A 144179-nucleotide genomic window follows, 5' to 3' on the forward strand; every position below is an offset into this window, starting at 1 on the left:
TGAATATGTTAATTAACTAAGAATTGGTTTATATTAGATAATATATATGATTTTGGATTTGTGTTGGTATAGCTATGGACAATTATATCTGTGATGGTGTTGCAGGATTGGCCATTTGTTTTAAAATTTTCATATTTTACTTCTCATTCTTATATATCCTTGTATTGGTAACAAATATTCGAGTTTAGAGCTTTATACGAAATTATTTGGTGGCTGTTTGGAATTTTAGAATTTTCAATTGGTTTTGTAAATTCCTAACTTTTAATCTCATTTGGGTCTGACCCTTTAGCTGTTTTTTTAATGAAATTGCTAATTGATTGCATATTGTTAATTTGATACATTTTGTTTGTTTTAGCTCCAATTTCTTGCTTTACTAAAATCATTTGGTTCTAAGTTTTTCGTTCTTTCGTTGTTCTGTTTGCATAAAAACATGTTATACAAGTTTGGGGACTAATTTGAAATACAAGTGGTACACCATGTGTTTTTATGCAATTGGTGTGAAATTTTATTATTTAAGTTAATAACCTTTTAACACACATATCCTAGTATTTATATAGCAATACGTAATGTATCATCCCGTGTGACGATCACACCGAAAAATCTCTCATTTCTTTAGCGCCAATATCATCATCCTATGCCAAGTTGTCCTCTTTTTCTTTTTCTTTTTATTTTTTTTACTTGACTAATCATTCCAGTCATAATATTTATCTTGCCATACATGGAGGAGGAAGAGTTTGCTCATCCCCTGGGTTGTGCGCATAATTCAAGTAGATAGTGTAATGCGCATAATCCAAGTAGATAGTGTAATGTGCATGATTTAGATAGATAGTGTAATGTGCATGATTCAGATAGATAGTGTAATGATAATGTGTCTTAATGTAAAAAGTATATCGACAATATACTGTCAATATGGTTGAGATACGTCGTTGATACAAGTCATGCGCAAAACCATACACATAAAATGTGTATCTACTCAAGTCCTTCGTGATTGAGTAACGGGAAGACAATTCAAATTTCAAACTTGGACATGTATTAGGGAAGATCTAAGTGAATGAAATTCTATAAAGTTATGGATTTGTGAATGAAATTCTATGGGTTGCATCTGTGCGTGCCCTGAAATTGTGTTTTTATTTCATGTAAATTAAAAATACTTAATGTAAGAAATAATGATAGTATACATATTTAGTTTTAGAAATAGTTAGTGTTCACTTTAAGAAATAGTTAATGTTCAGTTTAAAAAATAGTCAATTTTCACTTTAAGAAATAGTATAGCATCAGTATTCAGTTTAAGAAATAGTAATAGTACCCCTGTTCAGTTATAGGAATATTTAGTGTTGAGTTTAAGAAATAGTAAATGTTCAGTTTAAGAAATAACGATAGTAATGGTGTTTAGTTAAAGAAATAGTGATAGTACTAGTGTTCAGTTTAAGAAATAATGATACTAGTAGTGTTCAGTTTAAGAAATATTGATACTATAGTGTTCATTTTAAGAAATAATTGTAGTACTAGTGTTCAATTTAAGAAATAGTCAGTGTTCAATTTAAAAAACAGTGATAGTACTATTGTTCAGATTAAGAAATGTTCAGTTTAAAAATAGTGATAGTACTACTTTTCAATTCAAGAAATAGTAATAGTACCTGTTTTTCAGTTTTACAAATTGTCAGTGTTCAGTTCTAAATATCATCAATTTTTTTGCTTTTTTTGTTTTTCGATTGTAATATTATTATTTAGTTTGTTCTCAATGATGCATGGTTGTATTGTTTAACTTAGATGACATGACACAAACTAAAAAATTTGCCCAAACTAAAGTTAAAATCATTGTTTCCAAAATTAAAATAAGCACTGCCTGTATAACTCAAAATAAAGGTTTTCTTCATTTCTTTGGATTGTAATATTATTAACTATTTTTTTTCTTTAAATGATGCATGGTTGTATTATTTATTTATTTTTCCTTAAAATTTTGTTGAAAACAATTTTATTTGTTTTTTGGTATATGATTAATAAATCATGTTAGTATGTCTTGTAAAAAATGTGATAATAAACCATATGAAATGCGTAATAGAGTGAAAAATAATAATAGAAAGGTGAATCCATATATATAAGTTTCATGCACTAATTTATGACTTTTAAACAACATAAAAGGAAAAACACAAAACAAACAAGAAGTTGGTTTTGTAGAGAGACAAAGTGATGTGAGGGAGGGAGATGTGGGGACAGGGACAACTTAAAAGATGCCACGCAAATAAAAAGAAAAAAAAAAATCTGCTTGTTGGGGATGACAAAAGAGAGGGGAGAGAGGGAAAGAGAGAGGTGGGCGCCACAAGAAGCTGCTACATGGGGAAAATAAAAAGTTTGTGTTGGTGCGTGGGTAGCACACGCACATAGGTGAAAGATGTCAAAAGCCTATGGGAGGTGTGGGCACCTTGACACAATTATTTCTAAGTGAGTCTGATTACTTGTCTTTTTACATTAAATTTTAAGTCATTTTTATTAAATAAAAATTTAGCATGGCTTTTTGTTAAGAAAAAGTTCGCCCAACTTTTTTTTATTAAAGTTCCATATTCCCATTTCTACACTAGATGTGGTAATGAATTGAATATGAAAGGATAACGTATTTATACGTGCCTTGAAGCAATCTTTCATCGTAACCATAATTTATAAAATTTCTCCAATATTCGATGATGTTGAGCAGCCTAGCCTTTCCTCTAGGGTTTTGATATGGTCTAGATGTGCCACTAGTGCTGCTTTTCTCAGCTAGATTCATCTATTCATCTGATAGATCGACTTCTAGTGAGCTGAGATTTAGTATTAGGTCTTCTGTTTTTCATTAATGCAATTGCTCTAATCTTTGAAGGGGGATTAGGATTTTGCTTCTTAGTTTATTTTAACTTATTTTGTTTCCTAGATACCTTCTTTAGGAAGGATTTATAGTAGTATAAATAAGGCGTATTTGGTCATTAGGGTTCTCTACACACTATTTTGGAGAACTTGGTTTAGAGAGTTTTTTACGATCCAAATTTATTTATATACAAGGTGCTTTCTATCTATGCTTTTAGTAATATTTTTCTTTTTTTTAATTAATGAAAATGCATAACTAATCCTTTTGGCTGGGGCGAGGTCACGAGCCTTAGCATAAATATGTAGTCTTTATTGAATTGCTTATGATATTATGCATGCATACTCTGAACTATTAATCATTATGTCTAAACTGTCATTACGTCTTAGTGCTTCATGATCATTAATATGATGTTTATGTAAGTAATTGGATGCAATACGGTCGGAATACCACTAGAGAATTGAGTAGGGCTTCATGTGATTAATTATAATTCACATAAGGCGAATATCATGCTCTTAAGGTTGTATGTTTTGAAAAGGTTTTCACAAAGCTTAATGAGTCTTGCATGTTCATATTTGATATGAATATCATAAACGGATTGCATGTTAGATATACGTTCTTACTTGAATATTACAAAGAGAATATGCATAAGGAAAACACAATCTTCAAAGTTGCATGTGTAACCTTATATAATTGGTAAAACTACATAGGATTATTAAGGTGACGATGTAACCCTAATGCTTTTACAACTTGATTTTCAAAAACTATGTTCTTTAGTTTAATTTCCTTTTGTCCTTTAAAAAAAAAATTCTTTTTATTAAAAGTTGTATTTCTTATTTTAAGTCATAAAATCTTTTCTAAATTTTGTTCTCAATAATTATTTAGGAATTAGTTTTAAGTACAAATTATTCATCCAAACTTTATGAAAATGACCTTGCATGAGCATTCTTACTACAGTTACCCTGTACTCTTGCAAATATTTTAACTGTTTTTATCCTTACTTTTGCAGGTAAAACTACATAGGATTATTAAAATTCTTAAAAATACGAATGTACAATTAGCATTTTTAAGAGATTATAATATTTCAGGTGTATTGAATTAGAAATTGATTTTGTTAAGGAAAGTAAAGCCTATTAAGGCTTATTTAACGTGATATGATATCGATATGATATCAATCACCTAGACTGATTCCTTTCCTTTCATATAGACATGTAAAATAAGGAACAACTTGTATAGGCATAATTGTGGGATCTTAATTGATCATTGTATATGTATAAAGAACTCTGTATTGAATTATTAGATATCAATGAATTCATACACAATTATTGAATTCTTACATGGTACTAGAGCAACTGGGCCTCTGATAACCAAAACCTTTTTGCCGTTCCAACATAGCAAGAAACCCTACCAACTGCATCTCTTCTTGCTGACATCCTTGGCGCTTGAAGATCCCGTCGTAACAAAATCCTCAGCCAAGCCTGAGATGAACAAGTATGACGATCCCAGTGATCCCCTTTACCTTCACCACTCCGATCAGCCTGGAGCTATCCTGGTTACTCAACAACTAAATGAAGAAAACTATTCCACTTAGAGTCGTGCCATGTCCATGGTTCTTAATGTTAAAAATAAAGAAGGCTTCATTGACGAGACCATAAAAAAGCCGGAAGGTGCTTCCACTGTAAAATTTCAACTCGTTGCAATAATCTTATCAAATCATGGCTTCTTAACTCGATTTCCCAAGATATCAGGGCGAGTGTGATCTACAGTGACATTGCTCATGAGATTTGGAATGATTTGAAGGAACGTTTTTCACATGTGAATAGTGTACATCTCTTTCATATTGAACCGAGATACATGGTTGCATTTAAGGCAATATGAATATCAATGCTTACTATACCAAATTGAAAGGTTTCTGGGATGAGCGCGATGCACTGTGCTCTATTCCAAATTGTACATTTAGGATTGTGAAGGAAGTGTTGTAGTTTCAGCAAAGTCAAAAGACCATGAAATTCCTGATAGGTCTTAATGATGCCTACACTGCAGTCAGGGGACAAATCTTGCTTATAGATCCCCTTGTTGCCATTAACAAAGCCTACTCACTTATCATACAAGATGAGAGTAAAAAGCGATTTCAAATCACGATCTATCAAAGCCTCAATCACCGATGTAGTAACCTTTGCAGTGCAAGATAATTCAAGGAATTCTGGTAGGAACTTCACACCCAAGAACCCTCATCTTAATTGTGACCACTGCAACACCATAAGGCACACCTCAGAGACATGTCGAGCGCATCTCAAATGCAAATATTATGGGTGGAAAGGCCATACTGTTGATCAGTGTTACAAGCTAAAGAAGGCAAATTCCTACAACGAGAAGGCTGACTACCAAGATCGAAATGGGTTCACTTCAAAGGCAAACCATGTTGACACAAATCCAATATGTCCAGTAGTGCCTCCTCCATCATATGGCCTCACTGCAGAATAATATCATCATCTTCTTGCTCTTCTTGACAAAAACAAGTCAAACCACATGGCGAATCATGTCAGTTCTGTGTCGAGCATAAATGATCTCTCTGGTAAAGCTTTATGTGCTTCAGTTTTTAGTGAAGAAACAAGTTGGATCTTCGACACTGGGGCCATGGACCACATTGTTTGCTCACCTTATTTGATGACCACATGAATTCCGATTACGAATCGACAAGTGCATCTTCCCAATCATGCACTTGCTAATGCCACTCACATTGGAACCGTTTGTTTCTCGAATGATCTTGTTCTACATAATGTGCTTTGTAGCAAACTTGCTAAATCTTCTTCTTGCTTTGCCATATTCACTGATTCGCTTTGCATGCTTCAGGACCAACGATCGGGGAAGATGATTAGGACGGGAATTGAACAAGAAAGACTTTATTACCTTGATACTGCAAAGAGGATTGGATGCAATTTTGTTTCAGCTATCACCACTATTTCTTCTCAGCTTTGGCATCAACGCCTTGGTCATCTTTCAAATAAAAGCCTTCGTGCTCTCTCTCATTTAGTTAAAAACATGCAATTTTATGATATTGGTGGTTGTGTGATTTGTCCGTTAGCTAAACAAACTCGTGTTTCATTTCCATTAAGTTCAATTAATACACTTGCTCCTTTTGAGTTAATTCATGTTGACATTTGGGGAGGTTATCATATTCCTACAATTATTGAGGCACAATATTTTTTAACAATCGTCAATGTTTATTCACGATGCACGTGAGTCTATCTTATGCACCATAAATCAGATAAATGCCAATATCTTACTTCCTTCATCAATCTTGTTGAAACACAATTTTCTTCCAGGGTTAAAACAATTCAAAGTGACAATGGACCAGAATTCATGATGACACAATTTTATTCAGATAAAAGGGTTTTTCATCAAACTAGTTGTGTTTCTACCCCACAACAAAATGGCGTAGCCAAGAGAAAACATCGTTACCTACTCAATGTAGCACGAGCCTTATTGTTTCAGGCCAACCTTCCTAAGGAATTTTGGGGTGATGCCATTTTAACCGCCACTTACCTTATTAATCGAATTCCACCTCAGTTCTTAAGGGGAAAACACCATATGAAGTGCTCTTTCATAAACAACCCACTTATGATCACATAAGGGTTTTTGGGTGTTTATGTTTTGCCTCTTCACATCATCACCGTCCCACCAAATTTGATGTAAGGGCCACATGTTGTATTTTCTCGGATATCCATACGGCACAAAAGATTATCGGTTATATGATCTCACTATGGGTGAAATTTTCATCTCCCGTGATGTTTTGTTTCATGAAATAGTGTTTCCTTTTCGAGAGACTTTTGCCCCAGTAGCAAAACATGTTACTGTGTGTCTTCTCCTTGTTGTAGCTCCTACCAAAAATTGGCATCTCCATCAACTTGATGTTAATAATGCTTTTCTTCATGGGGTTCTTGATGAAGATGTTTACATGTCCTTACCTCTTGGTTTTGGATGAACGGGGAAGGCACGAGTATGTAAGCTTCATAAATCGTTGTATGGACTCAAACGAGCTTCTCGCCAATGGTTTCTTAAACTCTCTTTTGCCCTCAAACAAGCTGGATATAGACAATCCAAGGCAGATTATTCATTGTTCGTCTGAAACCATGCTGGAAAATTTACTGCTCTTCTTGCTTATGTAGATGACATCATTTTGGCAGGAAATAATCTACAAGACATTAAAGATACAAAGTCATTTCTTATGTAGAAATTCAAGTTAAAAGACCATGGTCAATTGAAGTATTTTCTTGGCATAGAGATTGTTCGTTCCACCAAAGGCATCACATTTTCACAACGGAAGTATGCTCTTGAAATACTTGAAGATGCTGGTTCTCTTGGAGTGAAACCAACTTCTTCTCCCATGGAGCAAAATTTTTCCTTAAGCAAAGATGATGATGACTACATCAATGACCCTTCTTCTTATCGAAGGCTTGTTGGTAGATTAATCTACTTGACCATCACGCGACCAGACTTGGTTTATGATGTTCACATTTTAAGCTAATTCATGGATAAACCATGAACTCCACATTTAGACGCAGCTTATCGAGTATTATGTTATGTCAAACACACACCAGGACAAGGCATTTTTCTCCCTGCAAACAACTTAATTCAATTAAATGCATTTTCTGATGCGGATTAGGCTCGATGTCGTGATACTCGACGATCCATCACCAGATATTGTATTTTCCTGGGAAAGTCATTAGTGTCTTGGAAAACCAAGAAACTAACCACTGTGTTGCGGTCAAGCACTGAAGCTGAATACCGGTCTACGGTTACAACATGTTGCGAGATCACTTGGTTGAAATACATTTTGGGAGACTTGGGCATTCTACATTCAACTCCTGTTAAATTGTTTTGTGACAATCAAGCAGCACTTCACATCGCTTCAAACCCAGTGTTCCATAAGCGAACTAAACACATAGAGATTGAATGCCACTTGACACAAGAAAAGTTTCAAGGTGGAATAATCGAAACAGCTTACATACACACATTACAGCAGTCAGTTGATATCTTCACTAAGTCATTGAGTCTTCTCCAGTTCACAGCTTTACTTGGCAAGTTGGGAATCATTAACATACATTTCAACTTGAGGGGGAGTGTTGAGGAAAGTAAAGCCTATTAAGGCGTATTTAACATGATATGATATGGATATGATATCAATCACCTAGACTGATTCCTTTCCTTTCATATAGATGTATAAAATAAAGAACAACTTGTATATGTATAATTGTAGGATCTTAATTGACCATTGTACATGTAAATAGGCATCTGTATTGAATTATTAGATATCAATGAATTCATACACAATTATTGAATTCTTTACAGATTTTAAAGAAATTAAAAAGGTTGAGTAATTTGAGAGAATTAAAGAGAATTCAGAGTGTATTTTAAACATTACAAATCTCACATATCCCTTTCAGAATTCGAATAAATTGAATCAAAATTTACATAAAATCTTTACAGACCAACTAAACTCCATCAAAATCCATAAAAAAAAAAAAAAATTAAAATCCATCAAAATCCATGAATTTTAAAATTCATCAAAATCTATTAATTTTAAAATTCCTCAAAATCTCTCAAATATAAGAGAAAACCATTCTCAAAAAACGTGACCATCCTGTTAAACCTCGTTACCCTCTCGAGTGGTTATGGTGATGTGTCCGTTTCCCTATCTCCGTAAAGATACATAATCATTCGTTACTTTTAGTGGCTAAGCAACATATATAATGCCCTAATCAAGGAGAAATTTTTCTGGGTTCCGGGAACACTAGCTGAGTTGGTATTCCTAACAAATAAAGGCTTGACACATGTTTATTTTATTTTATTCAGGTTAAAAATTGTCAACTAGATTCTTTTTGAATTGAAGCTTCCTAATTTACCCCTAACCTATTGCAAAAGAAAATACAGAAAATTCACCGTCAACCCCTACCACGCCATTGATGCTGAGCTCCCATCACAGAGCGACCATCCACCTCCATCACTGGAGACTCTATCTTATTATTCTATCTCCTTTTCCCTCTATTTATCCCACTCTTACTTCGAAATCAACCCGATGAATGGTCGATGACAACTCAAGAGTTGGTGAGTTCACCGACTCACCGGCGTTCCCTTTTGTCCGTCCCTGGCGAAAGAGAGGAGGAGAAAGGAAAAGTGGAAGAGAGAGAGAAGGTGAGAGAGAAAGGTGAGGAAGAAGGAAGGGATTGGTGGGTTGGGGCGAGGGGTGTGGCAGTGGAAGTGGTGGAGTGTGAAGAGAAATCTGGGATTTTTGTTATGTTTTTGTTTTTCTTTAATCTAATTCTTTTCTGAGAAATGAAACAATAAATATTAGGGATAATAAAGGGAGTTCATTAACAAATGCATCGGTTATATTTTCTAGAAACCGAAGTGCATTAACTCCAGGGAGTGTTGTTTTTTGCACACGTCAAATGCTGATTAGTGGTGAATATGTGTCCAGTTATTATTTGTGAGGAACACCGGCTCAGCTAGTATTATCGGAACATAGAAAAATTTCTCCTAATCAAGCCTTCCAGTTTACTTTTAGTGAAAAGAGAAAAGGAAAAAATAATTTAAATAAAAAAGAAATTGAAATGGACTCTTGTTTTTGTCCTTTAACTCAAAGTCAGATAAGGCCGCAGTTGCCATATAGCAAAAATCTAAGTATTGATTTGGTACTGAGGTGTTTTTATAAAAAATGAGTATCAAACAAATCTAAGCTCAAAAAAGTGTTTGGTAAACACTTAAAAATAATTTATTTTCACAATTTTGGATGAAAAAAGCTGAAAAAGTGAAGCAGCAAAAACGAACTTATTTTCACATTACAGCAGAAGTAGTTTTGTTTTTTTAAATAAGCTTATCCCCCACTTTCCCTTTTGAATTTTACCGCCGTAACTTTTTAAATTTCTTTTTGAGGGATTTTTTCTTGTAAATTAACATACACTGTATATCTTTAAAAGGAAAGCAGATACTGACACACACAGAAAATCATACTGTTTTGTACTAAAAATAGAAAATGCAAAAAGACACGTATACACTCATTATTATAAATTAATATAAAATGCTAAAATAACAGTATATTTATGACATATAAATCATTCTTTTACAAAATACTTAACTTAAAATATGTGCTTTTTTTTACGTAGAATCATTATTATTAATATAAAATTCTCCAATAATAGTATTATATAAGTCATTCTACTATCAAAATGTTTGGCCTTAAAACTTGTGCTTTTCTTACGCATGAGAGTATCAAAGATGTGGACTGTATGCCATATCAAGTTTATGCCGCCCTTGCGATTCACCATGAACTGAATAGATAACTACTAAACTCATCACGCTGTGTTGTTGGCATGCACTGCGTCAACGTGGCAGCCCCTGAACCTCATACCTCGGAATCTGAGCAAATGCCAAGGGAAGTAGCCTCCACGTGAACTTTGCTTCTTCAAGGACGCCTGGCACGCACTCTCTCGCTGCAACTGCAACCCCTTCTCCTTCTCCTCTCTCCTTTCTCTCTGTCTGTTAACATTTACTTGAAACTCAAACTCTCGTTCATCCTCTCTCTTCTTCTTCTTCTTCTTCTTCTTCTTCTTCTTGTCTATCTCTCTCTCTCTCTCTCTCTCTCTCTCTCTCTCTCGGTGTTTATTTGAGAAGAATCAATGGAGTCAAGGGACAACAGGTACATGGGTCTTCACAATAAATGCTTTTTCTGTAATGGGTATTTCTCAAATTCAAATTGTTGCCTTTTTATGCTGCTTCAATTCTTTAACCCCAAGTTGTTATTTTTGCAATTTTCTGATCACATATGCTATTGTATATTTGAACTTGGTATATTTCCTTTTTTTTATTTATATATTCATGTTTGATTTGTCTAAGTTAACAGATAAAACGTTGAGATTATTATTTTCTAAAATTGCTGATTAGAAACTATTGAACATATGAACACCCCTTTTGTAACCCATGCAGCAAAAGGGAACTTCTTTTGAAGTTTTTTCCTGAAAAATGAAGAAGTCTGTTCAATTTGTATTGAAAAAAAAAAATCATGTTTTTTTTTCCAAAATTCTATCCCAATCTTTAGTTATATTTTCAGATAATATGAGCCTCGAAAAATTGGTCCTGACAACAATAGGGTAGTTGAATTTTTTATTTTTTATTTTTTTGTCTTTGGCATAAAATTTTATTCTTGCAATGCATGATTTTTAAAACCTGATAAAGTTAAATCCCGTTTATATTGAATGGTTTCACTATCTATTGAATTGTACTTGTGGTTAAGTTTGTGGTTAAGTTGGGGACAATATTAATGTTGTTTAGGTGTGGGCCGTTAGACGGACTATAAACCTTTGGCACTTCAGTATGCTCATGCATCAAGATCGCTGTTGGTGGTGTACAATTTTAGTATCTGAACATTTTTACTTATCAATCCCGAATGAACTTCTCAGTCTAATTCTCAAATTCTTGCACAATAATAAATCATGGCGCGTTTTCATTTTACACCGTATGTTTCCCATGGCTCTTACCTGCACTGTGATAAATTTGCTAGCTTTATATACATTGTTAGTCCATTCCCTAACAGTTTAAGCTTTTGGGGTACAATGTCTAACATGGTATTGAAGCTATGGTTTTCAGGAGGTCTTGGGTTCAAAAACTCCAGTCGTCATTCCCCACTTCTTTGTCGGTTTACACGGTAGAGGGTGGGGATGCACTCTGTCTGTATTTCTCTTCCTCTCCTCCACGTGCAGGATAAGGCTACATGTGAGGGAGGGTGTTAGCTTGATTTACGCTGTAGGTCAATTCCGTTTACAGCTTAAGCTTTTCAAGTTCAGTGTTGTCTAACAGTATTTTGTTAATTTAATTCAAATAAAAGAAATAACAGAAGAATCTAATCAAGTACCTCAAAAACTCTATATATCAATGAAGTTTTGAAACCTGATTGAAGATGGTATTAATATCACAGGTAATAGAATTCTATGGATTTCAACTGCCAACCCCTCTGATTTGCGGTTAAATATCCTCATTGCCGATCCAGCTGAATGTGTAGGTTGCATCTATCTCATAGCAAAGGATTCATAGTTGATATAATGTGACTGATGCGCCTTGTGATGTGCTACTTTCTTTTGTCCCAGTTGGTTTGTTGTATCCTCCCAAAAAAAAAAAATTATAGTTACTTTCTCATGATAGGGTGCCTTCTTTTCTCTGGGCATTAGATTTTCAAACCCCTTTGTTGGATAATTATTGTCCCCACAGTTTTCAAAATAGAAGATAAGGGGGACTCATCACATATCTTTTATTAAAAAGCCTGGATTTTCAATGGAAAGTGAGTGTTATCTTTCTTGTAGGAACAATTTGCATGTTTGTCATGCAGAAAATGGATGCAGACAATGAGAACATAGAGCCTGTGACTGATTTGGGACTATTTCTGGGATATTTGAATCAATGCATTCGGAGAAAATTGAACGGTGATTCAGGTGCAGGTGCAAATGCAGGTTCAAGGATACACAGGGCATTCGTGGCTCCTGAGCCCCTGTCAGAATTAGTTTGGGATAAAGATAAAGGTTGTGGCTAAAATGAGCTGATTCTGTCTTTTCAAACAGAAAATCTTACTTTTCTTGGGTTGCAGGTCCAAGTAATGTCACTCTTTCACCGCCACAAAGCAATATAGGCAGGTCTACTACTGACAGGCTTACTGATGACGTGGACTTTCTAACAGCACAGACAACAGTTCATCTAACGAGAGAAGTTGCAAGTAAAGAAATGACTATGTCTCCCACAAGCGATGCTGGCGTCATGCTAATATGCAGGTCAAGCCATGAGACGGGTGAGGCCTTATTCTTAGAACTTTGTTAGTTAAGTATAAAATGAAGAGTCTTTGAGTTGTAGGACAATGAATTTGTAGTATAGGTTTGTTATATTGTTTGTTTATATATTTCCTGAGAAAATTGTTGCCGGAATTGTTGAGGATCTCCTCTTTGCAGGAAATGGTAGTAATGTGGAGGAAGTGAAAGTGGCTGTGGAAGTATCTGTTCCACATAACCAGGAGGGCAATTGCAGTCAAGCCAATGTTGAAGTACATGAAATACCTCAAATATCTGAGACCAAAGAAAATTTCATTACAAGATTGTCAGGTGAATCCTGCTATTCACATTTTCAGTGTTGCACATTTAATTCGGTAGATGAAATTTAGAAATCTCCCTGCAGCTTATGCTCAAAATACAGTAAAATTGTTCTGAGGGCTGTTTTTCAAGTATATGTTGCCTTGCCAACAACTGACTTTTTTTCTTCTTTCTGCATTACAAGTTATTGATTTGATGGTACTCACACAGGTAACGGTGACAGAGAGGGGGCTGATATCTTATTTGTCGAATCAGATCAAAAGATACCTTTTGTGGAACAAACTGAACCATTATTGGAGGATTCTGTTGGTCAGGACAGACATGCTGATGTTGGGGATCAGAAAATGCAACTTGTTTTGACTTCCAAAGTTCACCCAGTGAACGAAAGTAAAGCTTCAGATGCTCCAGTGATGAATAAAAAGGTACAAGGCAGTAGGCCTTTGGATATACTGGAGGCAACAGCTGAGAATGATATAATGAACCTTAAAGATGAACATGCTTATGCTGCAGCAAGTCAGTTTTTAGGATCAGAATCTTCCCCAGGGGTTAAGGACAGGTTCGAACAAGGTCAGGAGATGCTTCCTGGAAACGAATCTGTTCTTGACAAACACTCTCCTACTAACAGCAGCATCCATATGCATCGAAGGAAAGGCAAAGAAAAAGCGTTATCTGATGAAGATCATAATGGAAGAATGACAAAAGATAAGGATGATAGCCATGAAAGTGTTGAGAGCTGTAATAGTGTAGGATTGTTTTCGTCGGGCAAGAAGAGATGGAACTCCGAAGAAGAGTTCATTGTCGGGAGTAAAAGATTCAGAAAGCAAATTCTAGAAACTCCGATCTGCGCATCCTCTAGTAGACAAGATAGCTCCTTCATGGTTTGGATATCAAGCATGGTGAAAGGGTTTTCAAAATCAATACAAGATGAGGCACCGCCTCTTGCACTTACCCTTGCACATCCTGATCATGGAGATGAGAATCGTGATAATAAACTTATCACATGCAATTTGAACCAAGGTGATGCGGTAAAAAGTATCGGTTTCCAGACAATTTTTCAGTCCTTGTATTGCCCAACTGCAGAGCGCCAAGAAGCACAGATATTGAGTAACAATCATAAATTAGTAGATATATCAACTGAACTCGAGCCAGCTACTTCTCCAAAAGTCTGTCATGGGGAGAATATTAATTTAGGCAGAGGATTTATGCTGCCAGTTGAAAAGTTCAACAAATCTTCATCAGGACATGAAGTGCGTTCAGCAGGCAGTCAGGGGAAAGGCCATACTGGCTCCGAGGAGAAAAAGAATCCATGCAACTTTCCGTTTTATAAACGGAAAGATAGAGTTAGCCCTAATTCATCTCTGTGTAAACTCAAGAAAGGGAGGGTCGAGGATGTTGAATCTAGCTCACAATTTAAAGGGAAGACGACTGATGAATTTGGTTATAGAAGGGACCTGATGGGAAGCTTGTGGATAACTCGGTTCACTCCAAAAACACCCAGTCCATCTTTAATCACAGATCATTACAACAAGGGTGCTGATGGAGTTCTTGAGTGCTCCAACGACCACAAACATGTGGGGGACAAGGAACAGTCCGCTGGTGATTTAGTTATTGTCATTGGTAACAATCTGCAAAACTGTGCAGCTGACAATGAGGGCTCATCTGCTTTCAATAGAAATAAAGGTCAGAATGGTCAAGCGTCCATGTCCGAATTCAGCCCTATCTTACCTTCCTCTGAAGTCAGAAGTTCGGAAGTGGCTTCTGTTTTTGCTAGGAGATTGGATGCCCTTAAGAACATCACCCCATCCAGTGCATCAGGTAATGCTTCCGATGAAATTATGACGTGTTTGTTTTGTGGCATAAAAGGTCACCATGTACAAGAGTGTTCACAGATAAGAGACAGATTCAGGAATTATTAAGTAATATTAAGTCCTATAAAGGAGCATAAAATCTGCCTTATTGCATTAGATGTTTACAACAGAGTCATTGGGCGGTTGCATGACCTAATGCACCCTCAACGAGACCACCTCAAATTGAATGTAATGTTTCTTGTTTAGATTATTATTGCAGTCAGAGTGAAACGAAGTTGAATTCAAGAATTGATGGAGATATGAAGCTCCTAACTGGTAAGGAGAGTCAGTTCGATGCTTCTGTTGCTCATACATGTTTTAATGAGGACACTTCAAGAATGGAGACAGGTATCAATATGAGCTGGAATGCTAATGAGATGAGAGCCTCTAAGAAAATATCATATCGTTCAAATTCAGTTATGCAAAACAGTGCTTCAAGCTCTGTGGAAAATAAGTTGCAAGAAAATCAGATCATGCCCTCGTCACAGTTTGTCAATATGCAGATTCCAAATATACCGAAAGGAATCATCGAATCTGTGAAAAGGCTTCGCTTGTCTCGCACAGATGTTCAGAAGTAAGTTGAGCATACCAACTAGCCTCTTAGTAGTAATTTTTATTTTCTTGTCAAATATTTTAGGAACAAATTTTCTTGAATATACTGTAGATATCAACATAGCATGCAAACTAGGTATGTTTATATAAATCTTGAATTGGATATTCTCATACGATCATGAACCATCAAAAAATCTGATCAAGAGTCAAATACAGATAACTAGGTACAACTAAAAGGAATATTTAAGCAGCTTTATCCTCGTGTAACTTGTTCTTATGTGTAATTTGTATTTTCCGGAATTAGATGGATGGATTCCCGCATGTCACTCTCACAACTCGAGGGGTTTTTCCTCCGCCTGCGGCTTGGGAAGTGGGAAGAAGGACTTGGAGGAACTGGATACTATGTGTCTTGCATAACTGGTATGACCAGAATTAAACCATGCTTGTTTATTAGCTTTGCCTAAAAACTTCCTTTGATAACTAAGTTGATGTTTCTCCTGAGTTCTTTTTTGTTCATTTTTATTTCCATTGTCCACAGGCTCTCAGAAAGAGAGTTGTCCACAGAATGTGAAAGACTCTATAGCTGTTATTGTTGGGGGGATAAGATGTATGGTTAAGAGCAAACATGTATCCAACAACGATTTCCACGAGGTAATTATAATCTGACTTGCTAACGAGTTACGACTTGATTCAACTCTGTGTGTGATGCATTCCCACTATTAGGGTTTCTATTTTGGGTTGTCCGTATAGCCCTTAGTAGTGCTAGGACTATATGGTTTATGAGATTGTGTTACTTTCTTTTGGACTTTCACTTATGCCCTACTCTACAACAATTAACTAGGGTTTTGTCATAACAAGATCACTATCATCGATTCACCACATAAATATGTTAGAAACTTTCTTGTCACCGAAGTTCTATTTTCTTGCTGATTTCACCTCCTCATATATCGCAGGATGAGCTGAGGGCATGGTGGTCTGCTGCCTCAAAGAGCAGTGGCAAGATTCCGTGTGAAGAAGATTTGAGAGAAAAGGTAAAGAGAAAACGAATGTTAGGCTTGTAGTTTTTTCGGTATTTATAAATTTCAACTTGGTTTGAACTTTCTCTTGCAAACAAGAGTGATAAGATCTGCCGGAAGTCTTCTGTACATAGTTATTCTGAAATTTTTACCTTGGATATTTTTTTGTGTACATGAAGAGCATTCTGCAGTTTAAACTATGAAATAGTATTCAACTGAAATTATAAGAGTTTAAGGATTCTTTTGGCTATGTCAATCAGTGTCGCTATACTGTCGGCATTGATCTGTGTGGATACTTAAATGTACACAAATTATTACATAAGTGGCCTTGGATAGGGTTTTCAAACGAAAGTTGTCGACTTCCAAATGCCTCCAGTGTGAAAGCTTACATAGTCCGGGTTCACTCCTATCTCAATCCTCCCGTAATATGTAGTCACGTGAGGAACAGGAGATAAATGAGATAGGTAGAGGGGGTAGGGACCCATTGCAGGCGTTTAGGGTGCTTAATACACTGAGTTTTTATTGTTAGATTCTTGGTCAAGGATCCAGTGACTAAGATTTAAAGTCAACAAAATTGGTGTATATAATATACGAGGCCATGGTAGAATTTTTGTGGATGATGTATTGCAACCATTTGTCAAAATTAAAATGCTGTAGATTAAAATGAGATCATACGTTATAATGGAGTGATCAAATTTTACAAACTCAATGCATGGAATAGCATTTTGGGGAGAAGAGGTTGGCGTTTCGAGCAGTGACAACTAATATATTTTTCCAAGAACTCGACTCCAAATGGAAATAGTAAGATGTCAAACTACTTATAAATGTGGGAGTAAATATATGGCCTTATCAGCACGAACAAATACCCCAGATGAGGTTGTCCCGTTGGCCGGAATCGATCAATGGAAATGTTGATAAGTAAAGAAATAGAGGTACAATATTTTACGGAGGGACTAACCTAATTACTTCCTTAAATTGTTCGAGAAATTTGCCAGCATCTTTTTTGAATGATGTAGTGGAGAAATTTTTCAGCATATGTAATTATACAAGTGGAGGGATACTAAAAAATATATCATCTGTTCATTTGTATTTTGACAAGCAATGTACCAACTAGCCTCTCAATAGTAATTTTTATTTTCTTCTCAAATATTTTAAGAAGAAATTTCATGAATATACTGTAGATATCAACATAGCATGCAAACTACGTATGTTCAAATAAATCTTCAATTGGATATTCTCATACGATCCTGAACCTTCGGGAAATCTGACCAAGAATCAAATACAGATAACTCGGTCCAACTAAAAGGAATATTTAAGCAGCTGTATCCTTGTTTAACTTGTTCTCATGTGTAATTTGTATTTTCTGGAATCAGATGGATGGATTTCCGCACATCACTCTCACAACTCGAGGGGTTTTTCCTGCGCCTGCGGCTTGGAAGTGAGAAAAAGGACTTGGGGGAACTGCATACTATGTATCTTGCTTAACTGGTATGACGAGATTTATAAATCATGCTTGTTTATTAGCTTTACCATAAATGACTGTGTAGTCTAGTGTACTTCTTTGATAACTAAGTTGATGGTTCTCCCTACTAACAGAATTGGAATGATGCCATCGATGAATCTCAACGAAAGATTAAACCTTGTAGAGAAAGATTGAAAGAGAAACAGAGAAACAGAGAGAAAAGGGGCTCTGAGAGAGAGAATAGAAGCTGAAATGGTTTTTCATTAAGTGAGAAGTAAAGCAATACACTAGTATATATGCATAGCCAACGGAGTATGAACAAAACGATAAATTTATATATGCTAATAAATAATAAATACGAATAAATAATTTAACAGAGTATGAACAAAACGAAATAATATTAAACAAACAAATTGAAGATCGAGGTTTGCATACTGCAATGTCCTTGAAACATAAATTTTGTCCCTACTCAGTGTTTGTAGTTCTACGAATGTCTGCTTCACCAGGATTCAAGGATCTAAGTCAGAATTCCAACACTGGAAAACTTGACTTCTGGCGAATTTCTTTGTGGTTTTCTTAGTAAGAATGTTTGGGATTGTAGAAGAAGAATTTTATTTTTCTGTGTTCTAAATGTCAAGCAGATGGATGTATATATAATAGGTTTATAGATGTTCGCAACAGGTTTGAGAATGAGATGCATCTGTTGGAAGACATCTTTTCAGAAGGGTGCTTTGCTTTCTGATGTTCTTTCATCACTTCAAACTTCATCTGAAAAGATGAGTCTTGATATAATAAATAATTAATTAATTAAAGAATTTAATTATTGGAGTCTGAGTCCAAGAGCCCTAAGGCCCAAGGTCCATCTTTTGGTAATTAATTATATATTAATTATCAATTAATTAGTACATCTCAAAGCTCAACTCCAAGGTTGAGCTCAATTTTATTCCTCATGGTCTATCACTCTAATCACTTTTTATAATGGACAAAGCCTTATAAAGTGAGGGAACCTTTTGGTAGTAACCAATGTGGGACAATGAAATTTCTAGTCAAAAATTTCAACAATACCCCACATTTGAGTTGAAATTTCATTCAACCACCACCAATTTACTTATAACACCCCACATTGAATGCAAATGTAAATGCAAATGTATGACTAGGTTGCCTAAAACTGAAAGAGAATAGACATGATATGCATCGAGTGAAGTGTCTTTTGGACTTGAACTTACCCTAGTGAAAACATATCGGGTCTACTTGGTGACGCAGTGGAACATCTTGAACTGTTCACCGTAGTAGTAAACCGAGATAATATGCTACACACATATCATGTCTGCCACACATCAATTCATACAATTATGTTAATTTTGGCCCTGAACAGACCCAGATTTCGTATTAACTTTAGAGAATTTAGCCATTTCAATTCTCTAAATGCGGTCCCATTTACTCCTATATATGTTACATTAATTAAGAATAGTCTGCCATATTCCTTTTGATAACAAGATATTAATGTTATTAAATGTATAAAACATAACCCCTCGAACTTCAACAGACAACACACATTTTATCATAAGAATGGGTAAGTTGTGTGTTTAACTTTTGAATCAAACTCAACCAGTTTTCCTATTGAACCTAGACCATGGGATTTTCAATCAACTAGGTTAGGTTTCAGCCCAGTCCGATTCTTTGAATTGTCTTAAGACCCATTCTCCTCGATGTAAATAATATTTGCTCTCTTGGTAGGCCTTTTGTCAAAGGATCATCTATATTTTCCTTTGACTTTACATAATCAATGGATATTATTCCACTAGAGAGCAAATTCTTAAGAGTATTATGCTGACGCTTAATGTGTCGTGACTTGCTATTGTAAACATGACTTTTGGTCCTTGATTGCGCGGCCATACTATCACAATGTATACATGTAGTAGTTAAAATGTGCAGCGACAATTCCCTGAAAAAAAAACTAAACATGTTAAACAATAGATTGAAATAATTATGACACAACGAAGTTAGAAATCAGATTACAAAAAATGGATCCAAAAAAGATCAGTGATCAACCAAATGAAAGCGGTGAGAGAACCTATCCTAATCATGTCCTCATCATCTACCTCCTTCTCTACTGGTTCCTTCTCTCATTACAAGAAAACCATCAAACCCGATTCAATTCCTCATCACAACTCACAACATATTCTAATTAAAATTTGCAGTAAAAAAAAAAAAAGTTAATTAATTTTTTTCCATTTTAAAATCGAAGAAAGAAAATCCACAGATTTAAATAACCATGCGAATCTTACCCTCAAATGTTTTATAAGCACATAAACTATCCAAGATGTACAACCAAAAATATGAAAGGGTAAATAACAAAGCTCAAAAACCATAGCACAAAATTGTCAAAAACAGGATAAAAATAGCTAAAAACATATAAACTACTTAGTGTATTTCAGGATTTTATTTTCAACATATAAACTACTTATGTTGTGGTTTATCAATGTGTTCTTAGTGTATTTCAAGTGTTTATTTTCATAACTGAATTTGTAATACTACCCTCTCCCTCCTAGCATGAATAAGTTAAATGAACTTAGAAGACATGTTCCACAACACCACACCGGCAAGGCTACAAGGCTGCAAACCTGCAAGACATGTTCTACTACCCTCCCTCCTACCATGAACAAGTTATAATAACAAAAAAATAAAATAAAATAAATAATAAATAAAAAACACACGCATACACACATCAACAATCCCAGATCACAAATTCTGATGCAATCAAATTAATCTCCTACCTACCTACTCATTTGTCAAATTCTACACATTGAAAAAAACCACTGCTCTCATTAAATCAAAACTCCCAAACCCAATTCAATCTCTCTTCACAACTCACAACATAAGATAATTAAAATTTTACGGCCAAAAAAAGTTCAAATTTTAACATTTTAAAATTGAAAAAAAAGCTAAACCCGCAAATTTAAATGATTATGTAAATCTCACCCTCAAATGTTTTAGAATCACAGAAGCTATCCAATATGTTGAGGGCATGGGGTGTTACCAAAAATTGCAAACAACTATAAGCAATTATCAAAGCATTAGATTTCGAGCGACCAGAAAGTAATTAATTATAAGAATCAAAGCAGATTAGAACTCTAATTATAAAGCAACTATCAACGCATGAAATAATCCTAAAATTACAAATTCCTAAAATTTTCTAGAACCCTAATTCCTAACTTTACTAGATTAAGTAAATTGAAAAATGACCTCAGAGAGAGGGTTGTCGGAGGGAGATAGGAGAGAAAGGTTACATGAGAGAGAGTTTACAGAGAGGAAGAGCTAAGGGGAAAGTGTTTGCGACTTCAGTTAAATCCCGAGGTTCTTGCACAACAAATAGAAAGGCATTCATCGTGCAAAAAATTTAAATTTTCACGAAATTATTTTCGTGCCTGCCCAAAAAGTCAAATTTTCACCTCCTTGCGCGATGAAAAAGAATGTAGTCGTCATGCAAAGAACATTTGCGTGACGAATACCTTTATGTTTGCCGCGCAATGAGCTGAAAATTTAATTTACCCGGGTCATTTTTTTTTAATTTAAATTTATTCAAATAAAAACAAATTATTTATAACATAAGATAAATAAATTACAAAAAATATCATTTAATATGCTTTACAAAGCAAGCCACAAATAAATTGCATTATTCATCATCTAAACTATAATAACTTTCACAATCGTTGCTATCATCATTTTCAGTCTCCCATTCCTCCTCCTCGATAGCTACGTCACCATCGTCATTCGGGCCCATTACAACATCGTATCGCGGAAGATTATCGAGGTCAATTGTAATTGACTGAATCAGTATTTCGATTGAAGCCACTCCTTGTATCTGAAACGGTTCTTGGATAAGATTTGTATCTCGAAGTGTTTCCGCATCATTTTCTATTGAAGATTCTAAACGTTGGTCAGCAATGTTGTCAACGTCATCGTCAGTAGGGTCTTATTATGGTATAGTATACACATTCATCTGATCCATCTTTTGAACAACTTTCCAACCTCTCCCAGCTTTAGGGTCATCTAGATACACAATCTGTTTTGCCATGTTTGCCAAAATTTAAGGGTTATCATCGTACCCAATTCTGTTAGTGTCACAGATAGTAAGCCATGGTCAATTTTAACATTTCCCTGCCTATTTGGGTTTGTATCAAACCATCAACACTTAAACATGATCACATGGCATCGGTCTTTGTAAAGCAATTACACGACACTTGTTAGTTTACCATAGAAATCAATGTCTGTACTTTCGCCTCCACCTGAGACATTGGACATTGTTGTTTTGTGTACACAACTTGTCATCTCATGCAACCCCCAAAAACTTGATGTCATTAACATGGCAACCCGAGAACAAATCAGGGCGAATCAGTCTGAACGCCAAGTTATATAACTCTTTACTGTAAGTGGGGGAATTCGATTCTTTCAATTGATTCACCTAACATTATACAAAAACTTACACCTATTAGTTTGAGAAAATTAAATACTACAGTATATATGTTAAATACAAAACACTTATAACTTACATATTCGAGAAACCACTGTGGAAACAATTCATGATGTTTCTTGGCAAACAAATGTGATGGATGTTCTCACTTCGGGCTGGTTTGGTATTGCTGTGCTTTGAAAAAAAACTGTTTCTGCTGTGCTGTGAGAATAAGCAGCTGTGAAATAAAGTAGCTGAGTGTTTGGTAAACTTTTTTATAAAAATGCGTTTGAAAAAAAAAAAAAAAAAGCAGTATTATAGTGTTTGGTAAACTTTTATGTAAAATAGATGTGAAAAAAAGCCGATTTTTCAAAGCTGGGTTTTGCAGCTTCTTGTTTTTGGCTTTTTTTCACCCAAAACTGTGAAAAAAAGCTGTAGCTGAATGTTTACCAAACACAAAAACAACTCCCAGCTTTTTTTTATACCAGCTTTTTTTAGAATCACCTCAGTACCAAACCATGCCTTCATCATCTCTTCATGCTCATCTTGGTATGATATTGTCTCGTCACAATTGTTTAGTACAAACCAATGCGCTACCTCCATGTCATTTTTGGAAACCGACTCGCCTCGTACAGGATCTCCAAAGGGTCTTGTGTTTTGGGCAAAAATAGAAAGTTTCTCCTTTCTCACACCCGCGGTCATTATTGCATTGAGGACGATTGAAAGTCGTCTCCACATATTTTAAATACATTCCACAAAATGTAAGTGACTCATTTTGAACCTCAGCTTCTATAATTAATCCTTCAGGCTTCGTCCTGTCACGTACACTTTTTTTCAACTTCCCGAGAAGCTTGCCAAAATAAAATGATACGATACAAATTAGTAAGCGTCATTAATAATGAATAAACAAATGATGAGGATTATATACCTTTCTATTGGATACATTCAACGATAGTTGATAGGACCAGTAGGCAATGCCTCTTCTGGCAAGTGAACCATCACGTAGATCATACTTGTGAAGAAAGCTGGAGGAAATATCATCTTAAACTTGCATAAGACTTGGACAATTCATGGCGCAACTGATTCACGTCCATTTTTTGCAAAGTTCTTGACGTCAGTTAGGAAAAAAAATCTTGACAACAACATGATTAGCTTCACTACATCTTCTGGCAATAGGGGTCGAATACCCACAAAAAGTAAGCGTTGCATAACCACATGGTAGTCATGGCTCTTTAGTCCAACAAATTTACCCCCATCAACATTCACGCAACGCACGATATTGGAAGCATACCTATCGAGAAACTTTACAGCCGATAAAAACTTTAAAAACTTTTTTTTGTCATTCGGTTTCATGGAAAAAAATGCAAGATCCCTTATGGCTTTATCATTGTCCTATTCATCCATAAACCCCTTCGTATTCCCATTCATTCCAAATCAACATGAGCTTTGATCATGTCCTTTGTCTTGCCCTCGATGTCTAGAATGGTGCCCGCTAATGTGTCAAATACATTTTTCTCAACATGCATAACGTCGAGGTTATGTCTCAATTTTAGTTTCGACCAATACGAGAGCTTAAAAAACATAGACTTGTGTGTCTAGTTCATATGTGTAGAAGGTCTAGTCCTACTCATTGTTTTCCCGAACGGAGTAAAATCCAAACGGTTAAGTTGTTCCAAAATCTGATCACCGAACCATTCTCTAGGTCTGAGGCTAGGCTCTGTTTTCCCATCAAACTCTTTATCCTTTTCCTGCCACTCATGGTCCCATGGCAACCATCTCCGATGACCAAGGTAACAAATTTTTTTGGCATGCCAACTAGATGTTACATCATCTTTGCATACAAAGCATGCCATATAACCTATAGTGCTTCACCCAAAAACCATTACATATGCGGGAAAATAGATCAAAGTCCACATAACTGCTGCCCGTAAAGTGAACTTCTTCCCAATACACTTATTGTACGTGCACACACCATTTGTCCATAAATCCTTTAACTCATCAACCAACAACCTGAAGTAAACGTCGATTGACCTACTAGGATCCTCAGTTATCAAAGAGTGATCATCATGTATTCTTTTTTCATGCATTTCCAAGGCGGCAAATTATATGGAAATACAAAAATCGGCCAAGTGCTATGGTGTTGGTTTAGAACCCCGAATGGATTGAATCCATCAGTGGCGAGTCCCAATCTAACATACCAGAGATCAGCAGCAAACTCAAGGAACGTTCAATCGAACTTTTCCATGCCTCCCCATCTGCAAGATGCCTCATCACATCGTCGTCTACCCGTTTTTCCTTATTCCATCTCATGTTGGTCGCTGTATGCATCAACATATACAATCATTGCAACCTAGGTTTCAAAGGCAAATAACGCATGAACTTTTGTGGGATCTTAGTCGTTATATTCTGAGATGTCATTTTGAACCTCAACTCATTGCATACTGGGCATTTATCCAATGCTTTATTTTCTTTGTAAAATAAAATACAATTGTTTTTGCAAGAGTGAATTTTTTCATTACCCAATCCAAACCATTCAACACCTTTTGCACATGTCTATGGTCTTTCGGCAAACAATTGTCCTTTGGAACATTCTCTTGAAAACCCCTAAAAAGTAATCGAAACACTAGTTTGACATACGATACTTTATTTTTCCGTGCATTAGTTCCACAATGGTCATGAGAACCAAAAAGCTCTCACACCCCAGGTATAACTCTTGGCTGGCATTTTTTAATAGTTTTTCATATTGTTTGAACTTTGCACTGTCCATTAGTGTAGGCACGTCATCTTCCCCTTCCTGATTGGTGTTTGTCGATGTAAATGGAAAAACATCATTTATAATATCCATGACTTGTTCATTAGGGTCCACATTAGGTTCAACATTGCCCACTCTTGTGGCGTTTGAAGACGAAGCATTGTCTAATTGTTCCCCACCATTCCATTCCTTACTAAATGAAATCGAACATTTTCAATTGTGTTCTTTAACGTGTTGTTACACCTCTTACATGGACACCAGATTCTAATTGCACCCGGGTTGTGTGTACATGCAAAGTCAATAAAATCCTCGATTCCATCCTAGTATTCGTCCGCGCATCTATTCGGGTTCTGTATCCACGTTTTGTCCATAATTCCTGCAACTACAATAATAGTACAACAATCACAACAACTTCATACAAATGATATTGTCACCTTATGCCTCCAGTAAGAACCCTATCCCATTCAGGAATGCAAAGTTATGTCATGTAATTTACGGCTACATTAGATTAGATTTTGACGTGGAGGAATTTCAACAGCATCTCGGTACAGTTCTTCAAATGGACGACGTAGATATGAAATATCTATGTGCCACCCGAAGAAGTACAGAGATGACACTGAAATCTCCACAACCGAAACTTAATCCTTCAACCATAAACTATGCGCCATAACTGTGCATTCCTAAACTGTCCAAATAATGGGACAATTCAAGAATCAATTGGACCGCAGTCATGCTTTCGCATCCATGCGCGAAATCCAACTAATCCTCGAACGGGAAACTAAGTTTTACTATAAAAAAAAAAAAAAAAAAAAAAAAAGTATGAAGTTAATTATAATTAACTCTATACATGACAACACATAATTTAATTAATTTTATATTTTTTAAAAATAAAACAAAGAAAACACCTTCTAAATCGTTCTCCACCAATCACTAATCACACACAATATCCCCATAGATAACGAATTTGATGGTGTTAGTATGAATTTACATAAAAACTTTTACCCTAACAAAAAAAAATGCTTACCAGACACACCAAGATAGCTCGATCAACCTAGAGAAGAAGATGGAGGGAGTATTAGATAATGAAATTGAGAGAAAATGGAAGTGGCGGATTACGAATTGAAGAAAAACGAAGGGGGAGGAGGTGCATAGGTGGATTATGTAGTTTTACTGCAGTTTTTGCCTCTGCAGCTGAATCCAGATTATAAGGATTACTTTTGCATGAATGATTTTGTGCGACGAATATAGTGTTCGTCGCACAAAGTATATTTGCAACTACTGTATTATTTGTTGCGCAAGTTTACATTTTATTTTTATTTTTTTTGTTTGCTTTATAATCTATTAATGTAACAAGTTGTGCGACGAATACTCCGTTGGTCGAGCAACATGCATATTTTTTTTAAAAAAAATTTCATTTTTTCCGTTTTCTTTTTAACTAATGTAAATTTTTATTTAATCTAAATAAAAAAAAGTCAAACCTAATTAAACATTACCAAAATATTTAATAAAACTATTTTATTATCCGAAATACATATTATAACTTATATGAATATTAATAGTAATCCATATTACTTAAATTTATTAATAAAAGTCAAATATAACGTCGAAATAAATCTTATTTCATAAAAAACAAAATACACAAATAAACTTCAATCCTCCTCTTCCAGGGCATCAGCAGGGGCATCAAGAACTCCCCCATGCTCCATATCCCACAGCACATCAAACTTCCACTGCCGGAAATGCATCTTGAAAAGGTCATCCAGATACTTCCGCTGCTTCTCATCGGTTTCATCTACATCCCAATGAACCTATATCAATGCCAATAACAATAAATTAGTAATTTAAAAATACTACTTTTTAACAAAAATAATTATACTTTCTTTAATACAAACTTACCGATAACTCCCCAACCATGGATTTCTTCAACTCCTCAAGCACCATTTTTCAAGACTCAAACTCGGTAAAACATTAGCTCCGCACCAAACCCCCAATATCAAACATAAGTTCAGCATACGCATCAACCCTACTTTTGTCTTCAAAGTCGAGCACTAGCTTGCGACGATACCTCTCTATTCGCAACACACATTTTGTCATATCTGAACTTGTGTTTATATAGAACCCGTAATACTTTGTGCAACGAACCACTTCGTTGCGCAAAATGTGTTATAAATGCACACTAAATGGGAGTGGTTGAAGGGTATCTAACCATTTAATGAAACTTTGCGCGACAAATATGTGGAAATTTTTGTCGAGTAAACATTTGGCTGAAAAAAAAAAAATTTCCCACTTTTTCTTGCGCGACGACCACATGTGCTCATCACGCAAAGTATTCTTACGCGACGAATATTTTCATCGCATAAAGTTTTTTGTATTTTTTTTTTTTCTTATCCTGCCATTTTTGCGTGACCAATATATGTTTTCGTCACGCAAGCTATTTTTTCTACTATTGTTGATTGGGTTTCTATTTCAAGGATTCTAAAACCAAACCGAAACACTATAAAATGACACCATTGTATGTTTAATTTAATTCTAGGACACACTTCTTGATGTGTTCCCTCTTTCTGATCGTCTCATAGGAGTTCTTGCTTGCACATTTCTCTTCCTAGCGCTATGTTTACCCTTTTGCTTTGCTAGATGCTCGCCTTGTTCTGCTACCCTTAGAGCAGCTCGGCCAACGTCATAAAAAAAAAAAAAAAATTTAAAAAAAAACTAGTGAACTCCATGAGAAAGATCTTGTGAGATTTTTGCATCCAACTCCCTGAATTAGAATTTTGTATAGCCCCCACTGCAAACTTCACATAAATTAGAACATTGAAAATTTTGTGTAAAGACGTATCAATAATTAAACATATATATATATATATATATATATATATATATATATTATCTAAAGCAAGCATTGCCCAATCCCCTAAAACATATACACTGTTAACAAATATAAAGTATCAAAGACAAGGAATCTGCAAAATAATTGTAAATCAGAATATTGATATGTGGAATTCGGAGCACATTTATCAAATCTCTATGTGTTTTCCTTTCTTTTCTTTTCAAATGACTAATTTCTAAAAAAAAAAAAAAATAAAGAATGAAAAAACTGAATTGAACCGAAATTAAACCGAACCAAATGAAACGAAAACAAACTAAACCAAACCAAATCGAATGATACTTTTGGTTTGGTTTTTGGTTTCGACCAAAAACTGAACCGATTCAAACCGAACCCAGCCTTAGAGTAAATGACACATGTCCTTTCTCTTTTATTGGTTGTTTCTTTTTTGTTCATTTTTATTTCTGGGGTCCAATGGCTCTCAGAAAGAGAGTTGTCCACAGAATGTGAACAGACTCCGTAGCTATTGTTGATTTTGGTGTGGGGGGGGGGGGGGGGGGGGTTGTGGGGTGTTGGGGTGGTGGTGGGTGGGTGTCGGTGGGATCAGATATGTGGTTTAAGAGCAAGTATGCATCCAACAACGATTTCCATGAGGTAATTATAATCTGACTCGCGACGAGTTTCGACTTAATTCAACTATGAGTGTGTGATGCATTCCCACTTTTAGGGTTTTTTTTTGGTCTTCTATTTCATTGATATTAATGAGGTGGACCCTTTCTTAAAACGTTCTGTATTTTGGGTTGTCCTTGTAGCCCTTGGTTGTGTTCGGACTTTATGGTTTATGAGATTGTGTCACTTTCTTTTGGACTTCTCACGTATGGTCTACTCTACAACTATTAACTAGGGTTTTGTCATAACAAGATCACGATCATCGATTCACCGTAATCCTGGCAAGTGCACATAAAGATGTTAGAAACTTTCTTGTCACCGATGTTCTATTTTCTTGCTGATTTCACCTCCTCATATATCGCTGGACGAGCTGAGGGCATGGTGGTCTGCTGCCTCAAAGGGCAGTGGCAATATTCCGTCTGAAGAAGATTTGAGAAAAAAAGGTAAAGAGAAAACGAATGTTAGGCTTGTAGTTTTCGGCATTTATAATTTCGACTTGGTTTGAATTTTCTCTTGCAAAATCAAGAGTGATAAGATCTGCCGGAAGTCTTCTGTACATAGTTGTGGAGTCATAAATAATTGAGAAAAATATAGAGATGACACGTGGAATCTAGGATGAAAAAGACAAAATTACCCTCGAGATATACCTAAGCTTCTACGTGCAAGTAGCGAACAATTATAGCTCAATCAAGGTCAAAAGTGATCAAAATAGGTATTTATTCAAATCCTATTTCATCCATCCTCATTAAATCTTCCTTACAAGGTAACTCCCAAAATTATTTCTTCCAAATTATATTAATTAGTTAATTAATTGATTTATTACTCAATTAATTTATTAATTAGCTAATTGATTGTAATTAACACCAAATGTGGCCGGTCTCCATTCTCCTAATAGGGCCGACCACACCCCTATAAATACGACCTCATTTTCTCTAAAAACTTAAGTTGTATCCTCTTGTAAAATTCTTTAAATATTTTTGCCTCAAAATTCTAATTTTGGCATCGGAGGTTCTTCGGCCAAAGCCCCCCTCCAATTCATCGTGGGCACATGAGGCTCTTGGCCTTGACTTAAGGTGTTAATTGTTTTTGTAGGTGCATTTTCGTTCAAGAACAAGAAGGAAAATATTTGCATCCACAATAGCTATTCCGAAATTTTTACCTTGGATATTTTTGTGTGTACATGAAGAGCACTCTGCAGTTGAAACTATGAATTGTATCAACTGAAATTACACAGAGAGTCCAAGGATTCTTTTGGCTATGTCAATCGTTATCGCTATACTGCGGCATTGATCTGCGTGGATATGAAAGCTACACAAAATATTGGATAAAGTGGCCCTGAATAGAGTTTTCCAAACGAAAGTTGTCAACTTTCAACTACATATATACACACACACACACACACACACACACGCACACATATATATAGATGTATATGCGTCTCAATGTGAAGTAAACTTACATATTCTGGGTTCGTACCAATCTCAATCATCTTGTGATATGTAGAATAAATGAGATAGGTAGAGGGGGTAGGAACCCGTTGCAGGCTTAGAGGTATTTAATACAGTTTTTTATTGTTAGATTCTTGATCAAAGATCCAATGACCAAGATTTAAACCCAACAATATTGATCCATAGAATATACGAGATCACCATAATAAAATTTTCTTGGATGATGTATCGCAACCATTTGTAAAAATTAGAATGCTGTGGATTAAAATGAGGTCATACGTTATAATAGAGTGATCAAATTTTTACAAACTCTATGCATGAAATAACATTTTAGGGAGAAGAGGTTGGCGACAACTAATATGTTTTTCCAAGAACTTGACTCCAAATGGAAGTAGTAAGATGTCAAACTACATATAAATGTGGGAGTAAGCGTATGGCCTTTTAAGCACGAACAAATACTCCACATGAGGTTGTCCAATTGGCCGGAATCGATCAATGGAAATGTCGAAAAGTAAAGAAAAAAAGGTTCAATGATGTAGAGTATTCAACTTTATATTTTCTGGAGGCACCTAACCTAATTACTACCTTAAATTGTTCGAGAAATTTGTCGACATCTTTTTTGAATGTTGTACAGGATAAATTTTTCAGAATGTTTAATAATACAAGTAAAGGGACACTAAAAAAATGTCATATGTTCACTTGTATTATGACACACAATGTCACATCCCGGCCCGGGACGGATCACTTCCCGGGCCCGCTCCACCACCGTAGCACGATATTGTCCGCTTTGGTCTTACCATTCCCTCACGGTTTTGTTTTTGGGAACTCACGAGCAACTTCCCAGTGGGTCACCCATCATGGGATTGCTCTAGCCCCCTTCTCGCTTAACTTCGGAGTTCCTACGGAACCCGAAGCCAGTGAGCTCCCAAAAGGCCTCGTGCTAGGTAAAGATGAGAATATACATTTAAGGATCACTCCCCTAGGCGATGTGGGATTTCACACACAATGTACCAACTTGCGTTTCGAGTACATAAAAATATCTTGTCGGAGAGAGAGTTCTAAGCTTAACGTCTTTAATCAAGCAGTGAAAGTTAGGAGGATATGGAACTAAATGTGTGGATATCGAAATTTGGTAAAATAAATGTTCACTAACAAATTAAAATTTCAATATGTCAGGGCTTATGTGGCATGCACCAAACACTTCACTATTTTTATCTTACTTAGTTCAAGTTAAGCCAGTCCAGCTTAGTCCTCGAAGCTAATTTAGTTCGAGATAATCTGGTGTAACAAACGTACCCTTAAAAATTGTAAGATGACATTTTCAAAGTGGCAATAACAACTCCTATATGTATACAAAAATAATTGCATAAATTACAACTTTTCTTTTTATTTTTTTATGTGTGATTTTATAACTGAAAGTTGGTAAATAATGGAAATACCAAATGGAACTTGTAAGTTATTTAATAATGTTTTGTCCTACACGAATTTTTTTATTACAAGTTATATTTACACCAATTTACAACAACAAGAGAGAAGAGAATCTAAAACCGAAATGCAGTGTGTTAAGAAAAGATCATAACCATGATGACTACCCACCGCTTGCGTTGCACTTCAAACTTCTTCCCTCACTTAAAATCGCATGATAAAAGAACTAATGTTTCTTTGAATTAAAGACCTCTTAAATGTTAATTGAATTATCTTTTTTGATTCGAAGTCCTTATTGATATTTTATATTAGTTCTTATTATTATAATAAACTGCAATCGTTTCATTAAATAAATGACTCAAGAGCATATTTAATTCCATGGGGAAGGGTGCGCCACCATCAACAATTGGGATGGATCTTCGTTATCAAGCCCGCCCCTGGTGTGTATGTATATAAATAAAGAGGAGACAGACGTGCGCGGGAGCTAGGAACTAATTCATTAATATACAAAAGAAGTATATATTATTGGATTAATATATAATTTCTTCATATATAATTGACCAACACTTTAAATGCTTATTATTATTTTATTAGTCAAGGTTAACGGTAGGCTGATATCAACGTTTAATCTTATAACACAGATTGGTAGCCCATTCGACTGGATGGGAGGTAGTTTCAGTGGACGGGGAAATCTAACTAAAAGCAAGTTTTCATCAACTTAATAGTTAATATGATCAAATGTCTGCTGATTTTCTAAAAAAAAAAAAAAAAAAAAAAATACTAATTAAAGTATTTTAGATACCAACTCTTTTGATAAAGTGCTATTTTAAACTACTCTTAAGTAACGAGAAAATAGATATAAACTTTGGTGCAAGGAGCGGAATATAACTTAACCTACATCACATATGTCATCTAAGAAAAGTTGCAAGTGATCGGTTATCCTAATGATGATATAAAAATATGGATGAGGATCCTTTTCGGATTCTCTTTGTGAATCTTAAGGATCTTCATATCTTAACCGTTTATAGTAAATTGTGTGGTCAGTTTTCGTTCAGTACTGTTTGTGTTTATTTTTAAATAAAATAATTTAAAATAATTTCTGACCGCATGATGTACGATGAACGACTAGAATGTGCAGATCTTTAGAATCTCCACAATTAGAATCCGGATGGAATCCAAACCTGAGAAAAGTTCTAAGGACTCGTTTACTAATCCGTTATCAGAATGAGGGGAATTGAATTGAGGAGAAATTGGATTGAGGAGGAAACAGAATTAGATTCCTGTTAAAGTTGTTTACTAAACTAAACTGGAATCGGAATACAAATGATACTGGTTCCATATATATCGTTTACTAGTTCACTGGAATTGGAATTAAAATTAGCTTGATTACTAAATTGTCCTTGTTGAAAATAAATTATTTTTATGCTATAATTATTAAAAATTAAGTTTATCCATATAAAATTAAATTTATCTTTACAAACTTTATCTCGCTCCCATCTTATAATCCCCATCTTTTCTTCACCGACTTCCAGAGCACTCCCATAAAAGCAGATGCTTTAAACAGAGAAGGGCCTAGACCTAGTCCGAAGAAGGAAGAAGAGAAGTGAGAGTGAGGGGAACAAGTGAATCAACAAGCATCGCGGTTCGATTTGGATTTGCGAAGAGGGTGTTGGTGCAACGATGGCGCTGGCATTCGACGAGTACAGGCGGCCCTTCATAATACTGAGGGAGCAGGAGCAGAAGTCTCGATTCACATATTAACATATCCTTCAACTGCCTCCCATATTCACATGTCCTCCCACCTCCCCTGCCACCTCCCAATTTGGGTGAATTTGCAGAAGACTAATTGAGAGGGCAATTTAGAAACAAAAGTCTTATTCTTGGAGGACACCAATTCAAGGAATTCAATTACCACCTGTTACTAGAGAATCCGACTCCAAGAAATTCCGGAGTGTGATTCCAGAATTCATCTGGGTTCCACACGATTTTTTATCCCTCATATTAATAAACACTGGTGTAATCCGTAATCGGAATTTAATTCCGTTTTTTTATTTCCATTACCCTTAAGTAAACGCGCTCTAAGAAAAGTTGTATGGTGGATGCTGGATAATCTTTGAATCCTATATTAAAATGAAAACTAACGAAAAGTTCATAAAAACTTTAATTTTTAGTAAAAATAACAAAATAAATATGTAAATGAATAGTATCAAGAGTAATTTTTTAAATTAAAAATATTCTTAATATTAAAAATGAACAATATCAAAAATGTTTCATTAAAACTCTAATCCATGCATATTCGTATCGGTTTCGGATCTGCTGATGTCCCTCCGTCACATGTCATAATTTTTTCCAGTACTTATTTCGGCATTGCCAACAAATCATAATCAAAGTGATGCTGGCAGTCTGGCGGTCGTCCAACATGCTTTAACATATTGTGCAAAATATCTTTTTTATTTGGTTATCTAAACATTTTTCTTATTAGAAAGCGATAATTGACATTGACAATTCCCTACTTGAAATAAAGTATTGTATCATTTTACTTTTTTTTAATAACTTTGATATTACTTAAATTGGCATATGAAATTCATTTGTCCTTTCGGCTATAATACATAATTCAGCTGACTCACTGATTTGATTGGACTGATCCGCAAAATGCATGACGCACCCATCAACTACTCATCATAACTCTTGTTTTTATTGTCTCGATGGAATTCTAGAACCATCCCTATACTTATACGCACTGTCACAATTATCTTCCAGTAAAGTATTATATTACGCTTTAACGGAGTTCATCAAGTTTAGGTTAACGTAAATATGCATTTGATAGTAAAACATAACTTTAAGTATGAAAATGAAATAAAAAAATCTAAGGATTGTAAAATGCAAATTCACGATACTTGATAGTAGTAAAGTAAGAATTAGTAGGCCAAGGTCTTGTCACGTCATCAGTTAATAAAAAAAATTAAAATTTAAGTTAACGGAAGTATCAAAGTTGCAGAAAAATCAAATTTCAAATATAAAAGTTAGACAAAAAAAAATGTAGTAAAATTCAATTTTAGCAAAAGTTGATGGGTTGTAATTAGTAAAGTAGAGTTATCCTAAATAAATACGAGTAGTCAAAGTCAAACAAACATCTACAGAAATCAAAATTATCTTGTAATCGAATAAAATAACATATCGTATCATGCAGTGAGAATCTCCTATTTTTTTGTAAAGACATGACCTCCTCGTTAGAAATAGAACTAGAGGCGTCTCAATCTCTTCAAAGCTTAAACATATCACTCCTGCTCTGCCTCTGAGTTCCAGCAGGATGCAGCACCATGGTAAGCCAAAGCCAACGTCTCTCTCTCTCTCTCTCTCTCTCTCTCTCTCTCTCTCATATCAAACTCTGTAATTGATATATATATATATATATATATATATATATATATATGTTTTAAAAGGTGGAAATGGAAAAATCAACCTCACAGTACACATCTTGGCTGCGTCCTTTGTTGGGCTTCTGGCTGCTGCTGCTGCTGCCACGAGCAGTTATCGTCGGAAAAAGTCGTCTAAGGCGTTGAGAGCTCCAAACAATATCTTTCCACGGATAGAGAGGACGGAATCCGGCCGCGTTGGAAATATCGAAAGATTCTCCCATTATGTCGGTAAATTTCTAGAATGATACAGGAAAAACCTTGGGTTAAACTTCTTACACATTCTTACATTTTATTCCAAAACTAACCCTTTTCTTTAACTTTAGTCAATGAAATATGTTCAAAACTATCATGAACATATGTTAATATTTCTTTTCCAGAAAAAGAAAAATATATGCTTGTATTACTTTTCTAACTTGGTAAGAAGAATATGAACTTGGGATCTCGGTCGAGAAGTAAGTTGGAATACTAGTTGGTATTTATAACATGTATTAGTTGGTAGCTAATTAAACTCAAATAATACTAGGAAAATTAAATTTTGTAAATCAAATAACGTGAAATTGTAAATGTTAATGATTGAATTATGTGCTTATTTTTTATTGATGACACTATTTCTTTGCAAATTTAATTGAAAAAATTTGATCGTACTAAAATTATCCTAACTTTAGTTAGAAAGTTAACTTGTTTTTGAAAAGTCGTAAACCTAATTACTATTCAAAAACTATTAATTTTTTTTTTTGGGAAAAACAATAGATTTTATTGGAAGTTACGAAGGAACACGATCTTCAAAGCATCATGGCTAACTTTGGAGGCTCAAACCAACAAGAAGTAAAATCGGAAAATAAGGGCAACTTGGTCAGTCTGTATGCCACTAAGTTAATTTTTTTTTAATAGTATGAGAACAGAGTATTATTGAAAACAAAAAAAAAAAAAAAAAAAAAAAAAAAAGGGGTTACGCATGTTCTGCATGGGAAGAGAGATTAATTGAACATTTTAGTTAGCATTTCTGTTAGTTCATGAAAATAAGGGGGTCACTGAAGTTGACCCCTCTTGAAACCAAGTTAATATAACATTTTACATTTTAGTTTGTATTTTTCTATGTTTTCAACTTCTACAAGTTTTTTATATTACTGAATGAAAATTAATTTTTAACGTTGAGTCTTGTTGCTAACTTTTTCTTGCTAAAGTAGTAAATTTTATTTATTTTAAAGTGCTTAATTTTTGCTTGTTTATATGTGCAGCTAGGCAACTGGGAATTTTAGATGCAAATAAGTGCCCCCAGCTGTGCAAGTTAGCCTATGACTACTTGAGAAAAACGAAAGGGTGTGAAGATAACATCTACGAATATTTCGCTTCAGAAGCAGATCCAGATTCTCTCTACATAAATTTGATTGATGAATTTGATAGATGCATCCTTAGCTATTTTGCATTTCATTGGAGCCAAGCTACTATAATGATTAGTCAGGTATATATATTACCCAGAAAATTTAAAACATATTATTCAATACAAAAGTCCAGCTAGAATTTAAATGGCAATATAATATTTTATTCATCTGTCATTTTATCTTGCAGGTTTTGAATGTAGAGACCAAGAAGAAAACGAAGCTCAAAGACATGGTATTGGCAGCTACCAGGTTAATTCTCCCATTTAGTTAATTACCTAATAATCAAGAATAATTTTGCGTATTAGTTTAACTTAGACACATTTACTTCCCACTCATAATTTTTCTACCAACTCTCCTGAAATAGGACAGATATATATATATATATATATATATTTTTTTTTCCGAAAAAAGTGAAGGACATTATTTTGTATAATGCACAACTTTACTTGTTTATCATAATTGTATTGTTCATGACGAATGATATGGCAACCCCTGGCAGCTCCAAGGTTTTAAAAAACTCTAGCCGTTAGTCAAGTAGCAGGCAGGTACTTAGCGCCTAGGCGATCGAGGGCCTAGATAGTGTTTTTTTTTTTTTTTTTTTAACTATAACTAAATTTATTAACTGATATATAAATAAATGTCTACTTATACTTCAAAAATATATAACTGTATTGGAATACATAAATTGCAAAATAGAATGACATATCAATTGTAAAGTACTGTAACATATTGAAAACATGAGAAACAAACATATAATGATTGTTCATCCAAGTACCCAACAAGTATCCTAAAATTTATTGAAAAAATAAAATGAAAAATGGAAGTTATCTATTTTTTGTCTAAGTAAGAGTTGTAATCTATGCGGGTCTAGGCGGGCGCCTAGACCTGCCTATGCGCCCTTTCTTATTTTTTAAAAGTTTAGGAATTAATTGAGGCGATGGTCAACCGTTTAGTGCCTAATCAGAACTTAGGTGGAGATTTTTAGAACAATGAAAGCCTCACAAGATTCCTTATCTGTTATTGACAAAAGATATGGCAACCCTACAAGTTGATACGTGCACGTGGTGTTAAAAAACAAACTTTCACTATTTGCCAAAATGTCACAACATATACGAATTTAGTATGAAAAAGGACTTAGTTACATTTAATTTTATGAAACTCAAATCGTAGTCCACTTATGTCTCACTTTATCTAATTTTACTGTCAAAACTTGTTAATAAATTTGTCAAAACTGCTTACGTAGCACCAGAGTCGTGTTAATGCAAAATGACGCCTATGGCGAAAATGAGATGAGGCATTGCAAATTTAATACCTTATTATGATTTATTTTTTTTCCAAAAAATCTGAATTTGGGATGCATCATATTAGAGTTATGATAGTAAGAGTTTATTTTTCCTTATTTGAACAATGAATGATGAAAAATTTAAAATATATGATGAATATCGAGTCTTTACATCTACACATCCCGCATTTACCCGTATTTCATTAAATCTTGATCATTTTATTAACCTACTGTCATACATCAAATTTAAAATTTGACATGTATCCAGTTGAATAATTCCAACTTATCGCTCATAATGTAAAAAATAAAAAATAAAAACAAATGATTAAAAACAACTAGCTATTAGTTAGGGTTGGAAATGTTTATCACTCATAATGTAAAAAATAAAAAATAAAAACAAATGATTAAAAACAACTAGCTATTAGTTAGGGTTGGAAATGTAAAAGACAATTACTGTTCATTAAAGACAATTACCGTTCACTGAAAGAGATTCAATAGAAAATTACCCTAGAGCGCTTTTGATATGCTGGAGCTACTCTCATCCACCCATCACACACCATTGATGGCAACCCCGTATCCACTTGAATAATTCTAACTAATCGCTCATAATTTAAAAAAATAAAAATTAAATAAAAATTAAAAAAAAAAAAAATTAAAGACACCTATCATCCACCCATCACACCCCATTGATGGCAACCCGTATCCACTTGAATAATTCTAACTTATCGCTCATAATTTAAAAAAAAAAGAAAAAAAGAAAAAAAAATTAAAGACACCTATCATCCACCCATCACACCCCATTGATGGCAACCCCGTATCCACTTGAATAATTCCAACTGATCACTCATAATTTAAAAAAAAAAAAAAAAAAAAAAAAAAAGACGATTAAAAACACCTATTATCCACCCATCACACACACCCCATTGATGGCAACCCCACTATTTCAATTTCGAGTCCAATATGCTCCAGTTAGATTTAAAACCAAAGCAGGAAACATTGAGAGTTGCTGTTTCAAGTTGTGGATGAAATTCTCAATGTGACCAAGTGTTCAAAGGACTTGAGTAAAACATCACAGATTGACTTTCTGGTTGATACCAAGCAATTGGGGCTGAGAAGTCCAGAGAGTATGCTGAAAAACTGAACAAAGATGACCAAGGACTCGTTGATTTGCGTCCCTAATTACATTGCTTACTATGGTTGGGGGGGGGTGGGCCGTAGGTGTCTGCTAGGGTTGTGGGTGTTGTTAGCTGATATATTTATTCTTTATTGCTTCATTTTTCTTTACACTTCACAATAAATTTGGAGTTAATCAACTGGATATGTGAAACTTTAAAAGGGTTTCTGAGCTTTAATTCTTGAAAAAGATTAAAACGTAATAAAAATTTGGTGTTAGATTACATATTCATTTTAGTGCTAATTCAAATTCATATTATAACTTTGTTTTAATATTTTATGGTTATCTTATTAATCTCCACATTAAATTTTAAATTTATTATTGTACACATTTTAATTCTTTAATTTCGTTTAACTTCCTCTAATTAGTGCACCTAAACGTCCGTATCATAATTTATTTTTCTGAACTAGTGTATTGAAATGTCTATGCCTGAATATATGATAATGAATTGGTGGCACATAAGAAAATATGCAAAAACATAAGTGTACCAAAAAAATCCATATCTAAACATATTATACTAGCATACCAAAATGTCCGTACCTATATATTATACCAAACTAATGTATCGAAATGTCCATACCTAAACTAGTTTACCGAAATGTCTATACCTAAATATTTTGTAATGAATTAGTGACACATAAGAAAATATGCAAAAATATTAGTGTACCGAAAAGTCTACTAAAATATTTTCTTTATTATATAAGATACTTACCATAAATTGGTGATAAAAATGGCAACAAGTAAAGCTAATCGATTTGAATTTCAAATGATATTAAATTTTACAATATTTTATATAAAAAGTAATTCTGGACACCATAAAATTATTTTAAAAAAAGAAAAAAAAAAAAAAGAAGAAGAAGACATTAAATGCATATGCTAGCATTAAATACAATTTAGGGATTAAAAACAATTTTTAATCTTGTATAAGACATTTTTTCTAAACTTCATCTTATTTAAGGATTAAAATCTAGTTCTCTAAACTTTAAAATTTGACAGGTCATGTCTTAAGATGTCGTTGTATTAATAGAATGGTCAAGATTCAATGAAATGCAGGTAAATGCGAGATATGTAAATTTAGAGACTCAAGATCCATGTATAACAAGAGTATGAAGAAAATATGAAGCCTCATTTAAAGTGACGTCCAAGGCGCATGCCTTGTTCGCCTTGCCTTTGGACCGCCTATGTGTGGCATAGATGAGATACTATGAGACTTTTCACCGTTAAATCTTGTTCCTTGTATACTTGACCAAGATCTAATGGTTCAAATTTCACCATGTGTTAACATTGGAACAAGAAAAAAAAAAAAATCATTCTGTGAGGAGAATTTGAAACTAATGAGACTATTTATGTATTGGATGAATTTTGAATTGCTAATTATTTTATCTAATTTGGTGAGAATTTGCTTATTTTGTTTAACATATAGGAAGGAGAGATTTGAGAGGATCAAGAAGGAGCTAAAGATGACAAGGGTGTTCTCTACGCTGGTAGATGAAATGAAAGCCATCGGAAGCACTTCAATAAAGGGAGAATCACAATGTACGGACGTGATGAAGCCGGTGGCCCATAATGAGAGGAGTCCCGTGCTTCTTCTTATGGGTGGTGGAATGGGGGGTGGCAAAAGCACTGTCCTCAAAGATATTCTCAAAGAGTAATTTTCTTAAAGCTTGCGCCTTGTTTCATGTCTAAGATTGGGCGGAACAAGTTTTCTTCACGACTAAATGCATCTAGTACCTTCGACTTGGACAAACTATGTAAATTGACATCTATTTCTTCATTCCACATTTGTTAAACCTAATAAGTTATCCAAGTCAAACCAATCTTAGAGACTAAACGTGGCAATGAGGATCATTTAGTGATTAATGGAGTGTGCTAAGTGTGCATGTCCATGTTTGGCAGGTCATTCTGGTCTGGAGCAGCAGCAGATGCTGTGGTAGTAGAGGCAGATGCTTTCAAAGAGACAGACGTCCTTTACAGAGCCCTTAGCTCTAGAGGTCACCACAGTGACATGCTCCAAACTGCTGAGCTAGTAAATCTCTCGCATTTAATTAATTTTGTTTATCACAACATAACCTGGGAGACAATGACTTTAGATTTCTAATCTCCGATTAATTGCATAGCTAGATCTTAGGTTGTAAGTGCTCGAAATTAATACTTAAAACCTTAAGATCGAAGCTCTGAAAGACCATTCTATACCCTAACAATCAACCACGTCATTCAAGGGGATAAAAATTGAAAATTTTGAGCAAACTGTAAAACTGAGGTTTCTTCAAGGCGTCACGTAGTCCCTACGCAAAGAATTTCTACATTGTGTTATATATATGCACACATTTTGCATTATACCCTTACATAGTTTCACAAACGTCGTAACTGATGTCATTACAGTTGATCATGATAATTGATGTATTATGTACATGTCTGCCACATTCTGTGATGAGCTAAACTGATCTAAGAACGTGTTTTTGTAGCATTTTCAAATGGGTTAATTCCATCATAGAAGTTATCTAGTTGAATCAACTGACTGATTGATCATTGCAGGTGCACCAATCATCTACTGATGCTGCATCATCGCTTCTAGTGACTGCACTTAATGAAGGAAGGGATGTGATCATGGACGGCACTCTATCATGGATGCCCTTTGTTGAGCAGACAATAACCATGGCCCGGGATGTCCACAAATGCCGCTACAGAATGGGGGTCGGTTACAAGGTGGAGGAAGACGGCACCATTACTGAAAACTATTGGGAACGAGTGGACGATGGAGAGGATCATCAGGATCAGCAGAAGATAGATAATGGCGAGGAACCCAGGAGAAAACCCTACAGAATAGAGTTGGTTGGAGTGGTTTGTGATGCTTATTTAGCTGTTGTTAGAGGCATCAGAAGGGCAATCATGGTTGGGAGGGCAGTGAGGGTGAATTCGCAGTTGAAATCCCACAAGAGATTTGCTAGGGCATTTTATAGATACTGCCAGCTTGTTGATAATGCCAGGCTCTACTGCACCAATGCTATGGCTGGCCCTCCAATGGTAATTTTGGACTCTCCAACTATACTAACTACTCCAATGTTACAAAGACCACAATTTTAGATCACATTTTACGATGATGCACATGCATGTGTCAATTAACTTTTGGTTATTATTGTTATCAATCACCACATCGACGAGTTCATTTGGGAGTACTTTTGTAGGAAGCATTTATGCTCACAAAAAATGCTTTTATCATAAGGATGTAGAAGTACTTTTAACTAAGAAATACTTTTAACCTTTTTTTTTCAAGCACTGTCAAAAACACTTTTAACCTTTCTAAAAGTATCGTCCAATCGGCCATTTTTAGCTGATGTGATCTACTACTTGAATGATAAACACAAAAGTTCATATAATAGTTGATAAATTTTTGCTCAGACATATGCATAGCATGAAATTTATATACTTGGATTTGTGTGTAAAAATGCAGCTGATAGGATGGAAGGATGGAGACAACAATTTGCTAGTCGATCCGGAAGAGATAAATTGCTTGACAAACTTAAGCAGTTTAAACTCTGAGGCAGAATCCATATACGAGCTTTATATGCAGAACCCAAGCCTTATCCTCGAGCCTGGTTCCTTCTGGAGAGACATTGTCTTGTGCCCTTCAAGGCCAAGCCTTCGGCTGAAGCTGAAGGGTACCATTCAAAAAATTGAAATTTCATACACTGCTACCAATTAGGTTAACAGTGTTGAATCATCAACTTAATTCTTGTGTTAATTTCGTGTTTATTGAAAATTCTGTACATGCAAAAATGAATATATAATTCATTAATTGCCATCAATATCATGATAATTCTCTCGTCCAATATTAATTGCTTCTAATTAATAGCACCAAAAAAAATCAGAAATTACCAACCGAAGTTATAAACACAGACCTCATGAATGTACAGAAGAAACTTCTTTCATTTATTTAATTGCCAAATCGGATTAATGGCCCGTGGTGATATGATATTTGGAAGATAGTCTATGTAGTAAAAAAAAAAAAAAGGATTTAAACCCTTTTGGTGAAGATTATTAGCAATTTTAACACAAAAACAAAATTTCTATTAAATCTCAATTAAATGTAGGGATAAAAATGTTCAACCACACTTTTCTATCTGTTAGCCTTCTCTCTTCCTCTCTCTAATTGTACCTCCTCTCTCAGCTCTCTCTCCAAGCTTTCACACAAAACAAAAAAGGAGTTCAACTGTATCTCCGATTAACATTTGATCAAGGAAAATTAACAAAGTGCAATGAGTGTGTTTGGAAATTGTACTCACTCTAAGGCTCCTGCAGCTCCAAGTGCCATTCGAATTTCCAAACGAGGATTCCACGGGAGTTTCTTCTTGAGTTCATCATCTATGTGCAGAGCATCATGCAGTGAACCATTACTGCAATACTCGTAGATCAGAAGCCTTTGACCATGCTCTGCACAGTAACCCATAAGCTCGACAACATTAGCATACCAGGTCAAGAAACTCGTCATCTTTCTGCTGACTAGAAGCCCTCGTCCAATTTCTCTTGACTTCAAGTAGCTGCAAAAGTATCCCAAAAGATTAGTGTCAGTTTCTAAACTATTCTATGCATATAACAGAAACTGCTTGATCACATGAGATATAAGCACACAGGAAGAGAGAAGATTTTCATCTTGCATACAAAAGTACCCGAAAAAATATATTACATGATACATATCATATCATACCATATATTACATGTTGCAAATGGAGTGCAAAATTAACTACAAGCCATAGTATTAATGCAAAATAAATAGGAAATTGTTGTTGGCACTTCAAAAACTTAATTATGCACTCCAAACTTTTTAAATTTAGAAAGAAAAAAAAAAAACCTTATAAGGAGTGCACAATCAGATTTTATTTATTTTTGAAGTACCAATAGTTCCCTATAAATACACATATTAAATTGGAGACTACTTAAAGAAACACACAAAGAAGAAATAAGAGAGCTGGCTTAAACTTGGAGGGTTGCTTGGATATGACCACTTGAGTTTTATTGATATACAAAAATTACAAATGAGAGGTGTTTACAAGAGCGTTGTTTACAAAAAGAGCAATACAAAAGTACAAAGCACTTCAAAAAATTTCGTCCTTGAAAACCTCACAAATTATACTATATAAGTAGTCTCAAAACTCTCTAGACACATGTCATTTTAGTGGTGATGTTAATGTTGTTGCGAAATCTGTTTTTTCTTTTGTCATGAGATGGATTGAAAAAGTCGAACCGTTAATGGACCATTGCTGTCTTGTTGGTTCATGAAGAATTCTTAGGAGGCTTCTTCACGTAGGAAATTTCCTATAAATAAAAGAGAATTTTAACGAAAAACTTCAAGTATTATTCATTTTAACAAAAAATCACAATTTTACATTAAAAAATTAATCATGGTACTATTCAATTTACTATTTATTTTCTTATTATTGTTAAAACTAAAAATTTTTAAGCTCTTTTCATTAATTTTCTTTAACTAAAACCGATTAATTCTATTTTAGTTGATTTGTGCACCATGAACACAAAAACAAAAACAAATACAAAAAAACCCTAGTAAAATCATAGTAAAGTCCGAGTGCAACAGTTGCTAGCGTTTTAATTCGAAGCCCAATCAGTAGGCCCAATTCCAACCTCAGTCTAGGGCTAGACACAAAACCAGAGCCTCCACCACCCCAAATAGCTATTTATATAAATTCAGCTTGAAAGAAAAACCTCCTGCTTCCCGAAAACCCTAGCGGCAAGCACAGATCCGAAGTCCTCCAAGCTTCCCTCCCACCTCGCGTTTCCGATTCCGAAAGCTCCACCACCATGGTAGATCTCCGAATCCCCACTCTCTCTCTCTCTCTCTCTCTCTGAATCGCATCATTTCGCTGTTAATTTTTCTCCCCTAACTCTCTCTGTCTCTCTCTTTCTCTCTCTCTCTCTACCTTCTCTGGTATTTTTTTTTTCAGGCTGACGTTGAGACCGATGTTGCGGCGGCTGGAGTTCCGAAGAAGAGAACATTCAAGAAGTTCAGCTTCAGGGGCGTCGATTTGGATGCCCTTCTCGACATGTCCACTGATGAGCTCGTCAAGCTCTTCCCTGCCAGAGCTCGCAGAAGGTAATACACAAATGGATCGATACGATTTCTTGGTTTGGTTTTTTGGTGGATTTGTCAAATTGGGTTTGAATTGGATTTTATGGATTTGTTGTGGTTGGTAGGTTTCAGAGAGGTCTGAAGCGCAAGCCTATGGCTTTGATCAAGAAGCTCCGCAAAGCGGTAATCTTTCGGAATCCATCGGCTGAAATTGTTACAGATTTTCTGTTTAGATTTGGATTTTGTTTAGATGTGGTTGGCGATGCTTTACAGATCGAGTTGTGTTTTTTTATTATTGGGTTTCAGAGCGTTGTGATTTGAGTTGGCAAATTATCACTTAAACTTTTCGATGCATAGTAGATGATGCCAATGTTGATCTTGTGCTTGTTCTCCCTTGGTCAAGCTTGTGTTCTATGGACAGTATGCATCTAGTTTATGTCGGAATTTGATTAACCTCGAGTATGTGATTTGTGTTCTGGAAAATGGGGACCTGATATTCCTTTTGTTTATTTATTTTTAAAGTGCATACTTTGTTTTATTGTATAATAACACATGGGAATTTTGTGGATTGTCTCCCCTGTTCTGTTTTATTTCACTCACAGAAATAAGTTGGATTATCAAAATAATGTTGGAATGTAGAAGTCTCTACGTGCCTTAGAAGGCATAATAGATACGGGAAAGAGACCGCGGCAGGCCCCAACATAAGTTGTGATTCCTGAGTCCCTGCTGTTTAAAAACCCATTGTTGTCCTGTTGCTGGGTTTAGTTTGAGCTGTATTTTTATGGAGTCGAACTCTATAAGTTTTTGTGAACTTGTTTGAATGTTGCAACATATTGTTTTAGTGTCAGGATCAAGCATGTATCTCTTTCCGTCTTTGAGTTCTGTTGTCGATTGTCAAATGCTATCATGGATGGGGAAAATTTGGACCTAATGATTTTTTCTGTGCTTGCAACAGAAAAGGGAGGCACCACCTGGTGAGAAGCCAGAGCCAGTCCGTACTCACCTGCGTAACATGATTATAGTTCCAGAAATGATTGGAAGCATTATTGGAGTGTACAATGGTAAGACCTTCAATCAGGTTGAAATCAAGCCTGAGATGATCAGCCACTACCTTGCTGAGTTCTCAATCTCATACAAGCCTGTGAAGCACGGTAGACCTGGTATTGGTGCCACCCACTCTTCAAGGTTCATTCCTCTTAAGTGAGATAGTTTCCAGCAGCCTGGATGCCTGATCGTGTTATTTCTGTAAGACTTTGATAACGATCACATTTTTGCTCATTGCTGCTATTTGGTTTTGTTATATTTTGACCCTACCTTGATTACTCTTTAGATGGAATTTATATTTACAGTTGTGGTGCTTTGGATGCTCAGACTGAGATTAATAGATTTAAGTGTAGTTGAATTAATGCTTGTTCTCTTGAGTTGCAACCATGTCATTTTTCTATGCTTTCTCTTCCAGAAAGAATTTGTTTAGGTGGTCCATTTTCAATATTCCTGTGTCCCCAAGAAAGTCTACCCTTTGCGGGGTTTGGGTATGTTTTTCTCTTCCTGAAAGAGTTTGTTTTGACTGACGATTGACCCTATCTTTACCCAAAACCCGTAAAGGGTTGACTCTTACATTATTGTTTTAAAGGCTAACGAAAAGAAATATACGAAGGATCAGTTTAGATGCTGGAGAGTAAGAACATGAGGTGAAACCTGCTTGTAACTCGGTTAGAAAATGAGTACCATGCATTGGGTTTGTGACAATATGAAGCTGGTCATCCCTTGGTATACTTAGCTTTTGTCACCAGGCAACCAATTTTGAGAAACATCACGTTCTACACTTCGCACATTCCTAATTCAAGGTCTTGTCGTACATCGGAAGACTAGCCGAAATAGGATTTCTAGCCCATCCGAAATAGTGTTTCTTTGTTTTGCTTTCTAGCATATAATTTAGTTTGAATAACTATCTTTTCGGTTCATGTAGCCGTCTTGGTGATTCGGTATTTCTTTGTTTAATAAAGTTTTATATTCAGTTAGTTCGTCGCGTACTCTAGGAGGTAGACGGACAAGGATTCAAACTGTATCTCTGGTGGAAATCTTGACATACTTGGCTGAAACTTGCAAGCTTCTGGGTTTTAGGAATTGTAGGGTTTTAGTGGTGATTCTAAGGCATTTGGGATTTAGGGTTGGCTCGTTCTAGACGCCTAATAGTAAAGGGATCCCAATTACTGTAGTCTGTTTTTTACTGTTCTTTCCATACGTCGCAATTTTTATTTGCTGGATGCTTTTTTTCAAGAATACTAGGGTTTTTACGACCCAGGGTCTTTATGTTTTCTCAACCCATCGGTTTGGTTTTTATGGTTTAAACTCATCAGTAGTCTTTTATTTATTTATTTTTGGCACTCATCAATATGGTCGGCAAGTCAAATTTAATGAAATTCAAGGTTTTATTATGGCTGACATGACATTCATGTGGAATTCATAAAATCAATTATATAGTGACAAGTGGATCAATAAAATTTAAGGTTTTAAAATTATTTTCATTAATTTTCCCATGCTTGAATAGAATCTAGTCAAATTTAGGATTGTCAATGGAGGCACGGTATTCCTCTATCCCTTCACCTTCCTGGAAATGGAAAATGCAATTTCCTCTCGGCTTCATAGAGTGTTTCTTGCACAAACTCTTCTATCTCTGCGGCTCCAATCTTTGCAACAATACAATTAAAAACAAAGTATTAGAATATAATGAAAGAATGGGGAACAAACATATACTGTGTGTTCATTTAAGTATTCAACAAGATTCTTACAATTTATTAAATAAATAAAATGCAAATGAAAGTCATTTATTTTGTAAGTGAGTCGTGATCTAGGTGGGTCTAGACGGTCTAGGCGCCTTTAATTTTCAAATGACTAGGAATTAATCAGAGTGGGGGTCAGCCCGTCTAGCATCTAGGTGGGAATTTTTAGAAGAGTAGTTCTATCATAATATGTATTTCCATGCAAGCTTCCACACGTAGTTGTTGTGCTTGGCAAAGAAAGAGCCATCATGATCGTTTCAAATAAAATAAATTAGTCGGTTAGGACAATGGGATCGTTGTTTTATACTCGAGTTCAAATCATTTTCTTTGTAAATTATAGTCGTTAAGGGGAAAAAAAAAAAAGTAGGCAGTAGGTTTATACTTGATTTTTTTTTTCTTTTTTTTTTAAAAGGAGACAATTGGTCACAAACCACGGTTATCCATCTCTTCTGGGGGTGAGGAAGACTCACAAGGATATTTCAGTCTCCATCTAGCCACAAGTTTGGCTTCCACATCAACAGTGGGTTTCGAACCCAAGACCTCTATTTTTTAGTTTGAAGGAGGCTTCGCAATGCAATCCGCCCTTTACTACTGGACCACCAGCTTGTAGTTTGTTAGTATTTGATATTTGGGATTATAATTTGGGTTTACTGCACAATTTGAGGTTTACCCCTCAACCTTAATTTAGGTAGAAATGGCACTGGGGCAGGTTTACCCCTCAACCTTAATTTTATTGAAATCGCCTTTTAAATTCTCTACTTTATGCTCTTTAACTCTTGCAATCACATTTTCAATTCATTTATGTTCAAGTAACTATATTCTTACGTACACGTCTTTAATTTAATTTATTTTCTCCCAATTATATTAGTTTTAATCTTGTTTATTTTCAATTTATTTTACTTTTTCACTCAATCTTCGCCTTCACTAATTCACAGTAATTTGGTTGTTTATCTTCAAGGTAGAAAAAAATAACCTTAGGCCAAGAAAATGTTACTTGCTCTGCAGCACATCGTTTGATTAAAAGTTAAATTTAAAGTGCAAATACAAATTACATAATATATTTTTCATGTTGGCCAATCTAAACCACGTGGTGGCATGCTCATGCAGATAAATCAAAGAAGAACCAAAAGTCCTAGGCCGCTCGTTCCAGCAGAAACGAGGGAAAACAAATCAGACAGTGTAAGTGAAAAGTAAAAAGAAACATTTATCGTATTTTACCTCTCCTATTTATTTAATTTTGATAACAGGTGCCTAATTTATGGTATGAAAAATAGCAACAATTTATGAACATCAAAACTATATGCATGTACGTACCTTGGACTCAATTTCCAGCTCTGCTGAAAACTCCTCGAGTGAGAAATTAGAGCTAATATTTCTGGCTTTCAAACCCAAATGTCGCAAGCACTTAAGAACCTCCAACATAGAATCAATTCCCGATGTAGGATTAGCCACCCTTAATTTAATCTTTGTCCATTTCACTCCCTCCTTTTCATTTTCTACCAGAAGTGTTTCAAGCTCCATGTTCTTCTTTCTCAGCTCCTCCTCATACCTCTTCAGCTGCTGAATATTCGTTGTTGCCATTTGCACAATCCAATTCTTATCATTCTGCAGCACGTAAATTGTAACACCAAAAAATTATACAACGAAATTAGTCCTCGATCATTATCAATCGTGCAAAAAAAGAGAAGGGAATTTAACGACAAGGTGCGTGATAATAACATGTTCATGAAACTCATACTAAGAAAATTAAAAACTAGAAATGAGCGTCGTAAAATGACTGTTTTGAATTGCTGATCACGGATATTAAATTTAGTTTAATTTGGTTAATTGAATACACCCACCCTGGTTCCAGCGGGCAGCATAGAATGCAAGGCTAAGTAGCTGTGCTTCTGCTTCTCCCTCCTCATGCGCTCGTTGATCATGTGGCGAAAACCCCGTTCTTTGCCGTCATCTCCAGCTTCATTTCTTGCAGTTGCAGGTTGCCAGCTTTTCCTCAAGAATTGCAGCATCCTCATGTTCATGTTCATGGATTTGGTCACACCATTAGGGAGCTGATTACTAATGTGTCTGTTTGTGTACGGCACAAAAGCACTTTGATTCTGTACTACCGGAGGACTCTCATCATACCATAAAAATTCACCTTCCAATGCTTTGAGGATGTATCGGTCCATTTCCTTCCTCTTCTTCCTCTCTCTCTCTCTCTCTCTCTCTCTCTCTCTCTCTCTCTCTGTGAACTGTGTTTGTTGTGCCGGGAATCTCAAATTTCAGTTTTGGCAGTTGGTATATAGGGCTCTTGTCGAACTGGGTTTGCTGTAATTAAAAAGCATTTAAAACGTGGTCAAATATCTCGTTTTGGTCATGGAGACTTGTCAGTCAACTATCCGCATGTATAATTGGGGCGTCAAAGTTATCGACTTCGGAGTCGTTTTGATGGGCTGAATATAAATAATTGTCTCCAAGCCCACGGCTTGTTTTCTTGAAAGAGACTCGACAAACATATACATATATCTTGAGATATCTTCACATATTTAAAACATATACATATATCTTGAGATATCTTCACATATTTAAAAATTGCTTTAACCTTTGCACTAATCCTTATATTATTATGTTTTTTTATTTTTTTATCAAATGTCGTTTTATTTTTTTAAACAAAAGAAAACATGGTATTTGATGTCTTGAAATTATAATGTTTGTTTTCATCTTTGATCCATAGCCAAAGGCCCAAAAACATTAAAATGTTAATTTTTTTTTTTAATTTTTTTTTTTACAAAATGACACGTGACATTTGATAAAATGAAAATGCTTAAATGCAAAGGCTGCTAGCACTCAAAAATAAATAAATAAATAAAATTAAATGTTCGTTAATCGGCTACATATAAAAAGAAAGAAAGGTCATGTTTGATATTAAAATTGCAAGATTTAGGTGAAATTCGGTAATCTCGTATCGCTAGCAACCACTCGGACATGTCAATAAAAGGAATACTCATGTTTTGCAAGAAATGAGGACTACTTGTCAGGCACTCTACTTTCTATTTTAATAATTTAAACTGCCTATTTTTTTAGTTTAATCGAATAGATTATCGTTGCAATATGATAGCTAATTTGAAATGATTAAGGTACCTAATTGTGCTCAAGAAAATTGACGAACATAGTACTCTAAGAAACATTAAATGCCGTCACGAAAATCAAATGAGAAAATAATTTCGAATCTAATTGGTATTTGCAAGAATAATCTATTAGATGAAACTTGAAAACCTGACTGCGGCCTCCATGGGTAGTCTCATTTTCTTGTAAAATATGAGACCATTTTCCTACCTGCTCGTATGGAATTCATCCATGCAAGTAGTTTGGTTAAGGGATTGAAATTTGAAAGTAACCTCTGAACAAAATTGGCTTGATAATTTGTTGATACAGATTCAATATCGGAGTAGACATCTACAATATCTTATTTATTCATATTTTTAAAAACTTAGGCCCCAATTCCTATTTTCTGGGCAGCTTTGGCCAATGCAACTCCATTAACAAATGCAGCCACCTTCACCAATTGAACCACCACTCCAATTCCATCTTCTGCAACCCTAGGTGTGGTGAAGTTCAATGACAATTCTGCTCCAGAAGTACTCTTCATCTTCCTCTTCACATGCTTGAACTCGCTACGGTTCAGAACCTTGAAAAACTCATCCACAACCCTCACCCACCAGATCCCAGAAGCATTGAAGCCTTCGAAAAACGCCAAGTGACCGCTGTGCTTTGTGGTGGCCAAAACGACACTCACCCACCTAGATGGCGCTGCTAGTGCGCCGATAAAATGTGTCAATGGTCTCAAACTTCCCCACGTCGCAGGTAGCATGGTAGTGTTGGATGCAATGCATCTTGTCGTCCCAATCAGCAAGCCGTGAGTAGGTATGCTGGTGAAGCTCTGCGTACCATTGAAGGCCTACTGTTAGAGCTTTGTCATATAACTTCTGCAGCAAGGTACGTCGAATGAATCTGTCACCAAGGGGAAAGTCCCAGGGATTGCAAATGGCTGCAGCACGAGCTTCCGGGACATTGCTTCCGTCTTCCCCAAGATACTTCACCAAAATGTTGGCACCTAGACGTATGAAAGTATCCATATCAAGAGAAATTAAATTGGAAATTTTTATTGAGATGTACTACCAAAAAGAGTAATGTTCTCTTCCCAGACTATAGATCTCAACTAAATAGTCAAACTAATATGTGGTCCAAATTAACAGTTAAACAGTCTAGCAAGAGAAAATCTTCCCAACAAGAAAATAATGGAAACATTGTAATCTTACCTATGCTCGTTCCAATGAGAAATAATGGAGCCTTGGGATGCCTATGGTGGAGGTGATTACAGACCGCGAATATCGTTGGTCCATCCACAATTGTAAATAAAGTCTGAAGTAATTGGGACTCCACCAAGTCCTCTGTGGTTGCTGATCACTACATTCCATCCCATAGATGTCGGCCTGCCCAAATTATCTGTACATGTGATGAGAAACCATCGTGACTATTTCTGAATGCTGTTGTACCATTGATCTATGTTCAGCTGATTCCATCATTGTAGGGAGTTATCTTCTTCATCTTGGTAATCATCGTCTAGTGAGCCCTTGGGCCTTGCATGCACATATTGTTGAGGAACTTCCAATTCTGTTTGAGAAGCCTGATTCTGGATATGATAAGGAAAATTCGTTTCCAGGTGAGGATCATGAGTTGAGTAATTGCCTTCATCTTCACCATTATCTTCTGTGCTGTACGTTTCAAGATAAACATCTTCTTCCTTCAAAGAATAACAAAAGGATTAAGATGTCAGAACAGCTGGTTTAACTAACAAAGAGAGTAAACAGAGAAGATCAAGCAAATAATAACCTCGGAATCATCGTCATCATCGGTAGGATAAGAAGAATCTAATTTGTTGTACAATACTTCATCTCCACGCTCTTTCACAGCATCCATTTGTTCCTATCAATGTGAAACACGAGTCACTTAGAACGAAAAAGGGAAAAACGAAAAAAAAGAAAAGATATTTATAGATTTTGCGTGCCAAGTGAAATAGTTAGATCTAGCAATAAGTAAAGCGTTAGGGGCATACTATTTCGGATCGAAGTGTGTCCACTTTACTCTGCACCACTGAAATATGTTTTAGAAGAGCCTGTTCAACAGAGAAAAAAATAAGTTAGGAACATTATTGTTCGAAAAATTAAATAAGTTTGGTATGTTATGATGGGGAAAGATGAAGGGGGTTAAACAGATCAGACTGCTAAAACCAAGCATTGAATACTTATTGGCAACCTTTATAAAGCTAAGGTCATATTAACTATCTGATAAAGCCAGGATGGCTGAACAATTAGCATTCAAATTTAGAGTGATACCTCCTGTCGTTGGATCTCAATAGAGCGTGCCAACGCTTTCCTTTTTGTCAAGAGATTCTTTGGCCTCAATGTAGAAGGTCGGTGATAGTCCTTTCCCCGGTACACAATTATAGCAAACTTTTTGGAAACTTTGTCCACTGAAACCAAGACACCACCGCTCTCAGCTTCAAGTGCTAATGCAATTTTTTTCACCTGCTCAAAACCTTTAGCATTCACCATTATCTTGACCAATTCCCGGTATTTCCAGTGCAAATGCATATTCTCCAATGTACCATCAAACACTCCACGTCTACCTGAGTAAGTCAACTTTCCATAAGTAGATCAAAATAAAATCACAGACAAGATAAATAGGTAAATGGAGAATTGTTATACCAAGAAGTAAGAAAGCCTTCATCCGTAAACCAAGCTTACGAAACATAAACCTCTCTTCATCAGTAATGCTGTCTGGGTCAGCTTGTAGCATAGATGGTTTCAAACTCTCCTCTACCTTAGATAAGGCTTGTTCAGCTTTCATTAACTTTCTTTCAGCCTGACAGGCAAAAATTTGAAAGGTTCAACCGAAGGGAAATTCTAGCACTAGAGCGGCGTGATATCAAAATAAGTATTCAAACTTTAGCCTGAAACTACAAGATGTTTCTTATATTAGCAATCCAAAGTTTCTGGAAACTTACAAAGGCAAGCTTTCGTTCAAGCTTTCTGACAAGATTGGCGTGCCTTAATATGTCTGCTTCTTGCTTCACTTTTTTCTTATGATGATTATCCATCCTCTTTCCCCACTTAGCATCTGCATCCAAAGTCTCTGCAAGTGTACCAGCTGTACCAAAGTGTTGAGCTTGTTCAACAATTGGTATAACCATAGCTGACGCTCTCAACCTTGACTACTCCTCTTCATCTTGAAGGGATTTCGCCAATCTCTCCCTTTCCAGTAACGCTTCAGTGACTTCTGGAGACAAAAAATTCTTCCCCCTATAGAAGACCAAGAAGTCCTTGTTTCGAGATAGCAGCACACCCCCAGTCAATCTCTGCAGCAAATAAATAAGATTTAATTGTAATTATGAACTCATTAGCTAACATGAACTCAGATGTTAAAATATGAATGATGAAGAATATTATTCCCAGTTATGTAAAAAATAATAGTGAAGTCATATTTTACCCTTTAATATTCCATGTGATCAAGCCATGCCTGTTATATTCAGTAATATTTTAACCTCTAGTATGAACTCAAACTTTCTACAGAAATGCCATCCAGATTCCAAATCATCAAGATTACCAATCTAGACAAAATGTTGAACACCAAAAGAAAGGAATTTAGAAGAACAACGAAAACTACTTTCTTTGGTGCATTTATAAAGAATTTCTCAAGGAAACAGGACATAGAATTGTAAGTTTATGCTTAAGAATTTATCTGGTTAATTCCTACAAAATAGACACTGAAAAGAACATTGACTTCACAACAGTCAGAATGATATTTATGGAAGGAAAGAACACGGCAACATAGCATTTCACTTAGTAAGCACTTTGCCAAGGAATTCTAGACTCGATTATCAAAAATGTACTACATGGACATCACCAATGACTACTCAAACACTATAAAGCTACTACTAAAAGACTACAATTGCACTTAAAAGAAATAAGGAACTTTCAAATGAGACCTTCTCTCTCAAATGCATTACATCTATCAATGCATGTTGTCAAGAATATCGTATTCCAGTTCCCTTTTGCCTAGTAAATTTTCACATGATAGATACAGATGGCTAGACTTAATAACTAAACTTGTAAGAATATTATGTAACCACTGATTAGAAACTCAGCATACCAATTTTAAGTTTAGTGGTTGACGGCAATGAAAGTGTGGCAAGGTGCAGCTCAACAAATAATTACAACCTGATAAGACATAAATTGACCGGGTTCTATTACCTTGATGTCTTCAGCCATTCGCTCACTAGTAGTCAGCTGAACACCACGTTTCAGTGCAATCTTTGCTATCAAACTTCGTTCCCATAATTTAGCCATGGCCACTGCTAGACCCTGGAGCTGTCTGCTTCGACCTATGGACAAAATTTAAACATTACAAATCATCATCGTGTCCTTATGTGCAACACAAAAAATTGCATACCTAAAGCAAAATGTGGTGGAAGAACCCTAGCCAGCCTTCTCAAAGATGTTGCCTCCTGTAAACCAAGGGAAGATCGGACACCATACGGAAGTACACTGAAGGGTGGTTCATAACCAGGAACTAACCCTGGAAGCATATCTGCATCTACAGGTAATGGATCACATACGGGCCAATCTTTGAATCTAGGACCTAAACTATCTAAAAGTTTGTCTACTTCATCTTCATACTTCACTTCTGGCAATTGGTCTGCGTCTTTCTTCTCCAGGGAAGTACTCTCCGGCTTTTCTTGGGGTGTATTTACATTACCAAAAGAAGCAAGCTCAACAAAGTCTCCCAAAGATTTATCAGCAACGTTCGGAAAAGATGTAGAAGAAATTTCATTTTTCTTGTGTATGCGCTTGTTTAGTTGCACTGAAGGAACCTCATAGCTCACACCTCTGTACAAAGAAAGAGATGTACCAGACCTCCAGACCACCAAACCACCAGTTTTTCGCTGATCATAACAACAAGAAAACAAAACCAAATATATAAATTGAATGTGAACCAAGAAATTCTTAAACATGCTATTCTAAAAACTTTTATTTTTGATTTCTCCTTTTGTTTTGTTTTTATTTTATTTTTCTCTTAATGACAGATTTCACCAGAGAAAATAAATACTGAATGGAAAGACCATGGGGAAAGGTTTAATCCAGACCATTTCAAACGCACTAAGGTACAGGCATAATTTATATATTCATGTTCAGTTTGAGATCGAAAGCGAAGGAAAGTTCTTGAGCTTCTAATTCTAGCTCAATTCTCTGTTAAACTGGTGGCAAACGTCCATTTTCTTCAGGACCTGAAATTATTGCAGAGATACAAAATACATTTATATATATATAATTTTTTTCTGTGTTTTATCCCTATATGTCCTGTCACTCGATATCATATCAATAATCACCACTGCGTGATGTGTTTAATATAAAGATGAGAAAAAAAAGCTGAAACACAAAGTTGTAACGAAAGTAATAAGAAACAAACCTCCAATATCTCATGCATTCTCTTCATGTTAAGAGCAGGTGGACCTTCAACTTCCAGCCTCACAATCTCTGAAGTCTTCCATCTCTCGTGGATCATGTCCACTACGGCTTGAGTAACACCCGCACCTCCAATCTTAGTCTTGTGCTTCTTCTGAAATGTCAAATTCCTCAGCCTCCTCAACTCTGATTCCGGAAGAGTCAATTCCGCCACTGAAGTCCTACTCTTCCTCCTCACCGAACCCTCCTCTTGCTTCTCTTCCTCTGCCGGCTTTTCCCACGGAAACCTCACCTTACCATCACTTCCAAACACATTCTCTATCCCTAATGGTGATTCCGCCGAGAACCCACCTCGCGGATTTGGCAGCATTCCTTCCTCAACATAAAATATATCCTCCACAGAACCCTTCTCAATCGCTCTCTCCCTCGCCTCCCCTTTACCCTCATTACTATCGTCAACGTACTCGAATTCCTTCAATTTCTCCACAATCTTCTCCATTGTACTACCACCGCCATTTCCCGAACCACTCAAATTCCCACTTTCACTACTTTGATAATCCAACACAGCCCGAGGCGGTTTCAGGCGATTACGCTCGTGGGATTCATTCCATTTATCAATCCAACTACTCGTACACAAATTCCTCTTCGGTTTATACTGATAAATGGATCGATTTCTCCCAACAAAATTCGATTTCCTTACTGGGTTTTGGTCAGGAGAGCTGATAATGGAGTGGGTGGCATAGAAAGTGTGCCTGTTGAAAGGAATTGAGGAACCGTGGCCGTACCTAAAGAACTGGGTGCGGGGGCCATTGAATTTCGACAAGGAGCTCTGGAACGAGTCGAACAAGTTCGTCGGGTAAAGTTGACGACTGGGTACGAGAGTCATCGCGGATTGAAGAGACGGAGGTGCATCAATTTTATCAAAGGTTTGGTGAGGTTTTTAGCGGGGGCTCAACCGATGGAACAACCAGCACTATGACTTCTTCTTCTTCCTCGTGTATTCTGTGGTTATGTTGCTAGCTTCTTGTTATCAATGGTGGGGGGGAGTAAATATCTAAACGCAACGTTATAAAAGGCGTCAAGCGCCAGCCGCCGCAGGCCGCAGGGATGGCAACGAATCAGTTGAGGAACGGAAATTCCATATTCATCCCGTAGCTACGAAAATTAACTATATTATAACCGTAAATTAACCATTAGATATCATCTATAATCATACTCATCAGATAACGGATTTCTCATCAATTAACGGTTATATTCATATTCGTTAATACAAAAAATATATTCACCTAATTGACGCATAATAATTTAGTAAATATTAATTTTATCATTAAATATTTGATGTATAAAATGATTTAATTAATAGATCTTGTGGAACATAAAAATTAAAGCTAAACATTGATAACGTTGGTTGATTAAATTCTCATAGATTTTGATTCATATAAGAACTTTTGAACTTTTTTACAAAATGCAACTCATAGAGTGCAATTTTTGTATTCTCAAGGTAATGGATTCGGTGAATAATGAATATACATATAATTACATTATATATTATTTGGTTTGGATTTGGGTACGGATATGGATTGGAGACCCCTATAACCATATCTAAAACTATAACCGAATAATATTCACGGTTTTTCTCCATACTCAAAATATACCTGAATTTTCATACCCAAATCTAATCCATTTGGACGGTTATCCATGGTTATCGGGTTTAACAGTTAGAATTGTCATCCCTACCGCAGGCAAAGCCCAACGGCTAAGACCATAAGAGTTAAATTATAATTGATGGTTAATGTGGTAATTTGAAATTTTATGTCAAATTTTTTATTTCTCCAATCGAATTGTCAAATATTATTTTATTATTTAAATAGAGTTTTAAATGGTTGTAATTATTAAAAAAATGTTTAAACAATTTTTTATTGGTTGAAATGTTAGTGGAATAGGGGATCTATCATTAAAATGAATTAAAATTGATGTCAAAATTGACTCAAAATCACAAAGTCTTCAAATCTAGTCAGCAAATAACACTTCGGTTGAAGAGATTTTAGATGTCAAATATGCATAGTAGCATTTCACTTAGGATTTTGATAACTCATCTGGAGATGCTCTAAATAAGTCTAACCTGTTTTTCTTAATTGTTAAACGGTTAGAGATTAATTTGAGTTGGGGTAACTGCCTATACCTAAGTAGAACCTAGGGGTTCGAAAGTTTAAAAACAGTGAGGTCCACTTGTGCCTTTCTATTTTGAATTATATTTTGTTTAATATTTTATTGGATTTTATCTGTTTAACCATGCATTGTAGTGGATTTGCTCCGGTAGTTGTATTGCTCTCTAATTCCATGTGTCTTAAGTTTAATCGCTCCCCCTTTTAAGGGTGTATTGTATATGGATTTTGATAGACTCCAAAATTTCAATGTATTTAATATAGACTTTTTAAGGAGTGAACAAGATAATGTTACAAGTGTTAAACTATCAAATTGGTCTTATCTCGATTGTAGGTAAGTTTTAGGTGACTAGACTTTAAGTGACAAACTATCAGTTGGTTTTTTCTCGGTTGTATGTAAGTTTCATGTGAATAGTCTAAGGGTCAAACTACTAACTGGTCTTATTTAGACTCCAGTAAGTTTCACATGAATAAATTAAATGTCAAACGTTTAAGTTGATCTTATCTGATATACACGTTATGTGTCATTAACCAATTTACAAAAACATTTCTAAACGACTCATTGTATCAAGAGTTATTTTAAATTTGCTCTTTAAATTCAGAGCTTGCTGTGCTTCAGTGTACTCAAACATTTTTTTCATCCCAAGTTTGACCATAATTTTTGAAATGCCCCTATTAATGACTTGTTTACTAATCCATTATTGAAAGGGCGAAATTACATTGAGGGATCAACTTTAGCCGGAAAAGAGTAAAAAGAAGGAAAGTAAATTGGGGAGCAAATTTTAAATTAATCCAAGAATAATGCAGGAGATTAAATTTTTTAAATTAAATTTACAAATGAAATGGTATGCATATTTGGTTGGGATTATATACGCACACCCACGGAAACACCGAAAAGAGAACAACTGTCTGCTGCCGTGGCCTCCCCACTCATTCAAAATTTCAAAGCGTGGAAGCCTTCCATTTTGTCCTTCCCATCAACTTCTTCCCACCAGCGGATCTCGCCAGTGCTCCAGAAAGTTTTCTCGATTGGGTTTCTGTTCTCTCAAATCGTTACCGGGTTCGTTCGCTGAATCCCTCTTTGTTATCTTTTCCAAATTTCAGTTTAATCAGATTTGTTTTTTGTCTCATGCCCTTTGAATTTTACTTCTTTAATGTTCAATTCCGGTACTTTCAAGCATGTTTGAGCAGATTGTATCTGGGTTTTGATTAAATGAGTTTATTTCGTAGATAAAGATTTAATTTGCAATATTATATGATAGTTCTTGTAAAATGAAAATATGGGTTAATGGAGTCATAGAAAATGGCCTCTGTTGACTGCTATGTGAACTTAGGTGTGTAGATAAACACATATTTTTTTGTTTTTCATTCGACCGATATTCTAATCTAAATTATGGGGAAGGGATTTGAACTTGGGTGTAGAGGGAGAGTGAGCAGCCAATTTCGGTAAAATACTAGGGTTTAGGGATTAATTGGACCAGAGAATTATGATTTATGCTGTCCTAGTTATAAAATTTGAAAATCTTACTTTTACTTCCATTATCCTGATATAATTGTAACTGAGATTTTTCGAACAAATGCGTGTTTGATTGAATGGGATTTAGAGAAGTAATAAGGTAAAAGCTAACAAGCTGAGTAGTGTTCAACTGCTTGGTTAGCAGGGCACAAAAAGGAAGAGATGCATTACTTATGTAATTGGTTTAGAGGTGTTTTGGACGGGTCAGATTGTAGCGTACATATAGCTTGTATGATCCTGTGAGAACAAATGATTTCCTGAATGCAAGTTACTTATTTCCTCTCTCTGTCTCTCTGCCTTGTTCGAGCGATTTGAAAATTCTAATTTCTGATTGAATATAATTTCTACTCTGTTATTAGTGCTGGTGATTCTTTGACACATAATTTGTATTCGTTCTTTACAGCATTCCATCAATCAATGCCTGATAGATTAGCTCCCTGTAGTCCGACGTCTCTATGTTTAGAGATGTCTTCTGAGCCTGTTATTCAGTCTTGCTTCTCATTTTTCTCTGAGGCTTTTGTTTTCTTTTTACGCATTTCCTAAGAAGCTGCTTGATTGATTTATCAAACCTCTGTTTATAACCTGTAGGTAAAATTTGAAGAGATTTGAGCATGTTTTATGAAGTGGAATTGCTCAGGGAAGTGGCTGTCCTTCCTGAAAATCTAGACCAAGACAGACTTGTATCTACAAGGACCGTTGTAACACGGCTTTTGGAGGATTTGTTAAGAGAGAAGGCAGACAAGGATCTTGGATACTTTCTCGCGGTCACTGGCTTAAAGAGGATTGGGAAAGGAGAAGTTGTAGACACCTCAGGAGACGTGTTCTTCCCTGTAGTATTCAATTGTCGCATGTTCCTACCTTGCAAGGGAGAGATCATGGAAGGAGTCGTTCATCACATATACAGGCTTGGGGTTTTCTTGCGATGTGGACCTATTAATTACGTTTTTCTCTCCGCTCGGAAAATGCCAAACTTCCGCTATGTTGCTGGCGAAAGTCCAGTTTTCTTGAACGACGACCTTGCAAAGATAGAGAAGGATGTTGTAATTCGTTTCAATGTGCTGGGAGTCAGATGGATAGAGATTAGGGATGATATAAGAAAGGAGTTTGTGATGCTTGCCAGTTTAGAGGGCGATTCGCTTGGTCCCCTTACGTTACCTGGTCCTGATGGACTGGATTTGTAATTTTTCCAAATAATGAAGGTTTCTTCTGTAAATTAACTTGCGGGAAATCAATCTGGATTTCTTTTGTTGTGGAAATGAGATTATCAAAATCATTTGTTTCATGTTATTAAGCCACGTGAACTATTATTTACACACCGAAAAGACATCATGTACTCCTCTTGCATAAAAAAACAAAAGAAGTATAATGCATCCATGGAACGTGTCATTGAAAAAGCTTTCAAATGCCACATTAATAAACTAGTTTATGCTCTACATGAACAATAAATCACTTATTATAGATGGATTTAGATCAGTTAATTACAATGATAATGTTTGCTCTCGTACACCTAAGTTTGGAATTACGTTTCTATAAATTCAGAAATAGTTGTTCGTAAACTCCAATATAAATTAACAAATAGTTGTTGAACATTTTCCACTTAAGTTTGAATTCATAAAATATAGTATAAAAAGGGGACATTTCTTTAAAAAAAAAATTGAGTGGTGCCAATTATCCACGTGGCCGTCAGCAATGGAAATAGGTGGGCGTGACACATAACGCATACCCAAAACAAAAACCAAGGAAAGTGGGAAGAGTCTATTTCTCCCTCGCCAATCGCCACTCGCCAGTCACGCGGTGTGCTCGGCTCCGCTCAGCTGGAGGATCAGAGCCGTTGACTCAGTGAGTGAACTCGTTCCTAGGGCTCCACGCGGTTGACCCACTCGCCGTCTGTCTCAGCCCATCCTCCAAAAGCTTCCGCTTTCTCTTGAAGGGGTTTTCGCCTTCTAAAGGTACGTGCTTTAAAGCTTTTGCAAACCCTAATCTTTGTGTGTGTGTGTGTGTGTGTGTATCAATGTATATGCATGTTTGTGCTTGTATTATTTTGTTGTTTGAGTAATTGGGTTTCACATATTTGAGAAATTGGATTTTGGTTTGTAGATTTGTGAAATTTGACTTCACAGTGAGTCCTTGAGCGAGGAATTTTGTGTTTTTGGTACTGAAATGCAGAGGTTTGAAGCACATTTGAATGGATGAAACAGCTAATTTGTGGTTTCAGAACCTCTTTGCGCTAGATATTGATAGATCATATGAGGGAATGGGAAATGGGGTTTATGGTTTAGGCTTGATTTAATAGTGATTACGTTGTATTTTGCTGCTTCACTTTGTTTTACGGCGGGTGGTTAGTTCTTACTAATGTGTATCAGTGCATGGGTTCCAAGCACCTAGCAGAAGGCGTGTTCCTTAGTTTTCCACAACTAAACCAAGCTAGCAATGGCTGGTGGCGAAGGGATAAATTTTCCATCCTTTTCCGTCCTCGCTTTCATTTGCAATCTCCATATTTTGCTCACATTCTCACCTTAGGAAATGTGGGGTATTCATGTGCCCTCCCCTCCACTTTTTCGTAAAGAAAACAACTATATATACATAATATAGAACTGGTTTACGTTAATAAGCTTATAAGTTAATTGAGTTTAAACGACATAGAAATATACAAAATTTGAAAAACTTAGTCATTAAACTTAGCAAGTAAGGATATACTGTATGTTTGTGGGCAAAGGGGGCAAGGATTGCCCTGGATCGGAAATTTTACCAAAATCTCCAACCCTACTCCTTTCCCCATTTATTTCACCAAAGCCCCTGGTAGGGGTTTGGTTACAGGCCTGTTTCCCAAAGCTCTGAAATGAGGTAGGTTGTGCGGAAAGTTCTTGACGCATTGTTCACCCTCATGCAGAGCTCTATGGTAGTCTGATGCAGAAATGAATCTGCAGACAATTTCCCTGAAGAAAGTCTCCTTCAGAGGTCTATATGTTTGACTGTTTCCTTACACCTCTGCTCTGATCTCTAATCTAAATATACATGATGACATTCATGACATGAGATAAAGATTGACAAGTGTCTTATTTCAAGTTTTGTTTTCTTGGTAGGTCATTATTGTTAGTAATGAACGATGAATGAAAGGGGAGAGTGAGACGAGTTTCGAGGAACCAGGAGAGCATTCACTATCAGCTTCTATAACTTTTCCTATTTTCTTATGTCTATTTACATTATAGAGAGAGATTCTTTTTTTGTGGTCTGTATAATAATTAATAATACAGTTGCAATAGTCATACGATGATGCGGATGGTAAGGGGGATTGAGTTTCCAAATTGATTCCTATGATTGCATAGAGAGAAGTCAAGTGATAGAGACAACTGGACATTGAGCTTTGAGGCATGTGTAGAACCAGGGGAAAGAGTTATATTAGGTAGATTAAACACTCCTCTCACAAAAAAAAAGTGGGGCCTATAGTTGAGCTGGTGCAGCAGTTCTGCTCGGAGTATCTATTTTCCTCAAATGTGAGTATCTTGTTTCTTCAGAAAAGGAAAAGGGTTTGGGAAGAGAATAATGAGAATAAAATGGGAGAGAACGTGCATGAAGGACCCAGCGTGAGTTATGGGAGAAGCATAGAAAATGTGGGGAAAGAAATATTGAGCTGATTCATCTTAAAAACGGACACTTGTTATGCTTATTTCTGTAATCCTTTGTAGCCATCTGAGGAATGTTGGAATAGTTGTGCTGCTCTGCTCTTTCAGGATAGCAGGACTCACTTAGTTCATTGTTTGGTTGCTCTTTACATGTTTTCTTTAGCTTTCTAGATTTTTTACAGTTGATGGTTTGGATACTCATGCATGTATATGTACTCGAGCCTTCTCTTAATTAAAGCTAGAAAGAATGATATGGAAAATTCATTCTCGATTTTAAATAGTAATGAATCCTTGAGAGATATTTTGGTGACATGGAGTGGTTTAGAAACTGGTCTCCTGCCTAATTATTTGTTCAAATTGCAGTTTCCTTCTAGCAAGATATTACTTGCAGTTGTTATGCCTTTTGTGAACAATCTTCTTTGAGCTCATTATTTTTTTACACACTGTGTGTTAATGGTTAACTTACACAGGGCAAGGACAGTGTGTGAGAAGAATTTTGGGATAAGAACTAATGTCGAATTTTGTTGCTGTTTCATTCTGTGGTTTATGATAGGTAGGAAAAAGCAGCCATGTTTCTGAAAGTACAATTGCCCTGGAACGTTGTAATCCCTGCTGAGAGCTTGGATATGAAAGGGTTGATGCTCCAAAAGTCAATTGTTATCCGCTTGCTGGAGGACTTTGCATCAAGAAAGGCAACCAAAGATCTGGGCTACTATCTTGCTCTCACAACTCTGGAGAGTGTTGGAGAGGGTAAAGTGAGGCAGCAGACTGGGGATGTTCTGTTTCCAGTTGTTTTTAGCGCGGTTACCTTCAAGCTTTTCAGAGGAGAGATTGCTGAGGGGGTTGTCCACAAGGTTCTGAAGCATGGAGTTTTCCTGAGTTGCGGCCCGGTTGAAAACATGTATCTCTCAAAGATGAAGATGCCGGATTATAATTATGTGCCGGGGGAGAATCCTGTATTCATGAACAGCAAGATGTCAAAAATTGAGAAAGGCACGACCGTACGCTTCATTGTTATCGGGACTAAGTGGCTTGAGGCACAAAGGGAATTTCAGGCTTTGGTTGGCTTGCATGCAGATTATCTCGGACCGGTTTCTTAGATTGGTTCCCCTTTTGTAAGCAAATTAGGAAAGTGGTGTTCTTTTCTTATCATGACTTGGAAATGTACAACTTTAGCAATGCTGGTGATTGTTGTTGACCTTGTTACTGTAACTTTGGTATGTTAATATCGTTTTGAGTAACTTGTGATCTCTTTTGTGTTAATTTTCTGGTCTTTGTTTTGCTGGATGCACTTTATAGATAAGGTTTTGCTCGCGCCTGATGTTTTGTTTGTGTTTTGTTGCCTTTTGAGACTGTTTTTAGCTGTTGTGCAATTCAAATCCCTTTCTTATAGCTCTTATTGAGAGAATAGGTTTATTTTTCGTGGTACTAATCAAAATCAAAATTACCCGACTGGTTCCCATGAGTCTTTATTCCACACAATGTTTTGTTAGATTTGTCATATGCTTCACAACGGGGATCCACACAATGTTAGACTTGTCATATGCTTTTATTCCCTCATTAACGATCTTGAGAGCTTCCATCGGAACAACAACAACAACAGCAACACATAATTGTAGCTCAGCGCTTCCATCGGAACCTGTTTAATTTGTAGGGTGAGTGTGTGTGATAAAAAAGTACTACAATTGGCAAAACCATTTGAAAAGCTAGTAATATAGTTATTAGTTATTCAAAAATGATCTAGTAGCACTGCATATGCACTGCCTCTAATTATTATACAAATACAAATAGCATGCAATAATTCATTAACAATTGATCAAGAGGAGCAATGTGGTTAGAAAGAAAGCAAACCGGATTGTTAGTCGAACCATCAATAAGTACGGTCTGCGTATTATCCTCTTGAAAAATTAACTTTATTAAAAACTCCATAGGCTCAGGCATGGTCATAGGACCTGAGCCGTAACCTCCTACGCAGAAAAACGAATGGACAGTCACAATCTGAGACAAAAGGTTAATTTCTGTAGATTTGGTCGATTTTAGAAGAAAACTGGGATAGATCGAGTGGCTTCTCCCTGAAATCGAGCAAATCAATTGGTCTCAAATGAACGATTTTAAGATCTAATTTACAATAATTTTAGGTGTGAGAAATGAATTTTAAGTTTTCTCATTTGAGTTTTAGTACAATGCCAGTACAATATAATGTTATTTAGATATACAATTTATAATTGTATATATGTGAGACACATATGATCAGTTTTGTGTCTACATATATAGCAATGTTAGTGCATTACTTCGATCGTTATAATAATAGCATGTAGAAGAAAACTTACTCCTCACTGGCAAGACGGGCGACTTGATTCTCGCAAGCTACAACAGTTATGATCGACCAAAAGACACTTACAGCAATATTATCTACTGTTCATGCTTGGTACATCCTATGGACAATTATTACGAAGGGAATTCTGCCGTGGCGCAAAGATGAACTTTACCACATTTAATGTGCCCGTCATCGAGCTGTCTAGCTGAACAATTGCTTCGTTTTTTCAGGTTTGTAGGGTTCGATTAGGGTCGGGTACTTCTTTAAGGATTGCCACTGACTTGCCAAGTTGGTAAGATTCTTCATATTCCAAAGCAAAATCCGCTAGCACCAATAATGCCTTCAACCCCCACGAATACTTTGATAGATTTCCAAGTGTTTCTAACGTTCTTTATTCGACGGCAATTTCATCACTTGATCCCTCGTATGAAATCTAAAGAGTAAACCTCGTCAATTAGCTTTGCCACTGTTTATAGTATTTGTTGTTTAATTCATTTTCATTTAGGATAATTAGGGATCCATTGGGGTGTGCTATTCACACACCTCATTTTACTTCTCACATACCTCTTGTTAATTTCTATTCATTGATATTCTTCAATTCATTCGATCTGATGATAAAAAATTAAAAGGGTGTGTGAGAAGTAAAAGGAGATATATGGTTATCACATCCCTTGAGATCTACCATGAAGATGTAAAGAGTAAATCATAAACATATTAATTTCTTGAGATAAGAAAAATCATCCTCTACACTCATGAAACAAAATATCGTTAGACAATTATGATGATCTTGAAGATAAAAAGCTTACGATATGTATATGATTCTGACTTGAAAAAACAAATATATATGTTATGCAATCAATGACAATTAAAGAACTAGAGAAATAACATAAATTGTAATGCAGTTTAATGACCTCGTGACGCTTTGCCGAATTGGAGATAGAGGACTTAATATCACTTGGCTGTAGGCCCTGAACAAGTCATTCACAATTAATCATTATAAAAAGAAAACCGAAATTCTAGAGTGTATATCAATGTGTAACATATTGCTAAATTTAACCACTAAAGAGAGTTGCGCTCAAGGATACAAGAGAATTTAACGGATGGATTTGAATCACTACATAATCCTATTGTTAAGGTTTATTCTCACAAACAAGTTCGATAAGTTAATAAATTGAGAATAATAATTATCTTAGCTAGTAGCTAGCGTCATACCCGCAAAATATCAGAAATAACCTCGTTTGACCGCACGATGATGACTTCAGTGGTGGACAAAAGAGAAGAAACGTCAGAGCTGGTATGTTCCTGAGGATGATCGGGAACATGAGTTTCAGAAGTGAGGTCCAAGATTTCGCTGTCAGATCTGCTAAACAGGCTCCTCCCTGTACCCTTACCGGCTGCTACGTTTCGCCGAGCAGTCCCAGCAATTACTGAGACATCATCCTTTCGTGGGATGCTTTCCATGATGCAATTACTGAGACATCATCCTTTCGTGGGATACTTTCATGATGCAATTACTGAGACATCATCCTTTCGTGGGATACTTTCCAAGATGATAATGTGGCTGACGAGAAAACTCTTGGGGATGAGAATGAAAGACTTATTTCATGTTAGACATTACTCCTAAATACCCTATATATAGTGCCTCTTAACCCTAGAAGCCTTGTAGGGTGAGAAAAGTACTATTAAGAAAATATAAAAAAATGTTGTCAAAACTTAAAACCCTAATGAAACACTAGAAACGATGAACTTTGGCCAAAAAAGCCATATAACATAGCGAAATAATGAGTTTAATCTCGTCGTTATATTTCAGAAATGACGGATCATGGACCCAAATTGAACACCAAAGCCCAAGTCTGCAAAGCTTTGTTCTCGCTGCCCAATTTACACCTTTCAACATTATCTTCAATTTATTCCTCAATTTGATCTACATTATTGGTGAACCAAACCAACCTTTCAATCTATGAAATTCTTTTTCCTTCATCAACGAGAAGGGAGACTCAGATTTGAAACTTCTTCCGACGTAAGGAAAAGAAATATAACTAAACTAACTACTATTTGTTCTTGTTAATTAATGCCATGATATTTTGATCTGTTTCTCAATTATTCAATAAAAAAAGAGGCTAAGACAAACTCAAAAAGTGATTACATACGAACCTGTTTATTGTTTGTTAGGAAAATAATGTAGTCGCATTCAAAATAGGTCGCTAAGGCTTTTATACCGGTTGGCATATAATAAGAAAAGAATAGTGTTACTTACACACTCATTTTTACTTCCAAAAAATCCTTGTTAACTTTTTGAGCATTGATTCTCTTAAGTTCATTCGATTCGACAGCTAAAAATTGAGAAGAATGTGTGTAGAAAGTAAAAATAGATGTGCATTGCAGTACCCTGTTGGAATCGCACAAAAACGACGTAAGGGCATTGTACAAATACACCAGAAGTGATATGAAGGCCATCACTTAATTTGCTTGAAACATTTATGCATGGTTTATACTTAGTAAACATCTTCACGTGAAGCAGATTAAAGATATAGTTGCCTATGTTGCACATAGAGAATGACTTGTATGACATGATTACACTGCTATATATATAATGTTCTTTGCCAATTATATAAAAACAGTGTTAGTTTCTCTTTATGTGAGACCTGGAACGCCATTGTAAGGATATAATTGTACTATACAAATTGCTCTCGTTGCACATGACATGCACCGACAGCCACTAACAAAAGATGTGTTGAGCTGAGGGGCATGCCCATGGAATAAGAGCGAAATGCGAAATATTAGCTTGGTTTGTAATAAATAATGGTCCCAAATTCCCAATAATTGAGTGAAGTTATGAATTCGTACCAGCATTTTGGACTTTGCAAGTTTCATAAGTTAAAAACAAAAAACCTAACATTATTTTGAGTTGAATGGAAGATGAAGGCTGGTATTGGCATGGGAGCCACACCTCAAAATACAAGTTATACAACTTAACAACAAGAGTCGATCAACGGTAGATATGGAATTTACGTTTAGGATAGTATTGGTTGGCAAGGTGATAAGCTCATATTTATATATATTTTATATCAAATTCACTTGTCTTTTCTTAGTTAGTTCCTTATATTTTTGAGTTATTTACTTTGTTTTTGTGTTTTGTAGGATTTTTCAAGCAAAGAAAAGAAAAATAGCACAAGTGGGATTTTAAGTAACAAATTCGTCAAAACTGCCAGTGCAGATCAGCTGACTTTGGAAGCAAGTTTCGGACAGTTCAGAATGAATTAGATAATGGGTCTTATATGCTTGGAAAGCTACGGATGTCTATTTTCTAGAACATTTCGCGGATTGTTAATTTCATTTTTCTAGAAGAAGTTATGGCCGTTTTAACACTAAAAGGTTCCTAAGAGGCTGAGCAGTTTGTAACTGACAAGAAAGCATTGAAAGCAATAAATCCAGTAAAACTAGCAGCCAAAACTGATGCAGCCAAAAACAAGCCAGCTGACACCTATTCAAATATCAGAGGAAATGGAAAATTAAGTGGGAGTAATGGGCATAAAGGCTGCCCAAAGGGTTACAATTGTTTTAGCATTTCCTCCCACTTATTGTCATCACTAAATGGCTGTTAGTGGGGTGAGTTATGGAGAAAAAAACTGTGGCAGCAGAAAAGAAGAAAAGGGCTGCAGGTTGCAGTGGAAAAAAAAGTGAAAAAAAAGATAGAAAAAAAGGAAGGAAAGCAAGGAAAAAAAGGCAAGGCTACTGCGTTGGGGAAAGAAGGAAAGGAAGGAGGAAATCTTGGCATTCTCTTCTTTCGGTTTTATCTTCTCAAACTCAAACTCATGTCTTTCTTTTGGTTTAATTTGAGAATTATGTGTAACTAATTTTTAGTAGTTAGGGGCTGTTTTGAAGCCCCGAATATGATTGCAAGTTTGTTATGACATTTCGTTTGAATTACTTTTATGAATGGATGAAAATTGGTTCACTACTTGTCTCATTGATGAATTCTTTATGTGTTTTGTACGGATACATACTTAGTAAGCATATCTAGGATTCTAATGCTATGATTATGTGTGTGCTTGCCCTTGTTGAATGAGGACCTACATATGTTCTAGAGTAGTACTTGTTAATTGCGGTTAACATGTGAACCAATTTCTAGGATAAGTAAGACAACGCTAGTACTTACGAAGCCTTGTGATGACTCAAACTCTTTTCGTTCTTAATGATTTCTACTTGTTAAATCTATGAAAACGCCATTCTAGGTTGCATACTAGGTACTAAGTTAAGTTGAAAACGCCTTTCTCTTAACATACTACATAAGAAAGAGTAATAGGTTGAGTTCTAACATGGAGCCAACTTGAGCATCTTCATCCGGAAATAAAAGGAATTTGAATGAAACATAACATTTTTGCATGATTATTTGGTGGTGGATAGCAATCCCCTAACTCGTTTTTCTTAATTTGTGAACTACTTAAAATCTGTTTCTGTCCTGTTTTTGTTCGATTTAATTTAAATAGAAAATCAACTCCAAAAATCTCAAACATTTGTGTGAGTGTAGCTCTGTGTGTCTAGTATTTGCATATAAAAATTCGTAGACTTTAGATAAGTGTAAGTCGGTCTAATAATTATTTTCAGTGGCTGGCCAGTAGGGACAGTAGCCCAGTTTTTGTGACATTTTAAGTAATTAGATAAAACAATCTTCTGCGAGAAAGACCTTTATTTTCATATGCTACAATTGACAAATCGTAGTGTTAATAAGGAAAATCAATAGGACATTTGTGTGCTACTTTGTGGTGTGCTTTTAAGCCTATCACAAGGATAGTTAAGGAAATAAATTTAAAGCTGAGTCATGAGTCGTGTCTCCTGAGTCATGACTCGTTATTGCTAGGTCTTCCTAGTCAACGAGTACTATATAATAATTTCAATATTTGTGCAAGGCAGTAGAAGAAACTCAAAAGCCCAGACAATCTTTACCCGGAAAGATTATAGTAGTTCAGCAAATTCCCAGCTAGCTCGAGGTTGCTATGTGATCTGCTGCCCGGTTTGCGTTTCTGTGGACCCAATCGAACTTGTAAGTCTATGACAATGAAACTCAAGGATTTTCTGTAGCTTATTATGATTAGTTTCTAAATGTTGATTATTTTTCAGTCTTAATCAGTTTCCAAATGTTGATTATTTACTCAGGTTTATTTATTCAATTAGGCTTGTACCTTAATTCTTTATTAGTATATGCCCATACACAAAGTGTGAGTGAAATTTTTTGCTTTTATTTTTAAAATTGAAGGAGAGAGGAAGAGAGTGAGAGAGAGCGTGAGAGTAAGGAGAGAGGGAGATATGTTTTTTTATTTATTTATTTTTTTATAAAGTAGAAATGATAAAATCACCTGTAAATGATGTTTAAACAAAAAACAGCAAAATTTTGTTTTGTAAAATTACATTACTATTTTTAATATGTAGTTTAGATAAAGACCCGTACAAAGGAGAAGAATAAAATATTTGTGGTGTGTAGAGTTGTGTAATATTTTTTCTGTAACTTGGTATTAGAGCAAAGTTCAATCCTTGGTCAAACCCTGCTATGCCCCCCCACGAACCGAACAATTATTGTGTATTTGGTAGTTAATATGCTTTGGGAGATTTTTTATTATTTGTTACAACTTCTATTTAATAGGTAGTTATTCTTTTTAATTTGTATAAAGAGCTGATAATCTGTCATCATTAAGGGCTAGTTTGGTATTGTTATGCTTAAAAAAAAAACGTTTTCTGCTGTGTTATGAAATAAACAACTGCATAATGAAGCAGTAAAGTGTTTGTAAGGAGGCCGAAGTGGCATTGGTGGCTCAACTTCGCTCGGCTGCTGAAAAGATCGAGAAGCTCGAATTTAACTCGCCCTTTTGAAGGGGTTTGATGTATCTGCCCCTACTTCTTTGCAGTTGGAGATTACTCATCAGGAGGTCGCCCATTTGAATGCCAGCCTTAATGCGACTCAGGCGATGTTCGAAACTGCAGAGAAGGAAGTCAGTCGTGTTTCTTTAGTGGTCGAGGACCTTGAGCGTGTCAATTCGGAGCTACGATCTGCTTGTTTTGCCAAGGATTAGGAGTTTATCTTCATGCATGCTAAAGTATCTCGTCTCGTGGAGGTTGCTAATAAGCTTGAGTCTAAGGAAGTGGATCTACAAGGTGCGTTGTCTACTAGCGAGAACCTGAAAAAGGAACTGGATGAGCTGCAGGGTGCTCATACTGGGCTTGTTGAGGAGAATGTGTAGTTGAAGAATGAGAAAGCTTGTGACGAAATGGCGCTTGCTTCTTGTCAAGCTGATTTATACAAGCTTGGCTATGCAAACCATCTTCAGGACAGGTCGTCGGATTATGAGTTTTCTGAGAAGAACTTCGAGGTTTTCTCCATTTCTCCAGTTGATTAGCTTGATTTCTCGTTTGAGGCTACCTTTAGTGGTGTAGCTGAGGGTCAGGCAGTCTATGCATGGGTGGCTGAGGATGATCTGATGGAAACTTTGGTTGCTAGGAGTGGTGCGGCTGCTGAAGGCATGGTAGTCGAGGAACCAGTGGTTGCGTAGGCTGCCAAGGAGTAGTCTTTTTGCTTAGACTTAGGAATTTTCTTCTTTTCCTTTTTGTTCTGCTTTATTTTGAACTTTGTTAGCCTTCGAGCCGGTTTATCAACTTGCTAGAAATTTAATAAATAGTTTTCCTTGTTTTGCTTCAACCTTCTGTTTCGCCATGTTTCTTGCAAAACTTTATCCTAGGACGGTCGGTTGGGTGAGCTACCTCAACGAAGCAGCCGATCCCACGTCGTCACTTAGGTTTTAGCTTTGTCTTCAGGCTTCTAGAGCTTTACCTGCAAAAGGAAAAAGTGCGAGATTTCTAACTTATAGAGCCGGCGGCCGAACTCGTTGCTTCCAAAGGACGCAGGCGAGTTCGTGTAGCTACTATAGTTATGAATCTCAGCTTTGGATGGCTGCATGAGCTTTAGCCCTTTCGGGCCGTATTGCGAAAATTTTAACCTATAGGGTCGGCGGCTAAACACGTGCTTCTCGTAGAAACTAAAGGAGTCCGTCTGCCCACTATGGTTGTACTTCGGCTTTTGAGTGGCTTCTTGAGCCTTGGCCCTCCAGGGGCGTGTTGCGAAGTTTTTAACTTATAGAACCATCGGTCGGACTCATGCTTCTTATAAGAAGCAGATGAGGTATGTGTAGCTGCTATATTTGTATCTTGGCTTTGTCCTAGCAAAATTAAACCGTAGACCGTCGGCCAAAAACGTTGCTTTTAAGTAATTAGGCGAGTCCGTGTAGTCATAGCAGGTGTAAGTCTCAGCTTACGGATTACCTTGGGCTGCCAGCCATTGGGTCATCGGTCGGGCGTCTTACTTACAGAAGTAGACGACTTGCGTAACCATTTCAAGCGTCATCCTTGGCTTTCAAAGGTGTTTTAGGCGTAAGCTGTAGGTGGAATCATGCCTCAGAGGCCACATCCTTCCGAGCTGTAACTTGATTCCACAGGTCGCTTAACTAGTTTTGCAACACTTTAAAACCAAGCCACGTTCATGAAGACTTGCACGTTAAGGATGAACCATCTTGTCACTCGAACTCTTTCATGGGCAGGTGTCTTGCACTTAGTGTCTCTTCCAGTCAAAGACCCATGATCCTGCGAAATTGAATCCTTCAATTCTCTAAGTCTATTCCAGGGGAAGAACTATCACGGCCAATTCTGGAAATTGTCCGGCTCAACTAGTCGCTGTATTCAGGGGAAACTGAGTAGTCATACCACCCACCTACGTCTGGATATTCCGGATTAGTTTACCCTCCCCGTATTGGAAAACTTACCTAGATAGGTGTTGGGGGAATTAGTTTACCTTATCGCGTTGTAGAGCTTATGCCAGGTCTGCAGGGCAAATGGTGTATTCTGTTTGTCACAAGGTAGGTCAGTTTGTTTATGATTTTTGCCCAGGCTTGTGAATAATTTCTTCAATCTTCATTGAAAATAGAGGCTTTTATTAACTTTGCTCGTAGGCAGTAATGGAATAACAACTGATAATTCTCACATGCGAGGTCTTGTTCGTCCAGTTGCTTGAGTCTTCAAACTTTTTTGTCTTGAACAGAGTCCAAGGAATGGTAAGAGGTCACACGTAGTACTTTCTTAGGTTGTAGGCATTCCACTGCTTGTCGATTTCTTTGTCGTTCATAGTGGTGAGGGTGTAGTTGCCCCTTCCGCCTACTTGGCTAATTTTGTAAGAACCTTTCCAGATGGGAGCCATCTTTTTGGAGCTTTCCTGTCGAGCGGTGATGAAGGTTTCTCTGAAAACTAAGTCTCCTAGCTAGAACTGCTTAATTTTTGACCTCTTGTTGTAGATGGAGAGGAGTTGCTGCTGATAGGCCGTAACGCTGGTGATAACCTTTTTGCGTTCTTCCTGTGCTAGGTCTAAGTTGGTGGCCATCTCCTTCTCATTTTGCTCTAATTTGGCAGTATAATGCTAATACTTGACACCATGATGTTAGTAGGAATGATCGCCTCAAAGCCATACGCCAGGGCGAATGAAGTTTCACCGGTTGCTTGTCTCTTGGTGGTACGATATGCCCATAGAATATCAGGGAACTTGTCTGGACACTTGCCCTTTTTGTTTGAGGGGGTCTTCTTAAGGTAGTTGAGGATGGTCTTGTTGGATGCCTCGACCTGCCCATTGCTTAACAGATACCGGGGCATGAACATGTGCTGCTTGATGTATATTTTTCGAAGAACTCCGCTAACTCTTTGCCCACGAACTGCGCACCATTGTCCGTGATAATGGAGTGTGGGATGCCGAAGCGGCAGATGATGTTTTTCCATACGAAGCGCTCTATGTCTGTTTGGGTAGTTGTAGTTATGGGTTTGGCTTTGACGTATTTTATGATGTAGTCGGTTGCTACGATTAACATGCTTCTACCCCTAGTGGTAGGTGGCATTGGTCTTACTAAGTCGATCGTCCACTGCATGAATAGCCAAGGGCTCGTCTGCGGGTGGAGTTCGCTGGCAGGTAGTGCGGGCACATACTTGAAACGCTGGCAGCTGTTGCACTTTTGTACATACTCTTTAGCATCTTGATGCATGGTTGGCCAGTAATAGCCAACATTGAGAGCTTTTTGCGCTAAGGAGTGGCCTCCAGAGTGGTTTGCGCATACGCCTTTGTGGATTGAACTAATAATCTTTAGGTCGTCGGGATGCGATAGGCAGCAGACATGTGGTCTTGAGAAGGATCTTCGAACGAGGATGCCGTTTCACATGTAGTAGCGTGTTGCCTTCATCTGGAGTTTCCTGGACTCTAGTCTGTCCGTGTGAAGCATTACATTGACTATATAGTCGATGATGGGATTTTGCCAACTTAAGGTTGTGCTGATCTGCGCCACCTCGAGTGTTAGTTCTTCATTTATGCTGATGGAGTGCCAGAGTTGATGGTCCAGTGCGGAGCCTAGGCTTGCTAGTGCGTCTGTGTGGGCATTTTGTGCTCATGGAACCTGAGTGAGTGTGTACACCTGGAACATTGCTAGCTGCTCTCGTACCTTCTTGAGGTATCGGGCCATCATTGGATGCTTTGCTGCGTACTCCCCTGAGGTTTAGTTGGTGATCAACTAGGAATTAGAATAGATCGCGAGCTTTTTCACCGCTAGGTCTTTCACCAATTGGAGACCTACTAGTAGGGCTTCATACTCTGCTTCATTGTTTGACACCTTAAAGCTTAGAGTGATTGGTTGTTCCAGCATTGAATCGTCCAGAGTAGTGAGAACCAGGCTTATCCCCGATCTTTGGTGGTTGGACAATCCATGGACTTGCAAATGCCAAAAATCTCCATCAGGTGGGGCTGGTACGGCCATGGTGTGCTCAGCTGCCTCATGGGCATTTTCGGGCTGTATTGCTGCATCCTTCAGGCTTGGGGTGAATTCTGCTATGAAGTTTGCCAACACTTGGGCTTTTATTGCTGTGCGGGGTTGGTATGCTAGGCCGTATTGGCCAAGTTCCAATGCCCACTTTATCACTCGTTAAGAATCGTTCGGACTATGCAAAACTAATCGTAGTGGGTACTGGGTCATGACAATGACCGGATGCCCTTGAAAGTAGGGTCTAAGCCAAGCTGCAACAACTAGCATCAAAATTAGCTTTCCAATCTTCGGGTATCTGGTTTTCGTATCGAGGAGAGCTTTAGATGTATAGAATATAGGCAGTTGGGCCCCCAACTCTTCTAGTATGAAGGCAGAGCTTACTGCTACTTCTGATAGTGCCAAATAGATGTACAGGTTCTCCGCTGCGGTTTGGATAGTAGTGGAGGTGATGTCAAGTACTGCTTCAAGTCTTGAAATGCTTTCTCACACTTATCATCCCATTTGTCCTTCTGCGCATTTTTGATTGCCTTGAAGAAGGGCTTGCATCAGTCGGTGGATCGCGAGAGGAAATGATTAAATGTGGCTGCTTGTTCGGTCAGACTTTGGATCTCATTTAGAGTCGTGGGTAATTTCATGTCTAGGATCACTCTGATTTGCCTTGGATGAGCCTCGATTCTTCGTTCGGTTACAAGGTACCCTAAGAATTGGCCTAAGGAAACGCCAAAGTGCACTTGGTTAGGTTGAGCTTTATTTTGTACTCTCGGAGGATGTCAAAAGTCTCTGCCAAGTTACGAATGTGGTCTGACCACTGCTTACCTTTTACCATGATGTCATTGATGTAGACTTCCATGGTAACTCCGATCTGTTTCTTGAACATTGTGTTTACGAGCTGTTGGTAGGTTGCTCCTGTGTTCTTGAGGCCAAAGGACATGACCTTGTAGCAGTATGTGCCTCGCTCGATCATGAATGCGGTATTCTCCTTGTTAGGCTTGTGCATGGCAATCTGATTATAGCTTGAGTACGTGTCCAAGAAGCTGAGCAGCTGGTTTCCAGATGTTAAGTCAACGAGCATGTAGATTCAGGGAACCGAGTAGTTATCTTTAGGGCATGCCTTGTCTAAGTCGGTGTAATCCACGCATACTCTCTATTTTCCCTTCTTTTTTTTCATCACTAGGACGACATTGGCCAGCCATGCTGAGTGCGCCACTTCCTTAATGTATCCGGCCTCCAGTAACTTGTCAATTTCCGCCTCAATAATTGTTACTCACTCGGGTGAGAAATGTCGCCTTTTTTGGATCACAGGTTTGGCAGTGGGATATTCGACGTGTAATTTGTGGCAAGTTATCGCTAGATCAATACTGGGCATGTCAGAGGGTGACCATGCGAAGACGTTGCAATTTTCCTTAAGGAAAGTTGTAAGTTCTTCCTTCTCCGTTGAGCTCAGATGTGAACCAATTTTAGCCGTCTTTTTCGATTGGTGGGGGTCAAGAATGATGTCTTCGGCGTCCTCTTTGGGTTTCCATCCTGATTCATCTTCCAGGGCATTGTCGACCTTGACGTCATCTTTTTGACTTGCCTGCTGTAATTGCTATTTGGCAGAGGTAGATGTGGATGCAAATTTCTACCTCCTTGTTCTTGGACAAAATTGCACCTACAAAACAAATAACACCTTAGGTCAAGGCCAAGAGCCTCACGCGCCCATGATGAATTTTGGGGGGGGGGGGGGGACGGGCTTCGACCGAAGAACCTCTGATGCCAAAGTTAGAATTATGAGGGAAAAATGTTTGGAGAATTTAGAGAATTTAGGAAGAAAATTGGAATTGAGTTTTGGAGAGAATGAGGGTGTTTATATAGGGGTGTGGCTGGCCCCATTGGGAGGAGATGGACAGGCCACTTGGATGGCTTTTTGGGTGAGATTCTTGATTTGTAGCTAATTAGTAAATTAATTGAATAATAAATCAATTAATTAGCTAATTAATATAATTAAAAATGAATGATTTGTGGGTTACCTTGTAGAGAAGATTTGATGAGGATGGATGAAATAGGTTTTGAATAAGTACCTATTTTGGGCACTTTTGACTTGGTTGTGGGATGATTGCCTGCTACTCGTGCGTAGAAATCCCAGTGTGCCTTGAGGGTAATTTTGTCCTTTTAACCCAAAAATCCACGTTTCGCCTCTTGATTATTTTTGGCTCCACAAATGCCCCCACACCTATTGGGCTGCTTGCAGAAAAGGGCAACATGTGTAAAGATTTTCTTGCTTTAGGAAACTTAGGATTGTTTCCTATTTTGATGTAGATTTCCTATTTAATAGGAAATTAATCATTCTAAGAAAGGGAAATAAATTTCTCTCAAAGCCTATTTAAGTCCACTTTAAGTGGGTTATTAAATCAACTTTGGAAAGTGATTTATTCTACCCTACAAGAGAGAGAGAGAGAGAGCTTAGAGGATATTTGTTCCCTGTCCTCTAGCAATCTTCTACATCTTGCCCGTGCAAAGGATCGTCTTTCGTTGCTTGCTTCATCTTCATGCCGCTTCAAGGTAAGAAAAAAATTAATTTTCCTTGTTTTCTTAATTTCTTGGGAGCCTAGGGGCTTGAAATTTGGCTCCATGGGGGTCAAGGAAGCTTGAGAAAACTTGGGAAAGGTCACGGCTCAATGGCTGCCATGGGTGGCTTAGTGGTCTGGGCTTGGTTCAAGCCAAGTTGAAGTTGCGCCGTGAGGCCTACCGGTGAGAAAGGACATGCCAGGCCGTGGGGCCTGGCATGGGTGCTGGGCTCCTGCAACCTGGGCCTTCATCTTTTTATTTTTTAACATGCTGGGCTCAGGCCCGTGCATGTGTGAGGAAGGGGGAAGCAGCGGGCTGCCAGGTTGGCCTGCCTGGCTGGGCAGAAGGCTGCCTTCCTTTTTTTTTATTTTTTATTTTTATTTTTTATCTTCCAAGAAGCCGTCTAACGAACCTTCCTTGCATCTTTATAGAATTTCTTCGAGTATGTCTTCCTCGAACCACAAGAATGATGATGGTGTGCTGTCATTGTACTGTCAAGGCGGGTCTTTGAGCAAGGTTGGTTACTTTAAAGCTGCTCACTTCAAGATTAGCTCCGATGACTTATTTAAAGACTTCCTCGAAGTATATTGGCACGCCATTCCACCAGGAGTGCGTGTGAAACGTGTTAAGGATGGTAGCACCCGTGAGCCATGTGATAGGGCTTGGAGAGCCATCAAGTTCCAACCTTACTATTTTGTGTTGGGGTTTACTTTTCCTATGCCACGTTTCTTCCAAGAAGTGCTCTGCTCCATAAGATGTGCCACCGCCTAATGTTCTTCGAATGTGGTCCGTGTGATAGTGGGATTCCATAATCTAAGCTAATTCTTTGACTTAGATCTAATCGTCAATGAATTTTGGTACTTCTTTGACATAGGTCACATCGAGGGAGTTGGGCAGCTGCGATCTCACCACAGGCTTTTTGATAACTCGAGCAAGGGAGATCATGACTGGGCCAAGTAGACTTTGGAGATAAATGGAGAATGTGAGTCTGATTCTTCCCCCAAGCTGCATGTTCCAATGGTCTTCATATTTGGTAAGTAAGTGCTTAATCTCTTGGCTGCTTTGTATTTGTGCTAAGCTGCCCTTTAATTTTCTGATTGTTTCCCATTGCTTTTGTAGATTCGGAATTCGGATCAACTCCTAAGACTTCTTCAGACATGAAGAAAATGCATGTCGCTTTGGGTATCCCCTCCAAGTACCGCAAGTGGCGTTGTCTGTTTAGTCCTTTTCGTAAGGAAAAATGTGGGTTGCCCCCGAAAGATGAGATAAAACGAATCAAGGTTGAGGCGTTGGCTCATCCTATCATTGTGGTAAAGCCTGCCACAAATGAAGGTGGGAAAAAGAGACCTTCCCCGCTTGCTTAATAGATGCTTGCTGAGAAGAAGCCGAAAACTTCTTCCACTGCTCGCGAGGGTTCACCAGTTGCTCCCAAGTTTGTGATTAACTTGACTTTCTCCAATGGAAAGAAAGAGAAGGCTGCTAGATTTTTGCTAGTTGCGTTTGCCGTTCCGAAGGCTGCTAGTTCAATTGCTGATAGGATTGCGCAGCGTAGAAGTTCCTCATTGCCTCAGGTACTGAAATTCATGCCAAAACATCTATCTGGGGCTAAGTCTGGTTCACTTTTGGAGAGGCTTGCTACTATGAAGAGTGACAATGCGCCTCTGCTTGCTAAAGTGGTGCCAAAACCTGCTCATTCTACTGCTAAGACTGATTCGTCTACTGAGAAGAAGGAAACTGCTCGTACGGGTAGTCATGAAAAATCCACCAAGCTGAGATTTGTGCGCTTTTGAAACCAGATCTGCTTAAGGATATGGATGTATGTGCCAAGTTTGTTATTGGTGTCAAAGGGGTTGTTGGCCCAAGTTCCTTTGTGAAGCACATGACTGAGCATTGGAAGATCGCTCTGCTGGCCATGATGCAAAAAACAACAGTTCTAGCAGCCGAGTCTATGCTTCTTGATCAAGAGGATACCAAAGCTGCCAGAGAGGTGGCAAGAACTATGGCATCTGAAGCTCATTCCTCGGTCGAAAAAGTCAAGAAGTTGGAATATGAACTTATTGCTTTGAAAGGTTCTAACATCTCTTGCCCCACTTCTCTGCAACTTGAGACCGCTCGCCAAGAGATTGTAGATTTAAAGACTAGGCTTCACGGGATCCAAGTAAAGTATGAAAGTGCAAAGAAGGAGATCGGGTGTTACATACCTCAGATTCAAGATCTTGAGCGTGCCATCTCTGAATTTTGTTCTGCTGCTTATGCAAAGGATGAAGAACTGATCGCTGCTTATAACCAAGTGATCCACTTCAAGAAGATCGTTGATAGGCTTGAGCCTCAAGTGTTGTAACTCCAAGGTGCTTTAAAGATCAACGATAGTTTGAAGAAAGAAGTGGAGGAGCTGCAGCGGGTCTATGCTTGTCTGCTCGAGGAGAATGAGCAGTTGAAGGGTGAAAAGGCTGGATTATGTAGACCATCTCTTTGGGCGGTTGTGTGACTTTGTGTTTTCTGGTAAAGACTTCGAAACCTTCTTTATTTCCCCGGAAGACTTGCTTGCATTCAATTTTGAGTCTTCTATTGGTGAAATAGTCGGAGAAATTGGTGCCCAGGCTGGGGCAGCTGGTGGTGAAGTGTCAGATGGTGTCTTTACTGAGAGCGTCGTGACTGCTGAAGGTGTGGCGACTAAGTAGCCGCGGGATGTCCAAGCTACTGAAGAGTAGTCTTCTAAGTAGCCTTTAGGATTTTCTTTGTTTTCCTTGTTACTTTTGCCTTGCTTGAACTCCTTCGGTCTTTGTTAGTTGTTTATCAATTTTGCTAGAAAATTTAATAAACCTGTTTCCTTTTCTTTTCTCCATCTTCGCTTTTTTTTGTTCATACCCTAGCCTTTAGACTTTGTAGGCTAGTGACGGGCGTGCTGCTTTTCTATAAGCAGATAGGCTTACGTAGCCTACGCAGCCGTAAGTGTTGGTGTAGAACTTTGTAAAGTTATTAGCCATAGGGTTGGCAGTCGGATGCTTTACTAGCAGACAAGTCTGCATAACCACTAGGCTGTTAACCTTGGCTTTCTCCGATTTTGTAGGTTGCGTAGCAAGTACCACAACACTTTAGGACTTAATGTAGGTTGTTCTACGCTTAGCAGTGGTGAAGCTTATCGACTACATATCATGTTGGCAGTGATTAAGGCTTCGTACATGCACGCTAGCTTGTTTAACCTTTCACAAGAATGTGCAGTTTTATAAGTTTAATGCGCTTTACTGCTCGAAGGGTAAGCTGTAGGTAGTCTTCCGAAAACCGTAGGCTACCTTAGTGCACTCGGTAGTAGCTTTGCCATCCATAGGGCGTACTACGTAATGTGCCCCCTTCGTCTCTAGGGCCTGGTTCCCCACAAATTAGGCCAAGAGACACAAAATCCTTCAGTTAGCTAAGCTTTGAAAAAAACCATTATGGCTACTTCTAGGAATCCCGGCGCAAGCCATCGTGTATCTAGTTATATTAGGGCAGCCCGGCTCACCCACATCTGGATATTCAGAATGTAGAGTTTATCCTCCCGCTTTGGAAAGCAGACCCATGTTGGTGTCAAGGAATTAGTTTACCCTCTTAGACTGGAAAGCATGGTTGGTCCTTCAGGGGGTGTAATTCCTGCGGTGAGTCTCTAAGAAGGGCGCTATCTTTTTTCGAAGTGCAGGAGAGATAAGTTATTGTAGACATGTAGTCGAGCCAAGTTGTAAATTACTTCTGAATTCCTTATTGAAAAATGAGCGAAATGAACAAATAACTTAACTGTAAAGATTGCATAACAACTGGATAGTCTTCGGTTAGCGAGGTGGTACCCGTTGAGTTGCTTGAGTTTTCGGGTCTTGATATAGTGGCAAGTTACATATGGTACTTCCTTAGGTTGTAGGTATTCTATTGCTTCTCGATCTTTTTGTCGTTCATGGTGGCGAGGGTGTAACTACTCTTGCAGCCTACTCTGTTGATCTTGTACGAACTTTCCCAGATGAGATTTATCTTTGTGGGTCTTCTCTGTGGGTAGTGATGAAGGCTTTTCTTAGGACTAGATCTTAGGGTTGGAATTGTCAAATCTTGACCCTTTTATTGTAGCTAGAGAGGAGTTACTACTGGTAGGCTGCGATGCGCCGCTCGCGCTTCTCCTCTGCTAGATCTAAACTTGTAGCCATCTCCTTACTGTTCTGCTCAATGCTTGGCAGTAGTGTGTTGATGCTCGACATGATAATGTTAGGAGGAATGATTGCTTTCGAACCAAATGCTAAAGAGAAATGAGTCTCACCGGTTGCTTATCTTTTGGTGGTGCGATATGCCTATAGACATCCAGGAAGTTCGTCTGGCCATTTTCCCTTCTTGTCAGTGAGGGATTCTTGAGGCAGTCGAGGATCGTCTTGTTGGATGCTTGGGCCTGCCCATTGCCTTGAAGATATCTTGACGTGGACATGTGCTGCTTGATGCCATACTTTTGGAAGAACTTCGCCAAATCTTTGCCCACAAATTGCTGGTAGTTGTCAGTGATAATGGACTGATGGATGTCAAATCAGCAAATGATGTTTCTCCATATGAAGGGCTTTATGTCTGTTTGAGTTATGGTCATCATGGGCTCTGCTTCTACCCATTTTGTGAAGTAATCGATTGCCACGATCATCATGCTTCTACCATCAATAGTAGGCGGCATAGGTCATACCAGGTCGATTACCCACTGCATGAATGGCTGAGGACTCGTTTGATGGTGCAGTTTGCTGGTAAACAGTGTTGGTTCCGGCTTGTAGCGTTGGTAGCGGTTGCACTTTTGTACTAACTCCTTAGCATCTTGGTGCATGGTAGACCAGGTAGTTTATAATAGAACTTTGCCAGTTGGGAGTTTTACTAACCTGTGACACCTCGGTTGCCGGCTCCGCCTCTATGCTTGGTTTGTCTAGATACTTCATTGGAATAGAGCATTTGAGTTGGTGGTCGAGGGCGGAGCCTAGGCCGGCTAGCGTGTCCATGTGAGTGTTGTTTACTCGCGGAACTTAAGTGAGAATGTAAGTCTGAAATGCCTCAAGTTGCTTACGTACCTTCTCTAGGTATTGCGCTATCCTTGGATGTTTCGCCGTGTACTCCCAGTAGTTTGGCTGATGATTAGCTGGGAATCAAAATGAATTGCGAGCTTCTTTACTTTATAGCTTCATCCCTCATTAGGATTTTCAATGAGGCAAAGAAGGAGAAACACAAATTCTTTCATTCCTTAGATAGGCTAGCCACCATGGAGAACATTGATAGCATTTTGTTCTTCCATTGTCACTCATTGTGTTCAAAGGTATAATGTTTCTAAACTCTCTTTGTGTTTAAAGTTGAGTCTTGGTTCACCACTACTACTAGGCTTTGAATTTCGTAGTTTAAGTTTTGTTTTAGAGTGCATACAAGCATGCTTCTGCTATTTAATTGTTAAATGTATGTATTGTGTTCTCAATGAACTTAGTTTATCAAATATTTGCCTTCATAGAATTCATGCAACACAGTGGATGCACCCTAGGTTTTGTGGGGTGAACCCTTTTAGTCTGGGTCCATTTCATTTTCAATCAACATCCTAAAGCCCACCAACGGTTAAACATCTTTGATTATCAGGTTTAAAATCTGTGAGTATCCACCTGGATTCGTTTATTTTTGACTTGCAAATTTAGAGCCTTAGTAGTTTAGCGCCGTCTGTAGGAAATGCATACAATTTGGTTTTTTTTTTCTACCCAGCTGATCCAAGACACACTTTGCTGCAAGTAAGAATCAGCCTGCTAGATATCATGACGAACCAGAGAAGGAAAAATGATGCTCAACCTATTTGTAGCCGTGGGGCCAATGAGACAAAATGAGCAGTGGGGGGAGCTCTATATCATACTCGAGCGCTCGACGGAATTTATCTCCCTCCAACTAAAAGACAACAACGCCCGACCTAAGAGATGACGAGATCCGAGAATACCCGAACTCATGAAAGAATTGAAAACTATTGTGCTGTCAGAAGAATGTTCGACCAGGACTGTCATGATCAGCACAAAGTTAACTACGAAAGTTTGAGCGGAGTTGATAAAATTGTCAAGGGCCAATGCTAATGTATTTGCCTATCGTATGGAGATATGCTTGGAATAGATCCGAGTGTTATCTCTCATAAGTTCAGTATTGATCCACATTGCATGCCTATTCGGCATAAACAACGGTCTTATGCAAAACGTTATGAGGCCATGTAGGTTGACGTAGACAAACTGCTTAGCATCGGTTTCATCATAAAGGTAGATTACTCGCGGTGGGTGGCGAATGTAATGATGGTAAAAAAAAGCAACGATAGTTAAGAAACCGACCAAATTGCGCATGTGTACAGACTACATGAATTTCAATGGTATTTTCAAAGAACTATTTCCCGCTGCCAAGTATCGATCGGCTCTTGGATGCTACGACGGGATGCGAACTTTTAACTTTCCTAAATGCTTTATCGGTGAACAACCAGATCTACATGCACTCGACCAACTAAGACAATACGACGTGTAAGGAAGACGATGGATGTTTATATGGACGACATGCTTGTGAAGAGGAGAAAAGAAAGCTAGCATGTGGCAGAATTGACTAAAGTGTTTAACATCCTCAACATATATGGGAGGAAGTTGAATCCTGTGAAATGCGCCTTGGCGGTCGGCTCAGGGAAGTTTTTGGGGTTTATGGTAAGCTAAACAGGGATAGAGGTCAACCCATAGAAGATATAGGCCCTCATCAATATGGCACCACCGTGAACAAAGAAGGAGATCTAGAGCCTCATCGGATGAGTAGCGGCCTTAAGCCAGTTCGTCTCAAGATCAACAGACCGGTGCCTACTTTTTTTCAATGCACTCCGCGGAGCTATGTGAACGATTGAATGGACGGAGGAATGTCAACAGGCATTCAACAAACTCAAGGAGCACATCGGCTGAGCGCCAATCCTGTCAAAACCTTGGAACGGTTAGTCGCTCTACGTCAAATCCTTGGTTATTAGTAACACAAAATATAGGAATGGTAGCCCTTTCTTAGAAATTCATTCAATGTACGTAAAGATGCCTTTATTACATAAAAATTGAAATGTAAACAAAAGTTTGCAACAATTGGACAAGAAACCAAGCATGTGCAGTAGTTGAGAAGCTCATATGCCACTTGCGCTAAATACATAGCATGTTAGTATTCTACAAGATAACTATATATACACATACATGTCAAAAGGAAAAATCGGGGCCTTGTGCAGTTGCATACCCTTGAGACCGACCTTGGGGTACATGAAGATTGATTTATGTGCGCTGTCATTTTTGTTTTCAATTTTGAGTATTTATTTCAACGATTATGCCAATTTGGTCGGTAAAGAAATATAGTAATATGAGACATCAAGGTTTCCTCTAATGGAGATGCCATAATTGACGTGGCAGTTGAGTTATTTGACTCCTTACTTTCTAGTTGTTTTTTTTTTTACAATAAACAAAGATGGAGTCAAATGCCTTTAATTTATTTTTTAATGCATGGGTTCCATTGACAACTAATAGGATGAAAACTAAAATCAATTTGAATTATTTTTTATTACTTAATGTAACTATGAGGCCCAAAATGTTAATAAAATAAATATTTGAAAAATCTATTAGAAATGAAGAAAATTTAACACCTATATTCAATTGGCCAAACTCGGAGTCAAATTCCTTAACAGCAACTAGGATTCTCATTTTATTTTATTTGTCCCTCTAAACACATACATTATATATGGTTTATATTTTGAATCGTTTACAAGTTTTGTATGGATAATTGGTTTTATAATGTAGGTTCTAGTGGGACTTAGCTAAGCTAATTACGAAAAGTTGGTAACCTCAAACTCAACTTTTTTACTAACGGTAATTGCGCGCGAGGGTAATGAAGGAACTTCAATCAATCAGCTTGGAAACACGTTTGATAATTTCTTGAATTTGTAAAACGTCCAAGGAATTAGATTTGAAGTTATTTTCCTCAAATATAAGTCTGAACAATCTGAAGTGAGTGATAATTCATATACGCACCAAAAGGAAATGTAGACATCTCAAATTATTCAAATAAACATTACATTACATAAAGTAGCAGCTACATACCATGATAACATACTCAGGAAGACAATTACATAAGCATACTAGTCTGCATTAATTAGGCATCAAGTATCACCATGCATGATGCATGAGCTAATTAGGTTGCTCTTTATTCTAGATATTACAACATACTACTCTGAACTTATTAGACTAGCCAACATCACACTTGAAGTAGTAAAGGGCAAGAGACCGAGAACTTAGTGATGTGCAGTAGGACCATCAGTGTGGCAACACTTGTAACTGATGAAAGTCTCCATGCCCCGGTGGCAATCAGGACACTTCATGGTGTCTGGAACCTTCCCGGTAGAGCCCGGAATATCAAGGCGGCAGCAAGGTAGATTCGCAGCGCGAACCCTCTCAAGGTATGACTTGAAGCAAAACTCAAAGCCTCTCTCTTTCACATGGTCCTTCCATTTGTCAAAGTCCTCTACCACCCTCAAGATCGAGACACCGTGGCCGGTGAGCACCACAGAATGCCCTTTGCTGAGCACAGCCCATCCACTTTCGTTTTTGTAAGAAAGTAGCTTCTGGATTTCTTGACCGACTTGGTCGGCTGGCTTGTGAACCTTGGTGAAGAACAAGCTTTCGATGCCAGTCCAGAACTTACCGAGGATGCCATGGTCTTCTTCTCCCTTGCTTCCTTTTCCCACGCAGAACAACTCGATGTGAATCTTTGCTTCCTTGAAGATGGGATCATTTGCAAAGGCAGTTGCTTTCTTTGTGAACTCTTGAATCCAACCATTGTCTTTGCCACCATAGAAGAAAATGTACTTGTCCTCTTTGATCTGTTTGACCAAGACATAGTTAGATCAACCACACAAAATTAACTAACGAAATGTATTCTACAATTTATACTAATTTATACTAATTTATATTAAGAGGAGGGTTGCATCTTGTACAATTTTACACTTCTCCACCAATTATAATATGTCTCGTTATTTTATACCTCTCGCGAAAAATATGTTTCGTTATTATTACACCTTTATTAAAAAGGTGGTACAGTAAGTGGAGTTAAAATAACATGTTTTTTGTATCTACTCTTATATATATGAGATTAAGTTGTATTAGGGAAGTGGTTAATAATGTGATAAGTAAATGTAATCGAAAGAGCGGTCCTCGTATTTAAACAGTTAAAAGGGAAATTACCGTAACAGATTGGCTAACCCCTTGGACAACAGTGCCAATCCATTTATCTCCGTGAACATGTGAGAGCTCTTCTTCAGTTGCCTTTGTGAAAGGGAAAGCATTGGCTCCCCAAACCCTAATCATGTGGAGAGCGTTGGGATGTTCGACCTTTCCTTGTGGGTTCATCACCACTAGTGTGGGCTTACCCTTGAAGCTCCACTCCTCCTTGATGAACCTGATGCCTGCTACAGGTGCCGAGATCTGCACTGTGTACCATGGCATCTTATTTCGGAGGCTCTCAAACTTCTTTCGGAGGTCATCCGTCCAATGCTCCACAATCGGAATCCACACAATCTTGTGCTGATTGTCCTTCTTTATCATATCATAGATGGGCTTGAGGATTGAGATATCATCATCAGAGATGTCTAGGCTTGAAATGAACAACAACACATTCTTCTTCCTCAGGATATCGATTTTAACCTGTTTAAATGAATTATGCACGTTGTAAGTAATTACTAAGTAGCAATTTGACTAACAGAAAAATCATGTCACCAAAAACTGATTTTCTTTGCTAATACTCCTCAATAAAGGTGTGTCTCACATACAATAGTTGCACTCACCTTTATTTATAGAGTGAGTTCATAATGATGTTTATTTTACGTGTCTAAATAGCACTATGATTGACTAATCACATAGGGGCTCAGTATAAAACACTGAATTTTATATACAAACATTCATATTAAAGACTAATATTCCACATGACATGTTAGGGTTCCAATTAAATTAGTCATGCCAAGAAAATTACGTTGGAAATTTTGTATGACAAAAAAGTACTCCTAAGCAACTTTACTGCCATCTTTTTCTATGGTACGTTACTGTCATATTATTAACTTTAATTTGCTTTGCAGCAACCTAGTGCCAGCGGTAAAAATAATTCAATTACACATTATAGTACTGTGACTAGAACAAACCATTTGTTTAGTAGAACCATCAACGAGCGGCTGGACATTTTCCTTGGTAAAAATCAGGGCCTTGAAAACCTCCATGATTTCAGTAGGAGTTTGGAAGATTTTCCTTAGCCTCCGGTAAGTCTCTGCCTCCTCTGCATGCATGAAACAAAAATTATCTTAAGCATTTCATTTGTGCAAGTACGGAAAATAATTCCAAATGAAATATCTCCATTTAACCCACCAATTTGTTTTCTGCAGACAATAAGCTGGATCTTAAGCTTGTTTAGGACATAGTGAATTTTTTGAGCAAATGGGGCTAGATCATGCTCCTTGTCCCTAAAACGAAAGCAACCATGGCCATATTATTAACTACTAAACAAATAATTTTTATTTGCCAGACCAATGCTAAATTAAGTTGTTAGGCTGTGAATTTGGATTACGAAACTTCAACCAGATGCACGGTCTGGCAAAAGAGCGATTTCCTAAAGGTCAATGGAGAACTCACTCATTACTGGTGAGGATGGTGATCTTAGTTGCACAAGCAACAACAGTGGCAATAGCCCAGTACACATCAACTGGAATATGGTCCATTGCTATCGCCAACCCTGGGACATCTTTTGGGTCGTAGCTGGAAAGCTTGTCGAATTGGTCGATGCACTCACTCACTTGCAATGTGGCCTTGATCAGATTGTTAAGTTCAAGCACTGCTTGTCTTTTCTTGTGCAGGTCCGAGGGCTTGAGGAGCACGGGGACTCGCTTCAGGATTGCAATTGATTTGGCGAGTCGGTCTGATTCTTGAAGCTGGGCGAGGAGCCAGAACTCCCCGTATTCCATGGCAAAAGCTGCTAGAGTCAGCACTGCCTTTGCTTCCCATGAATAGCTTGATAGCTTGTTCAGTATGGCCAGGGTTGTGTTGTGGGCAACTTCCTCACTAGGAGGCTTGCATTGCATCTGAAATTTTAAGATTAACCATGATAGTGTGAATATTCAAGAATAAACAAGAAAAGTTACAAGAAATATACATATCATTGTGTGTGTGTGTGTGTGTGTGTGCGCGTATTTAATTTCCCAGGTAATGACCTCGCTGGCTATGGACTTTAGTGTGCACAGTGGTGTAATGAAGCCTGCTTTGGGTGTCTTCTCCTCTATGTTCTCCACGTGCACTTGGGTACCCTGAAACAAGGCGCAAGTAACATAGAAGTGAGTTAAGTGCACGAGTACTGATTTCTTAGATAAAAAAACATATTATGTTATTGTGTTATAAAATAGTCTCGTAAATATTCCATCACTTCTCAAAAAAAAGAAAAAGACAAAAAGAGCATGTTATATTATTTGCTTGTCGGTTAAAATTAGTGACATAATTTTGGTATACTATAATAATGATTTGACAGTTTAATAATCGTGCATACGTTGCATGTAAGCTAAAAATATATACCTGCACAATTTTGTCAACAATTTGGGTAGCACGCTTAAGGATATTTTCGGTGATGCCGAAAAGAGAATCATCATCAAAGGATTCATCAGCATGAACATGAGTACCATAAATTTGTTCCAAGATTTTCTGGTCAGACATGGTAAACAGGCTAAGCTCATGATCGCCAGTAATGTGTTGATGAGTAGTGGTAACTACTGAGGCCACCTTGGTAGCCACATTGTTTGCTAGACCTAGCATGGTGACTCTTTTGGGGGTTTGAAGGCAGGGAAAGAGAGAATACGATGGCTTCTGGGTGTAATTGTATTTGGCTTGTGTGAGTGCAGCACCTGCAATATGCCTGCCCTATTTATAACCTAACTGAGCTTGTACACTATCCTCAAGGTGGGGACCATTTCTACACGATGTTGCCACGTGAAGGGTGCGGATTGAAGATCAGAGCAATTAACATGTGAATAATGAATATGGTTCAAGTTCTGTGTTCATTATTATCTCAACGTGAAGTTATATACCGAAACAGAAACAAATAATAAAGTGAAAACTGAAATGTAGATTATATAATGGCCATCGAAATTTTACAACCTCAGTATTGGTGTAATACATAGAAGAACGGGATTTAATCTGAAAATGAGGACGCCAATTGCATGTCGGCTGTCTTGAGAGGTTTAAATGATCCTTTTTGAATGTTATTTATTTATTTTTTAGCTAAATAAATAAATTCATGTATGAAAAATAGTAGGATAAATTTGGGGCAGTATACATATAGAGAGAATTTATTATGATCTTTTTTTAATTCTTTGGATTTCAATGGATAAAAATAATTGATGTATTTTCCTACTTAGGTTAACAAATTGCCTTTCGTTTTTTGTAGTATTACATGGAAATTATTTTATTTTATACTTTTTAGTAAGCATAATATTTGATGATTTTTTTGCAACTCAGTTTGATCAATGTCAGCGTTTAACAATTGCCCTTTGTTTTTTTTTTTGTAATATGAATAAGTATTTACACGTTACATGCATGTTCATTTCCTCCTTTCTATATAACGGAACAAAAACAACTTTGGAGACGAACATATTTGTCTCGCAAGGAAGGAGTTCGCCGCGAGGGATTTAAGGCGAAAGAGTCCCGTTGGACAAAATTAGTTACGCAAAACTCGTCACAAGACACTTTTGCTGACGAAAATAAATATTCGTCGGGCAATATAAACTCACCCCATGAACGTTCATCGAGTAAGTGTGCATTGATCATTGAGTCCTGACGAAAATGTCTTGACCCGACAAAAGTACGTCGTCGTGCAAAATTTAAATTTTATTTAAAATTATCTTAGTGTTTGTCTGACGAACTTCTTGTCGGGATAGTGGTGCTTTGGATTAAAAAATATTTACTTGAAATATTTGGCCAACGGAGGGTATTGCTGGGGGATGAGTGTTAATCAAGTTCATTGAACAATTAGGTGCTAAATATTCTACATATGTTCATTGACTCTTCAACATTAGGTTCATGTATGAAAGAGTACAAATGATATGTATTTATAATTAATCCATATATTTTTATTTACTATATATTGTACATTTGAGGATGAATAAAAGAAAAGTTGAGCCAAATACGTTTTTGTACAAAGCAAGAATGAAAAAGGAAAAATTAGTATCTGGTTTTTAGTTACTAATGTTTATTGACTGAAACCTTATTAATTTTCAGATTTTGATCCAAGTCCCTAACATTAATGTAATAATGAATTTACATGTCAGTTACATAATTTTTTAAAATAAAATTAATAATTGATTTAGAATTTTAATACTCACACCTTTATTAAACTCCTAACTATTTTTCAAACATTTCCAAAATAAATAAAAAATTATATGTACCCATTCATGTAACTTTTTCAAATTTTTTGTCTTAAAATGTACTCATTCTTAAATATACCAATTTGTTATATGTAAAATGTACCCTTTTTTTTTTTATATAAAATCTATTCAATTTTTTTCTAATCCATTTTTAAACTTATATGGGTACATTCTTTTTTTCTTTGATTTGAGAATGTATCCATATCAAGCTTAATCGAAGAAATTTACTAATGTTATTAAGCCTAATATCATTTTTTTTTGTGATTTTAAAGAATGTACCCATGTTTTGGTTAATTTTGATGAATATACACATGTTTATAATACACACACACACAATAGTATATTTATATTTTAATATTTTTAATCCCACCAATTATGATTTTTATTTAAAACCTCATTAATATAAATAACTATAAATTTTAATTTTTAATTTAAAAAATATAGTAACATACATAGAAATAAATTATCACATTAATTTCAAGGACTTCGATAAAAAATTGAAAACCAACAAAATTTAAGTCAAAGAATATTCATAGCTAGGAACTGCATCCAAAGTCTCTCAATGAAAAATCATGAAGTGTGGCAGTTCCATTCTTTTGATTTTGTGGTCATTTCAAAATTGCCTATTTCTTGATCGCATTGTATCAACAGGCTATAATTTTTACCCTTTTTCAGTTTTCACATGCTTACTGATAAGGATATGGGGAAAGGAGAAAAGGAGAAAGATAGGTTAGGTGTGAAACTAAAACTGGAAAGACCGTTGAGGTTTGACTCATGTTATATGATGAGGTCTGGAAATCAAGTTGCTCGAATACCACACATTTGTTCTACTACTGAAAATTGTCCGTTGGTTCTTAAATAGATTCTTGGGTTAAATTTAAGACGAATTTATAAATGAAAGTTAAACTTCAATAGTGCGTTCTTTATCTTGTTCCTACTATAACAGACTTATAGAAACTCTTAACATGATATAAACCAAAATTGAAAGATGCCCATTACTCAATAATTTATCATAATGGGACATGATACCTAGAGAAATATTATCAATGAAATTTAAGGGTTGTTTAGAGATAACCTTTTGCAATACTTATTTCTAGACAAAATCTCATCATGTTTTAAACCTCCAAATAAAACTTGAATTTGAAATTAATTGCCAAGTAGACAAATAAGTGACCTACTATTACCAAAATATTGACAAATGTGTCGCAACACACTGATTATGTTAACAAATTTAATTATCCACCATAATTATGGCACATAAGTGCCTTATTATTACAAAATTATCCACTTATGACTAGGACTAATTGAACTGATTCTGCAAAAATAGTTAATAACGGATTGAACTGATTCTAGTAATAAAGGATACAAACTAATTTTACATATAGTTTGAAAATTGATTTTGTAGAAATAGTTGAGGATGAGTTGAGCTTATGACACATATTGATTTTGTTGGAGGATTGAGGGCTAGGCTCTAGTAACTGCCTTAAAGTCTTAGAGGTATGGCTGATATTTTAAAACATTGCTTTCATGTTTTTGGGCTGAGCTTTAGTTATTTTTTTGTTTTGTCTATCCTTGACATGTTTGAAAACTAGTGGAGGTCCTTGAAAGTTGAAATGTAGTTAAAGTTTTTGTCTCTATATATAAAGCTCCCATTAATATCCAAGATTTATTGTAATCGTTAATTTGTAACATTAATGCCTTTTTCTCCTTTTTTTCTTTTGCAAAATCATTAATCCCGCCTCTTACAATCTGCATAGAATTAATTGTGTATTACAATCTGCATAGAATTATTTGTGTGTATCATATAGGCCTGGCAAACAGGTCGTGTCGTATCACACTCGTTATCCTAAAGGGTCCTTAATAGGTTGGGTCATTTTACCCAATGGGTAAAGTGACCTAACCCATTATGACCCGTTAAGAAAAATATATTTTTTTTCTTAAATTTGCACATACCACACATTGCCACATAAATATTTCTTCAAAACATTAAAACACATTTGTTGTTTAAGTACTACATCTACACTCGAAAATAAGAGCCTAATAAAAAAAATATCCAAACACTACTAGTCTATTACAAAATATGAAATGTGCAAGGATATGAAAAATGAAAGAGTTTTTGTTTTCAAGGTTGTGAAACCTTTCTCAAAAGTTTAAACCTTGACAACGGAAATTGTATTGGAACTTTGGCTTGATCTATTGCCTTCAAGAGTTATGTTGATGATGTTTTCAATAAGGTTTTCCACGTCAGAACTCTCTTCCGCATAAGCTTAGTATAGAAAAACTAAACATTAAAAACTATTCAAATTATGAGAAGTTTACCAAAATAATTATGGAAAGAAATAAAACAATAGTACTATATCATAGAAAAATATATTACCCTCCAACCTAATGCACAATGGACGGCTGAGATTAAATCTTAGTCGATTCAATGGTCATCAATTTTTTAAATTAAATTTAATATATATATATATATATATATATATAATTATTATAGTTTTTAGGGGTATAAAATTGTTAAATTAATATATAATTATTATAGTATTTTTTTAGGGTTTAAAATTATAAAATTAATATTTTACTTATCGTGTATCGTGTTACCCATGTATATACTTGAATCAACCCGTTATCTTAACAGGTGCTTATCGGGTTACCCGATAACGACCTGATTCGTTATCGTGTCGACCTAAACATCTGTTAATTTCGTGTCGTACCATGTCGTGTCGTGTCATGTCATGTTAGGTTATTGGGTCGTGTCAGGAATTGTCAAGCCTAATATCATACATGCAATAGAAATATGCTAGGCATCTAGAAAAATGTAAACTATGTAAAGTAAATCATAATTAATGAATTTACTATATAGATCCTAATCACTAAGTATTCTTCGAGCAAAAATATTATGTCAGACTTTATGCAGAGAAAATAAATTTGAGGAGTTAAATGCATTTTCTTAACTACAATACAAAAATAAATTGAACTGTTGTGCAATTTATGGACAGAGTGGATATATGCCCTAATGAATGAGACAAAAACAAAATATTTTAGGCAAATAAAGCCAAAAAGACTAGAATTATCGTGGCATGGGATCCAAACGCTCATGGTATACACGTGTCTTAGAAATTGGCCATATAATGAGTTTAAGAAAACTGCGTATAGTTTTATATTTGTACATGACATAATAATCATAAATTCATTTAAATTACAAAGAAATTTTTGAAAGTACAACTGATAATGGAGTAATTAATTTAAAAGTGCTAACAATATTTCATTTGAATCAATACAATTTAGGCAGCGTATATGTGTTCTGGCTTGTTTTCTTCTCTTTTTTCTTTGAGAAACAAAACTAATTGCACTCAGTGGTAGAGGCATATAAGAGAAACACAAAAGACATATAGACTCTCTAGCCGCACCATTGAGGGTTTTGATGATGCCATAGACTTCGTCCCATGCGTTAAGCCTTCTTCACTTACCCTCTTTGGCTTGTCCATTTTCTCCCTCTATAGGACGTAAGTCATGTTCACACAAATTATTGGAGTGCCGGTTGATTATCCATCATGCATTTTCAACCATTCATAAAGTGTGAAGTAGAAATGTCAAATAGTGATCACAAGTCTTGTTGGGTCTGCACAACTCCCTAAAACAAAATGATCCATAAACTCAAAAGGTGACGAGTATGGTTGCCTATCTATTAATTCCATTGGATCACTGCATTCATCGAGCGCTATATTTCCTACAGGTGTCCTCGTTAAATATATATGAGGAGCTAGCTAGCAATGCGGACGTGAAATATGTGCAGCACGTTTTGGATCTATACGTAAAGAAAACGCAAGGCACGTCCACAAATCCACAATCTTCCTTGTGTTCGTGCCACCTGGCCCTGCCTTCTCGTCTCTACCATAAAAGGTGAAATAATGTCATATACCTCTTTTCCACATGCATAATCCGTGTATGGTTATAACCTAAAACCAGAAGGTGAACTGATACAACAGGGTATACTTTTCACCCTTATACAATTTTCACATGCTTACTGATAGGGATATGGTGAAGGACCAAGATAGATAAGGTGTGAATTTAAAACCGAATTCTTAGGTTAAAATCTCGCCAAGGGCGATTTGAATCGCATTATTGTTAGCTCATTATGAGATTTAGCCTACTTTCCCACACATTAGTGTAGATACTATCGTTTGTTCAAAAAAAAAAAAAAAAAATTAGGAAGAACTTATAAAAGAAAGTTAACAACGGATATGTTCTTTATCTTGTTCCTATTATAATAAAAACCTATTGAAACTCTTAATTTGATATAAACCAAAGTTGAAGGATGCCGTTACTCCATTAATTACTCAATAACTCATCATAGTGGGACACGATACCTACAGAAATATTTTCCAATATACCTGTGCCAGCGTGCCAAGAAAATAAGCCTTGGAACCAGCAGGAAAAAGAGAAAATAAGTATAGACCGAAAGAAGCATATATATGATGTAATTTAATCATTTTCATCAATATTAAAATGGTCTTCCCCAAAATCATGTTTACTATAAAATATAGATATATTCTCAATAAAAATTTAATTACACTATATGCATTTTTTATTTTGAACAAACATTATTATCTACACTAAAGGAGAGGAGTGAGTTTAACCTCACAATGGACTAACAATAATGTGGTTCAAATTCGTCTTCAGCGAGAATTGAACATAAGACCTCTCACTTATAAGTGAAAAAAAATATCTCTAAACAATAGTACTAAGTGACCATTTTTTTTAAGTACAATACAAAAATACATTTAATTGTTGTACAGTTTGTGGGTACAGAATGGACATATAACCTAATCTCTGAGACGAACAAAATATTTGAGAGCAAATAAAGTCAACTGGACGAGAATTGTCTTGGCATGGGATCCAAGCTCTTGTGGTGCACATGTTAGGAAATTGGCCATTATAATGAGTGTGTGAAAACTACTTATATTGTCACAACCAGAAAATACGGCTTTCCCTATAAATTTTTGCTCCATGAACCAAATTTTTTGTTCGGCAAAGAGACTTTATCAAATAGATTTATTAGTTGGTAGAATAAAGTTGATCAACATTTAAGGTTTACTCAAAACCTTTACGCAACAGAAGGTTATCGTAGGGCAAGTCACAAATCTTAGGGCAAAATGTTGACACGAAGAGGGAAAAAATTGCACGGAATATCTAGTTTTGCGCGACGAATCATGTCTTCATCAGCTAGGTTGGCCTTGCCCAACAACGTCTATCAGCTAAGTTCTACAGTCAAATCCTATGTCTATTGTTGTGGTAAGGCTTTTTAATTTATGTAGACTTGTGAAAAATATAAAATAAAAAAAAGTATATACAAATGCTCGTAATGATAAGCTCTACAACTTTGTGAAGAGATCAACTCCGAAATTCGCCACCAAAATCCCACAAATCATAAATTTAAATTTAACTGTTGATTGTCGTTTACGTTTAAAGCTTCATTCTTCTCACCGAATTTCATTTTTTAGATTTTGTTTTTCGAAACATGATCTTTTAGCGGATATAGAAAGATGAACAATTCAGATCGTTGATATCACGTCAGATTTTTAAGGTTAGTATATAACATCGATTTATATTTCAATTAGTTGTAAATATTGGAACGTGATATCAACAGTCCGACCATTCATTTTTCTGTATTGCTAAAAGATCATGTTTACAAAAAATAAAATCTGACAAACAAAATTTGGTGATAAGAATATAGCTAGTGTAAATGACAATCGACAGTTAAATATAAATCTAGAGTTTATGGATTAGAGCAACTCCAGCGTTGGAGCCCTCCCCTAGGCTATTCACTATTCAATCCACCTTATGAACAGTAACTGCCCTTAATGAATAGTAATAGCCCTGGCAATAGCCTTTGCATCTCCACCGTTACACTTCAATAGCCCTGGCAATAGGCAATAAAATATTAGTATTTTTTTTATTTATGAAATAATACAAAATAATTTTAATTGTAATTTTGGATAAGATTTTTAATCGTTCTCGTTGCGCCACGTATCATTATCCGAAGTATTATTAAATAATACAAAATAATTTTATTTGTAATTTCGGATAAGATTTTTAATCGTTCTCGTTGTGCCACTTGTCATAAAATCCGAAAAGACAATTATTGGGGATGGATTTTCGATAAAATTTTTAATCGTACTCGTTATGCCACGTGTAATTATCCGAAAATACAATTATTGGTGATGGATTTCTGATAAGATTATTAACCAATCATGTCGCGCCACGTGTCATAATCTGTTTACAATATTTGAGGATAGATTTCCATCAGATTTTTAACGAATGACGGCATGCCACGTGGCATTATCTACAACCTAATCCTTTTTGAATTCTCTATATAATCCACCATCCATCCTCACAAATCTCACACCAATTTTCTCGAGATCTCTATCATTATTCATAGTTTCTGCTTCCTTCTTCACAAAAATCTGTATTATTATTCATAGTTTCTGCTTCTTTCTTACAACGTCTTCTTCATCCTCAAGGATGATGTGGGAACTTGATCAAGAAGAAGAAGAATTGTTTAACCAATCAGAAGGAATGTTCAATCACCAGGTGGCAAAAAATGAGAGGGAAGAGGATGAGGAGCATAGAAGGAGAGATGACGAAGTAGGAATGGGCAGAGCCTCATATTCCCGTCGAGTCATCCAAGCTGTGGCTCAGATCTACAGGCCCAGCCGTTTCGGAAACCTTGATAGAAGCAGGCAACGACAAGGTATGGAACTCTTGGACGATTATTTTGTCCCTAATAGTGCATTGCCTGATACGTACGTTAGACATCGTTTTAGAATGGAACGACATTTGTTCAACAAAATCATGATTGCTGTTTGCAACCATGATTCTTACTTTGTGCAAAAGAATGATGCTTTTGGTGCTATGGGTCTCATTCCTCAGCAAAAAATTACTGCCGCCTTGCGGATGCTTGCATATGGAGCATCTGCAGACTAAGTGGATGAGATAACGAGGATTGGGAAATCAACCATTCTTGAGTCCCTGATGAGGTTTTGCAGAGCAATCGAATCTATCTACATCGCTGAGTACCTCTGCAAACCTACAAACATGGACTTGGAATGGCTTCTGCAAAAGGCCGAGATGCGTGGTTTTCCTGGGATGATTGGAAGCATTGATTGTATGCATTAGACGTGGAAAAACTGTCCAAGTGCATGGCAAGGCGCTTATGGGGACAGAAAATGAGCAAAAAGTATCATTCTGGAGGCGGTGACATCTTTTGATACATGGATTTGGCACGTCTTTTTCGAGGTTCCGGAAGCTTAAAATGACATCAACGTCCTTGCCCAATCCCCAGTGTTCAACGATGTCCTGCAAGGAAAAGCACCAAAAGTCACGTATGAGGTCAACGGACGTATGTACAACGGGCCATACTACCTAGCTGACGGCATTTACCCGCGATGGTCAACATTTGTCAAAACAGTGCCGCGTCCGTGAATTGCAAAGGAAAAACACTTTGCAAGATATCAAGAGGGGTGCAGGAAAGATGTGGAGCGTTGTTTTGGTATCCTCTAAGCTCGCTGGGTGATCGTCAGGGGTGCTGCCATATTGTTTGATGTAAAGTCGCTTCGATCCATCATGATGACGTGCATCATTCTTCACAACATGATTGTGGAAGATGAGTACGATTATGAAGTCGTTGATGAATATAAGCCAGACACGATGAACAATTCAAGAACACATATATATTGTGCTCATGACGCCACCGATGAGCCCGTGCAACATGAGCCATTACAAAAGGGATGGACGTTACAATGAAAGACTCATTCAACGATATATTGCATTTCAAATGCCAGACATGCACAATGCCCGGCAAATTGACTGGATAGAGCACCAATGGGCATTGAAACAAGCTGAAGATAATTAAGTTCATTTAGTGTGTTTTTTTGAATTTGGTATGTTTATGTTATTTTATTTGGTGTGTTTTATTATTTCGTATGTTTATGTTATTTTTTTAGTGAGTTTTTTATTATTTGGTATGCTTATGTAATTTTATTTGGTGTGTTTTTGTCATTTCAATAAATATTCTCTTAGTATAAATAACTTACCAAATTCATTTGAATAAATATTCAATAAATTGGAAACAAAATAAAGTATTATATTCAATAAATAATAAATTACAACCCAAAGTGATTGGAAAATTATGGGCTCCGATTACAAAAACTACTCTATTCATCATCACTTAACCAATTTGTAGTGCTAGGATGATCTTCTCTTGTGGTGCTAGGACCATCTTGGCTTGCTCTCGCTTCTCTTGCATGCCTCCTTCGCACCACGTCCGCTTTCTTTGACTTCCAAAAAAATTTAGAATTTGGAGACTTCCCTTTTAAAGGCGTGTTCACAATCTCACAATCTCTTTGAGCCCATCTTTCTTCTCTAACATGTTCCCTTTCTTGCCTAAGTAGCTTTTTTCTCTCTCATTAGCCTGAAATTCTCTCTCAATAGCTGTAACTTTTGCGTCCTCTCTAGCCTTATCAGCCTCATATTTCGCCAGTTCCCTCGCCAAAGTCAATTCACCTTAGCGAGTAAGTTCTTCCATGAACTTTGCATAATCATTTTTGGAAGCACTCCCTTTTCTTTTTGAAGCCTTCTTACCTTGAGGCCTAATTGGATAATGGGTTGAACCCGACGCTTGTTCAGGGAGGGACGTTTCGGGCACTTCTTCTGCATCATCTTCATGAACATGCGAGACATGATCGGGTGTAGAGTGTAGAGGGGTGCTGTTCATGAAAACTTCTGGACTGACAGGCACAACTCTAAATTTAGGACAATCTTTGACAATATTCCAATATTCCCACCGGTTGAATGATTTATTTTTGCTTTTGATTTTGGCAGCGTACTAAGCTTGTGCTTGAAGTTCCTACACAATGCGGGAGAAGAAATAATTATAATGAAAATAAGTAACAAATAAATAATACAAACAAATAATTATAATGTAAGTAGGTAACAAATAAATAATACAAACAAATAATTATAATGTAAGTACGTAACAAATAAATAATACAAACAAATAATTATAATGTAAATTTGGGTATAGTACAGACAAATAAATAATATATTGTTACCTGATCCGAGTAATTTTCTCCACTTCGAATATTACTATTAGCTTGTGCCAAGGCGTCTCTCCACATACTAAACGATTGGCTAAGTAATTTCCAACGACTGGACATCGATTCTTTGGTTCTTTTCCCACCACTCCAGATTGTGTCACATGTCACAACGGTAACTTTTCTTAAATTTAAAACTATTTTTTCTTTTATTTTTTTATTTATAAAGCATATTAATATCCACCGTTGATCTCAGATCGAACGGTGGATATTAAATAAGGCTTTTTTTTTTTAATTTTTTTGACCGTTGAGATCGAACGGTCCAAGTTAAAGATCCGTTGAGATCGAACGGACCGTGGGAAGCCACGTGGCTTCCCAACGGTAGCTGAAAAGGCACTGTTTTTTTTCTAATTTTGTGTCGGCGATGCGCCCCCACGCGCGAGGGGGGTGCACGCGCCTAATAGAAAAAAAATTTTAAATGGCCTGACATCAGCACTGGCGTCACATCTACTCGGGCTCTCGGGCTGACAATTCTCCACGGGCACGGAGCTCGGGCCTCCACTTCTACTCAGGCTCTCCAACGCTGGAGCCAGTCCACAAGGCCTCGAGCCCCTTTTCTCTGGCCTGTCCCCTGAGCACCCAGCAACGCTGGAGTTGCTCTTATGGCTCCAACCTTGAAGTTGATTGTATATGTTTTTACATTTTCCACACTTCTACATTAATTATTATGAATTATTATTAATTTTGTATTCAAATAATTAACAGTATTTATAAGGGTTTGGAGGATTTTAATAATCTAAATAACTTTGGGATTAACATGTGGCTTTGTCGACAATGATGGAAGCTGGTGGTGTCAATGTAATCACTTAAACCCTCACACCTCATGGTAAATATAACAGCTATCAAGAAATTGAAGTGCTGCGTGTTGGACTAGTAAGGAAAGCCATCTCATTGTTGGACACCATTTAGCAAATGGGATAGACTTCAATTGCAAGACTACACCTTGCTAACTGTAGGAAACTATCGACTAGGAGTTGACTACAAAAATTCAAATACTAATAATATATATATATATATATATCTATATATATGGAAAAGAAATAAATAATATCATAATTAAAGATATATATGTGATAGATAAACAATTTACTAATTAATTAAATAAATTTAATCAATTTCGTTCAAATACTATATTAGGGTCTTCTGCTATAATCCTTCAAGCGCTAATGAAACTATTTTAGTGAAATTTAACTATCTTAATTCCCAGGGGTTCTCGTATCCTGGCTTTGTGTTTCGTCTTGTCGGGATCAAGGTTAATATACACAACGTCCTCGTCTGCCTCAAACTCCGAAGTATTGTCGTCTTGGGGGTCAAGGTATAGGTCGAACTCTTTGTAACTCGTTTGTTGACTCCTAGGCTGCGATTGTTATGTTGACTCATCCATGGGAGTGCTGGAGCTCTGCTCTTCCTTCTAGATCATGTTCAAACTTTTGAGCAATCTAGAAATTTGTTAAAGCAACTTGAGGGGGAGTGTTCATTAGGTTCATTGAACAATTAGGCTCATTAAATCTCCCACATACGTTCATTGATTCTTCTACATAAGGTTCATTGTATGAAAGAGTAAAAATGATGTATATTTGTAATTAATTCATATATTTGTATTTACTATATATTGTACATTTGAGGATGAATAAAAGAAAATTTGGGCCAAATGCGCTTTGTACAAAGCAAGAATGAAAAATCTTGAGGTCTGGCAGTTCCATTCGTTTAATTTTGCGGTCATCTCTAAATTGCCTATTTCTTGATCCCATTAGATCACTGCATTCACCAAGCGCTCTATTTCCTATCAGTGAAGAGCTAGCAATGAGGACGTGAAATATGTGCAGCACGTTTTGGATCTAAATGCATGCAGTGTGAAATCAGGACATTAATTAATTTGTTTTCATGTACGAAAAGTGTTGGAAGAGAAAACGCAAGGCTCAAATGCACTGCTTCCACTGATCCATAATCTTCTTTGTGTTCGTATCACCTGGCCCTGCCAAATCCCCCCGACCAAAACTGGTGCAAACTGGTGAAAATGATGTTATATACCTCTTTTGTATGGTCTTTTTGACCCAAATGTAGTCTCTGCATCCTTCATGACAATGCCATCTCGTCTCCACATGCATAACGCGTGTATGGATAGAACCCAAAATCAGAAGGTGAAAGTGATACGACAGGTTAATTATATTTTTACCCTTTTTTTCAATTTTCACATGCTTACTGAATACTGATAAAGATATGGGGAAAGGATAAAGATAGGTAAGGTGTGAAATTAAAACTGACAAGACCATTGAGGTTTGAATCATGTTTTATGATGAGGTCTGGAAATCATGTTGCTCGAATACCACACATTTGTTCTACTATTGAAAATTGTGCTGGTTCTTAAATAAATTCTTAGGTTAAAATTTAGGAAGAAATTATAAAAGAAAGTTAAACTTCAACGATGTGTTCTTAATCTTGTTCCTACTATATAACAAAGACATATAGAAACTCTTAATTTGATAAAAACTAAAAAAATATTACCACATCATACTGATTACTCAATAACTCATCATAATGCGACATGATACCTAAAGAAATATTGTCAATGATGTTTAAGGTTGTTTAGAGATAAGCTTTTGCAACTTATTTCTAGACAAAAACTCATCACCTTTTAAACCTCCAAATAAAACTCGAGTTTCAAATTAATTGCCAAGTAGACAAATAAGTGACTTCTATTACTAAAATATTTGCAAATGTGTCACAACACTCTAATTATGTTAATGGATTTAATTATCCACCACGTATGGCAAATAAGTGCCTTATTATTACAAAATATTCCACTCATGAGTTTTCCACATTATTTTTGTACTTATCTTACAATCATGTCTCCCATTTTTTTTTTATCTGGTTGCAATCATTGTAAGTAAATTATTTTGCATGTATTATTCTTAACAGTAGGGATGGCTTCCATAGAAATCAAGAAATACGCTGAAGAAGAAAGCTTAGAGGAGAAGCCAAAAGAATATCACAATATATTTCTCTAACTATTTCAGGTACTACAACAGATTACCAAAATAAAGGAAAGGAAAAGCTATTTATACTATTCTATCTAGTAAGTCATATGTGCACATGTTTTTACACGTGTAGTGGTAATTACACAGCCTATATACTTATCCAATAATCCCCCTCAATCTTAGCTGGGGTACCCAAGCTTAAGATTGAAACAATGGCGTAGAAAATCTGGTCCATGCAATCCCTTGTCAATAAGAGGGTTTAATTTGAGTGCTATTATTTATCACATCAAATTTTTGGCACCGTTGCCGGGGATTGGCAACTTTGCTAATCGCCCCGTTGTTTCTTTTTGTTTCTTTTTCGTGTGTTTTTGTTTTAGTTGTTGACCTTGTTTTCTTTTCTTATTTTAAGGTACTAGTTTATGACTCGTAGCTCTCAACCTGTTCGTGCAAATATCTTGGACTTTGACGACGATTTTAAGCAAACTTTAAGAAGGAAGAGGAAGGAGCCAGAACTTAACCCACCAAGTTCTAGCTCAGAATCTGATTTTGAGGAGGAAGAAAAGGCCACGACAAGAGAGGAAGAAGGAGCACAAGTCATGGCAGCGGACAATCGAATAATCAAGGAGCTTTCAGCCTCGGGAATGGACAATGCCGCACCCCTATGCATTCAATATCCTAGGGTAGCTCAAGACAATACCGATGAGTTCGAATTGAAGTTTAGCTTGTTGCACCACATTCCAAAGTACCATGGGCTGTCCATGGAGGATCAAAACAAGCATTTGAAGGAATTTGAAGTGGTTTGTTCAAGCATGACTCCAATCAACGTTGATGCCAACATTTTGAAGATGAAAACTTTTCCATTCTCTCTTTTGGAAAAAGCTGAAGATTGGTTGTATGAATTAGCACCTGGCACGGTTACATCTTGGGAGAGCATGAAGAGAGCATTCTTAGAAAAATTCTTCCTCACTTCGAGAGTCATTCTCTTGAGGAAGAAGATTAGTGGAATTCAACAAAATCAAAGGGAGTCATTTCTAGCCTATTATGAGCGTTTCAAGACTCTTGTTGTATCCTGTCCTCAACATCAAATGAAAGAGGAGCTTCTCATTCAATATTTCTATGAAGGATTTCTTCCAATTGAGAGACAAATGCTTTATGCATCAGCGGGATGAGCTTTGGTTGATAAAACACCAATTAATGCCAAGACTTTGATTGCCAACCGAGCCTTGAATGCACAACAATATGAAGGAGTTGGACAGAGAGACATACCATTGCAGCAACATGTGAATAAGGTAAGTGCAATATCTGAAATTCAATCTCAATTGGCTAATCTCACTCTTCTTGTGTCACAGGTTATTGAAAAACCCAAAATGCAAGAAAACACAATCTATGGTGTGTGCTCGATACAAGGACATCAATCTGAAAAATGCCCTCAATTGATTGAGAATGGTGGATGGGAGAATGTCCATGCCGTGGGCTACCAAGGACAAAATCAGCTAAGGCATGATCTATACTCCAATACTTACAACCCGGGATGGAGAGGTCACCCAAACATAAGGTGGAGAGAGCCTCAACAACCTCAACAACAAGGAGGATTTCGTCCAACACCCCCTGGGATATATCAAAAGCCATTCACACCAATGCAACCTCAACCACCTTCGGTTCAATCAAATTCAGGTACATCTTTGGATAATGATAAGGTTATTCAATTATTAACCACTTTGACGAATTGGGTACAAAATCAAGCTAAAGAGGTGGATGACTTGAAGAAACAAATAGGGCAAATGGCGGAATTCATGGGATAATTTAGAGACCAAGGAAAATTATCTAGTCCAACCATTGTCAACCCGAAGGGAGGATTTGAATCTGCCAAAGCCATCACATTGAGAAGTGGTAAAGAAGTTGGCACTGACCCAAGACCATCCAAATTAAGTCAAAAAGAGGATGGGAAGCTGCAACTTGAGGAAGAGGAACAAGGCTAAGCCACGGCAAGGGTAGAAACACCCTTGCCGCAGCCACTTAGAGACCCCAATTCATCCAATTCATCCAATATAGGTAAGTTGGGTTCAAATTCCATTAATTCTAACCTTATTCCACCCAATGTACCTTTCCCTCGCAGATTTATGCAAGCAAAGAAAGAGGAGAATGACAAAGACATTCTTGAAGTCAACATTTCACTCCTTGATGCAATCAAACGAGTTCCAAAGTATGCCAAATTCTTGAAGGAGCTTTGCACAACAAAGAAGAGGGTTTCAAATAAAGAAGTGGTGAGGGTAAGTGAAAATGTTTTCACCGTTTTACAAAGGAAATTGCCTCCAAAATGCAAAGATGCAAGCAGTTTCACAATCCCTTGTGTTATTGGCCAAACTAAGTTTGAACATGCTATGTTAGACTTAGGAGCTTCAATTAACGTCATGCCATACTCTATTTATGCATTTATGAACCTAGGAGAGCTGAAAAGTGAGGGAGTTATTATTCAATTAGCCGATCGTTCTAATGCATATCCAAAAGGAGTTTTGGAAGATGTTTTGGTGCAGACTAATAATTTGATCTTCCCGGTTGATTTCTATGTGCTTGAGATGGAAGATACGACCCATTCCACACCCTTGCCGATCCTACTTGGGAGACCATTCATGAAAACAGCTCGCACCAAGATCGATGTGTTCAAAGGGACTTTAAAGATGGAATTTGATGGGGAAGTTATTGATTTTAATATTTCTGAAATTATGAGATATCTTAATGATGATCATTCATGTTTTTCTATTGATATTATTGATTCATTGGCATAGGAACATCTTGAACAATTACATGAGGATGCACTTGAAATGGTCATTACAAGTGGAATAGGACTAAAAAACCAAGAAGCAGCACAAAACAATACCCACGGTACCAATCTGGAATTCCATGCCGTGCTCCTTTGTGATGATGTAATTGAAGTGGTGGCTGCCATAGAGTCATTGCCACAACAAAATGGTAAGTCCCCAACCCCAATTTCAATTCCCGTTTCAACTAATAAGTTGCTTCCTTCAGTGATACAGCCACCTTTTCTTGAGCTTAAACGATTACCAAACACTTAAAGTATGTTTTCTTGGGCGAACAAGAGACCTTGCCCGTCATTGTGGCTTCCTCACTCACGGAACAAGAAGAAGACAAGTTGGTGAGGGTGCTAAAAGAGTACAAAACAGCCATTGGTTGGACCTTGGCCGATATCAATGGAATAAGCCCTACTACATGCATGCATCGTGTACTCTTGGAGGAGGGGGCTAAACCATCTCGAGAAGCCCAACGTCGACTCAACCTTCCAATGATGGAAGTCGTGAACAAGGAGATTATCAAGCTCCTTGATTATGGCATGATCTATCCAATCTCTGATAGTTATTGGGTTTCGCCGGTCCAAGTTGTTCCAAAGAAGTCCGGAGTCACTATGGTGAAGAATGAAGAGAATGAGCTTGTGCCCATAAGTATCCAAATAGGTAGGAGAGTTTGTATCAATTATAGGAAGCTTAATACCACAACAAGGAAAGATCACTTCCCTTTGCCATTCATTAATCAAATGCTTGAAAGGTTAGCGGGTCATTCTTTTTATTGTTTTCTTGATGGTTATTCGGGATATAATCAAATTGTTATAGCTCCAGTTGATCAAGAAAAGACCACTTTTACTTGTCCATTTGGTACTTTTGCTTATCGTCGCATGCCATTTGGTTTGTGTAATGCACCAGCCACATTTCAAAGATGTGTGGTAAGTATATTTTCTAATTGTGTTGAGAAGATCATTGAAGTATTCATGGATGATTTTAGTGTTTTTGGTGATCTATTTGATGATTGTTTGCATAATCTCACTTTAATCTTGAAAAGATGCATTGAAACTAACTTTGTTTTAAATTGGGGAAAATGTCATTTCATGGTAAAACAAGGCATAGTTTTGGGTCACATAATCTCTGAAAAAAGGAATTGAGGTTGATAATTAAAAAATAGATCTTGTACGCTACTTACCCTCTCCTACTTCGGTGAGAGAGGTTCGTTCTTTTCTTGGACATGCAAGATTTTATAGGCGATTTATCAAGGATTTTTCAAAGATTGCACAACCTCTTTTTCTGTTTCCTTCAAAAGGAAGTGTCATTTGTGTTCGATGAAGCATGTGAAAAGGCATTCAAACACCTCAAGGAGATGCTTACCTTGGCCCCAATCATAGTTCCACTAGATTGGAGCACACCTTTTGAGCTAATGTGTGATGCATCAGATTATGCAATAGGGGATGTTTTAGGCCAAAGGAAGAACAAGCAGCCACATGCCATCTATTATGCATCCCAGACCTTGAATGATGCTCAATTAAACTACTCTACCACTAAAAAGGAACTTCTTATTGTTGTGTTTGCTTTAGATAAGTTTCGTTCTTATTTACTTGGCACTAAAGTTGTTGTTTATTCTGACCATGCAGCTTCCAAGTACTTATTCACCAAGAAGGAGGCCAAACCAAGGCTAATTCGCTGGATGCTCATCCTCCAAGAGTTCGACATTGAAATTAGAGACAAGAAAGTGATAGGAGCATATTTATGCTACTTAGTTATGTTGTTTCCTTGCATTTAGTTAGCTAATTACTATTTATTATAGTGTTTTAAGCTATTTTCGTGTGTTTGTAGGTCCTAATGACAAAGTTGGCAAGAAAAGGCAATTTTGAGCCTTTTGGAGCAGCTTTGGGCTTATTATGGATAACTTGCATATGGAGCAAAGTGGATGGACGAATTTGAAGATCAAGAGAGGCTAGGAATGTGATTAACATCTGGAAGAATTAAATTGAAGACTTAGAAGATAAGGAATCAACTACAAAGAAGGAATATTATCCAAATTTCCTTATCTTATCCAAACCTTATCCAACCTTATCTTATCTTATCCTATCCTAATCTTTTCCTACCTTAATTCCAACTTCAAAGAGGACTCATTTTCACATTAAATCACCTAAATATCAAGTTCTAGAAGCCCTATTTTCGTGCATTAAGTTTATGCCACATGTAACCCTTCTAGAAGTTCTAGAATCTGCCACAAGGACCATTCCTTGTCCTTCTTGGAATTTGATTGAAAGTGTCCTTGTTCTTTGGGGATTTGGAGTCCTAATTCCTCTCATTTTCAGGCCAATTTCGTGCCTCCCCTTCACCCTATAAATACATGATGCCACAACACTTAAAAACCACCACCCTCTACCCCAAATTCACACCACACCATCGACCACACCTCAAGAGCCTAAATTCACACAAATCCCCATTGTGCACAGCAAGGAAGGAAGGAGGAGCCACCTGGAGTGTTTCTAGGTGTATTCTGTCTTTGTTTTTAATGTTTAAGTTTAATTATCTTTGTTTTGTGAACATGAGGAGCTAAACTTGTTTTAGCTAGAGGAGACTGTGAAACCATGATTATATTTACAATATGAATTGATTACTTTTAGTTGTGATTTCTTAAATCGTGAATACAATTTACTTAACTGTTTGATTAAGAACTTATTCTTGTGTGTTGATTAAGAGGGCCCGCTTAGTTTACATGCATGAATTTGATGCTAAAATATAAGGGAGTTTCGCCTAATCGTTATGAACTTATATTTATAAGTAGTGGAGGTTGCTAGTCACGATCGTGTTAAGTAAATTCCTGACAGGAGTATCATGCTGTTCATAGTTACGAATGCCTTGTCAATGCTTATGATTTTCAAAAAGCTTAATGATATTTGATTGTATCTTTATTATGCTGTTCATGTAGGGAACTATTGAAGAATGATTTGGTTGCCGATGCGTATTCCATCCAATTCAATGACTTAAGGAAAATCTGAGGGTTAATTAGTGCTGTTCACGGTTAATCTGGGATGTTGAGGTTCATAGTTTATTGGAAAAGCAACTGGAAATCAATTTGTATGCAAGTGTGTCATGTGTGGAGAAGGACCCTTTAGCTAGCTTATCACCCATATTTTTCCCTAATTTCGTCCAAAGTTGTTTAAGTCTTTAAATCTGTTTGTTTTTACTTTAATTTCATCCAAATCAATCTCCCCTTTAATTAAGTGTGTTAGATTAGTTAGAAACGTGTTATAATATTTCACATCAGAAAGGGAGTGAAAACATGGTGGCTGACCACTTGAGTCGTTTGGTGCACAATGAGGAGTCATTACCCATCCAAGAGACATTCCCAGATGAGCAATTGCTGTCCATTGAGGTAAGAGAGCCATGGTATGCAGATTTGGTGAATTATTTGGTGTCTAAACAAGTTCCAAGCACCCTAAACAAACACCAACATGATAAACTCAAAAAGGATGCATGGTTTTATGTGTAGGATGACCCATATTTGTGGAAACATTGCTCTGATCAGATTCTTCGTAGGTGTGTGCATGATTCTGAGTTTAATTCAATTTTAACTTTTTGTCACACTTATGCATGGGGGGTCATTTTGGCACACAACACACAGCCCTTAAGGTGTTAGAATGTGGATTTTATTAGCCTACAATCTTTAAAGATGCTTGAACTTTTTGTATGACTTGTGATCGTTGTCAAAGAATGGGCAATATAGGTGCAAAAGATCAAATGCCGCAGACCCTTATGTTCAATGTTGAAATTTTTGATGTTTGGAGCATTGATTTCATGGGTCCTTTTCCTTCTTCATATGGTTTCACTTATATTTTGTTTGCGGTTGATTATGTGTCGAAATAGGTGGAAGCAAAAGTCACCCGTACTAATGATTCTAGAGTGGTTGTAGATTTCATCAAAACTAACATCTTCTCTAGATTTGGGATGCCTAGAGTACTCATAAGTGATGAAGGGTCTCATTTTTGTAATCGCACCATTGAGGCCCTGCTTAAGAAATATAATGCCACACATAAGGTTTCAACACCTTATCATCCTCAAACAAATGGCCAAGCCGAGGTTTCCAATAGAGAAATCAAGCAGATTTTGGAGAAGATCGTTGGGCCAACAACAAAGGATTGGAGCTTGTGTTTGGAGGATGCATTGTGAGCATATCGTACGGCCTACAAAACACCCATTGGGATGTCCCCATTTCTGCTTATCTATGGCAAACCATGCCATCTTCCCGTGGAATTAGAACACAAGGCGCATTGGGCTGTCAAAACATTCAACATGGACATAGATGCGCTTGGAATTCCTAAGAAGCTCCAATTGAATGAACTTGAAGAGATTAGGCATGAAGCTTATGAGAATGCTTGCATTTACAAGGAGAAGACAAAGGCATTCCATGACAAGATGATTCATAACAAAACATTCTCCATAGGGCAAAAAGTGTTACTTTTCAATTCCCGCCTTCGTTTGTTTCCCGATAAGTTACGTTCTAAGTGGATTGGTCATTTTGTTATTACTAATGTTTTTCCATATGGTGCTGTCCAAATCCAAAGCTTAAGGAATGGCTAAGAATTCAAGGTGAATGGGCATCGTTTGAAGCCATATTATGAGAATGTTAAAGGGTAGATTGTGGAGGATATACCCCTCCATGCCGTGATAGAGTTTAAGAAGAGGTATCGTCCAGCTGGAAGACGTTAAAGCAAGCGCTTCTTGGGAGGCAACCCATGCATTCCAATAATGAAGACTTAGGCAATCCAACAATCCACAACCAGATTTGCGTTCCTAAACCTTTCTCTTTATTGCTTTTACTTTGCCATGATAGTTATGTTTGTTAGTTTGTGTTGTTTACCTGTTTGAATGTGAGTCTTTGTTTGAAACATTGAGGAAAATGTTTGATTTAAGTGTGGAGGGGTAAACAAGCTGTTTTTGCATGATTTTCGTGGGATTTTATCACCTATCACTTCTAATGTTGTTTCTCATTGTTTTTAAGTGTTTTTAGTGTGTTTTGAAGTGTTTTTATATCTCTTATTCAGAAATATGAAAATTTGAAAAACAGTTTTGACAAACCAAAAAAGAGTTGTTTTTGTGTGTTTGTTTGTGTTTTAGGGTACCTTCCAACACAATGATGAGGATTTGGTTTTTAATTGCATGACTATTAAAGAAAGTTAAAAACATGGATGAAAGTTTGATTTGCCCTTTGGTTTATGCTTAGTTATAGTTGTTGTTTACAAATTCACATGTAATCACAAGAAAAAATTCAGTTTTTGTAACATGCTTAAAGGAACTCAAACTAACGTTACAACCCTAAGAGACTTGAGCCTAAACTTTGTTTGGAGAGTTATAAATCTGTGGATTATTGTTTTCTAAAGTCGTTGCATGATCTCATTATTCTTTTCTTGGTTGCTACTTAGAATGCGTTTCATCATTATAGTTCAAAATACTAGAACTCATGCCCATTTCATTCAAAGCATGATATTGATTGCATAACATACAATAAGATGAAGTTGTTTAGTTAAACCAAAGCCAAAAAGCCTAACCCTTTTGCATATGTATTGTGGGATTAACCCTTTTGAGCCTTATCTAGCCTATTTTCTTTGTTAACCACATTATCCTCACCTAGCCTAGATTAGGATTATCCATACCCTTATTCTTAAAGGATAGTGAAGCATGAATTAGAAGGAATTCCTTTTGACTTACATATTGCAGAAAACAAGTGTGGGGGGGATTGTAAAAGGGCACGGCGAAGAAAGAAAAGAAAGAAAAAAAAAGAAAAAAAAGAAAAGTTGTGAAAAGAAAGAAAAAGAGTTGAGAAATAAGTGAGAATGAACTCATAAGTATTGGTTGTTGAAGAAAGGGTCAAAAAGTTGAATTTGACCCTAAGTTTTGTGTGAATCTTCCCTTTGTGTTTAAAAGTTGATTTATGCATCAAAAGTGAATTCTAAGTGTCAAATTCATTACTTTGCTTCCTATTGCTTTAAGAACCTTTGTTTATCCTTGCCTTTCTTTGTTAGCCAATACCTTAGCCTCATTACAACCCTTAGACTTCTATCTTGATGTTATGTGTTCAATATGTGGAGTTTGAAATTGGTATGAGCATATGGAATCCCTGGTTCTCGTTCTAAGTAGTAGCATTCCATTCATGAGATCATATACATATCATTTTAATAATTCCAAAAAATGCTTTCTTTGTTATAACATATGTGAGTGCTAGTCTACATGTTTACATCAATCTTCTCACATATACCTAGTGCAGGGAGTGTAGTCAGAAAATCTATGTGAAATAGAGAGTATATCTTGTTAGGAATTGAAGGAATTCTCTAAGGCATGTTACTACATTCAAAATATTGTTTTAATTAATTAAATGTAAGCTAGTAAGTGATAACTATGGTTAAGTGTTTGCTCAAAAGTAGAGATGGCTAAAATCTATGTGAGTAATGATTTTTAATATGTCATGTGCATTGGAAATCCCTGAGACAAATGTTGGAAGGTGTAGAGTGTGTTTTGTTTGTTTTGTTTGTTTTGTTTTGCTCGAGGACTAGCAAAAGTTAAGCGTGGGGGAATTTGATAGGAGTATATTTAGGCGACTTAGTTACTTGTTTTCTTACATTTATGTTGTTAGTTCTTAGTTATTTTAGTATTTTGAGCTATTTTCGTGTGTTTGTAGGTCCAAATGGTTAAAGTGGCAAGAAAGTGCAATTTGGAGCAATTTTGGGCTTGGAATGGCTAGCACATGCTTGGAGCAAGGTGGATGGATGAAATTGAAGACCAAAGGAGGCTAGGAATCTACTAAAGAGATGGAAGAAATTAATTCAAGATTTGGAAGAAAAGGAATCAACCACAAAGAAGGAAACAAGAGTCAAACTTCCTTATTTTGACTTTGTTTCCCTAAATTTTTCCTACATAAGCTCCAGCTGCCAAAGAGGGTCCCTAATTAATTTAGGACACTTAAATATAAGTTCTAGGAGCCTTAATCCCAGCCAAAGAGGGATGCCACACCACCTTACCCTTTTTCCTTCCTTGCCGTGCAAGGGAAACAACATTCCCTTTGCCGCAAATCCCTTCCCTTTTTCCCTTAGGATTCTGACTTTAATTCTCCTTTTCCTTAGGGATTTGGGGTCTAATTCTTTCCTAAACCATTTAATTAAAGTTAAGATCCTTTCCCTAAAAAAAAAAACCTTGTGCCGCACCCATACACACATTCATTCATCCATATATACAACCAGCCATCATTCATCCTTCTACACCTTCATCCGCAGCCTTCATTACCTTCCATACACAATTCCACACCTTTTCTACCACCATACCTCCCTGTCATTCATCAATCCTTCAACCATAACACACCATAACCCATTTTCACACCCTTACACCCTTGTGCCGCAGCTTAGCAAGGAAGAAAGAGAGGATGAGCAACCTTAGATGTTTTTGGCTATTCAAGTTGGATTGTTGGAATGTTTTTAGGTGTAATCTATCTTGTTTTTTCAATGTTTAATTTAATTTTTCTTGGTTTTGTTGTGAACATGGGAGGCTAAACTTGTTTTAGCTATAGGAGACTTTGAAACCATGATTATATTTGTGGTATGAATTGATTAGTTCCAGTTGCGATTTCATAAATTGTGAATGCAATTTACTTAACCGTTTGATTAAGAACTTATTCTTGTATGTTGATTAAGGAGGCCAACTTAGTTTGCATGCTTGAATTTGATGTTAGAATATAGGGGAGTTTCACATAATCGTTACAAACTTATATTCACAAGTAGTAAAGGTTGCTAGTCATAATCATGTTAAGTTAAATTCCTGGCATGAGTATCATGATGTCATAGTTACGAATGCCTTGTCAATGCTTATGATTTTCATGAATCTTAATGATATTTGCTTGTGTCTCTATTATGCAGGTCATGTAGGGAACTTGGGAAGAATAATTTGGTTGCCGATGCATTGTTCGTCCAATTCAATGACTTAAGGAAAATCTGAGGGTTAATTAGTGATGTCACGGTTAATCTGGGGTGTTGAGGTTCATGTTTTATTGAAAAAGCAACTGGAAATCAATTTGTATGCAAGTGTTTCATGTGCAGAAAAGGACCCTCTAGCTAGCTAATCACCCATCCATTTACCCAATTTCGTGCCAAATTTTGTTTAAGTCTTTAATTTACTTGTTTTTATTTTGAATTCGTCAAAAACCCAATCCCCTTTACTTTGTTGTGTCAAATTAGTTATAGTCTGTCCAAATTGTGTTTTTAAGTGTTTGAGTCAAGTTAAAGTTAGAATTCGTCCAAAGTAAGTCCTAGAGTCTAGTTTGAGTCTATTTGATTGTTTTGTGCTGTTTTGAGTCATATAAGTCTAGTTAAGAGTCTTTGAGTTTATTTAAATGTTTTTAAGCCTAGTTTTGTATTCTTGAGTCAGTTTTTAGTAGATTAGCAATCCCTCCTAATCCCCGGCCTAGAACGATCCCTACTTACATCTGTACTACAATTGTCAATAAGAGGGTTTAATTTGAGTGCTATTATTTATCACATCATCTTTGCACAATTTCTTAACAGATAAAAGATTAACAGTTAGCATCGGCACATGTAAAACACTCTTAAGATGTAAAATATGAGATGGAGTTTGCAGAGTGCCATGGCCAATATTTTGTACATCCAAACCTTCACCATTACCAACTATTATTTTCTCAGTGCCTTCATATGGTGTAGAGTGAGCAAGAACCATTAAATCTAGGGTCATGTGATGAAAGGCACCTGTGGAGCCAAAAATAATTAAGAGGCGACAAGTGGATTTTTAGGTGAAGAGGACCAAATTACCCTTGAGACACACCGGGTTTCCTACACTCAAGCAGTGGAGAATCATCCATCAACCGAGTCAAGAGTGCGCAAAATAGGTAACAAGTTCAAATTTATCTCATCTATCTTTACTCCATATCCTCTACAAGGAAATCATTCTATAACCTTCAAAACCTTCCATATAAATTAAATTAATTAGGCTAATTAATGGATTAATTCCTAATTAATCCATTAATCACCCAATTAATCACCCATAACACAAATTATCACCCATTACACACCAAAAATACCCCAAAGGGCCAGCCACCTTTTCTCCAAAGGGGACTGGCCATGCTTTATATATTGAACCCCATTTTCTCTAGAAAGCTAGTTTCACACTCTTGCAAAACTCCCAAAAACTCTCCAAACACTTTTCTCTCTAAATTCCAACTTTGGCATCAGAGGTTCTTCAGCCAAAGCCCTCCCCCCCATTCATCGTTGGCGCGTGAGGCTCTTGGCCTTGACCTAAGGTGTTATTTGTTTTGTAGGTGCCATTTTGTCCAAGAACAAGGAGGAAGAAATTTGCATCCACAAATTGGTGCTTTCATTGAGAGCTGAAATTCACACTCGTAGAAGACTCTCGCATAAAAATATTTTTTCTCTATTTTCTAGTCCACTTGTATTTTTCGTACATTCTTATTATTAGAATTTTTTATTTACAAAGATTCCTTGATAAAACGAAAAAGAGAAATACAATGGCTAGAAATTTAGAAAACTCCATAAGTGAAAATTCCAATATTCAAGAAATGGGACTGCGGCGATCCACGAGACTAAATGTGATCCTAGGGGGAGAGGCACCACCACCATAAGGTTCCACCACGGGAACCACCGCGGTGGCCACCGGCGGCGAGGGTCCATGGCACCACTACCACGGCTCGAGTCGTGCCACCAAAGCAAGCCTAAGCTGTGCCATCCAAGGCTCATGGCACCAAGGCCATGACCCAAGCCATGTCACCCAAGCCCAACGCGTTGCCAAGCCAAGCCCTAGCCTCATACCTACGTGTGCCACACGCCGAGCAACCCATTCCCGTGGTCTAACCTACTTCAACCAAGCAGCCTGCTCTCATGGCCCAACTTGTTCCCGCTGAGCAGTCTGCTCTCGTGGCCCAGCCTGCTTCCGTGGTCCACCTTGAAACTGTGGCCCAGCTTGCTCTTGCAGCCCAATCTACTTCTGTGGCCTTCCAAGCAGCCCAAATCGGTCCAAGACTAGTTCAACCGTCCCGGCTCCAAATTTCCGGACCAATGATCAAACCGGGAGCATTTTCACCATATTTTTATGCGGATTTAACATTTCCCAGCTCAAATCTCGTGCCCGGAGTCTACCACACTTCAACTGCTCAAGGAGAAACATTCCTTCCAAGCTCTTCCAATCCAAATGGCGAACAACATTTGTCTTGACAAGTCATAGAGTTGACGAGCGTCCTAGCACAGTAGATGACCTTGGTGAACCAGCTCTTGCAGCGCACCAAGATGCAACATGTTCCAAACGAGGTGTCCTGAAGAAGCACAAAGGCAGACGAAGAACCTCTCTAGCAATGTCTCGATAAGCAGCCATTCGACCAGTTACGAACCTAGCGTTTGGGCAGAGTACACTCCTGATTGGGCCCTCGAGATAGCATATACTCATGTCTTAGCGCGTGGAGGAGCGTGCACTCTCGACTAGGCTCACAGACGAGCATACACTCACGATTAGGGCCACACTCCGATAATCAACATGGGTAGCCTTCCAAGCGAATTTGTTCATCGCAGCTAGGCCAGCAAGGAACATTCTCCACATCACATAGGAGTAGGTAACACAACGGACGGAGATAAGCAGTCACTCAATCCGGCTCAAGTTCAACCAACAGCATGCGAAACCCCTCACCTACTAGGAGTCCACCACATGCACTGCTGCCACAGCATAGACGAGCCGAGCAAGTAAAAAAGCAGCCTAGACCAACAAGTCAAGACTGAAGGCAGCCAAGAGCTCTGCTACACCAACAAAGGCAAATTCAGGAAGAAGTAGAGAGGCTCCAAAACAAGTGATTACGTGATTTTCAACACAACGAAGTGGCCGATGAGGCTCTACAACGGGACATGACCAACAAAAGCAGGTCACCCTTCACGGATGAGATTAAGCAAGCATAGCCTTCATGTGAGTTCAGCATGCTACATTTCATATCTTTCAAAGGGGATGAAGGCCCGGAGAAACACTTAAAGCACTACTGAAGTGCAATGATCCTCTATTGAAACAACGACGATCATATGTGCAAGATATTCCCCACCACTCTATAAGGCGAAGCGCAAGATTGGTTCTACACCCTGCTACTACAATCTATCCGAAGTTTCGACAAACTTTCTTTGGTTTTTACAAAGGATATTCATCCTATCACTCGATCCAAAAAAATTCCTACCATTTGTTCAACGTCAAGAACCCAAAAGAGTCACTTCGTGACTATGTGAAGAGGTTCAAAGCAGAAAAGGCAAGGATAGTCAGATGCAACGACTCGATAGCTAGAGTAGCCTTCCAAAAAAAAACTTCCAACAGACCACCCACAATTCAAAAAATTAATCATGAAAAAAGATCTAACTCTAGCAGACTCTTTAGCTCTAGCAGAGAAACATGCACTTTGGGATGAGGCACGCCAATGCACATTCAAGGACTTGAAAAAGTACCTGACATCACCTCCCTATTATCCAAACCAAAAGCAGAAGAGGACTGATTCACATGTTTGACGGTATCTGAAGTAGCAATAAGCTCTACCATTATACGAGAAGAGCTGGGGGCCTGACTACCTGTATTCCACAGTTCAAAAGCTCTTATCGATGCTATCAGAAATTCAAAAGCTAACTTTGGCAATAGTTGTTCCAACCTGATTGCTTAAGTTTTACCTTCAAACGCACGCAGTTATCCTCATGACACATTATTCCGCCCAATCCAAATGCGCGACGATAAAGGCGTAGACCCTGGCGAATGCAAAGTTTTCTGACGAACGCAACAACTCAGCCCAAAAGACATGCCAAGGACAGACGAACACTAGAATGACACACTCGGAAGCAAGTTTTGTCTTCATTGCCCAAAAGATTCTACATAGGAGCAACATGTACCGGTAGTTGAGCACTACCTCCTGCTGCGCGTCACGCGGCTCTAGCCGAGCCTTGCTCCATAATATAGCTCTAGAATGGTCCAAAACCAATAGTTGAGCATTTCCTACTACGTGTAACATGGCCTTAGCTGCACGACTCCCTACCATGCACCAAGATAATAAAAAGTTAGTACAAAAGTGCGACCGCTACCAGCGCTTACAAGCCGATACTAGCACTGCCTGCCAGCGAGCTACACCCGCATACGAGTCATTGGCTAAGGCCATGTTAGGGAGTCGTGCATGGTAAGACTTATGCCGCCTACTACTGAGGGCAAAGGTACGTTTTCGACCTGGTAAGACTTATGCCGCCTACTACTGAGGGCAAAGGTACGATGATCGTGGCAAACGGCTACTTCACCAAATGGGTAAAAGTAGAGCCCAAGACAACCACTACTCAAATAGGCATAGAACACTTCATATGGAGGAACATCATTTGTCAATTTGGCATCCAACAGGCCATCATCACTGACAATGGCCCGCAATTCGTGGGCAAAAATATGGCAAAGTTCTTCCAAAAGTATGGCATCAAGTAGCACATGTCCATACCGAGACATCCTCAAGGCAATAGGCGGGCCGAAGCATCCAACAAAATGATCCTCGACTGCCTCAAGAGATCTCTCACCAACAAGAAAGGAAAATGGCTAGACGAACTCCCCGAATGTCTATGGGGATATCGCACCACCAAAAGACGAGCAACCGCTGAGACTCCTTTTTTTTTGGCATTTGGCTTAGAAGCAATCATTCATCTTAATGTCATTAAGTCAAGTATCACCACTCTACTACCAAGCATTGAGTAGAACAGTAAGGAGATGGCCATAAGTTTAGACCTGGCAGAGGAGAAGCGCGAGCAGACCATCACTCGCATAGCAGCCTACCAGCAGCAGCTCCTCTCCAGCTACAATAAAAGGGCTAAGATCTGGCAGTTCCAGCCCGAAGATATAATTCTAAGAAAAGCCTTCATCATTACCCACAGAGAAGACTCCAAAAAGATGGATCCTATCTGGGAAGGTCCATACAAGATCAGCAGAGTAGGTGGCAAGAGTAATTACACCCTCGCCACCATGAAACGACAAAAGGATCGAAAAGCAATGGAGCGCCTACAATCTGAGGAAGTCCTATGTGTGACCTCCCATTACATCAAAGCCTGAAGACTCAAGCAACTTGACGGGGACCACCTCACAAGCCGAAGACTATCTAGTTGTTATGCAGTTCTTACCTTACAGTTAAGTTCTCATTCGTTTCACTTGTTTTTTAATGAGGAATTCAGAAATAATCACAACTTGGCTCGGCTGCATGCTTACAACAGCTGATCACTCATGCACTTCAAAAAAAGACCATGCCTTTCTTACGGACTCATCACAGGAATTGCACCCTCTGAGGGGCCAACCATGCTCTCTAGTGCGAGAGGGTAAACCAATTCCCTGACACCCACATGGGTTAGCTCTCGAAGACAGGAGGATAAACTCTACACTTCGAATATCTAGACGTGGATGAGTCTGGCTGCCCTAGTATAACTAGATGCATGATGGCTTGCGCCGAGATTCCTAGAAGTAGCCACAATGGTATTTTTCAAGGCTTAGCTAACTGAAGGATTTTGGATCTCTTAGCCTAATTCGCGGGGAACTGGGCCCTAGAGACGGAGGGGGCACATTACGCAGTACGCCCTATGGACAGTTACCCTTAAAACCCTAAAGTTGCTAACGAGTGCACTAAGGTAGCCTACGATTTTCAGAAGACTGCCTACGGCTTGCCCTTCGAGCAGTAAAGCCACGTTAGACTTATACAACAACACATTCTTGTGAAAGGTTAAACAAGCTAACGTGCATATACAAAGCTTTATCCACTGCTAACATGCTACGTAGTTGATAAACTTCACCTCTGCCAAGCGCAGAACAACTTACACCAAGTCCTAAAGTATTGTGATACTTGCTACGTAACCTACGGAATTCGAGAAAGCCAAGGTTAACAGCCTAATGGTTACACGAACTTGTCTACTTCTGTAAGTAAGGCATCTGACTGCTAACCCTATAGCTAACAACTTTGCAAAGTTTTACACCAACACCTACGGTTGCATAGGCTATGTGGGCTTGTCTGCTTATAGAAAAGTAGCATGTCTGCCACTGCTCTATAAAGTTTAAAGGTTAAGGCATGAACAAAAGAAACGAAGATGAAGAAAAGCGAATGAAGCATGTTTATAAATAACTACCAAAGGTCGAAGGAGTTCAAGCAAAACAAGAGCTATAAGGAAAAACAAAGAAAATCCTAAAGGCTACCTAGAATACTACACTTCAGCAGCTTGGACATCCCACGACTACTCGATCGCCACACCTTCAGCAACCGCGACACTTTTAGTAACGGCATCATCCAGCGCTTTACCCCCGGTTGCTCCAGCCTGGGCACCAGCATCTCTGGCTACTTCACCAATGGAGGTCTCAAAAGTAAAGGCAAGCAAGTCTTCCGGAGAAATAGAGAAGGTCTCAAAACCTTGAGCCCATTCTTCTCACTCTTCAGCTGTTCATTCTCATCGAGCAGACTAACGCAGACGCGCTGCAGCTGATCCACTTCTTTCTTCAAACTTTCATTGATCATCAGTGCCCCTTGGAATTCCAACACTTAGGGTTCAAGCCTATCAACAACTTTCTTGAAGTGGATCACTTGGTTATATGCAGCAATCAACTCTTCATTCTTTGCATAAGCTGGGGAATAAAGCTCAGAAATGGCATAATCAAAATCTTGAATATGAGAAGAATAAGTTTTGGCTGCCACAACCTTTGCCTCCTCCTTGGCAGCCTTGGTATCCTCTTGGTCAAGGAGCATAAACTCAGTTGCCAGAATAGCCGTCTTTCTGCATCATTGCAAATAGAGCAGTCTTCCTATACTCGGTCGTATGCTTCACAAAGGAACTTGGGCAAACAACATTTCTAACGTCATCAACAAACTTGGCATAAGCGTCCATGTCTTCAAGTAGATCTGGTTTTAAAAGCACACAGATCTTAGTAGCCTCCCCAGAAGCAGGCTTTGTGGATTTCTCATAGCTGTCCACCCAAACAGCCTCCTCCTTCCCAGCAGGCAAATCAGTCTCAGCAGCAAAAAGAGTGTGCCTTAGCGCCACTTTAGCAACAGAGTCCACCCTATCGCTCTTCATAATAGCAAGTCTTTCCAAAGGAGAACCGGACTTAGCTCCCAACGGACATCTTGGCACAGACTTCGGCACTGGGGGCATGACAAGACCTTTACACTTAGCAATACTATCAGCAATCGAATTAGCCATACTCGACATAGCAAGCGCCACAGGCTCAGATCTAGTAGCCTTATTTTTCTTCCCATTGGAAGAAGTCATGTCAATCACAAGCCTCTCGACAGCAGGTGGACCCTCACAAACAGCAGAAGAAGTTTTTTTTTTTTTTTTTTTTTTTTTGTCTCAGCCGTGATTTCTTGAGCAGGTAGGGAAGATCTATTTTCCCACATTCACTTGCAGCGGGATCCACAACAACAATTGGACAAGCTAATGCATCTACCTTGATCATATTCATTTCCTCTCTCGGAAGTAGCCTACATTTTTCTCTACGAATAGGATTAAGCAGTCAACGCCATTCATTGTACTCAGTAGGGGAGCTCAACCCATACTGGCTTTACTCACATTTTTTCTCTCGGACTTGTAGGCAGGAGGCCTGCATGCCCAGCATTCTAACAGCCCATGAAGCCCGCAACCTCTTCATTTCTCCTAATCGCCGGCCTTGTCCGTATCAGGTCTAAGAGCCTAAATGATATGAGCCATGCGACTCGCCTAGCACTGCGCCCCAGCGCCACAATCCGCGACCCCAGCCACACAAGCTGCCCTTGGCTCTAGCCAAGCCGAGCAACCTAAAGTAGTGGTCCCTGCCACAACACTTCCTCGGCCCATGTTGAGCTGACTACTGGCCCCTGCTAGCCGACGTGCTGCACCACCCCGATGGCTACCCCACGACGGCACTAACCATAAAGAAAACAAGAAAAATTAAATTTTTCTTACATTGGTGCGACACAGAGAAGACGAAGAAAGTAATGAAAAACGGTCTTTTGCATGGGCAAGATGTAGAAGATTGCTAAAGGAGGGGGAACAAATATCCTCTAAGCTCTATCTCTCTCTTGTAGGGTAGAATAAATTGCTCTTCAAAGTTGATTTAATACCCTACTTAAGGTGGACTTAAATAAGCTTTGAGAGAAATTTATTTCCCTTTCCTAGAAGGATCTAATTTCCTATTAAATAGGGAAACTACATCAAAATAGGAAGTAGTCTTAAGTTTCCTAAAGCGAGAAGATCTCTACATCTGCTGCCCTTTCCTGCGAGTGGCCTAACAGGTGTGGGGGCATTTGTGGAGCCAAAAATAATCAAGAGGTGACACGTGGATTTTTAGGTGAAGAGGACAAAATTACCTTCGAGACACACCGGGTTTCCTACACACAAGCAGTGGAGAATCATTTATCAACCGAGTCAAGAGTGCCTAAAATAGGTAACAAGTTCAAATTGATCTCATCCATCTTTACTCCATATCCTCTACAAGGAAATCATTCCATAACCTTCAAAACCTTCCATATAAATTAAATTAATTAGGCTAATTAATGGATTAATTCCTAATTAATCCATTAATCACCCAATTAATCACCCATTATACCAATTAATCACCCATTACACACCAAAAATACCTCAAAGAGCCGGCCACCTTTTCTCCAAAAGGGACCAGCCATGCTCTATATATTGAACCTTATTTTTCTCTAGAAAGCTAGTTCCATACTCTTGCAAAACTCCCAAAAACTCTCCAAACACTTTTCTCTCTAAATTCTAACATTGGCATTGGAGGTTCTTCGGCCAAAGCCCCCCCCCCCCCATTCATCGTGGGCGCGTGAGGCTCTTGGCCTTGACCTAAGGTGTTATTTGTTTTGTAAGTGCAATTTTGTCCAAGAATAAGGAGGAAGAAATTTGCATCCATAGTACCAGTATCAAGAATCCAAGACTCTCCATTTGAAGTGGCTGCAGAAGCTTGAGCACTCATAGCTGGAAAACCAGTAGAAGATGATGGCACATGTTGAGAAATGAATGAAGGAGTTTGATTGACATTCATAAACTGAGGGGGTTTGTTATTGTTGACAAATTGTGACGAAGTAGTGACCATTTGCATATCAACAGCAAGAGGAGACATAGGAAAACCTTGATATGCAAAATTAGCATATAAGGAAGGAGATGGCCAAGCTCCTTGATAGGCATAATTGCTCTGATGCCTACAGTTCAAGGCAATATGACCCCGTTTTCCACATATTTGACATTCTTGTACAGTTGAACCATTATCATTCCTAAAAAGACATGTAACTGCTACATGACCCTTTCTCGAGGAGATCTGGCACTCAGGAATAGGCTCAGACCGATTGGATGTATTTCCTGACCACTGCTGCCAAGTATTTCCAGATCTTAACCCAGTAAATTTCTGCCTATATCCTCCATTTCCCCTTTGTCGATAATTGTTTCCATTGAATGATCTGCCAGTCATATTATTTCCTGAGTAGCCGTTGGACTGAAATTGATTACCATGATAACCTGTAACAGATGATGAGCTTCCAGAAAAACCAGAACCAACAATCGGAGAAAACTATGCATTAGAAGAACTGCCATATGAAATTGAAGATGCAGGGAACTGAGAGGAAGAACTCCCAGTATGAACATTAGAAGCATTAGCATTGACATACATGGCAGACATACTTTGAACCAAAAACTGCATTCTAGTTTCAATTGTCTTCTCTGCACCAATTAATTGAGCCCGAAACTCTTTAAGTGTAATCGGTGATTTTTTAGCCAAAATAACAGTCTAAATCATATCATAATCAGAAGGTAAGCCAGTTAGTGCACCACTGATGAGATCATTGTCTGACACTTTCTCTCTAGCAGCCTGTAATTGATCTTTAATAGTTTTTAACCTCAACAAATATTTATCAATAGTGTCCCCCTCCCCCTTTTTGCATAGTATGTAATTTCGCTTTGAGATGATTGACACTAGCTTTAGACACAGATATATATATCTATCCTGAAAAGCAGTCCATGCCTCATGAGAGGTTTACATCCTACGACATATTCTATAGCATCATCACTGGGTGTAGCAACTATATCAATCTTAACCCATTCTTTATAAGTTGCATTTATCTCATTGGTAACTCCTAATTCAGAAGTGATAACAAACTTGGGAGGGCACACAGAATCACCAGTAAAATGATCAAAGAAATCATAGCCACGAAGAACCGAGCCAAATTGGTAACTCCATTTAATGAAGTTATCATCATTCAGTTTAATAGTGAGCATACCCACAAACTTTCAATCCTCACTTGATTTGCCATGTTATGAAAAGCGGAGATGAGCAATCAAAACTATGTCGGTGTGAAAATACCCAGAAAAACCCAAATGCAAGATAAGTCGATGGATAACTCCAGATGAAAAAGAATTGCAGATCTGATTTCCAACTACGAAGACAATCACTATACGATCGCAGAGAAGCAAGAATCACGTATATACTTCAACAATGGCAATCGACCTTGAATCAAATCAACATATATCTCTTCAATTAACCAGAAAACTACGGCATCGGCCTTCAATCAACTCAAATCACTTCAAGAAATTGAAAAATCACAACAAATTTTGGCATCGACCTTTCATCAAATCAACATATAACTCTTCAATTAACTAGAAACTACGGCAGTGGCCTTCAATTACACTTCAATTCAAACTAAATTTCAGAAGAAGAACACTAAATTCTTTAGGGTTTCGACACAAAGAACAAATTTCCAGAGACAAAGCCCAGAAGCAATATCACCTTCTTACCAGTCGAAGCAGCGGAAACGATGAACCAGTACCATTGCACAAGCAAGCTTGGCTCTTGATACCATCTTAACAGTCGGGATGGATTCCATAGAAATCAAGAAATACACTGAAGAAGAAGGCTTAAAGGAGAAGCCAAAGGAATATCACAATATATTTCTCTAACTGTTTCATGTATTACAACAAATTACCAAAATAAAGGAAAGGAAAAGCTATTTATACTATTCTATCTAGTAAGCCATATGTGCACATGTTTTTGCACGCGTAGTGGTAATGACACAGCCTATATACCTATCCAATAATTATTGCATATATTAGGCAGATTTTGTTATTATTATATATTTGTGCAAATAATTTACCTATACTTATGTAAATTATAAGTAAATTAATTTTGAATCAAACAACATTTTTATATTTTGCAAGTAAATTATTTTGTATGTATTATACATATATTCACTACCAAAAAGTACCATTAGTCGGATGGACAATCTTTAGCCGGGTAAAGGTCATTTGCCTGACATAACTAAACGTTTGGTCAAGCAAAAGTGGTCACCGTTTTTGTTTTCTCAGTGACTTTTGCCAAACAAATGTAGTTCAAGGGGTAAAGTACCCTTCATCAGGCAAAGTTTTCGCACCAAGGGAAAAATTTGGTACGCATTATGTGGACCTTTTGCCCGACGAACATTTTATCGAGCTAACGGGTCACATGCAAAAAGCCACAATGACCAGCTATAAACCGTTAAACTTGTTTGGATATACTCTGACTTTGTATATGCCAAATATCACAAAAAATGAACTTTCGAGGATTACATAATGGGACGAAATCCTTTGACGTTTAGAAAAGAAGAGTCATGATTTTAATGTTTATTTAAGCTTCGATTTTGATGATTAAAAGAAAAATTGAGCCAAATGCGCTTTTGCACAAAGTAAGAATGAAAAGTCTTGAGGTCTGGCAGTTCCATTCTTTTAATTTTGCGGTCATATCTAAATTGCCTATTTCTTGATCCCATTAGATCACTGTATTCACCAAGCGCTCTATTTCCTATAGTGAAGAGCTCGCGATGAGGACATGAAATATGTGCAGCACGTTTTGGATCTGAAAGCATTCACTGTGAAATTAGGACATTAATTAATTTGTTTTCATATACGTAAAGTGTTGGAAGAGAAAACGCAAGGCTCAAATGCACTGCTTCCACTGATCCATAATCTTCCTTGTGTTCGTACCACCTGGACCTGCCATCTCGCCCCGACCAAAACTGGTGCAAACTGGTGAAAATGATGTTATATACCTCTTTTGTAAGGTCTTTTTGATCCAAATGTAGTCTCTGCATCCTTCGTGACAATGCCATCTGGTCTCCACTTGCATAACGCGTGTATCGATTGAACCAAAAATCAGAAGGTGAAAGTGAAAGTGATACGACAGGTTAATTATGCTTTTACCCTTTTTTTTCAATTTTCACATGCTTACTGAATACTGATAAAGATATGGGGAAAGGACAAAGATAGGTAAGGTGAGAAATAAAAACTGAGAAGACCATTGAGGTTTGAATCATGTTTTATGATGAGGTCTGGAAATCATGTTGCTGGAATACCACACATTTGTTCTACTATTGAAAATTGTTCTGGTTCTTAAATAAATTATTAGGTTAAAATTTAGGAAGAATTTAGAAAAGAAAGTTAAACTTCAACGATATGTTCTTAATCTTGTTCCTACTATAACAAAGACTTATAGAAACTCTTAATTTGATAAAAACTAAATTTGAATAATGCCGATTACTCAATACCTCATCATAATGCGACATGATACCTAAAGAAATATTGTCAATGATGTTTAAGGTTGTATAGAGATAAGCTTTTGCAACTTATTTCTAGACAAAAACTCATCACCTTTTAAACCTCCAAATAAAACTCGAATTTCAAATTAATTGCCAAGTAGACAAATAAGTGACTTCTATTACTAAAATATTTCCAAATGTGTCACAACACTCTAATTATGTTAATGGATTTAATTATCCACCATGTATGGCAAATAAGTGACTTATTATTACAAAATAATCCACTCATGAGTTTTCCACATTATTTTTGTACTTATCTTACAATCATGTCTCCCGTTGGTTTTTATTTGGTGGCAATCATTGTAAGTAAATTATTTTGCATGTACTATTGCATATATTAGACAGATTTTGTTATTATTATATATTTGTGCAAATAATTTACCTATACTTATGTAAATTATAAGTAAATTAATTTTGAATCAAACAACATTTTTTTTTTATTTTGCAAGTAAATTATTTTGTATGTATTATACGTATATTCACTACCAGAAAGTACCATTAGCCCGATGGACAATCTTTCGTCGGGTAAAGGTCATTTGCCTGACATAACTAAATGTTTGGTCAAGCAAAAGTGGTCACCGTTTTTGTTTTTTCAACTTTTGCCTAACAAATGTAGTTTGAGGGTAAAGTACCCTTCATCAAGCAAAGTTTTCGCACCAAGGGAAAAATTTGGTACGCATTATGTGGACCTTTTGCCAGACGAACATTTTGTCGAGCTAATGGGTCACAAGCAAAGAGCCACGATGACCAGCTATAAACCGTTAAACTTGTTTAGATATACTCTGACATTGCATATGCCAAAAATCACCAAAAATGAACTTTCAAGGATTACATAATTGGGCGAAATCCTTCGACGTTTAGAAAAAGTAAAATCACGATTTTAACGTTTATTTTAGCTTCGATTTTGATGATTAAAAGAAATTTTGAGCCAAATGCACTTTTGCACAAAGCAAGAATGAAAAATCTTGAGGTCTGGCAGTTCCATTCTTTTAATTTTGCGGTCATCTCTAAATTGCCTATTTCTTGATCCCATTAGATCACTGCATTCACCAAGCGCTCTATTTCCCATCAGTGAAGAGCTAGCGATGAGGACTTGAAATATGTGCAGCACGTTTTGGATCTAATGCATGCACTGTGAAATTAGGACATTAATTAAGTTTTTTTCATGTACGTAAAGTGTTGGAAGAGAAAACGCAAGGCTCAAATGCACTGCTTCCACTGATCCATAATCTACCTTGTGTTCGTACCACCTGGCCCTGCCATCTCGCCCCGACCAAAACTGGTGCAAACAGGTGAAAATGATGTTATATACCTCTTTTGTATGGTCTTTTTGACCCAAATGTAGTCTCTGCATCCTTCGTGACAATGCCATCTGGTCTCCACTTGCATAACGCGTGTGTGGATAGAACCCAAAATCAGAAGGTGAAAGTGAAAGTGATACGACAGGTGAATTATATTTTTACCCTTTTTTCAATTTTCACATGCTTACTGAATACTGATAAAGATATGGGGAAAGGAGAAAGATAGGTAAGGTGTGAAATTAAAACTGAGAGGACCATTGAGGTTTGAATCATGTTTTATGATGAGGTCTGGAAATCATGTTGCTCGAATACCACACATTTGTTCTATTATTGAAAATTGTGTTGGTTCTTAAATAAATTCTTAGGTTAAAATTTAGGAAGAATTTATAAAAGAAAGTTAAACTTCAACGATGTATTCTTAATCTTGTTCCTACTATAACAAAGATTTATAGAAACTCCTAATTTGATAAAAACTAAATTTGAATAATGCCGATTACTCAATAACTCATCATAATGCGACATGATACCTAAAGAAATATTGTCAATGATGTTTAAGGCTGTATAGAGCTAAGCTTTTGCAACTTATTTCTGGACAAAAACTCATCACCTTTTAAAGCTCTAAATATAACTCGAATTTCAAATTAATTGCCAAGTAGACAAATAAGTGACTTCTACTACTAAAATATTTACAAATGTGTCATAACACTCTAATTATGTTAATGAATTTAATTATCCACCATGTATGGCAAATAAGTGCCTTATTATTACAAAATAATCCACTCATGAGTTTTCCACATTATTTTTGTACTTATCTTGCAATCATGTCTCCCATTTTTTTTTTTTGTTTGTTTGGTGGCAATCATTGTAAGTAAATTATTTTGCATGTATTATTGCATATATTAGGCAGATTTTGTTATTATTATATATTTGTGCAAATAATTTACCTATACTTCTGTAAATTATAAGTAAATTAATTTTGAATCAAACAACATTTTTTTTAATTTGCAAGTAAATTATTTTGTATGTATTATACATATATTCACTACCAGAAAGTACCATTAGCCCGATGGACAATCTTTTGCTGGGTACAGGTCATTTGCCTGACATAACTAAACGTTTGGTCAAGCAAAAGTGGTCACTGTTTTTGTTTTTTCAGTGACTTTTGCCTAACAAATGCAGTTCGAGGGGTAAAGTACCCTTCATCAGGCAAAGTTTTCGCACCAAGGGAAAAATTTGGTACGTATTATGTGGACCTTTTGCGTGACAAACATTTTGTCAAGACCATTTGCCTTGTATTTACAAGACAATGGAATAATGGCTCAATACACCACCCCAGGCACACCCGAGCAAAATGGAGTGCTAACGGGTCACAGGCAAAGAGCCACGATGACTAGCTATAAACCGTCGAACTTGTTTGGATATACTCTGACATTGCATATGCCAAAAATCACCAAAAATGAACTTTCAAGGATTACATCATGGGACGAAATCCTTCGACGTTTAGAAAAGAAAAATCACGATTTTAACGTTTATTTTAGCTCCGATTTTGATGATTTTTCGCAAATATACTCCTCGACCCTAGAAGAATACAATGAACTAATCTGATCACCAATTTACAATATGTACACTAGTGGTTTTCACAAAATCTTACGTTCTACTTAATGGAAGTATAGAATAAACTCTAAGTGTTCGTTGAATCAATTGTTTTGACAGAATACTCAGTTTATGATACCAATTTCAATGATCCAACCATGAAACTTGTTTGTATATACCCCAAGATCACATTCACTAAAAATCACCAAAAATGAACTTTAGGAGATTAGGTAACGGAATGAAATCATTCGACGGTGATTTAACAGTTATTTTAACTCTGATTTAGATGATTTTTTAGAAAAATACTCCTCAACCCTAGAATAATCCAATGAATCAAACTGATCATGAGTTTAAAATATTTACACTAGTGATTACCACAAAATCTTACGTTCTACTTAATGAAAGTACATAATAAAATCTTAGTGTTTGGCGAATCTATTGTTTTGACAAGATACACTGTCTAAAAAACTAATTTCAACGATCCAACCTTCAAATACCACACATTTGCTTCTATTATTGAAAATTATGTTGGTTCTGAAATAAATTCTTGGTTTAAAATTTAGGAAAAAATTATAAAAGAAAGTTAAAGTTCAAAGGTGTGTTCTTTATATTGTTCCTACTATAGCAAAAATGTTTAGAAACTCTTAATCTGATATATATGTGTGTGTGTGTATATATATATATATATATGTGTGTGTCTGTGTGTGTGTGTATATATATATATGTGTGTGTGTGTGTGTGTGTGTGGATGTGGTCCCTATATATCAACATTTTTTTATTAAAACTTTGTTAATTTTCAATTTTTTATTAAAGTCCCTGAAATTAATACAGTAATGCCTTTCTATGTAGGTTATTATAATTTTAAATTGAAATTTGATATTTATAGTTACTTATATTAAATGAGATTTTAAATAAAAACCATGATTCGTGGGACTGAAAATATTGTAAAATAAATTAAACTTATATAAACAAGTATAATTTATCTTAATGCTGTGATTTGTCATTACTTATATTAATGACATTTCACGTACAAAAAAAATGTGGTAATTTTAATAGGTACATTTTACTTACAAAAAGTTGGTATATTTAATACAAAAAAGGTGGTATGTTTTATACATTTTATAATAGAAAAAAAACAATGGGTACATTTATATAAAAGAATGATCGGTACATTTTAGATTAAAATAAATACATAGGTCTAACATAAAAAAAATGGGTACATTTTACGTAAAAGAAAATGGTACTTACAAAAAAAAAAAAAAATGGTACATTTTACATATAACAAAGTGGTACATTTTTAAAGACAAATGGGTACATTATTAATAAACTATTGGTACAGATACAAGGTTAAAAATGAGTACAAATAAAAGTTTGAAAAATATGGACACGAAAAGAAATTAATCTATGGGTACAAACTGAAAAGAAAATCGGTACAATTTAAGAAAAAAAGGGTTGCAAATTAAAATTTCGCTTATTAGTTACTTGGTCTATGCGCCACGTAGGCTAAATAGTTTTTAGGGTCAACATTTTAGCATGCCCAGTGGGACCCAATGCTAAAGCTACAAAGTTCATGACCATTGAAACACGGTCAATAAAAAAGAAAACAACTATGGGTAAGTCGACCACCAGTTTAGCACCTATAGTTCAGAGTCTAGTACGAAGTAATGCGTCGCAGGTGCAGGATACTCCTATTGCCAAGACACCTGAAGCCATAAGCATGCCGCTCTGAGAGAAGGAAATTAATCTCGGCAGTCATAATCATGATGTCGTGATCTTCATCCAGATTACCAAGATGGCAAAAGATGGTTTGATTGAAGGTCTGGTAGAGGATTGCGACGACAACAATGAGACCTCTGGTCCACCATGTAAATCTTTTCTCTGACGACGATTGGAAGAACAATCTTGGCAGTTTAAGCAAATGTTTGGCTGAGAGATGAAAATCGTACTTGAACTAATACATGATAATAATGCTTTGAATAACAAGCTGCTCGAAATTCTAGTCAACAAAGCTCACGAGAACAAGCCAGTCAATCAACCTTGGCAGCGTTTTATCAAGAATGTTCCTTTGGGTGAAGAAGGGCTGCCACTGATACCGGCCAAGATAGAACTCACTCGGCCTAGGATAATCGATCTCGAGAAAACATATGGTGAACCAAGCACTAGTTCGGTTAAATTCGGCCAAAGAACAGAAGCAACACCAATGGGTATGGTTAAAGTCAAGAAGATGAGCAATTCGGCCTTGAAAAAAGGGTCGCAATTTCCAATGTTTATACATCCATATCCAGCTTTTGTAGAAAGGCTTGAATATCATCGAGCATTCAAGATCCCAGATTTCAGTCTCTTCACAAGGAAATCATCGTTGTCCTCATTAGAACATGTGGCCAAATTCATTGCCCAATGTGAAGATGTCAACAATGATTTTTATAAACTACGACTGTTTAGTTTTCATTGACTGGCACAACATTTGCGTGGTACATTAACCTTCCACCGAACTTTATACAAAACTGGGAGGAGCTAGTTGTGAAATTCCACAAACAATTTTATCAACCAGAAATGGAAGTATCAGTCTCCTCTGTAACTAGGATGGGCCAGTCATCTGATGAGTCACCGATGGAATTCCTTACCAAGTTCAAATCAGCCAGGAATTAGTGCCGAATACCCCTTCTAGAGGTGGAATTTGTTAGGCCTGCCCAGAATGGCCTAGATGTAGAACACAAGAAGAAATACTTAGGGGCAAACTTTTGAGATATGTATGAGTTGACTCAACATGTCGAGCAATATGATAATCCTTTCAAAGATGAAATCTAACTCGTGGGACAATCCATAAGAACCCAACGGAAGGATATGCATCAGTCAGGGGTGACGAGTCTCAATATGTTAACATAGACGCGACCGAGATAGTAATCGATAAACCTTATGTATGCTAGGCACTGGCTCATGCTAGTTCCAAAGATGTCAAAACGCACTCGGCCCTCTATTAAAGCAATCGTCAAAACATCAAAGGTATATACTTTTGACATCACCAAGGCTGATGCTATCTTTGACCAGCTACTACTTGCAAAGATCATCAAGCTTTGGCCAGGACATTCCTAAGGCCGAAGATTAAAAGGGAAAACATACTACAAGTATCACAACTCAAACAAACACAAGATGAATAACTGCGTCGTGTTCCATGATATTATTCAAAGTTGGATCGATAATGGCAAACTAAAGTTCCCATAAAAGATATAGAGGTTGGTCAATGCTGATCATTTCCCTTCGGCAACAATAGGCATGGTAGACGCCCATATGCCAAATGATAAGAAAAAAGGAAAAGTTGAGTACATCTCAACCTATCACATTACAAAACAGAATTCTCGACCGCACTTGAAAACTGATTTTTCCACCAAAAATGACCCCCTAGGTTATTCTCGAATCCAGTGTATGTCGAACTGGCATTTAACTCCAGTTCTGATAAAACTGAGAGCTCAATAATCTTGTATAGGAGATGCCAGTCAAAAGTCGTTATAGCCGAGCCAATACCACTAAAACTATCTGTTGAACCCATATCTATGGTTTTGGTGAAATCTCAACTAGTGCTCAGCTCAGGACAACGCCAGCAAAGGGTTTTTGATAGACTCGGCCCTCAATAGCAGAATTACCAATCACCTTCAGTTAGACGGCGCCTTGATTTTGAAGGGCTATTTTATGATGAAGATTACTATGTATACAACTTTGGAAGTTCAAGTTCATCCACGACCCAACGAACTTTTAAACCACCTGAGGCACGAGACCACCGGTGGCATAGTTATAATCTTCTTGTCGGCGTGTATATCATTTTGTCTAAATCCCAGAAACATCACCGACAGAGGATGGGCTGTCTGGCTTGTCGAAGAACAGCACAGGAAGTTTTAGTCACAAAGTGGCAACTTAAAGAGACGGCAAGAAATGAGGATAATCGGCAACCTTTGACAATCATGACGTAGTTGCTCCGGGGAAAGAAGGTAATTGATCTTAATTTTGAAAATGAGATTGAAGAATCTAAGAAACGAATCAAACTTCTTCTTCGGCCTAGAGAAATGAAAGCTTGTATCGAGCATTTTAGAAAAGAGGTCGAAAGTAAACTTCCTCTACTGCCGCCACGAAAGCCATTGATTAAAGTCAAAATGAATCACCATCTGCCATTTTTTTTTTGAAGCTCTAGAATACATGCGGGAATTTCACAAATAAAATTCGACCAACGACCTATACGGCCTCCTAGAGACATGTCTGAAGTCTTTCAACTTAGCTTTGACCGGCCCCAACGTCGAACAAATTATCCAGAAATGGTCGGATCTAAGAATGAATGTTAGATTCCAACACATTCGCGAAGCCAGTATTCTAGGTTTCGATGTTGAACCATACATCGATTTAGACCCTACAGACCTCTTATTCTCTTTAGACGATCTGCAATATTTGCAGTATCATTTTGAGGTTTTTTTCGGCCATATCCGTATTCAGCCTTACAGCTGAAGAGACAAAGCGAGTTAGAAGGTTGGACGCTTACCTGGATATGCGAGATGCTCACATCGTATATCAAGAGTGGGTTCGCAAGGCTTTGCAAACATAAGATAAAGTCCCATAGACAAAACCAGTTGCCGAAGTTGAAGATAAAACGGCCACTCCAGGTACTTAGGTGTGCATCTTTTGCCTTTAGTAGAAGATGACATCATTAGGGTGACCAATGATTAAGATACTATGCCAGAATATGTAGAAGACGAGGATCGCGATCCAATGGGTCCATCAATCCTCGACAACATGAAAATTATCATGGTCTATGTCTTATCTGCAGAATTCCAGCCAATCACGTCCCAACCAAGCATTTTGGATGCTTATGTGGTTACCGAAGAAACAACGCAAGTCGAGTTCTTGGTTGTTGAAGAGGTTGGACCGATTAGCAAAGAGAACAAGCTTAGAGTAGCATTAGTTGAGCTCTTTCCCCGTTGCTCGATCGTCAACCTCCATCACCTGAAGCCATTGTATGTGACGACCCATATTAAGTGATATCCAATATCCAAAGTTTTCGTTGACTGTGTAACAATGGTCAATATCATGCTTGTTTTCATCATGAAAGCTTTGCATCATTCCAAAGATAAGCTCATTCCATCTAGCATAACTATGAGCAGTTTTGTCACGACAAATCCCAGCCTAAAGAAGTACTCCCTTTGGAAGTTAACATCGCAGGTTGAAAACACATGATCGTGTTTTTTATAGTTGACTTCAAGTCCGAGTACAATGCGTTGCTTGATTGTGACTGGATCCACCAGACTGGTTTTATCCTTTTTTCACTATACCAGGTCTTTATTTTTTGGGACAGCAAATCGGCCATAGTTCATCTGGCCGATAATCAGTTGTTCGAGGCTAACATGATTCAAGCCCGTTATTAGATGACCAGCTCAGCTACATCACTTTACAAGGTTTAATGAAGAAAGAAGACCAACCATAATCTATGTCTAAAAAGCTATTGAGGTTGGTGCTGAGACCATCCAACAAGATTCGGTAAGACTCGGATTGGCTAACTTAGTCGATTGTCCTGATGACTAATGCAACACAATGGGATGAACAAAGGGCATTGGTTTCATCTATAATGGAATAATTGTTGGCCCACTAGTATACCAATTCCAAGAAGCTGAATTCTAGCGTGAACTTAGTAGAGTTCCTCACCAAAGGAGATAACGGCCCCGAGCTATCCTTTGACGAAATTAAGGCTGCACCAGCTGAGTTTGAAGATAATTGGCCTGAAGTCAACGATCCTTTAGAAGAAATAAATGTTAGGACAGCTGACGAACCTCGACTTATATTTATTAGGGCTTTGTTGCCTCAGCCTATGAAAGGTGAACTTTGTAAATTACTTAAGGAATTTAAAGATTGCTTTGCTTAGAACTACCATGAGATGCCTGACCTTGATCGAACATTGGTTGAACATAAGCTGTACATTAAACCCAGCTATAAACCTTTCCGCCAACCCCCACATTGATTCTTGGCCGAAGTTCAGCTCAGACTAAAAGACAAACTTGTTCGGCTTTTAAAAGCCAGCTTTATTCGGACAGCTCGATACGTTGAATGGTTGGCGAATATTGTCCCAGTCTTAAAAAAGAGTGGTGCCTTGCGCATCTGCATCGATATTCGTAATCTAAATCTATCAACCTCTAAAGATGAATACCCAATGCCAATTTCAGATTTCTTAATCGATGTTGCGGCAGACTATGAAATCTTATCTTTGATGGACGGCTCTGCTAGCTACACTCAAATTTTTATCGCCAAGGCCGACATCTATAAAACTACATTTTGATGCTCAGGCATTACATGTTCCCTTACGCTACTCAAGTCATTGCCCAAATGGATGTTATTTGATATACGCTCACTCGGCTAATAATCAATGGTCGAATTGGGAAATGGACAATGGCATTATCTGAATTCAGTTTGTAGTATGTACCTTAAAAAGTCATTAAAGGTCAAGCTTTGGCCGATTTTTTAGCCCAACATCCTTCTTTATACAAGTTTGGGGGCAACGACGTCAAGATTGGCATGGTATTAACACGTGATAATTTTTCGACGATGAATTTCGACAGCTCTAGTACTGCGACCTCGGCCGATGTTGGCATTGTCATTCAATCACCTGACCATTACAAAATGGTATTTTTCTCTGAAGTTAGATTTCAATTGTAACAATAATCAGGCAGAGTATGAAGCCCTTGTCATTGACCTTAACATTCTTCACGACTTGAAAGCAGCCCACGTACTCGTCCTCAGCCATTCAAAACTTATGATTAACTAGCTCAATGGGACTTTCTGTTGCATGAGTTGTACTCTGATGCCATATCATATAGTCGCTAGCTATTTAGCTGAATCATTTGTAGGCATCACTGTAAACACGAAAATTCTATAACAAATGAAACGAGAACCCGTGTACTAAGTAAATTTGTATTGATGAATTTGTAGGGTTACAATCTCTATTTACAATTTTCCTCTAATTCAGTCTTCAAATTTGATGTAGATGCATAGGTTGTTGATCCAAGGGTCGCGATGACTTGATCTCAGACGAACGATTAAACGATTGCTTCAAGTTTTGAGCTTGAAACAATGCGTGGACAATCTTCACCTCTAGGTTTACGTATGACCTGCGGCAAAGGTGACGTTGATGTGGGATTTTGTTGATTTAAGGGTTTTGGCGACCTGATTTTGAATCGAACGTAATTACAAATTTTAAGCTTGAAACCAAGTCTTGAAAGAATCCGCACAAGTGCTCTTTGATTCTTCAAGGGAATGCTTCAGCTTTGGTTGAAAGAAAGCTTTGGCTTTGGTTATACGTTCTTTGAAGAAAGCTTTGGTAGTGTATTAGTCTTCAAAGATTTGGCTGAGGGTCTCCTTTTGTGAAAATTTTAGCCATTCAATTAGAAATTGTCCACCTTATGCTGGTCTGGGGACCTTGTATTTATATACTTCCAAAGCCATTCCTTTGGATAGATTTGGCCCTGATTTGTGTCTTGATTCGTCCATGGGAGAATTTAGGCATGTTTTTTTTCTTAATTTCAGCCACTTTCCCTTGCTTGGCAGAAATCTATAAGGCTTTCTTGCCTATTTTGCACGCAATCTTCAATTCTTGCTTGTTTTGTGAAGATACTTTAGCTTTCTTTCTGGTTTTGGGAGCAATTTGGGCCCCTTGCCGATTTTAAGGAGATTTCTTCCCCTTTGCCGAATTTTAGGAATTCTTTTGAACTTCCTTTGCTTGATTTGTGCCATGTCATTGATGACTTATCCATTTATGATGAGTCATATGTCACGTGGAGCTTTGTGATGCATCATTTGCATGCAACAAAATTTACATGTCTACAAATGCCCTCACTTCAAGGCGCGTTGTAGGCATGTGCTTGTCACATGTAGAAAACGTGTTTTGAAGTCCTGCAATGTGAATGTTCTAACTCAAGGGTCGTTTGAGACTTGATCGTGAATTAGTTTGCTTCATCAAGGGCCTTAGAGGCACATTTCTTGAATGGAAATATTTCTTCAAGGACCGTAAAGGCGTATGTCTTAAATTTAAATGATGAATTTCGTCAAGGGCCATTGAAGCTTGGTCTTGAACGAAATGAAAATTTTCTTCAAGGGTTGTAGAGGCGTAATCTTGAATAAAATGGAAACTTTCTTCAAGGGCCCTAGAGGCTTGATCTTGAATGAAAATTTTGAAAATGGATAAATTGGCACATACTTATTGTGGGTATTGATTTTCCATAATTTTGACAAAATACATTTTGGTGTATTTTGAGGCTTGGATTTTTTTCCTTGTGTGTGTGGGCAAAATGCTTTTTCCTTCCATAGGTAGGAATCTCCTTCAATTTTGGTAATGAGGGTGATTTCCTTCAAAGTGTTGGAAAGCTTTGGTGATTTCCTTTAAGGTTTTGGAAAGATTTAATACTTGTCCTTGGGCAAGTAAGATTTGCATTTTTTTTATTCTTCCCTTTCTTTTTCCACGGCAAGAGGGTCTTTTTCCCTTTTGGTTTGGGAAACTTGAAGACTTGCCCTTGCTTTGGAGGGATTTCCTATTTCTTTGTTTCCTTTTCTTCTCTTTGTTGATTTTGTTGCAAAAACAGCATGTTTTTTTTTCTTTGTGCCGAAATCAACTTGCCCTTTTTTTCCTTTTTTTTTTTTTTTTTTTTGCTTGGAATTTGCTTCCTTTTGTAATGTGATTATGTAGCATTTTGGTTTTCTTTGCTACTGTAGCGTGCTTTGAAGGACTGTCTTGTATCTACCCTCTTTGCTGTGCTGCTCAAGTTTTGTGCCTGATTTCTTTTCATCGTTGTGACTTTGTCATCGTCATCCTTCAACGCTCACGAGGTTTGTCTCGCATGTCTTTTGCTTTAGTGAAGCAATTTTTTTTCCTCTTGCCGCCCCACTGTTATGCTTATGTTGCCTTGTTTGTTTTGCTACAACCATGGTATTTTTTAAGTGCTTTAAGAGCAATACCAACACCATTCTTATGAAGGAAGGCGATTCGCAAGATAGAGGAACGATGTTGAAGCATTGTGCGTCATTGACTAGCCCTAAGGCATTTGTTCTTCCTACAAAAGACAGCACGATGCATATCAAGTCGTGGTCTTTTGAAGTATCTTGGGAGGTGACAGATTTTGGTCGACCAAATACGAAGTAGAAGGCGTGTACATCGAGGATTCTTATCTTGAATCCTTCGCACCATGTTCGTGACAATCCATCAACTTCATTTGAGCATCTTGGCGATCGCATCCATAACAAAGCTATAACTTGGAATAGCACCTTGTCGACAACTAGAGAAGCTGTCTTTGCTGAGTTTTACGAAAGATGTGCTTACTAACATGGGTCTTTGTTATATCGTATACGCATCTTTGTTTAGTTATGATCATCATCCTTCCATCCTTCGTGCATTATTTGAGCATTGGTGTTCAGCGACCAACACGATTCACGCGTCATAAGGGGAGATGTCGATTTTACTTTGGGATCTCCACAAGATAGGAGGCCTGCCGATCCAAGGTAAGGTTTATGACAAGGTTATTCTTAGTGTGGAGGAATTTTCTCATTGCAATAGCCGAGTATTGCCTGCGAGTTGCCGCTATTTGTTTTAGGCATATCACAAGCTTTCCCCTGAGGCTTAAGCTAAGTCAGGCATGAAGATTTCTTCATAGATCCGATTTTGCTATTAGGATGCCATGAAGTACAAAAAGCCTTTGAAGAAAAGTGGCCGCAACAAGACCACTAAGCCAAATGAGACTCAGACCCGTCAGGTGCCATTGGTTCAGCTAGGCGCCTTGCCCGTGCCAAATTGAAAGCATTTGATGATCTTGGCGTAGCATCAGAGCACGTGGAAAAATCTTATCTAGCTGATTTCTTAGCTTGTTGGCTTTGTAAGTTTGTTTTCCCCAAAGACGACGTCAACTTTATCCGCCCCAGAGCCTTTAAAATGGCTAACAAGATGGCTGCGGGTGAACCCTTCAGCCTTGCTATTTTGATCTTAGCCAATATTTATGATGGCTTGAGTGTTGTTTCGAACTCGACGAGCACTGAAGATCGTGCTGCAGTATTTCCCTACCACTATGTGTAAGGTTGGTTAGGTAAATACTTTGGCACTCATTTTTCTTCGTCAACTTTAGACAAGTTAAGGCTTTCTTCATCAACTTCGACCAAGCTAGGGCCTTTGACAACAAAGTACTCTGGCGTACTTTCTGGAAAAAGCCTTAATGATTTGCAGGCACAGGCATTATTTAAAAGCTATGAAAGTTGGAGAATGGACCATCTAGCAAGGGTTGGCTCGGCGCGATGAAGCCTCGTAGATAATTCACACATTTGTTTCTCAGACTTGTCTTTCATTACGAGTCTTCATTCGAGGTATGTTTCGTTGGGGTAAGGAGACGGATGTATCATTTAGCCACATAGTCCTCACAGTTTTAGCAGGCAGTTTGGCTTTCTCCAACATGTGTCAGGCAAGTTGAAGGAAAACACGCAGTCAGAATCCTTGCAAGCCGTGTATAAGTATTAGGAGTCTTGTATCCATGCATGCATAAATGCTTCTATCACCCTGCCGGCCAAGTTCAAAAGTAATCTAATGACTCGTGCCTACGTAGGTTGGTGGTCATAGGTACACCATGATGACTTGGAGATGGCAAGTCGCATCAATTCTTCTCGTTCATGTAATGATGAGCCAAGAGAGGGTTGTTCTGTGGTTCCTACATAGCTGGCACCTTTCAATTGGGCGAGCACAGCTCCTTTGCAAGATGGACCTACGGCCTTAGCTCTTCAACGCCTATGTTTGTCTTCTCATCATTCAGATGCTTCTGAAAAGGCGGGTGAAGAAGTTAACTCGCACAAAGATGAGCTTGTTTTGCTGGAGCGTCAACAAGTTTTGAAGAATAAACCACTTAAAGGTGCTCAAGATGACAGTGATGTCAATTTTCTTCATAAGAAGAAGAAGTGTTTACGCCTCCTCAATTTAATAGATGTGCGTCAGTTGAAAAAGATGTATGTATTTCCTTCTTTCTTGTGATTTCTTCTGCTTTCATTGGTTTAGCTTTTGTTTCTAACATATTTCTTTGTCTTCTTTAGGCTAGGCTCTTTTGTTCATTTGATTTGGTGAACATAAGCTTTCATTCCTTTACAGAAATGTTATTTGGAAGTAGTCTACCCAAGGATAAGAAGATTGGAGACCCGCCCTGTGTAGAGCTTATTACAAATCTGCTAAGTTGCCTAAGTTTGTCGTGTGTAGGTGAAGGTATGCAAGAGCCCATCATGCGTCTAACACCTTTGCCAGCTAGCTCCAAGATTTTTCTTATAAGGCCGAACCTTAATGGCACTGAGCAATTTATCCATCGCATCAACCTTCGCACGGCCATGGATATCAAGAGCCACATTAAGAAGAGGATTTCAAAATGCCCAGTGGAGGACCTTGCGTTGCTTAAGGGGGACTTGTCGAAGCTTGTTTCTACGATTGACAACCTTAATGTTGATTCCTCGCTCTTGAGAGTCAAGATTGCCGAACTTATGGCCGCATCAACTGAGTTTTCTTCCTTGCATGCTATTTCTTCAAAGAAGTTGAGTCCAGAGGTTAGAGCTCAACAACTTGCGACAATAAATTTATCAATTGCCCAAGTTTGATATTCTCAGCAAGCTGTTTCGGAAGGTTATCAACTCACATGGACTTCTTTAGCTTCCGTCCAGGCATGTCTAGAAGCGTTGGCGCGTAAGGGAAAGCAGTTGGAAATCGAAGCATCACGACTTCAAGGTGTTCTCTCAAAGCATGAAACTATATTTTCTCAGCATCAAGAAGGGATTTCATGCCTAGAGGAAGAGAAAGGCACGGCCATGGAAGTGCCCACCTTGTCCCCCACCGCTGTGGAGACTTTGAAGACTTTGGAAAGCTTGCTTGAATACCATCATCATAGTTTTAGGGACCTAGCTTTCAAGTAGTGTCTTCCATTCTTTGTACTTTCAGCCTTCTTTGTTTTTTTGCTCATTTTGTAATACAGTTTTGTAGCTAAATTCTTCCTTTAAAGAAATAAAGTATTCACATTCTTGAATTTGCTCTTTATTCTTCAAAGTATTTGTATTTTTGTTGTTGATGTGACTTTACTTGAAGTTTTGAAGTCTCATGATGTAGTTCGAATAAATGAGATGGTTTTGATGGTGATTTTGATGATGATTTTGATTTTTTTTTTTTTGTTTTGCCATACACAGTTTATGCTCTTGTGGGCCAAGAGCGTTGGGTGTCACCCTTTAACCTCGTGTGAACAATGAGCATTGGGTGTTGCCTTTTAAGCCCGTGCGAACAAGAAGCATTGGATGTCGCCTTTTAAGCTCGTACAACCAAAGAGCATAAATGCCATGTGCTGTTTAGGCTCGTGCAGGCAAGGAGCATTGCTTGTTTGGTTTAGGGATAGTAACACTTCAAGAATCTGCCATTGATGGGGCCGATCTTTAAGCATGATTAAGTAGGCGTCATTGGTGTAGACCTTTTGTATTACGTAAGGTTCATCCCATTCTGATCTGAACTTGTTTTTTGTCTTGTGAGTTATGATGATACGCCTTGATAATGCCAAGATAAGATCTCCATTTTGGAAAGACCTTGGGCAGACCTTCTTGTTGAATGACGTGGATAGCCGTGCTTGGTAGCATTCCAAATGTTGTTGAGCTTCAAGCCTTCTTTTGTCGAGTGCTTCCAACTCTTTAAGTTGTAACTTTGCATTTTCCTCTTCAGTCAAGCCTTCTTGTATAGTCATCTTTAGTAAGAGGATTTGACTTTCGAGTGGCAGAACAGCTTCCACGCTGCATACAAGAGAATAAGGCATAGCTCGGGTAGGAGTTTTATGTGTTGTCCAATATGCCCAAAGTGCTTCACTTATTCTTTCATGCCAGTCTCTCTTTGTTCAGCCAATTACCTTCTTCAAGAGGTTGCACATCATTTTGTTGAATGTTTCCACGAAATCGTTGGTCGAAGTATGATACATGGAAGACTTGTGCTGGTTGAACTTGTATTTCTCGTAGAGCTCATCCATGAGTCAGTTGGAGAACTGTTTTCCGTTGTTAGTGATGATGTAGCAAGGAACACCATATTGGTGATGATATACTCCTTGATGAAATGGACGACAGTTTCCTTCTTAACTTCCCTTAAGGGTACGGCTTTAACCCACTTGGAGAAGTAATCTGTTGCAGCTAAGATGTAAAATGACTTTAGTGTGATTGGTCATATGACATCCAGACCCCATGCATTAAACGACCATGAAGCAATTGTAAGGTGTAATGGATTAGGTGCTTGATATATGAAGTTGGTGTGGAATTGGCAAGCTTGGCACCTTTTGGCATGTTCTAGGTAGTTTTTCACCATGCTCGGCTAGTACTAAGCCATTCTCTTAAGCATGGGCGGTAAATTTATCAAGCTACTTGACGAGGTAGTCTTCATCTGTCCCAGCATTGTTGCAGGTTTCAATGAAATGGGTAATATGCTGTTTAGGATTCCCTTTCCATTGAATTCCATGAATTTGGGTGGCTGATAAGCCATTGGCATCCTCAAGGCTTCAATTTTTAGAGTATGGTTTTGGGTACAGCATGGAATCATACGAGCTTGATTCATATTGCGCCCTTATCGTGTTTGTGATCATCTCTTGCAGCTGTTGGATAGAGAGATATCCCATGAGTGTCACAGCTCGGTCCACCTCTAGCTTCTCCTTCGCTTTGTCCATCAGAGGCTCCTTAATTTCGTCAGTTTTCTCCTTTGGTGGATTAACCTTCAAGTCAGCTTTCTCATCGCGATACGCCTCCAAATGGTTGACAAGTTTAGGAATCTGCAAGTCTTTTTCCTCCATGGTCCTTGTCAGCCTTGCGATTACTTCGATCATTTGTGCCAGATGTTCTTCGATTGAAGTCGCACCAGTAGTCATGACTTACATGGCTATGAGATACGAGTTGCTGCTTAAGTCGGAATCGGAAGTCAATGACTCAGAGTACCTCCTCAGGCTTTCTTCCCTTAGCGCCCTTAACAAGGCCAGGGTGATCACGGGCTCGTGCCTCGGGTGCTCTTACTCCTCCGGCAGAGTTGATGTAGAGGTGAAAGGCACAACAAAGAGAGTTCTTGCCTTGCTTCGGGTTGTGACGCCCAAAGTGCCACCACTTGCGGCAATGATGTTCTTGTTCTTCGCATTGGTTACGGGAATAGCTTGATCCTTTCTTGATGCTATATCTGTTTC

The 144179-nt window shown here is 37.4% G+C and overlaps 7 protein-coding genes and 3 pseudogenes across 23 annotated transcripts; 6 read left to right on the forward strand and 4 right to left on the reverse strand.

Moving 5' to 3' along the window:
• Positions 1–10282: 10282 nt before the first annotated feature.
• On the forward strand, positions 10283–29061 carry LOC137736972 (uncharacterized). 10 transcript variants are annotated; one of them, XM_088682692.1, is made up of 11 exons: positions 10297–10535; positions 11483–11638; positions 11811–11890; positions 12219–12408; positions 12474–12671; positions 12829–12978; positions 13177–14781; positions 15021–15387; positions 15670–15785; positions 15904–16015; positions 28905–29061. In XM_088682692.1, exons 4-11 carry the CDS (start codon positions 12222–12224, stop codon positions 29044–29046), a joined length of 2877 nt encoding a protein of 958 aa, XP_088538818.1. In that variant the 5' UTR covers positions 10297–10535; positions 11483–11638; positions 11811–11890; positions 12219–12221; the 3' UTR covers positions 29047–29061. The 10 variants fall into 10 exon arrangements, with proteins under 10 accessions (XP_088538817.1, XP_088538823.1, XP_088538822.1 ...); XM_088682690.1 differs by lacking the exon at positions 28905–29061 and adding an exon at positions 16319–16631 and having other exon boundaries at positions 10298–10535; positions 11470–11642; positions 15904–16016; XM_088682693.1 differs by lacking the exon at positions 28905–29061 and adding an exon at positions 16319–16631 and having other exon boundaries at positions 10301–10535; positions 11168–11638; positions 15904–16016.
• Positions 29062–34601: 5540 nt separating this feature from the next.
• Positions 34602–42501, forward strand: LOC137738068 (calmodulin calcium-dependent NAD kinase). Of its 3 annotated transcripts, none has more exons than XM_068477671.2 (8): positions 34602–34737; positions 34855–35061; positions 36072–36295; positions 36403–36464; positions 40095–40319; positions 40568–40697; positions 41207–41695; positions 42123–42501. In XM_068477671.2, the coding sequence occupies exons 1-8, from the start codon at positions 34725–34727 to the stop codon at positions 42372–42374; spliced, it is 1602 nt and encodes a 533-aa protein (XP_068333772.2). In that variant the 5' UTR covers positions 34602–34724; the 3' UTR covers positions 42375–42501. The 3 variants fall into 3 exon arrangements, with proteins under 3 accessions (XP_068333772.2, XP_088539478.1, XP_088539479.1); XM_088683352.1 differs by having other exon boundaries at positions 34606–34737; positions 34858–35061; XM_088683353.1 differs by having other exon boundaries at positions 34608–34737; positions 34885–35061.
• A 1830-nt stretch (positions 42502–44331) lies between these two features.
• On the forward strand, positions 44332–46159 carry LOC137736682 (small ribosomal subunit protein uS19x). Its single transcript, XM_068475913.2, has 4 exons — positions 44332–44488; positions 44629–44777; positions 44879–44936; positions 45709–46159. Exons 1-4 carry the CDS (start codon positions 44486–44488, stop codon positions 45955–45957), a joined length of 459 nt encoding a protein of 152 aa, XP_068332014.1. The 5' UTR covers positions 44332–44485; the 3' UTR covers positions 45958–46159.
• Positions 46160–47166: 1007 nt separating this feature from the next.
• On the reverse strand, positions 47167–49782 carry LOC137736683 (transcription factor bHLH92). The gene is made up of 3 exons (XM_068475915.2): positions 49378–49782; positions 48851–49141; positions 47167–47443 (listed from the first exon to the last, which is right to left on the reverse strand). The coding sequence occupies exons 1-3, from the start codon at positions 49705–49707 to the stop codon at positions 47357–47359; spliced, it is 708 nt and encodes a 235-aa protein (XP_068332016.2). The 5' UTR covers positions 49708–49782; the 3' UTR covers positions 47167–47356.
• A 1122-nt stretch (positions 49783–50904) lies between these two features.
• Positions 50905–57163, reverse strand: LOC137736126 (CRM-domain containing factor CFM3A, chloroplastic/mitochondrial-like; annotated as a pseudogene). Its single transcript, XR_015954775.1, has 9 exons — positions 56048–57163; positions 55031–55523; positions 54832–54962; positions 53586–53936; positions 53287–53443; positions 52915–53207; positions 52635–52694; positions 52412–52504; positions 50905–52322 (listed from the first exon to the last, which is right to left on the reverse strand). The product of XR_015954775.1 is annotated as a CRM-domain containing factor CFM3A, chloroplastic/mitochondrial-like (transcript).
• Positions 57164–59095: 1932 nt separating this feature from the next.
• On the forward strand, positions 59096–61011 carry LOC137738244 (DNA-directed RNA polymerase V subunit 7 pseudogene; annotated as a pseudogene). The gene is made up of 2 exons (XR_015954776.1): positions 59096–59268; positions 60313–61011. The product of XR_015954776.1 is annotated as a DNA-directed RNA polymerase V subunit 7 pseudogene (transcript).
• Positions 61012–61443: 432 nt separating this feature from the next.
• On the forward strand, positions 61444–64588 carry LOC137737170 (DNA-directed RNA polymerase V subunit 7). The gene is made up of 2 exons (XM_068476569.2): positions 61444–61673; positions 63901–64588. The coding sequence occupies exon 2, from the start codon at positions 63917–63919 to the stop codon at positions 64445–64447; it is 531 nt and encodes a 176-aa protein (XP_068332670.1). The 5' UTR covers positions 61444–61673; positions 63901–63916; the 3' UTR covers positions 64448–64588.
• Positions 64589–64815: 227 nt separating this feature from the next.
• Positions 64816–67851, reverse strand: LOC137735888 (uncharacterized). Of its 4 annotated transcripts, none has more exons than XR_015955096.1 (5): positions 66877–67851; positions 66576–66632; positions 65678–66097; positions 65199–65314; positions 64816–64986 (listed from the first exon to the last, which is right to left on the reverse strand). XR_015955096.1 is itself a non-coding variant. In XM_068475241.2 (3 exons), exons 1-3 carry the CDS (start codon positions 67123–67125, stop codon positions 66056–66058), a joined length of 348 nt encoding a protein of 115 aa, XP_068331342.2. In that variant the 5' UTR covers positions 67126–67851; the 3' UTR covers positions 65480–66055. The 4 variants fall into 4 exon arrangements, 1 of the variants encoding a protein (XP_068331342.2); XR_015955095.1 differs by having other exon boundaries at positions 65199–65419; XR_015955094.1 differs by having other exon boundaries at positions 65199–66097; positions 66229–66632.
• A 12006-nt stretch (positions 67852–79857) lies between these two features.
• On the forward strand, positions 79858–80728 carry LOC148691874 (uncharacterized; annotated as a pseudogene).
• A 5355-nt stretch (positions 80729–86083) lies between these two features.
• LOC137738335 (protein SIEVE ELEMENT OCCLUSION B-like) lies at positions 86084–89968 on the reverse strand. Its single transcript, XM_068477973.2, has 7 exons — positions 89651–89968; positions 89296–89388; positions 88721–89166; positions 88457–88551; positions 88237–88367; positions 87287–87745; positions 86084–86925 (listed from the first exon to the last, which is right to left on the reverse strand). Exons 1-7 carry the CDS (start codon positions 89885–89887, stop codon positions 86338–86340), a joined length of 2049 nt encoding a protein of 682 aa, XP_068334074.2. The 5' UTR covers positions 89888–89968; the 3' UTR covers positions 86084–86337.
• Positions 89969–144179: the final 54211 nt, after the last annotated feature.

This window comes from Pyrus communis, chromosome 13, assembly GCF_041283825.1.
Source record: "Pyrus communis isolate YQ-2024b chromosome 13, ASM4128382v1, whole genome shotgun sequence".
Classification (NCBI taxonomy): Eukaryota; Viridiplantae; Streptophyta; class Magnoliopsida; order Rosales; family Rosaceae; genus Pyrus; species Pyrus communis.

Excerpts from the sequence above, each read along its gene's own strand:
- LOC137736972 (XM_088682690.1), top strand. The coding sequence starts at position 10,516 with ATGGAGTCAAGGGACAACAG. Across the intron at positions 12,979-13,176 it reads TTTCATTACAAGATTGTCAG|GTAACGGTGACAGAGAGGGG; the intron begins GTGAATCCTGCT and ends GTACTCACACAG. Across the intron at positions 14,782-15,020 it reads CACCCCATCCAGTGCATCAG|ATTATTATTGCAGTCAGAGT; the intron begins GTAATGCTTCCG and ends TTTCTTGTTTAG.
- LOC137738335 (XM_068477973.2), bottom strand. The coding sequence starts at position 89,887 with ATGCTAGGTCTAGCAAACAATGTGGCTACCAAGGTGGCCTCAGTAGTT. Across the intron at positions 88,552-88,720 it reads ACCATCCTCACCAGTAATGA|GGACAAGGAGCATGATCTAG; the intron begins GTGAGTTCTCCA and ends CTTTCGTTTTAG. Across the intron at positions 87,746-88,236 it reads ATGGTTCTACTAAACAAATG|GTTAAAATCGATATCCTGAG; the intron begins GTTTGTTCTAGT and ends TCATTTAAACAG.
- LOC137738068 (XM_068477671.2), top strand. Across the intron at positions 36,296-36,402 it reads CTACTATAATGATTAGTCAG|GTTTTGAATGTAGAGACCAA; the intron begins GTATATATATTA and ends TTTATCTTGCAG. Across the intron at positions 40,320-40,567 it reads CTCAAAGATATTCTCAAAGA|GTCATTCTGGTCTGGAGCAG; the intron begins GTAATTTTCTTA and ends CATGTTTGGCAG.
- LOC137735888 (XM_068475241.2), bottom strand. The coding sequence starts at position 67,125 with ATGGAAAGCATCCCACGAAAGGATGATGTCTCAGTAATTGCTGGGACT. Across the intron at positions 66,633-66,876 it reads TTATTTCTGATATTTTGCGG|GGCCTACAGCCAAGTGATAT; the intron begins GTATGACGCTAG and ends TGACTTGTTCAG. Across the intron at positions 66,098-66,575 it reads ATTCGGCAAAGCGTCACGAG|ATTTCATACGAGGGATCAAG; the intron begins GTCATTAAACTG and ends TTTACTCTTTAG.
- LOC137736683 (XM_068475915.2), bottom strand. The coding sequence starts at position 49,707 with ATGGACCGATACATCCTCAAAGCATTGGAAGGTGAATTTTTATGGTAT. Across the intron at positions 49,142-49,377 it reads TGCTGCCCGCTGGAACCAGG|AATGATAAGAATTGGATTGT; the intron begins GTGGGTGTATTC and ends TACGTGCTGCAG. Across the intron at positions 47,444-48,850 it reads AGCTGGAAATTGAGTCCAAG|ATTGGAGCCGCAGAGATAGA; the intron begins GTACGTACATGC and ends ATTGTTGCAAAG.
- LOC137736682 (XM_068475913.2), top strand. Across the intron at positions 44,778-44,878 it reads CCTGCCAGAGCTCGCAGAAG|GTTTCAGAGAGGTCTGAAGC; the intron begins GTAATACACAAA and ends TGTGGTTGGTAG. Across the intron at positions 44,937-45,708 it reads TCAAGAAGCTCCGCAAAGCG|AAAAGGGAGGCACCACCTGG; the intron begins GTAATCTTTCGG and ends TGCTTGCAACAG.
- LOC137737170 (XM_068476569.2), top strand. The coding sequence starts at position 63,917 with ATGTTTCTGAAAGTACAATTGCCCTGGAACGTTGTAATCCCTGCTGAG.